This window comes from Girardinichthys multiradiatus, chromosome 5 (assembly GCF_021462225.1).
Source record: "Girardinichthys multiradiatus isolate DD_20200921_A chromosome 5, DD_fGirMul_XY1, whole genome shotgun sequence".
Taxonomy (NCBI): domain Eukaryota; kingdom Metazoa; phylum Chordata; class Actinopteri; order Cyprinodontiformes; family Goodeidae; genus Girardinichthys; species Girardinichthys multiradiatus.
This window is the reverse complement of record NC_061798.1, coordinates 30,124,979-30,267,534: the sequence shown is the minus strand read 5'-3', so window position 1 is coordinate 30,267,534 and position 142,556 is coordinate 30,124,979. Positions and strand designations below refer to the sequence as shown.

Genomic DNA, 142,556 nt, shown 5'->3' with positions numbered 1-142,556 from the left:
GGCACCATTAACTCCTGATACTTTCAAAACCTGCTTTCATTTATTGTCTCTTACTTGCAGATTCCTGGACCTTTTATGTGTTCAGCACAACTTTATAAACATATTAATAAATATATTTGACTTGATTTCCAAGTTGCAGCCCACCACCATCCACCCACCTAGTTTGCATCCAATGATCACCCTTCCCAGTAATATGAACTCCTTGGTTCCTTTCACCCATTGGCAGATCCTCCTAAATTTCACATTTTAAATGCTGCTTTTATTTATTGGTTCATGTCTGTTGTTTTTTGCAGTTTCCCGTTTTTCCTTCATGTCTCGCTTATTTTTTCTTTTACAGTTTTTTTTGACTTTGCAGACTATTGAAGTTTTATTTTTCATGGAATGGCGGTCACCTCCTTGAATCTGGGTTGTCCAACTGCTTTAAATACGACAGAGGGCTCACTGTGTGTCAGCCAAAAATACATTGGCTGTCTTTCATACAGCTGTGTCCTTAAAGTTGACTTCTATCTACATTCTGTAAAATAAAGAACTAAATTACTTTTTGATTCCCTTATATTGGGTTTTCTGTATCTCTGTGTAAGACAGAATCAGGGATCTCGGTGCTTTCTTGGACACCTTAAAAGTAAATCATAGCAACTCAATTACTTTTTTTTAATTAAAAGGTTATATGTTGTAATTTACAGTGTCAATGAGAAACATGAACTCTAGCTGGGCTGTTGAAGCAACGAACCTGAATACCGTACTTTAAAATAAATCTGCTTTTAGTTTAACTGGAAGAAGAAAATCAGCATGTTGGTATTTAGCAAAATAAGAAAGGGCTTTTAAAATGTTTTCTACAAAGTCAGTTTGTTGTAAACTGTAAACAAGTTTTACTGTGCCCACTATTCCCTCAAGGTACTTACAATACATTATATATGTATAAAAATATATATAGATATACCTGTCCAGGGTGGACCCCGCCTCTTGCCCATAGACCGCTGGAGGTAGGCACCAGCTTCCCCACAACCCACTATGGAAGAAGTGGTAGAAAATGACTGACTGATGATAGATAGATAGATAGATAGATAGATAGATAGATAGATAGATAGATAGATAGATAGATAGATAGATAGATAGATAGATAGATAGATAGATAGATAGATAGATAGATAGATAGATAGATAGATAGATAGATAGATAGATAGATAGATAGATAGATAGATAGATAGATAGATAGATAGATAGATAGATAGATAGATAGATAGATAGATTTTTTCATGTTTTTCCTGGATCTATACAATCTATAAAAACACCCTACACATATTATTGCATGTTTAAATATCATTTCTTAAGTATCAGGAAATATCGGCATAAGGCTGATTTCCTTCAAGGATATAATAACAGTGGCTGTTATCAGTGAAACCAACAGTGTGTGTGGCTGGCTGCAGTTTTCATTTTTCATCTGTCTGCCTGCTGCATTCATAGTGTTTAATTTGCTCTAATCCGTCTGTCTCCCTGTGTTTGTGTCGCCCTGCAGTAAACAGATAAATCATACTCTGTTTTTGTTGGTTTTTTTCCTGCTTCAGAGATTGTGTGACGTTCTACTAGGAAATGTTTGTTACTCATTTCTCTAAGTTGGCTTTTCTTCAGAGGCGAATCTGAATGTGACAATATGAGCATAATATCCCTAATTATCATCAGGTTTTTATGAAAAAGATGTACGTGATTGGAAAAACTAACTAACCACCATTGCTCTTAGTATCTGATCGGACGTGCTTGTACAAAAACCTGTGAAACTGGGTCTTATTGATGAAGCTGGTTTGCTTCTGATCTCGCAGCAGAGATAGACACAAAGCAAACATGATGTGTAGTTTCTGGAGAAATGCTGCTGCTGTCATAATTCAGCTGTGTCCAAAATTCTGCATAGTTATCTGAAACACCCATGCAGCACTACAGCAAATCTAATACAGATTTGTATTGGACTAGACAGTTTTCATTTCACCAGTAGTAATTCTTCACATTTACACCAATATTTTTTATTTGTTTATTTTTATTTTGTGGCACTAAATGGCCTTTAATTTGTAAGTTGACCAATGGGGTGGAGAGAGAGAGGGGAAGACATAGATCAATACCAATAGTTTTATTTTAACAAACATTTTCTGAAAGCCTTTTCGGGCATCACATTATATTTAGTTGTTGGCTGACTGAAGATGCAATTGCATCTCCATGAATTAGAATATCATCAAAATGTGTAGAACACAACCTGACCTGAGTAAGGAATCTATATGATGTTTCAGTTGGATTTTTTAGCTGAATTATTCATTGTGAACCACTTGTATGGTATTGTATGATGTTGCACAATAAAAAAATAACTTTGTATTCTGTTTTTGCCTCTTTAGTACGTGTTCCAGATGCCGGAGTTTACATGTTGGGCATGGCAGTCTTTCCTTCCCACCATCCATTGCATCATTTGTCAGCCTCTCTGCTCACTGATCCACAACCTCCCCGCAGTGCCATAGAGGTAAAGAAGAATTTCTATTTGTTCATTTAGTCAATGTTGTTTTCAAACTTTCTTCCTTTAAACAATTTTTCAATTTGTTTCCACTATCAGATGCTGTTGTTTCCTGCAATGAGCTTTGTCCAGGCAGGCCGTCTGTCCTCTTTGGAGATTGTCACCCAGGAACTAAGTTCACAAATCCACATCAGATTCCAGACCTACAGACCCAAATGCCCCGGCCAGCACCTGCTGCTTCCCAGTGAGTCATCCACAGAAACACACTGAAATACACTGGACATGTAAAAGACTAGACTAATTCCTGCAGAGTTTACCAGCGGGGCTTAAAAATCAAACATGCACACACATACAGACCACCTGAGCCCACACCTCCTATTACACACATATTCTCTTATACTGACTACGCCTGTCTAAAGAGGTTAAGGTAAATGAACAGGAAGGAAGCGTGTGAATGCATACAAAGCATAGCCAAACTGGAGAGGAAGGTAGGAGACCAAATAAACAAGGCCCTCTCCATTATAAGCTCTTCAGTCATCAACAATCCCTACATTTAGAACAATATAAATGCAACAGTCCACAAAAACATGGAAGCGTAGATGCGCCTTAGTTACGGAGTTAGTTAGCTTGGTTATCATTACTTACAGATGTCCGTGTGATTTTTCTTGAGAATGTATACCATTACCTCTACTCTGTCTTTTTCAAAAGTTTGCAAACATTTCCAAATTGAAAACTTAAAATAATAAAGCAAAGCTGTGAAATGTTCAGCCTTCCTGAAAAATCAGTTGAAAACCGGCCAAAGTTGCAAAAGTATGAGAGGGTGAAAGAGTGAAATGATCTGGAACCACCAAAGTCTAGCTCTCTAATTCTTAAGCCTTATCGAAGTGCTGAAATGTTTCTTAAAGCTTTTGTTCTTCTTTTGACTTCCTTGTTAAACCTCTCAGTTACTAATAATAGCTAAGTTTGAATCATCTTCCCACAGTAACTACTTCCACAGGGAAGATTGTTGTCGTGACCTGTAAGACATGTTCATTGATTTTTGAGTTACCGTGCGCTCAAATAGAAAATCGGGCGATTAAAATGGAGACACGCTTATCGGAGATTTGAGACAGATTTCTGATTTCTGGTTTTTATAAAGCTTTGACCATCTAAGTCTGATTTTAACTTACAAAATGATTCCAACTCAACATTTTAAACAGTTTTTAGCCGTTCCCAACTCAGCATAGTTAGCATTACTAACAGCAGTCTCTGTGTATATTCCCTAGAGTGTGAACATAATACGCGTTCTGTTTTAGGTTGTGGAGGTCCAGCTTGCGCTTCAGTTGCTGTTTGTGCACCCGGCCACACGTTGACCAAATATCCGCCGTCATGCCCCGCGGCAGAGCAGTGGTGTCCTTTCCAGGGACGTTGTCTGGCCCTTTCCAATCCATGCCACCCATCTTCCTGTACTAACTGCACCCGAGGTCACCACCTGCCACCTGGGACATCGAGGCCCCAGTACACCTTAAAGAATGAAATTGTCTTCACTCTCCAAGCAGGACCAGCACATGTACTGGTGAGAAGACTTGCTATTCAAAAGCTTAGTTTGAATTCTATTTTAGGTTCTCTGCAGCTTTAAAGTCTCGATTCTGTTGCAGATTCAAGACCAACTGGAGGACATTCTGGTCTCACCTGGTGATGTAATCGCTCTACAGCACAATGGTGGCCCATCATCTCTTCTCCGGTGTCAGTCCTCTCCACAGTCACCGTGGCAACAGCCTGTCTTAGCTCTGAATTTATCGGAGTGGTTCTGGATGAACAACACCAGACAGTCCGCAGATTTCCCAGATCTGAACGTGGAGAATTTTGTGAAGAATGGGGAGGGAGGCTGGTTGGAGGAAGAAATTTGCTTTATCAGAGTCCTGTATGTGGGACAAAACAAGACCCAGCTGCAGGGATCCCAGCTGTCTGCTGGTCTACCCCTGCCTGGACTCTACAGCCTGCTGGTAAGTCATGAGTTCTCATATGATTACCCAGCATGCATCTGACAGGTAGTGCTAAAAGAGGCCACTTAGGAATGCTTGACCTGAAGCGTAGAGCTGTTCATGGATGAATTTGTACTTTTATTGCTGAATAACTTATTGGGTTTTTGTTAAACCATGATAAATGAGCCAAACTTTAACTGCAGGTTTCCACCACTGAGCCATCATACCCGTCTTCAGCATCGTGTCCTCTCCGAGTTGTACCTCCCCTCGGTTTGACGATCCTCCACCCTCCACCGAATAACGGCACCCTCTACATGCAGCCCAACAACACCCGGCTTGTTCTCCGCGTGCAGTCTCACTATGAGACGAGGGTATCTCGGCGAGGCAGCGATCATAGTGTGACCTTCCAGTTAGAATGCCCCGCTGAGTTTTTGTCCAGTCCAACTGTCTGTGAGCCTGGGTGGACCTCAGGGTCGGCAATCGAAGTCTCAGAGCCTGTCTTGTATGCGGTACTAGATCTAAGTCTAAGAGATGAGGAACATAAAGGTCCAGTGCAGGTGGAGCTGGAGGCCCATAATAATGTGACAGAAGCCAGCCTAACCGTGGTTGTCCACCTGGAAGAACCACTCCAAGGCCTGGTGGTGCAGCCAGACCCAGAACACAGGGTCCTGATGGAGTCAGTTGTGGTAGGTTTGTACTTCTTGTCAAACTGTTGTGCTGGTTGACAATATATGATTTAGTCAACATTAGAGTGCCCTCTGTCATTTCAGAGCTACACTGCATTGGTGCTTAAAGGTTCTAATCCAACATTCAAATGGACTGTGGATGATAAGCCCTACTTCACCTACTTCAACAGTGTTCTCAACGTGATCTACCAGAATGCTGCCATCTACAAGCTCACAGTGAGTTTTAGTCACATGTTCAAACTCAGCTTCTGTTACAATGTTGATGCAGAAACTGTCTTTTCCCACCTATGCCTGTGGCCAAGGTTTGACTTTTTTAATCACCTTGTTGGTCTTGAAATACTATTTTCAAACTATTTTCAAAAGTAGAAAAGGCAAAATTAGTGTCTTTGTGGCAGGCTGTTGGTAGCCTGTTGGTTTGTTCCCTAAGAGTGCCTAAAGATCCAATTTTAAGTTATTGTCTGTGTGCACACAGCACTGGTTCATCCTTTGAGTTTAGAAGCTTTTTATGCCTGAATTTTGAAAGTTTAGTAGATTCTAAAACCTAAATAAATGTAGTAAAAATAGTCTGCAGTGTTCCTTCCCAGTGTTGTAACATTGAATTTAATTTTAGTATTTTCCAAGTCTGGGTAAGTATGGAAAGGATCGTCATCGTCAAAGGATCGACAATAATGGATCAGTAATGTTGGCACACTGTCAGAATAGTTTAAGCCAAAAACCATTGATATAGAGTCAAAAAATAGCTTTAGTTTAATCCCTGAAACACTTTTTATTATATCTCATGCTTGAAAATAATATTTACTTTTTTTTATCAAAACCTTTTAATATTAAAGTTTGATGTGACCCCGGACTACTGACTCCTATGAACTGTCCTGAATCTCTTCCAGGTGACAGCCACGAACCACGTCAGCACACTGACGAGGCATTTCAACATAACCGTGGACCGACTGCAGGCAATGACTAACCTTACAGTGAAGGGAGTCCCGGACGTGGTCCCGCAGGGGTCCAATCAGACTCTCACCACCTCTGTGCTTGTGGACATGTCTGTGCCAGCCACCTTCCGGTATGATCCATTGGGGGAGGCCCATATGGTCAATGAATTATTAATATACAGCCTTACAGATATACTCTGTGATCTTTTACTGTTTGAATAAAGTAAATAAGTTGTCCAACTCCCCACAACCTTGAGCTCAACGCTCTAAAGACAGTGGAGATGGTTGTGGACTTCAGGCAGAACCCAGCCCCACCTGCCCCCATCACCCTCTGTGACTCCACAATTGACACTGTGGAATCTTTCCGCTTCCTGGGAACCATCATCTCCCAGGATCTCAAGTGGGAGCCAAACATCAGCTCCCTCATCAAGAAAGCCCGGCAGAGGATGTTCTTCCTGCGGCAGCTGAAGAAATTCAACCTGCCAAAGACTATGATGGTGCACTTCTACACAGCCATCATTGAGTCTATCCTCACCTCCTCCATCACCATCTGGTACGCCGCAGCTACAGCCAAGGATAAGGGCAGGCTGCAGCGTGTCATTCGGTCTGCTGAGAAGGTGATTGGCTGCAGTCTACTGTCGCTCCAGGAACTGTACACCTCCAGGACCCTGAAGCGGGCAGGAAGATTCTGGCTGATCCCTCCCACCCCGGTCACAGACTCTTTGAGACTCTCCCCTCTGGCAGGAAGCTGCGGTCCATCCAGACCAAAACCTCACGCCACAAGATCCGTTTTTTCCCATCTGCCACCAGCCTTGTTAACAAAGCCCAGAAACCACCCTGAAACTCTCCCTTTCCCCCACACCCCCCCTTTTTTGCTGACAGGACACCTGTAACCTGCAACTCTATGCGTTACATTAACGTTCAGCTTGGACTCCTGCTTTACTTGCACTGCCATACTTGCACAATGATCACCTGCACTGTTGTATTGCTCTTGCATCTTATACTTCTCTATACTTACTCTCACTCACTTAAAACTGTGCACATATATTTATATTATATTGTAGATATGTTTATACTGTTTAATTTGTATTGTATTGCACCGACTACGCCAAAACAAATTCCTTGTATGTCCAAAAACGTACTTGGCAATAAAGCTTTTCTGATTCTGATTCTGAATCTGTCTCTTTTTCCTTTCATTTCTCAGCTTTAAGCATCCTGTGTGCCATACTACTAGCACCACAGCAGTCGAAACAGAGCCTTAAATTTATAACCATGTGGTCATGAAGGATTGCTGACGAGAATTTTCCCCTCTGTTTCCCAACTGTTTCCCCAGTACTTTTCTTATTTTACCCATTTTTTTACTCCTTTTTTACCCTAACCTCCTGTCTTTGGAGTACTTTTTCTTTTCCCCTATCTTCTTCGTCTAAGGAGCCTTAACGTTTATTCTTTCCATTTGTTCTTTTCCAAACCCTTCACTGAACTCTTTGTCAGAAAAGATTCACATTTTCCAGTCCATTGTAAATATAAGTGTACCCAAACTGCCATCAAATGGAGTGAAAAAGGAGATCCTGTTTTGAGGTCCTTTCATCATGTCTTGTCCTCTGCAGATGGTCTTTTGGTGACGGCGGATATGAGGAATTTGAGTCAAAGCCTCCGTATTCTCCTTCTCTCCTCTGTCCGGTCTCCCCTGGTCAAATTCTCCTGAGCAAAAACATCACCTATATCTACTCTCAGCCAGGTATGGCCTCCTTCTTGAACCTGTCAGATAATCAAGATAAATGACTCAAGCTGAAGTCTAGCACAGCGTTTAAAGCAAACCCCGAGACTTTTCTATTGAATCAATCAGATTTACTTTAGATGTTGTTTGAGCAACATGCTGGTCACCAACCTGATCCAAAACTGGTGAGAGATATTCCTCAACCAGCATTTGTCACTAGTAAACTACTGTGGTTATGTTGGGAACAGCATGTTTTACAAACTTCGCAGTTTGTGCAGCTGGATTTTTATGGCCAGTGTCTTATCTGTTAATAAAAATAAACCAGTGGATATTATTCTTAAAGCATTCATCTCATTCTCTTTTGTTGACCTCTATGTCGGCAGGTATTTACACAGCGCTGGTGTCTGTATCCAATCGCTACGAGAACGTCAGCCAGAGCATCAACATGAGCGTCTACAGCATCCTGACCCGTGTTGACATACAAACAGAGCCACAGTTCCTGCTTGCGGGCAAATCGGCCGACTTTGAGGCCCATCCTCTTCCCTCACCTTATGGCATACACTACAACTGGAACTTTGGGGATGGCTCCGCCCTCAAACAAGGTCGTCGTGTGGCGCACACCTTCTCACAGAGCGGTGTCTTCAACGTCTGTGTATCAGTAAACAATACCATCAGCTTCACATCGGCCTGCACAGAGATATTTGTGTACGAGGAGATCGAGGACCTAACAGCTCAAAGCTCCTCTCCTACAGAGCTCCAAAGCCCCACCACAGTGTGGGCGCACCTCGGTTCTGGTAACAACATCACATGGATGTTCTCAATGGGGGACGGCAACAGCTACACTGCATCTGAACCTCGCATGTCGCACCACTACATCAAAGAGGGCAACTACACAGTAAATGTGACCGCCATGAATGCAGTGAGCTCCGGCTGGACGCTGCTGACGGTTCACGTGTTCGTCTTCCAAGTCATAAGAATGGAGCCTTCGGTATGTGTCCAGGAGCGGACCAAAGTCAACTTTCAGGCCTGGGTGTCTGGTAATGCAACGATTCACCTATATCAGTGGAGTTTTGGGGATGGAAGCCCCAATGAGACACATCAGGGCAACCCCACCATCTCACACACCTACCAGTCGAGTGGAAACTACAACCTCTCTTTGCTCCTTTCCAGCGGAGTCAACAAGGCCACCAAGGCCAATTTTATCAACCGGGTGTGTGTACAGCCAGCTTTGACTAACATCAGCTTCGTTCCTGAAAAATCACACTATGCAGTTGGGGAGGAAGTACATTTCAAAGTGACTGCTGAGCCAGCGTTCAACTACAGCTATCGGTGGGACTTTGGTAGAGAGGAAGGTCCATTTCTTATCCATGGCTCTGGAAATGTTTTAACAAAGTATAAAAAGCCAGGTCATTATTTGGTAACTGTTCATATTTTCAACAACATCTCTGCCAATAATGCTAATGCTGTTATTGACGTCCTGGTGCCCATTGGACCAATCTTGATTCGTCACAATGGGACAAAGCACAATAACCTGTCACGAGGATTTCCGTACACTTTCACAACTTCTTCCCTGGCCTCTGATGTCACTTACAGCTGGAGTTTTGGAGATGGAAATGTGCTTACAGGCCAGAGTATCCTCTATACATACAATGTGTCTGGGAACTACAATATTACATTGAAAGCTGCCAATAGTGTTAGTCAGAATGAGACTGTTTTACTGGTTACTGTGCTCGCACCGATCCTGAGACTGAAAGTCAACGCCAGCTTAGTAAATGTCCCTCTGAATTCCTCGGTCCACTTTGAGGCCTACAAGGAGGAGGGAGATGGCGTACACTACTCTTGGATTCTGTGTGACCGCTGCACCTCAATCCCAGGGACACACAACATGTTCTACACCTTTCGCTCCATTGGCACCTTCAACATCATTGTGATCGCAGAGAACGATGTCGGAACAGCGCATGCAAGCATCTCTTTGTTTGTGCAACGGGAGCTGGAGGGTCTGCGGATTTTGGCCGAAGACATCAAAGGAGGTGGAAGCACGGCGCTGGAAAGCTGTTGCTATGCAACAAACAGTGTTCTCCACCTTCAAGCGGGATTGAAGGAGGGCACCAACATGACATTTAGTTGGAACGTTGTCAGAGAGCTGGATCCTGACAGCTCATTCAATGTAAGTGGGAAAATGGTGGAGCTAATCTTCTCAAAGCCAGGACCCTGTGACATCTCTCTACGAGCAGAAAACCTCCTGGGTCAGCTTCTGGTCAACAAAACCATATATTTTGTTGAACCACCTGCAGGTGTTTCCCTAATGATCAGCAACAACCCAGTTGCCACTGGAGTTTCAACAAACCTGACTGTAGAGATTGTGAAAGGCTCAGATCTGAAGTATCGGTGGTCTATAGATGGAAGGAATCTACAGTGCACCGAACCCTGGTTGACCTACACCTTTAATAGTCCAGGCATAAAACAAGTTTCTGTGGAGGCCTTTAATGAAGTTAGCTCAGAGATCACATCAAAGGTCATCCACGTCCAAGATAAAATCTCTGGGTTAAGTTTCTCTGGACACAATGACCAGGATCAGAGTTTCGTGGAAACCGGAGTTGGCATCTCTTTGGAAGGGCAGGTGAAGACGGGAACTGATGTGAGGTGGATGTGGCTGGTGGACGGAAGAACTAGATCAGGTCGGCAAACCTTCCTGAATTTTACTGAGCCAAAAACGGCCATCGTTACTCTGAACGCCACCAATGACGTTAGCAGTGAAGCGTTTTCCAGAGAGTTTATTGCTCAGGATGGAATTAAGGTGGAATTGAAGGCAAGTAAGAGCTTGGCAGCAGTTAACGAAAAGGTGGAGTTCACCCCTCTTCTGATGGAGGGTACGGACGTCACCCTGATCCTCATCTTCAGCAACGATGCCAAAATCTACCCTCAGCCGAACAAAACCTATACTCACGCCTTCAGCAGGGTGGACACCTACATGGTGAATCTGATTGCTTACAACGAGGTAATATTATCACAGATTTATTTATTAAGACATATCTTATGTTTATGCCATAGATAGCAAAGTTTGCATTCAATCACACATTTTTGCATTGAATTCTCTGCTTTAAAGATTTACCCATAATGCTTTGTGTCTTAAAGATGTATTTTCCTACTTTTTTTCCCTCTGCATTTATGTTATTTGTATAAGATTAGCCATCTGTGCCGGAAATGTACCTTTACACATTTAAACGTACACAAAAATAAGCATACAGCCACCCTTTTCTGCCAAAAGTACCAAATGTATTGCATAATTCCCAGATATAACAGTTTGACCAGTGCTAAGTAATCTTTACATTATGATTGTCCCAGAATAGATTTGTTTATCCTTATACAGATCCAAGTTGTTTCAGACTAAGTGTATAGGCAGTCGGATACTACATTTAATTTAAAGAAATCCCTCCTATGTAAATCCCTGTAGTAAAATAAAACATAAAATTTCATTAACTGTATTTTCAAAAGTTCATTTGCTCGATAATAGGTTGGGTTCTTTACTTTCCACACCTTGCTGGTTCGTTTTGTTTGTTACTAAAAGGTTTTCTGAACAATCAAATTGGTCCTTTCTTTAAGTATCAGAAAACATAGCATGCTGCCTTAAACCAGCTTATTGGCAGTATTCAGCAACAGGTGGGGGAGAGGCAGCGCTGCAGTACTCTTAGCTCCATGCAGTTTGTGAAAAATCAGGTCATTCCTGCACTTTTTAGGTTTCTTTTTTCATTTTGTGCATCTTTATACCTATAACTGGTCCACATCTAGTCTAGTCTAGTCTACAAAGTATTTGGATTGTGCTCCGCCAATAAAGGTCTGGACACTCCAGACGATTTTCTTCCCAAGAGCAAATTATATTTTGTCCCCACCAGTTTCCGCAGGTCAGCCTCAATGTGCTGCTCAAATGCAGAGATAACAGGGTATAACCCAATCATGTTTCCTCTTTGTCTTGAACGGACTTGTTGATAATTTTGCTCGTACCATATTTTGGTGCTTTTCTAGTTAATCGTTTTTAAAAAAAAGTAAAAAAAAAAAAAAAAAAACATTGGTAGAAAATGTTTTTCAGCTTTTCAAACTTAGAGTTTTGCTGTCACTGTAATACATTTGAATGACTAGCTCCTCAGCTGCTCAGAGCAAGTCACATGACACAGTCAGACAGGAGCCTGCACCAGCCAATAGTCTCTCTTCCATTGTGAACATCATTTGAGTTAAATAATTGGGATAAGAAATGTGAACTGGAGATGTTCCCATGCTATGTTTAATGTCATCTGCAAATAATCAGCCAAAGTCGTTCACCTCACAGCCGGTATTAAACTCCTTGTAAAATTTGTATGTGGAAAGTTGATCTTTATAGAGCCATGAAAAACAAGAATAAGAGGTCTGTTTCAACTAAACTGGATCTGCAAGTAATAAATCATAGGGTCTTATGTTGTGTGTGACCCTGTGTGTCGTTGACGGTACACAGTGGTTGTTTGCTTTTTGTTCTTCTCCTAATTTCCACTCACAACACAGTGTCAATGGTTGATGGCAAACACCTGCTTCCCATCTGATCAGCAGCTGCAAGCCTGTTATTTGGATACGTTATTGATTCATTTTGTCCTGGATTACTTTGATGGGTAAAAATCTGGATAATTTAATCCCAAAGTACAGCGCAGGGAAAAGAGCATTTGCCCCATTACAGACTTCTTCTATTTTTCTTTTATCTCACGCATAAATTCAGTTTGGTTCAAAAATACTTTATTATTTCCAAAGGGAGATTTCACCACATTTCCATGTTTTCTCTATTTGTGGATCATGGATCACTGTGAGTCTCAAAGTCTCAGAAATGGCTTTGTAACCCATTCCAGACTGATAGATTCCAATTTGTTTCTTATCTGTTGCTGTTTCTTTAGATCAGGTCATAATGGTGTTGCTTTTTGTGATCTTTTCCCCTACTTCATGTTGTCAGACAGGTTCTATTTAAATGGTTTTCTGATTGTACAGGTGTCGCAGTATCTTTTACAGCACTGCCTGTACCAAAAGTTCAATGTCAGGCATCATGCTTTTGACTATTTATTAATCTTTATATTTAGTTTTAGAGGTACATTTTGGTTCAGTTGATGTGTGCAGCTGCAAATTAATATGCCTTTGTAAAAAAAAAACTTTGTAAAAAAAAATACAAGCACCAGAACTCTGAACATGAGTTGGACACATACATAATAAATAATAATAAAGCTAATAATTATAATAAAGAAAATAATAAAGCTTGTGTTGATATTGGGAGCATTTTATTAAACTGGGATCAGAGGAACAGGTTGTGATTTGGATTCAGGCTACAGGCTGCTGAACATGGCTTTTTAAATACAAGTTTGTGTTTCTGATTACAGATCTGCACTCAGATCTCATCTTTGGTCAAGCTGCAGTTCATCTTATCAATATCATGACTGTAACAGCCCCACTTAAACACACTAACACCTGAATTTCCCACTGAGTTTGGAGGAATGTAAGCAGATTATACTGGCATGTTAACTACAGGGTTACAGTCTGGAAAAGTTTAAAAAAGTATGGGACTTGATATTAGTCTACTTCCAAGTTTGGATTAGTATGGATAGAGCATCAGTGTGGAAAAATATCTTATCCTTCCTTACCTTTCTTGTTTGCTTTCTTTATTTTCTTCCATCTTTCCTTCCTTACTGCCTGCTCATTGTACTTCAGGACTTCAGCCTCTGTGTAGGAACCATGTAACAGATGGTTCAAAATGTTGTGCAAAGGTGCTCTTGTTTATGGCTGTAGGTCTAATGAAAAATAAATCAAAGTGCATTTTTTTCTATTTCTTTATGACAAACTAGATCAAATATATTAGACACAACCTCCAGATTGATGTGATGGAGCCGGTGAGTGGGCTTTTCATCCAGGGAATCAGCCCAGCCATCCCTGTGGGAGTGAAGAGGTTGTATGTGGCCGACATCGTGATGGGCAAACCTGTTAGTTTCCTGTGGACATTTGACTTGAACCACCTCAAAACCACATACGTACATTGCAAAGAGGTTAGATTGCTCACACATTAACTGTTCTCAGATTTTAACATCAGGGTCAGAACAGGACAAACAGCTTTCGACTTCTCTCAATGACCTCAGGTGCACTACACTCCAGAAGAACCAGGCCGCTTGATCATCTATCTGAGCGCTTTCAACAACATGCATAGTCAGAACATCACCGAGCGCATACTAGTGCAGAACCTGATGAAGTCTGCTGACCTCTATGCAGTGCCGCAGGATACTTTTATCAACAAGACAGTCACTTTGATGGCCTCTATCACTCCCAAATCCAGCCCCGTGGACTGCTTGTGGGACTTTGGGGACGGCTCTGTGACAGTCCACAGCAACACCACCACTGTGCACAAGTACAGTCATCCAGGACGCTACCTGGTTCAGGTAAGTGCATCTATATGTTTCCAGCATTTATCTGTCTATTGACCACTGAAATACAGTGGCACAAAAAGGCTTAAGCTGTCCCACATTTGTTACCTTACAGCCACAAACCTTATTGTATTTGTGTTGATTTTATTCACTGGAAAGTAGAACCTAATAGTGAAGTGGAAGGAAAATGAGTCACTTGCACATTTGGATGGAAATTGTTTTGCAAATTAGCTCAAGCTCAGATTGGATGGAGAACCTCTGGGAACATCACTTTTCAAATCTGGCCATGGATTCTTAATTGTATTGGACTTGTATCTGGACTTTGACTGGGCCATTCTAACATCACTACTCAGGCTGTATATTAAAGGTTGTTGTCCTGTTTAAAGGTGAACCTTTGCCCAAGTCTCCAGTCTTTTGCAGCAGCCAACAGGTTTTCTTCAAGGGTTACCCCATATTTAGCTCCATCCATCTTCCCATCATCTTTGACCATCCTTCAAGTGTCATTCATGATAGTTTATGTGTCACAATGTTTTGCATGTAAGCCAAAAATGTCACAATCTGTTGGACTTGGAGTTTTGTGCTCTAAGTCCAATAGATTGATCTGAGATCCAACAGAACCACAAAGTTTATACTGAGGTCAAGCTACACACAGTGAACTCTATTTCCTAAGTATTTGTCTTTGAAAGCATTTGGTCGCACTGGATGTTATTTAGGAGTATCAGAGTAAAGGGGGTAAAAACATATGTATGCCAACCTTTTCAGAATTACATACCATTTTACTTCTACTTTGAAATTATGTTCGTCTTTGAATTGGTCTCTCACACAAAGTCTTAACAAAATACATTGAAGTTTGTTGTGACTTGACAAAATGTTAAAAACGTCCAGGGGTGTGAATATTTGAATAATACTAATTTCACAGAAGCTAAATGTAAAAACTTTACATCCTCATGCTTTTTTCAACACTTGCTTTTCTCTTCCCTGCCAGGTAAACTGTAGTAACCTGGTGAGCTGGGTCTTGGCCCAGGTGAAGGTAAACATCAGAGTTTTAGAGTGCGAGGAGCCTGAAGTGCAAATCTCTCAGTCCCGCCTGGTTATCTGGCGTTCCCAGCCTATTTCAGTGGAAGCTAGTGTGGACTTAAAGGGCTGCCTGCGCTACGGAGCTCAGTACCTCTGGCAGGTGTTCTCAGAGTCCTCCTGTGAAAATGAAATAATGAAAGAGAGCCCTTTACCCCCTGGACTGGAGTCTCAGTTTCCTCCCAGCAAAGAGGTCCGCCTGCCTGTGGAGGTGGATTTGCGGCGGCTACACCTGCTGCTGCCAAAGATGGCTTTGGCAGCAGGGAACTACTGCTTAGTGTTTTTTCTGTCATATGAAGGCGTGCCGCTAAGGAAAGCTGCCTGTCTGCAACTCACTATCATGGCTGCTAAGTGAGTACAAAAACACGCTTTGGTTTTTATAAAGAAAGAAATCTGCAGAAAAGAGAGCTTGGATTTGGGGCTCATGATATTCCTATTAGAATGCTTGATTAGAGGAAAGTTTTATTTATTATTTTAAAGGAGACCAAGTAAAAACAATGAGAGTAAATCCAGCCCAGTGGCATAAGCAAACTACATCCATGCCAGAAATGTATTTATCTATTCAAATGAACTATTTTTGTTTAGTCTGAAAGAAAAAGTTGAAAACTTCCTGAGCAGATATCTTGATGTGGTGCTGAAATAAACATTTTCTGTTGCCTGTTTACTCCATGGATGGTTTCACGTATCACTCCTGCAGCAACACATTACCAAGTTTTTCAAAAATCTTTTCACTATTTTTCACCATTCACCAATTTTTCATATCAGGCTGAAGCCCATTATCGAAGGAGGAACCCACCGGGTGTGGTCCAGAACGCAGGACCTGCAGCTCAGTGCAGAGCAATCCTATGACCCCAACATGGACCCAGACAGCCAGTCTCTACTACATTACGTCTGGGAGTGTGAAAGTACCTCTAAGGTATTTCTACTGACACGTCCGGTCTGTCTTGTTGGTGGGTTGTTTATAAACAAACAGAACTAGAACTACAAGCAGTTACGGTTACAAAATCACCTGTGCAATTTCCTTTCTAAGAGCTTCCTTTTTGACGTCCATCCCTTCTGTTGCACGTTGTTCACCAGCGCCCCACTCACCGGGCAAACGATTTCTGGAAGTCTGGGTTTAAGCTAGCTATGGCCATTTGTATCGTACAGTAATCTTTGTGGTTATTTTTCTTTAGTTAGTCCTTGCTCGGAGGTTTTACAAAGCTTTCTACAAGAAGTTTCACACAACTTAAAAAAATCCATTAACTAGACTTTAGATCGTTGAACTTGTAGCGACCACTAGTGGTCAACTTGCACAAACACTTGTAAATGCTTATTTTTTTTACCTTCTAAATGAATGTGAAGAAGAAAGGACTCTCCACTGATGAGAGTCCACCTAAGAATTGGTTGCACCTGTGATGGCAGCACTTGCCAACAATTTAAATAAATTACAAAAAATACAGGAATCAAATTTTCATTAAATTTTGGAAAATATTCTTACTTTTTATCTTGTCTTTGTGTGGTACGAGCTTGATTTATTTTAATTTTCATGCTTCTAGATGAAAGATATTTTGAACAAAAAACTGTTCATCCCTAGCATCTAAAAGCAACGTCTAATGTAGCGCCATACGCAAACAGAAGCACAGATCTGAATGCTACATATGCAGTTGTATTACAATAGTGCAAAAAGATTTGAAATACAAGCATTAGTCTGTGAAAAAGCAGATTTCCGAACGTCAAGGTAGACCAATAGTTAGATTTAAACAGAAGATTTTTTTATTGGGTTTTTAGCAGAGCTCAGATTTTGTTTTAAAAGTCTTCCATTTTTATTCTTTTCAGCTTTATCTTTGTGTAAGATTATTCAATTTGTAGCCCGTTCAGCCATAAACGCTGGGGTCAGATATCGTAAGGTTTTGCATTTTTGTGATTTTGGCAAAAGAAGAAGATTGAGGTGGAAATGGGCATGGCCTAGTTTATCTGGTGAAGAATCGTGCAAGTGTGTGTAGGTTATTAAGTGTTGTGTGATTTAGAAGTTTGGTATAAGACCATATGTGTTGATTTTAGTGATAAAGTTGAGTAATGATTTTTTTTGTTTCCAGTTTTAGGCTGCAGAATGAGTTTAGTTAGAGAAGAAACTAAGCTATTTAAGTAGGGTTACTGGTAAACCCAGAATTATACATATTCCTGTAAGATTTAGATCTCAGATATATTTTTATTAAACCAAAAACATTTTTCTGATAGGAAATGAGACAAGCATCTATCAAAAGAAATAAAATTATGTAAAAAGGCACAAAGATTTTAGAAAAAAATAAATCCTTAGTTTTTATTTATCAACCTTTAAAGCCAAAGACGTTTTATATCTTTCTTAATAATGGAAAATTTGTTATACAAAACTACGTTCTCAAAATTGCTGACCAGCTTTTTGCATGTTCCCTCTGGTATCTTTAAAGATTTATCTTTGGTGATGAGCTTCAAGTCGTTGAGGTTAGAAGGTCTCCTCCCCATCACCCAAATCTTTAGCGCCCTCCAAAAATTCCCTATCAGATACAAGTCCGCACTCTGGCTGGGTCGTCCCAAAAGTTAATATTATTTCCAGTCAGACGAAACAAATTTGTAAAACTATAAGATTAATTTTGGGCTCAACTGTAGATGCAGGCTTGGAACCCTAAAAAGACCTTGTTAGCTCCTTAGAGAGTATATTCCTCAGGGTAGAGAGCTGCAGGGTGCACATTAAATTTACTCTGGCCTCTTTTTGTCTTTTCTGTTTCCAAAACTTTGGCTGAAGCTGTAGAAACAACAGATTTAAACTGTCAAACACTCTCCAATCTTATTTTACGTTCACTTCTAAGAGTGGGGAATAACAAAGCAGTGCTTTTAATGGACAATAAAGGACGCTTCGGATAAACTGCTGCCTGCTGAGAACCATTGAAAATTCAGACAGTCTGTCTCTTAAATGACCATTGTTGAAGGGTTTGTGTTGATTTTGTTTTTCATGCTTACTGCTGCCTTGGTAGAGGGAGCTGGGACACATTAAGCTTGAGCAGCACAATGCAAGAAGGGTGTGTCCAGCAGAATTGAGATATATGTCCATCTGTATGAGCTACATACAAGAAATAAAATTCCTGAGGGTCGTGTAGATAGCGTGTTTTTTTCAAAGTCAGCGTGAAGATTAACAGGCCAGGTGTAAAATTTAGTATCAATGGAAATGCTTAAGGAAAGAAAGATTATAGAGGTTTGAATTTGTGTGTGTTGCACACTGGATCATGCATTTAAGGGTTAAAGAGATAAACTCAGCATTCCACAGCCTGCACTTTTGCTCCCCACCCCTGACAATTACACAGTCCACATCAACAGGATCGCACACTATCGCATACAGGCACAATCACACTGCAGACACGACTGCTGATAGAGAGAAGAAAGAGTTTGATGTCAGTCAGAGAGTTACAGTATATCAAATGGAACCAATATTTCCCTTTCTGTATGTTGCCTGTTCTATCACTGTGTTGTCTGGCCCTGTGTGCTCATTGGACAGTGCTGACTTGTTCCAATCAGTTCCCTTGTTTGCATTGAAACAGACCTAATGAATCCAACTTCCACTCCCAGGGTCCAGAGCACTGTGCCAGCCTGAACTTTGGCCTTGGCTTGAGCGATCCCGTGTTGGGAATCTCCTGCTCTGAGTTGGAGGCAGGTGTTGAGTACACTTTCAAACTAACTATCAGCAAAGATGGCATGGCACCAGAGTCCACCACTCAAACTGTGAGTATACACAGACATGTTAGATCTGCATTTATGCAGTGGTGAATGATTAATTTTAACCTTTTTCCTGCCTGTTTTTATTTGTGCAGTAATAGTAAAATTAGAAAATATGCGTCTTGATCAATGAGATGTTCTGATTGTGATCATTTGGGATTTGCAACAGGTTCTTGTGCAGAGTGGCCACATTCCCATGGTGTATCTGGAGTGTGTGTCCTGTAAGGCCCAGTCCATTTATGAGGTCAGCCAGAACTCGTACGTCTTCCTTAGAGGAACCTGCACCAACTGCCAGGGCTTTCACCGAGGGGTAAACACACACATACACATTTAAAACGAAGGCACAAGCACATTGTGTTTCAGTATGTGGCTTTCCGTGTTCTGGCAGAGTGACGTAAGCTTTTCTCCTCTTGTTTCTTACTTCTTCTCTTGGGAATGTTTTGCAGTTGTGTGTGGGTGTGAGGTAAATGAGGTCATCATAATCCTGAGTAAAGCCAGAGAGGATATCTTATGTCCCAACCAACATAAGGAACCCATTTCAAATGCTGGTTGAGTTGCTAGAGTTCAGACACAGACAGTCCAGACCAGCTGGCTGCTGTCAGCTGCACAAAATTATGGGTCAATTATTAAACTCAACTTAGGTTTCTATTCTCTACACAACTGCAGTTGCTGTTCTTGGCATGAGTCTGAATCAGCTTGGATGTAAAATTGATCTGTTTTCTCACACGTTCTGTGTCTCTCAGGGTTCCTATTCAGTCTGGAAAAGTATAGCATAATTAAAGTATTTTCCACCTCTGGATTATAATGGAAGCATAAAATATAAGATAAAATATATTTGCATTCACTTTAGTCCCTATTGCATACTGTAAATAATGCATCCATCCATACATACATCTATAAAGGAGTAGGAACCTTGATGTAATGATGTTTCCAAACAAGAGTTTGCTCAGCCATCTCTTGCAAGCACAGCTTTTTATTAATCGGCTCATCTTCCACTCACATAGCTTTTTTCTCACCCATTTGAGCCATTCACGTAACTAACTGCTTGCATTTGTCACTGTTGGGTCCAAACATTTGGTTTATATCAAGCAGTTCACAACAATCTGATCATCAAGAAAAAGTTTAAAAGATAAATTTGTCCTTCCTACCATATATTTGGCATTATATTTTTAAGGAGCTGGCAAACATTTTTTTGTGCCATTAATGTTTCTCTCCCTCTGTGGCATTCAGCGTTGGAGCGCCATGACGCTGCACAATGAGACTCTGGTCCTGGACTCCTCCTCCACTACCACAGGGAGCGATGGCTTGAACCTGGTGTTGCGACAGGGTGTCCTGAGGGACAAAGACTCTTATATCTTCACGCTGCATGTGACTGACAGCAGTTTGGATGGTGAGGGAGCTGCCTCCATTATACTGCACCATAACATGCCCCCAGAAGGTGGGGAGTGTCACCTGACAGGAGCAGGGGAGGCGGGAATACTGTACGGTGAGGGGGACGGAGAAGGCTGGAGGATTCAGACGTTGCTGGACCGAGTCCACTTCAATTGCTCAGGTGGGATTAAAAGGAGGGCTTTATTTGACACCTAAATTGTTTAAAAACCCAATAAATCTGTTCTTCTTCTCTTTGTGTGCAGGTTACACTGATCTGGGGGTCTCAGAAACCCCCTTGCTGTACAGCCTGCTGGTGACGCGCTGCAGAGAAGACTCCTGTGAGGATTTCTGCATTTACAAAGGCAGCAATCCGGAGCACTCTGCCTTCCTACCACCGGGCTTCCGCTCAGCCCAACACCGTGTATCCGTATCAATCACAGTGGAGGACCACCAGGGAGCTGCCAACCTCGCACTTAATAAGTAACTGCTTGTTACTTTATATTCTTATTGGGTTAATTTATGAAAAGACACAAAATAATTACAAGTGGTCTCTTAAATCTGCACTTTTTTGGACTTCTAACTACTTTCTTTTGTCAATTTCTTACTGTAGAGTATAAAAATCTCTTGCGCTGTTTGCCCTGAAATTGACAGATTACCCTGATCAAGTTAAACCAACTTTAAGCAATGTTCTGTTGAGAAATATTATGTAACCACATATGTAACCACATTTTATTATAGCAGACTATGAGTAAAGAGTATAGAAAATATCTTCATTGATTCTCAAAATAGAGAACAAAACATCTGTGACAGATGAATCCTTTAGCCAATGGGCTAAAATACGACAGAATGAAATGGCGAGGGGCGAATGACAAGCCCCCAACCTAAACTCATCAGCATCGGTTTGTTTTGTGTTTGCATCCAGGACCATCCAGGTTGTGTTGCCAGATCTACCCCCTGAGTACAGTAGTCTTCCTCACTGGCTGTCTGAGATCACTGACACCAAACTGAAGAAGCTGTTAGAACAGGGCGACTCTCAAAGGGTCCGAGAGTTATCGCTGGCTCTCATTACAGTGCTAAATGAGGTAAGGAGCGTCTATTCACCCGGAACTCATTGATAATGTCCAGCTATATATATATATATATATATATATATATATATATATAGGATATATATATATATATATATATATATATATATATATATATATATATATACATATATATATATATATATATATACATATATATATATATAGAGAGAGAGAGAGAGAGATTAATATATATATATATATATTTCTGTGCTTCTTGTTCATTAGTATGAACAAACCAGGGTGTCTTCACGGGTGTCCCGACATGAGCGTGACTACAGAGTTAGAGTCCGCAGCAACATCACCAGAGCGCTGACTGCTCTAGACCTGAATACCGTCAGCGACATCCAGCAGACGTCTGCCGCCTTGGCACAGTGCACGGTGGGCCACATGAAAGTAAAGGGTTGTGGGAAGTTTGAGAAGAGCACAAATGAATCAGGAAAATAGATTGATGGTTTCCGTGTGCTTTGTTTTTTTAGGCTGTGAGTCGGGGGTTTATCTGTGAGGAGTGTCAGAACAGCACTCTAAACAAGCTGGAGTCCATGCTTGAGATCCTGCAGACGGACACCAAGCAGGGCACGGTCCCCCCAACTGAGATAGCTGATAACATCCTTCACATCATGGGTAAGTGCGTGTTTGCTCTTTGTATGTGCAGGACAGAAGCAGTTTGCTGTTTTTGAGAGTTTTCATTTTACAGGAATCATTTCATAAACAATTTTTGACCAGTTTTTTATAAGTAATTGTATTTATTCATAGGTCTCACAGCTGTTGATTACAACAATCGCTACAACAGTACTAACGTAAAATGAAATAGAGGGAAAATTTAACTTGGTTTCCAGTTTTTAAAAATCTAAAAAGTGTCCTGTGCATTTGTATTCAACCCACTTTACTCTGATACCTCAAAATAAAATCTTATTCAAGGGATTGTCACAAGAGATGCAGGAATCACATGGTAGAAGTTGCCCTGATCAGATGGGATCAGTTCATCTTTTTGGGATGCAGAACATTAAGAAAATGCAAAACTAACACTGCAGATCAGCCTGAACACACCATCTCCATGATAACACATGGTTGTGGCACCATTATTCTTTGGGGAGTGTTTTCTTCAGTTTGCACAACGAAGATGGTTGATGGATGAACTAAATACAAGACAATCCTTTCAAAAAAACTTGTTAGAAGCTGCAAAAGACTTGTGACTCGGATGGAGGCTCACCTTCCAGCAGGACAACAACCGTAAACATACAGTCAGAGTTACAATGCCATGGTTTAATTTAAAGGTCTCCAACTTAAGTTCTCGAGAGCTATTGGATACATTTAAATGTTGCAGGACAGTGGCTCTAAAGAACTGAAGTTGGAGACCTCTGATTAAAACTATAGCATAGTTATCTGTTATATTGGCCTAGTCAAAGCCCAGACCTAAATCCACCTGAGAATTTGAGGCAAGACTTGAGAGTTGATGTTCACAGATGCTCTCCATTCAGTCTAATGGAAGCTGACTGAACTTGAGCTATTTCGCTGAGAACAATAAGCAACGGTTTTTATCTGTACATTTGTAAAGCTGGTAGAGACACACCCCAAAAGACTTGTGGTTATATAAAGTACTAACACAGCAACGTTGATGTTGATTTGTTTATTAATTCAGTGGATGTCTAACCTGCATCAAAGACCTATCAATGATTAAGTTTCTCCTAAAAAAGTTCCTTTTGTTAACAAACCTTTGTTAGCAACAAGGTTTATTGTTGAATACATTTCTTTCAGTGTTTATGGAGCAGAAATCTCTCTACTTCCAGACTCTGTGCCCTGTTCTCTGGTATGGAAATCTGCTTTAACTATCTCATTTCTTCTCTCGTCAGGTGATCTGATCCATCAGGTCAGCCAGTCAGCCTCCCAATTTAACTTCCAGACTGCCCGTGTGGATGCTCCTTCTCCCTCCTCCACCTCCTCCTCTTCCTCTTCATCTGTTGATTATGGAAACCACCTGATAGACGCCCCACCCTCCTCACTGGAACCTTACCCTCTGCACGTGGCAGCAAAGGCCTACAGCCTTTCCTCTGTCCTCATGCTAATCCTGATGCACGCCCGGGTGCTCAACGAGGAACCTCTCATCCTCAGAGGGGCTGAGATAGCCGCCACAGGAAAACTGGCCGACCCCCAGAGTCTCCTCTGCTACCATGGCAACAGCAGCCCAGGTTTGCTTGTGTGTTTAGTGTGTGAGGAACTGATGGAAGTCAAGGCACCTTGCAAGTATTTAGACCCCAAGAATTGTTTAACATTTCATTACATTACAAGCACAAAATAAAATGTATTTTTGTGGAGTTTGAGGTCGATTCAGTTTATTTAAATAGGACGAATTTCAAATGTCATCTCAACACACAGATATAAATTATAGATAGGATTGGAGCATTGGTGCAAAAACACATATCTGATTTATAAATAGAAGAATAAAGGTAATCCAACCATATAGACAGATTCTTTTTCAAATACATAAAATCCAATTCGATGCTTGTAATAAAACAATGCAAAGACTGTTTATAATGCCAATAGGAAAAAGGTTTTCTATCTAAAGAAGCCCTACTAATCGCATTGAGTTAATTCTTCAATAGTCCCTCATGCTTGGCAAGCATTGGCAATAGAGGAAGAGAAAACTCTCTTTTTTTAAGAGGAAATCTTTGTCTCAGAGAAACCCCTAAAAGGTCAAGCATGGCTTTAGTGGAGAGATAATATTAACACACCATAAAGTTAATGGCAGCAGTATGTCCTCCTGCAGCCTAACACTTTAGACCTACACAATATAGGATATATTTGTGAGTGGAAGAAATAGATGCATATTACCAGCTTTAATCTGAAAAGTGTGGTGTAGCTGCAACTATGTGTCAGTTTTCCTTTTATTTCACAATCAAGCACTGCTTTGTGTTGATCTCCCACATAACATGCTGATAAAATACCCCAAGGTTTGCAGTTGTACAGTGACAAAAAGTAAAATATTTCAAGCGGTATCAAAGCTTTTGTAAGGCGGTGGTTTTTATCTAGTTGTGATCTACAGGAGTTTTGCTTTATAGGCCAAGCTGAGAGGGCAGATCTTTATCCTCTCCTCCTCTTTCAGAATGCCAACGGTTCTCCATCCCTCGAGCTTTCAACCAAAGTCTTGGCAGAGCTGCTGTAGGAAACAGCATCTTGCAGCTACTTTTTCAGGTAATATCATCAAAGGATGAAATCTGCTGAGACATGCTCAAGATGAACCGTGTCTGTAGAAATATCAACCTTCCTCCGTTTGATCCAGGTGGAGTCCAATCCCTTCCCCTTCAATTACATCTCCAATTACGCCGTCTCCTCCGAGGTGGCGTCCATGGAGTTTCGCACCGAAAACGGCACACATATCCCGATCTCTGGGCTCGACGACAGCATGGCCATCACTGTTGCTATTAACAATAGCAGGAGCAGCGGGGAAGCAGGCGCTGGGGGTCCTGGCACTGCTGGGGTCCCCTCAGCCAGAGCGGTAAACATCAGCCGCTGTGACTCTGTGGTGGTCAGGATCAACGCAGGAAACAGCAACAGACAGGCGGGCCTGTTTGTGCAGCTCAACTTCACCTCTGTAGAAGGTGAGCAACTACCTACAACACAGACACATTGTTATCCAGAGCAGCATAAGGAAGCTAAAACCCACTTTAATTCAGCTTTTTATTAAAATTAAGGAGGACGTATGGACTGAAATATAAAAGCAGAAATAATGTCTTTTTTTAGTTTTTGATTGTTTTTTCTGTCATTATGTTTCCATTCTACAGTTTTGCTCTGGATCAACAAATAACAATTATATGTTGCTCTTTATTAACTTGCCAGGCATTATTGGTGTTGTATTGCAGTAATTCTGACCAGCCCTGCCACGATTTGTGCTTCTATTTTAATTTCATAGTAAATACACATTCAGACTTATTCAGAAGCAGAGTTGGGTTGACCCTTTTATTAAACTTGGCCAAATTAAGCAAGTTCAGCTTCCTGCTGTTGTTAAGAGTAAAATAAAACAAATTTCTAGGCCAAGAAAATAGAAAGAATCAAACACGGGACACAGTTTTAATAGAGCCTTCCTTTATTATAAATAAATCTTACTCTTTTTGTCTGTTAAACTAAAATATTGTGTATTTAGTTTATTGCCAAGCAAGCAAAAATAACACATTTTACTACGTTATTTCTTGTATTTTTAACTTTAAAAAATTGTTGCGCAGTTTTTGGCACACATGGCAAAATGTTTGGAGACTACGAATCTCCCTCAGCTCTTTTGTGAATATTAAAAACAATCTGGGCCTGGATTTTTCCAAAGTTACTTTTATTAATACTGTCCAAGTGGCTGCATTTATTTTGATTTTCTTTATTTTCAAGTTAATATTTTGATTGCATTTTTGCATTTTCTTTTTTTTTTTTTTTTTTTTTTTTTCCTTCTCAGATGCAAACAAAAGCACTGAAGGCAAAAAAGGGGAGGAGGAGCCGTTCCTGACCGCCTACCTCCATTCCCATGAGCAACCCAGCGAGTTCAACTGCACGGAAAGGAAGCGGATTACTCTCAGCATGACCAGAGGGCCGGACCACAAGAAATACACCTTCTTCCTGTCACCAGAGTGAGTCTCTGAACCACCAGGGGGATTTATTACTTAAGAGGTTGTTTGCTCTCGCCTGAATTAGGTGCTGTTTGTTAACTTTGTGCTTTTCATAGCCAAGAGAAACTTTGGTGTGGTTTCTTATTATTGAAGCTAAAATGTTCTCTGATCCTAAACGCAACAACTGAAAGCATCAGCAAATAAATCGTTGCTATTGAGCATGGTACTTAAGGCTGGTCTTTATTGCAGATCGTTGTGAAATTGTAATTTGGGATGCAAGATAAGTAAAACCTTTAAATTTCGATGCCACTGCTGAAAATTGAGATGACATATGAATTTTTGAGTTTACCCACATTTCTTAAAAACGTTTTTGTTTCTTCATTATTAAAGAAATGCCCCTGCCACTCTGTAAGATTCAGCATCTGAAAAGGTGTTCATGCGGTGTTGGCATTGAGGAGCGATTGCAAATATTGCACAAAAGCAGTCCCTTAGGATTGCATTGTTCACACTGTCATTGCAGCAATGATTGTGCTGCTCTACTGATATTGCATACAGTGATACTGTGATAATGATACCTTTGCAGCTCTAGTGGAGTCTCAGCTCAAGACCCCATCTCAAGTGCATCTGAATGGTCAGATGCACTTCAGACTACAGACTACTGTGCAGTAACAAGTGTTGTTACCATAATAAAGTTTGTAGAAAGCATACACAGAATTTGGCAGCCTGCAACAAACAAGTGTAAAGCTGGAGATATTGATCGTATTTTAAATCTGGATGTTGTTTCTTGACCTTTTTTCATGTTTGGCATGTTTGTATTGTTTTTGCCAGGTCCTATGACACCACTCAGAATTACTTCATCAATGTAAGCACACCGTGCAGCCCTGATTCTCAGCCTGCTACCGTTCGCCTGGAGGTCAGGGTATTTGCCGCTCTCTGTCAATACTTCAGTGAAGCCGAGAAGCAGTGGAGGACAGACGGCATGGTCCCCCTGGCAGAGACCAACTTCAGCAGAGCTGTCTGTCGCACCAGACACCTCACATCCTTTGCCGTAGGCCTGTTTGTACCGACCAACGCCGTTAGCTTTAAAATGCCAGTCAGTACCACTAAAACACGTGCTTTTTAGAAATCTGTTTTAGAGACACAACCCAAACTATTCCCTCCCTGTCGGTTTAGGATCGTTCAGGTGCACCAAGCCTGATTGTGCTGCTGGTGTGTTTACTGGGCTTGCTGAGCTACGTTGTGGCAGCAGCCATCTTGCACAAGTTGGACCAGCTAGATCTACGCCGAGCAGGTGTGGTTCCTCTCTGTGGCCAAAACGGGAGCTTCAAATACGAGATCCAAGTCAAAACTGGCTGGAGCCGAGGGGCAGGTGAGGCAGAAAATCCAAAAAATCCCTACTAAAACAGTTGCTTGAATCAATATTCATAAAACAAAATGTATCTATAGATATGTACATTTGTGCAGGTTTGTCCAGATTGTACAAAATAAAACATTTTAAGACATTTTAAAAAGGAGAATTGGGAACACAAGTTTGAATTTATTTTGGATTTTCTCCAAACAGGGTTGCATATAGGTGCAAATGTAGATATACACCCTGACTTATAAATGTTTAAAAGTACCTTAACAAGTTGTAGAAAAGCCACAAAACTTGAGCCCATCAACAAGGTACTGAAATACTCTGAATATTACTAAATACTCTTTTTATCAGAAATGAGAGAGCTCCTCTGAATAGGTAGTTTCCTGGCAAGGACCTGGCTTTCACGCAACGTCTATAGTTGATTTTCAATAGGACTGAGATTTAGGCCATCCCAGAACCTTAATATTAGTCTGTTTTATCCATTGAAGACCCACTTTTGTGTTTGGAAACACAGTCCAAAAGGATTTTCCTTCTTTATTGTTCCATCCGTATTGTGCAGTTAATCTGTGTCACTGACATCGAAACAGACCTCAGAATAATGCTACCACCACCATGCTTGACAGTTGGTACAGTGTTCCTAGGTCTGAAAGCCTCACCTTGATTTCTCGAGCCATAAATTTCGTTATTGTGTTCTAAAATGTAAGAGTTCAGTGTTCCGACATGCTCTCAAACACACGTCAGAACTGGTTTTGGAGAATAAAACATGCTAACGTTAAGCCTCTGCAATGGCCCCTACCTCCACAAATTCCTGGATGGTAAATTTAAATCTATCTAATACATTTAAATGAACTGTATCATTTCTGATAAGAGTTGTCAAATCACCAGTCAGAATTATGTTTAAAGTGTGTTAATGGCAACAGAAAGAGTGTGGTTTCCCTGCAACATTTGTACAACAATTGGTGGGGAATAATTGTTTATAGTTGAGCGTCTGTGTGGATAAGAGAAAAATCCACAATAAATAAAAACCTGCGCACACAAATCTAATTTTTAAAGATAAACCTGACCAGCACAGCATATGATTCTAAAATTGAGAAACTATTTTAGTAAGACCTTCAGTATTTGAGCTATCGATCCCTCGCTGTCCGTACAGGTACGACGGCTCATGTAGGAATCAGCCTGTATGGACGCGAGAGCCGCAGCGGACACCGTCATCTTGACAGCAAAGGAGCTTTCGCCCGCAATGCTCTCGACATCTTTCACATCGCCACGGACGCCAGCCTGGGCAGTGTGTGGAAGATCCGGATTTGGCACGACAACAAAGGTGAAGAAGATTTCTGTTTAGGCAGCAATAGACACTCCTTCATTACGACCTGTTTTATGAATGTTCTGTAACCATTATTTGCTGGTGCCTCCGCAGGCCTGTCTCCAGCATGGATGCCGCAGTACGTGTTGGTCAAAGACCTGCAGACGGAAAGCAGCTACTACTTCTTGATTGACGAGTGGCTGTCAGTTGACAATGAAAGAACCGGTGGACGGGTGGAGATTGAAGTGGAGGCCACAGGTGAATATCAAACATCTTAACTCCTGCTCGGTGCTATTGGTCTGCTCACATCAACGTAGATGTTTCTGTTCTCTCAGAGGAGGCTGTGCTTCATCAGCTGCCCCGTCTTTTGAGGTCTGAGCTGCAAAGGGCGCTGTGTGAGAGTCACCTTTGGCTGTCTCTGTGGGAGAGGCCCCCCCGCAGCCCCTTTACCCGCCTGCAGAGAGCCACATGCAGTGCTGTGCTGCTGCAGCTTATCCTGCTGGCAAACACCCTGTGGTACAGTACGGTAGTGGACAAAAGATACAGGTGTGTGGGATTTTCATCCTTCTTTCTTTATACGCCACCTTCACATTTTGCTTTGTTACAACCACAAACTTCAGTGGATTTTACTAGGATTTTGTGTAATAGATCAACAACTAATATAATTGTTAACTGGAGAAAAATGGCTTTATATTATTTTTTTTTACAACAACTAAAAATCTGAAAATACCCCTAAATCAAATCCAGTGCAAGCAGTTGCATTCAGAAGCCACCTTTGTAGTGAACAGAGTCCAACTGTGTGTAATTTCATCTCAGTCTAAATGCAGCTGTTTTGTGAAGGCCTCAGATGTTTGTTAAAGGCATTAGTGAACAAACAGCATCATGAAGACCAAGGAACACACAAAAAGGTTTGTGGTTGTTAACATGAAAAGTCCAAGGGGTCGGCATATTTAGATGTTTGGAGGTGTTTGTAAATTTCCAACTCGTGGAAATACGTTTACACCCTTCAATGTCATCTCGCCCTGCAGCCAGAGGGCAGCGTCCCAGCATTCCTCACTGAACGGAGAGACGCTAGCAGCCGGTGTGGTGGCCTGTCTGGTCGTCTACCCTCTCTACCTGCTGGTCTTCACAGTATTCAGAATGAGCCGCAGCAAGGTGCAGTAACACTAGAATAGACCGCATTCTGTTCCCTGCTTCAAAATGCAAAGCTCAGAGATTATATGTCTGCGTGTGTCTCCAGTCTGTGACCGTGGAGCAGGTGTCATCACACATGGATCAGGAGTCGGTGGAAATTGATGACTTCCTGGACAACTCTATTGGAGGAAGTTCTTTCTTGTTTTTTAACGGAGAGGTGAAGTTTAATCCAAGACTTAAGAATTTATTGAATAATGAGCTGTTAATCTGTGCATTAATCCTTTTACACGTCTCTGTTTTTCAGTCCAACTCAGAGGAAACAAACATGGATCTGCCATCTCCATCTATCAAAAGGTGAACTAGTCTTTGCTGGCTATTTTCAGACTGTGTATGGGTGAAGAAGACACCAAAGAAAGCAGATTTAAAGGAAAACGAGAAGAAAGAAACATGAAAGCTTTCAGGGAAAACAAAAACTGCACTGATGAAAATATTTTCATATTGGCTTCTATTGAGTATGAGATAAGCAAAACCTTTTCTTAAAGCCACAACACAACTCTCTAAATTAATCAAGGTGGTTTGATCATCACAACTGACTGAAGAGATCTTCTGAAGACTTTCAGATAAACTTAGCTAGTTGCTCATTAAAGCAGCAAACATCTGTCACTGTTCTTTTCAGCGAGGACACTTGGGACATGCCAGAGGAGGATACAGACGACGAGGACTGGCCGGAGCTGATGAGTAACGAATTGGTGGTGGGAGGGACCAGACACGGGGCAGGGATGCCCAGGCTCAAGAGGGTGAAGGGAAGCAGGTACCTGGGAGATGATATGACCCTGAACCCTGAGGAGGATGATGGATCTGATCCGGCCAACAAACATTTCACCTCGTCAGGTAACCACGGGTCGATGGGAGTCCATGTTGAATCAGACACTTTTGAGGTAAAAAAAATACTGACCTCGGGCTGCTTTCTGTTTGCAGACGAGGATCTGATCAAACACATCTTGGAAGATGGGCAGAACTTCTTTCCTCAGGCAGATGAGAGTGAGATGGCCGACCTGTAAGTTGTTTTTCTCCTGTTTATTAAATGTTTCAGCAAAAAGATTCATTTCCTGGTGTTTGATGTATTTCTATAACTTCTACTTCAGTTCAAGTATTTTTGGGGACAAGACAGAAGTGATTCTCCTTCAGAAACTGAGTGAACCTCTTACACTAGAATCCATCAGGAGGGATCCACCAAAAACAGCTTTCACATCAAATACAGGTGTGTGTTTACAGGGACATTTTAGGAATGAGCGTACACCACCCTGAATTCTCAATAATTTGCCACACAAAAACCACAAAGTTCAATGTGTTTTGATAAGATTTCATCTAACAGACCAACTCAAAGTGGTGCATAATTACAAAATAGAAAATAATTATACAGTGGCTTCAAAATATTTTCAAATAGAAATCCAGTTAGCATTTGTATTTGCCCCTTTACTCTGACAAACCTGACTAAAATCCAGTTCAGCACACTATGCCTTGGACACACCATCCAATGGTGGCAGGATCATTCTGTAGTGACATTTCTCTGAAAGCTAAAACACAAAAAATATTTGATTTTTATTTGTGAAAATTGTAAAAACCATGTTTTAGATGCGTCACATTGTTTCATTTTCCCTCCTCTTTACAGTTATGTAACATCATGACATAAAATCCCTACAACATCAAAGTTTGTATTTGTAACATGACAAAATGTGTAAAGTTCAGGTTGTAGAAACATGTTCTGAAGACACTGTACTGTTTTTGGTTTTAACCAATAATCCCCTGTCTCTCTGACCTCAGTTGTAACCGATGTGTGTCGTCCCCGACGGTACCCTCCCTGGTGTGGACAGGCAGCGCTGTGGGGCAGCTGGGCGGGAATCGCTCTGGCCAGCTGTGTTTCTATTTGGGCGGGCTATGGGTTCAGTGAGAAGGTGGCCATGATGTGGTTAATCTCCTGCTTCACCAGTTTCTTGTGCTCCTGTCTGCTGTTGGAGCCAATTAAGGTAAAAACACCCAAATCTTTATTCTTAGTGATGCTAGTACAGGATTTACAGTCATAATTATTTCTAAATTCAACACAGTTTACATGTTCGTCAGTTTAAATTACTTCTCTGTACATTTTTTGCCCTGCTGGCTGTGTTGTTTTGGAAATGTTTAAATCTCCAGTAGGGTTTTTCATTTTTTCCTGCTGCTTATGAGCCTGAATCCAGCTTCTGTTTGGTGCAAATCCGACATTAACCTGAGGTGTCCAAGTGTTTACAAGCCTAACAGCTGCTGTCTTCTCTCAGGTGCTATGTGAGGCTGTTTACTTCGCTGTGTGTGTGCGCCGCCTGCGTCCAGAGGACAGCGACGTGCTGGTGGATTACCCTCGAGAGGAACGAGTGGTCCAGAGGGTCACCAGGGTGAGACCGCCACAGGGCTTCGCTCTGTCTCAGGCCCGACACCAGGCCCGCAAGGTCCACATGCTGCACACAATGCTAAAGGTTTGTGGGAAACAGACGCTGTGCTGGAGGCATTACAATCTTTGCTTTGTTGACCAGCAGCAAAAATTAGTTTCTGTTTTTGCAGAACTTCCTGGTTTACATGTTTTTCCTGCTGGTTGTCCTGCTTCTCAACTACTCTGACTCGGCGAAAGAGACGCACAGTTTCAGACTGAGGATTCAGCTGCAACAAGCCCTACACACACCTGAACACCACACTGTCAGCAGGTACTAATTTACAAGTACTGTCATGGGGTCATGGCTTTAAGAATGATTTTAAATGTAACCTGCTGTGATTTTTCAGTGCCATTTGGCTGGTCTGCTTTACCACAAAAAGTGTGGGATGTCATCTCTTTTTTGAGACCTGATTATAAACTAATGACCTTGATATGAACACAAAAAAAGCAATATTTATTTAAGAAAAGTTCTTGAGCTAATATTCTTGAGGTCAAAATTAATTAAACATGTTATCTACTCACTTCTCCTTTGTATGTTCATGCATTGTGTTTGATGAATACGTTACTTTGTCTTTAAGACGAGATGACGTTTTGGCCTGGCTTAATGGATCTTTGCTGCCTCGGCTCCTGGATGAAGCTTCACTCCTGAGAGACACAGGAAGCGTGCTGCTCGGCTCTCTGAGGCTCCGACAAACCCGTGACACACAGGGTGAGTTGACCTCATCATGAACCTTTAACTCAGACCTTACTAATGAGACAGAGCTCCTCACTGACAGTAGTTTGTTTGTAGAGATGCCTTTCTTTTGTTTTACTGACTTTGCTGTCAGTGAAGTTATATTTGTTTTTGTTATTTTTTTACTCCTTTTACCTGAGTCTACAGTAAGTTTGGCAAAAAGCATTTAATATTACTGCTGACATAGTTATGATCAGCTCGTTGTCTTAGTAAATTAATTCAGCTTTTAAACAACATAAATATGAATATTTGTGGCTGTAAACACCCTGACTGATCACCGCTACAACATGCTCCACACTTGATTGAAATTCCTGTTAAAAATGTGTAAAAAGCCTAAAAAAATGTATTCATTTGTAATGCACCAGCAGCATCTCACAGAAAAGAAATTGGGACAAATTGAACCTTTAATGTAAGTACATTCAATGTTGAGACATAATTGCTAGACATGGATATTTGCACCACTAACAGTTAACATACAATAAATATGACTGCACCATTTAGTCATTTATACTTTGTTAGGTTGATCAGTTTGTTGGACATTTTAATTATTAATCCATAGCATCCAGTTTTCTTGGGGTAAAAATAGAGGCATGTTTCTCTCACCTGCTTTTCAAAATAAAACAGGAGAACATAGCATTCGGGTAAAGCCAATGTTTGTTGATCATACATCCGGACATGGCTAAAAGGAAAAAGTTTAACCAATTGATTGTTTCATGGGTAGAATTAGTAAAAAGGCATTTTCTGTCCAACGATTGCAAACCTAAATGTGTGGAGTTTGTTGAACTCTACTGGGATGTTAAGTAGATCTGCTTTGGTCAGATGAAATTGAGATTAAGCTTTTTTTGCAACATGCACTCCAAGTGAGTCTGACGTAAGGCAAAGAATGAATTTGTGGAAAAGCACCTTATACCCACTGTTACGTACAGCGGGGGTTCTGTGTTGCTGTGGGCCCGTTTCTTCTCCAAAAGCCCTGAGAACCTTGTGAGAAAGCACAGCATATTAATATCTTAAAACATCAGAATATAAAATGTGGTGGACTCTGGCAGGAGCACGATAATGATAGAAAGTATATGACCAAATCAACACAGAAATCCAACCTTCTTCCATGGCAACTCAGTTTCACAGACCTAAATCTATTAGAAAACCTTTTATTAGATTATGCCATCTGTCCATCTGTTTGTTTTGGTGAAGATGCAACCCAAAATGGGACATTTTCAATTGCAAGTTTTTTTTCTGATTCATTAAATATCAAGGCAAAAGAAAATTAAGTAGCATTCAGTAAAACTGGTGGAAATAAAAGATGATAACCAGATTGTTATCTTGCTGAAGTTTCACATTTTCTTCCAGCTGCTGGTGGTTTCAGACCCAGAGAACGATCACCTCCCTTGGTTACATCCCCGACTCGGGCCACAGAGAATGCCTCGGTCATTGGTGCGATCCATACAGATTGGTAGGAAAAACATTGATGACATGACTGAATCATGTCAGCTGTTTTTAATGCAGTTTGGATGGCAATAATTTATCTCGAACATATGAGGGGAAAAATTAGGTATCATATTCTTTTTTTTAATGCTCGATGTGTCCTTCCACTTACTTTCCAAGGGCTCAGATGGAGGAGTCTGGCAGCGGAAATGTGGTTCACCACTTCAACAGAAGCCTGAAGGAGGCCTCTTCCTCTCTACAGGAGCTGCAGCAGCTGCACTGGATCAATCACAGGTAATGACCAGGAAGCAACATGACTGTAGGAAAACCTGGAGAGTTGGTTTCAAATAAAGAAATATGTCCTCTGCTGCATAAATATCCAAAATGTCTGGCAAAAATATACCATTTCATATCATGTCATGTTAAAACCACAAAATTTGAGATGTTCTATTGGGATTATATAAGGCGGTCCAATGCAAAGTAACACGTAATTGTGAAGTGTAAGAAAAGTGATTTGTGATTTTCAAACTTTAAACTTACAAATGAAAATCAGATAATGTGGTGTGCATTTATGTTTAGCTCCAAATGAGTCAACACCTTCACTGCAAATACACCTACGGTTCTCTTTTGGTTCTCTACCAGCTTTACACATATAGACAACAATATTTTCTTATTTTTCTCTTTGCAAAATAGTTTAATCTCAGTCATATTGGATGACTCTAACTCATGAGTTGATGTAACCAATTTAATCATAGCTCTTAGTATTTTTAGAGTTATTGTCCTGCAGGAAGTGAACCTCAAACCCAGTCTCAAGGTCTTCTGCAGCCTCTAGTAGGTTTCTCCCAGGATTCCCTTGTAAAGCAATCCATAGCATGATGGTGCATACACCATGTTTTACCATGCGGATGGTATGTTGCAGATGATGGACTGAACAGTGCTCCAACAGATGTTCAAAGTTTGGGATTTTGGTCTGAGCTAACCCTGCCTGAAAGTTCTCCTCATTGTTCTCCCTGACCTGTCTGCTGTGTTTCTTGGTCTTCACGATGCTGCTGTTTCACTAATGTTCTAACAAAAACCCAGAGGTCTTCACAGAACAGCTGGTTTCTTTAAAATACACACATGTGGACTTTCTTTTCTAGCCACCTGTCTTCTAATGGCCATTGACTGCCCTGAAGTTTATTAAGGGGTATCAAACGTACAGGATACTTTTCAGATTCCTATTTGTAAAAGATTATGAAAACCATGTATTATTCTCCTTTCACTTCTCATTATGTAACACTTTGTGTGTATTTATCAGATAAACTCCAGATAAAATACAGAGAATTTAGTTTTTTGTAAAGTTTCAAAGAGAAAAGGGACAGTTTTATTTTTCCCTCTTGTTGATTTCACTAACCACCCAGGTTGGAGTCATTATGATTAAAGAAAATTACATCAAAATAAATCATAGAAACAAGGTGGTAAAGACCGTGGGCTTTCTTTCAGCAATGGTTTCTGCAAATTATAACTGATGGTAGTCTTTAATCCTGTCAGGACAACTTTTGAGGTTACAGATAGTTACTGTGGAGAAAGCAACAACTAAACCTTGAACCGCCACCTTAATGGGATGGAGGGGTTTGAGTGCTCGAATGATCCTAGAGGCTATGTTGTCTGGGGCTTAAATGCCTCTGGTAGGGTCTCCCCTGCCAAACAGGCTGTGGGTGACGGGTCAGACAAAGAGCGGCTCAATACGCCTTCATGAGGACCATATAAATCGAGGCACGTGATTTCGTCTGGTACGGTGCAGCCGGGGTCCAACCCTGGAGCCAGGCCTGGGGTCGTCAGGACTCGTCGGAGTGCGCCTGGTGGCTTGGTTGCTCCTCACGGAACCCAGCCGGGCCAAGCCCGAACGAGAGACGCAAGGCCATCCCCTAGTGGGCCCACCACCTGCAAGGGGAACCCTGAGGGACAGGTGCAAAGCGGATCGGGCAGCGGACGAAGGTGGAAACCGAGGCGACCTGATCTCCAGATGCTTTGGCAATTAGAGATGATGAATGTTACTTAAACAAAACTGAGATTTTTTATTTCATCTGTAATAAAACATCTGACACAAACGCATAATTTAAAGGAGATAAATGAAACATGATAAAGATCTCAGTCTAATGAGTTTGTGTGTTTGCAGGACTCGGGCCATGAGTGTGGAGTTCTCCCTCTACAACATCAACACAAACCTGCTGGCTGTTTTCAGGTTTCTGTTTGAGTTCCCAGTTTCTGAGCGTGCTCAGTCAAGCCTGGAGCTCCTGGTCCTCACTTTGTGGCCAATCACAGGCCTGGACCTTCAGCTACTTCTCACGGTAAATGCATCTCACTCAGCAATGAAACCTAAGATGTGACTGAAACATTTTCCCCATTCCTCTAACGTCTATGGTTATCTGTTATTCAGATGGTCCTCCTCTCCCTGATCTTGTATTTCCTGGTGCGAGGGATCCTGGGGTTTCTTAGAGAGGGCTACAGGTACCTCTTGTCATCATGGAGACTGCTGGGTATATGTAAGCTATGTCTGGGAGCATCTGTGTGTGGGCTACACCTGAGCCGCTCCGTCATGGCCAGGCAGCAGTGGATGTTGTTTCTGAAGCAACCCCGGGACGCCTTTACGGACTTCTACCCGCTGGCCAGGCAGAGTCAGCTGTACACCGTCATGTCTGCCATGCTGCTGTTCATTCTGGTGCTAAAGGTAAAGTAGAAGAAAATAAAATCTTGTTCATTCAACTCTTGATTTTAAAATTACCAGTAATCTGACTACAATGTTCAGCTGCAAAATGTTGGGTAAAATCGAATCTAAACAGAAAAATCATTTAGAGTGACCTCAGTACTTATTGGCTTCCTCTGTACAGATGTATAAAAATACAGAAAATAAATAGAAGCATAATCTGACACTGAAAAACAGCTGTAGTTCTAAGTAAGTTTTGGGGACTTTTTTACTAGAGATGCAAAGCAAAATCAGACTGGAAGTTAAGCCTATGAACAACTAATCACAAACTAAAAAACTTAATTAAATCAATTTATTGTCACTGAAAGCACCAAACCCAGGTCCTATCAGGTTGCATTTACAGGAACACTCTTTGGTGAGGGAGTTGTTACTGTGGGAAGAAGACCCAAATTTAGTACTTTTTTTAAGTCAGGAGAAGCAGAGATGCAAGAAGGTATTTAAAAGGAAAATGTATCTTGTATGACATGTCCAGACATGTTTGAAGCTCCCTCAGCCTGTCACTTTGAACAGTATTGACATTTTTAGCAGATAGCAGGAAAGTACTCATTTTCTGTTACTTTTGGAAAGTTAGGATCTATATTTTCTGTTGAATACAGGCAGATACTGCTGTTTGCCGTTAGCAATGCTGGTTGTGCTATGCTCGCTTTTTTTATTCTTTACTATCTTCCTCACTGTGTGTGGTGATAAATTATACTTAGATCTTGGACCCGCCTTATTTTCTGAATTATTGCTCTGACTGTGATATGGGTACATTTAGGCAGGGAAATGTTTCTTGTAGCCATTTCCTGACCAAAACCCATCAGCCTCACTTGAATGACATGTTCTTTCATCTTCTTCATTTTAATGGATGGACAATAGACATAGGCCTCTGTGTCACATATTTTTAATGCCCCAGGGAAACAGGAAGTCATGAATTATTAATTAAGAGTTCCTAAAAGTTCTGACTCTAACTTTTATGGTGCATTTATTGTTTCTCTGCTGTTAGTGGTGCCAATAACCTTGGCACTATTATTTTGGTTAAGTTTTTAACAGTGGATTTTTGCCCGCACTGATTAAATATTTTCAAATTAAAGGTTGGGTTTTTCTAAATTGTTCATTGTGAGATTCAGTACTGCATTAAAATATTAACCTAATTCAGCCTTCCTGCTCATCTTTACCAGGGTGCCAATAAATGTGGATGGCGCTGTATTTCAATGCAGTTTAACTACTATTTGTGTGTATCTAATGATTTTTCTGTGCTGTAAAGCCCTGTAGTTGCTCTGGCTAATGTCTTGGCAATGTTAACCAGAATGAAACAAAGTTTGTCCTTAACAGATGCAATGTTTAATTCTACTTGAGAGACATTGAATAAGAAATTTGGGAATATATTTTACCCCGAAAACATTGAGATGCAAACATGTGACTTTGTTTTATCTATTTCAGATTAAGAGAAAAACATTGATTAATGCTGCATCATTTCATTGTTGAACTGAAAAATACTTTGTTGCATTAAGATGTCACTACAGTCAAAGTACATAAAGCATTTTCTCCTTGTTTACATTTTTCCTCCCCTCTCGGTCACCCAGGCGTCGCACCAGTTGCGTTTTCTTCGTGAGTGGGCCGTGTTCGGCAGAGCCCTGCGGCGCTCGGCCTGGGAGCTCCTGGGAGTCGCCTCGGCTCTGCTGCTGTTGCTCCTGGCTTACTCCCACACAGGACACCTGGTCAGAGTTTCCCCATGTTTGTTTTCCCTTGCTGCATCAGCATTGTGATCCTCAGATTTATCTAATGTTTATTCCAGAGGTTTTTACATTCTGTGTATTTACAGTACAGACCACAAGTTTGGACACACCTTCTCATTCAAAGAGTTTTCTTTATTTTCATGACTATGAATATTGTAGCTTCACACTGAAGGCATCAAAACTATAAATTAACACATGTGGAATTATATACTGAACAAAAAATCCCAGAGATGCTTAGCACTTGTTGGCCCTTTTGCCTTCACTCTGTGGTCCAGATCACCCCAAACCATCTTGATTGGGTTCAGGTCCGGTGACTGTGGAGGCCAGGTCATCTGGCGCAGCACCCCATCACTCTCCTTCTTGGTCAAATAGCCCTTACACAGCCTGGAGGTGTGTTTGGGGTCATTCTCCTGTTGAAAAATAAATGATGGTCCAACTAATCGCAAACCGGATGGAATAGCATGCCGCTGCAAGATGCTGTGGTAGCCATGCTGGTTCAGTATGCCTTCAATTTTAAATAAATCCCCAACAGTGTCACCAGCAAAGCACCCCCACACCTCCTCCTCCATGCTTCACGGTGGGAACCAGGCATGTAGAGTCCATCCGTTCACCTCTTCTGCGCCGCACAAAGACACGGTGGTTGGAACCAAAGATCTCAAACTTGGACTCATCAGACCAAAGCACAGATTTCCACTGGTCTAATGTCCATTCCTTGTGTTCTTTAGCCCAAACAAGTCTCTTCTGCTTGTTGCCTGTCCTCAGCAGTGGTTTCCTAGCAGCTATTTTACCATGAAGGCCTGATTCACACAGTCTCCTCTTAACAGTTGTTCTATAGATGTGTCTGCTGCTAGAACTCTATGTGGCATTGATCTGTTCTCTAATCTGAGCTGCTGTTAACCTGTGATTTCTGAGGCTGGTGACTCGGATGAACTTATCGTCCGCAGCAGAGGTGACTCTTGGTCTTCCTTTCCTGGGGCGGTCCTCATGTGAGCCAGTTTCTTTGTAGCGCTTGATTGTTTTTGCGACTGCACTTGGGGACACTTTCAAAGTTTTCCCAATTGTTCGGACTGACTGACCTTAATTTCTTAAAGTAATGATGGCCACTTGTTTTTCTTTACTTAGCTGCTTTTTTTCTTGCCATAATACAAATTCTAACAGTATATTCAGTAGGACTATCAGCTGTGTACTGTATCCACCTCCTGCACAACACAACTGATGGTCCCAACTCCATTTATAAGGCTCTAAATCCCACTTATTAAACCTGACAGGACACACCTGTGAAGTGAAAACCATTTCAGGTGACTATTTCTTGAAGCTCATCAACAGAATGCCAAGAGTGTGTGGAGCAGTAATCAAAACAAAAGGTGGCTACTTTGAAGAACCTAGAATATGAAACATATTTTCAGTTGTTTCACACTTTTTTGTTCAGTATATAATTCCACATGTGTTAATTAATAGTTTTGATGCCTTCAGTGTGAAGCTACAATATTCATAGTCATGAAAATAAAAAACTCTTTGAATGAGAAGGTGTGTCCAAACCTTTGGTCTGTAATGTAGATTAACATAAAACTCTTCATCAAGTAAGCAAAATCAGCATCGTCGTTAAATATCAGCTGGTTTCTTGGTTTTGAGTTGATTTTATTAAGCTCCTCTCCTCTCTTGACTTTCCCCTGCAGCTCTTCCACTCTATGCTGGATGGTTACGGCAGTGTGAGCTCCGCCTGTCTGTCTTTGTTGGGTGCTAGTGCGAGAGGCCTTTTATCGGGGCTCCCTAACCCAACAATGACCGGTCCCTCCTACACAGTCTCCTCCCTGATGTTCCACATGACGTTCTCCGTTCTCCAGCTGGTTTTCCTGTGGTTGATTATCTCTGTGCTGCTGAGGAACTACCGGCGCGCCCGAGCAGAGCTGTACCGCCCCGCTGTGGATCTTCAAGACTACGAGATGGTGGAGCTGTTCGTCAGACGACTCAAAATGTGGATGGGACTCAGCAGGACCAAAGAGGTAATGCTCTTGTTTTACATCTGCAGCTGATGGGATTTTGGCCAATTTATGAGCAGGACAAACCTCCTTATTGTCCCAGTCCTGCACACACTAACAGGAAATATTTGAAAGATTGCTTAGCACATCACTCAGATTAGCATTTTCAGGAAAATGTGTGTACTAACACCACAGGATTTTCTTTTATCATGCATCTTGCATATAAAATAAACAACAAAACAATTAGTTGAAATAATCCTTTTCCAGATCATAAAAATGTTAGGCAAGGTTTTAATTTATATGTTTTAACAATTTTGAAATCTATTTGTTTTGTAAGGAAAAAAGGCATGGACCAGAATCTTTTATGCTTAGGCAAATCCACAAATAGTCTGATGATTATTTCTTTCCCTCGCAGTTTCGTCACAAAGTGCGTTTCGAAGGCATGGAACTCCCTCCATCCCGTTCATCCTCCACCAGCGACTGTAAGTCCCTGTGTCTGCCTCCGCTGGACAGTCCAGACTCCCCGCCCACCCCGGACAGCGTCGATGCCGGCTCCGAGGCCTCATGGCGTCCAGCCTCTTCGAGCCCCTGCAGCCTGACGGAGGCTCCCGGGATCAGCCTCGGGCTGGGCCTGGGTCTGGGTCTGGGTCTGGGGCTCGGCCCAGGAGTGGTGGTTGGTGGAACGAGCTGGAGGGAGAGGGCAGAGACAGAGGCGTCTCTGAGGAGGCTGCTCCCCACCTTGGATGCTCTCCTGCAACAGCTCGACCGAGTCAACATAGCGACAGAGGACGTTTACCACATTGAATGCAGGCTGGAGCGAGCTCAGAGGAAAAGGAGGCGCAATAGGAGAGAGAGAGGAGACGGTCAAGACGAGAGAAGTGATGGGAAACAGAGAGGGAAGAGGGAGGGCAAGGATGTGAAAGAACGAAAGACTGGAAAAGAAAAGCACACCAGGGGGAGAAAGGAGAAAAAGGGGGATAAAAGCAAACTTCCAAAAGACACTTCTACCAAGAAGACTCCTGTTCCCACACCTGTTCCCTTTTCAAAACCAAGACCTACATCAGCCTCTACACAGCCCCCCACCTCACAATCATCAATCAAATCTTCAGTCAGTGCACCTTCTCCCACATCAGTCACAGATAAACCCACCACTGACCTCTCCCGAAAGAGCTCTTCCTCTCTCCACAACCCACCCTCCAAAACCTCCTCCACTCCCTCATACCCCCGAGCACCCACGCCTTCCCTGCCGACTACCCATGGCTCCACACCCATTAATAACCGAGACCGGGATACCCAGACAGAAAGAGAGACCCTCCCCTGCACAAGTCTGTTCAACCACCCAGCTCACACTACAACCATCCCCACAAGGAAGAGGAAACGGAAACCCCCACCCCTGAAAAACAAGGTGCACCCCACTTAGCAGAATGTTCCCAAACCTTCAGGATCGAAGGGCAACTAGAAGAGGAATGTAGAGCTGGAGAACGTAGGGGGGAAACGTTGGGTTAAGGACAAGAGGAAAAGGAGGACAGCTGGTCTTGTCCCCAGATGAACCTCTTTAAACCCTGGGAGAGAAGAGAAACCATTGGATTGGCAAGAGATGAGAAAATAGTGTAAAGACAGAATAATTGAGAAGATTGTTTGGGAAAATTCAGGATAATCAGGAGCATAAGAATTAGACCTTGGCTCACGCTAAACCATGGTGCGGGTCACCGGATGCTAACTAATCTGACTGATTAAACTTCTGTGTGTAGTTGTCCATAAACCCTGCCACTTCCCCGTTGTCATGTCAGCCCGAAGGTCCCATGGCGCTGTGACAGGAGCACAGAAACGTGCTCACCAGATGACTCAATGAGCTGACAGCAGACTATTCAGCCACACTTTTCTGTATATTTGATTCATCACTCAGTGTTGTCTATCTTTATTTTCTTAAATGTAAAATTTTGGACACCGAGGGTGCGTTCAAACCATCCTGGAACCAAAGTTTCCTGCAGGCACGCACATTGTAAACACCTGTATATAACACTGTAGTTACATATCAGCAGATGGAAATGTGTCGTATGCTCCGGCCCACTGAGGGACAAGGAAAACCATGCAGCAAGTGATGCTGTTGAGATTTCAGCAGCCCCGTCTTGAAGATGCTGATACAGTGCCAGCACATTTACTAACAAAGATGTGCAGAAGTCTTAAAGTAATTTAATGTTTTACTACAACAGCATAATCTCACTCTAAAGAATTTAGAAAAAAACAAGATTTAATTTGACTACATTTATTCAGTGGGAAAAATATTCCTATGTACAGAAATAATTGTTTTTAAAAACAATTATTATTGGTACTAAACCAAACTAACTAACTGAAAGTCTAATATCAAGTAACTATTATTATTTAAATGATTCACCTCTAATAGTTGTCTTGATTTCATCAGATTCCTGTGAAATCTTGTGTGAAACCATCTGCACTTAATGTGATTACTATCTGCTCTAAAGGGACATGCTTCCACATCCATTCTTATCCCGTTCCACATTAGCAGGGTCGCACAGAATCCTGCTGACCTTATGTTCTGGTTGGAAATGTCAGGCCAGTTTCTTATCCCTGTGTCGAAGAAACTTCCGCCAGTAGGCTGGGTTTCTCCGAGGAAGGAGAGGGAAGTAACAGAGTTCTGTCAACTGATGTGTATGTTTAGAGGGATGACTCTTTGGGTCCTAGACGAATCCAGATATCAATATAACAGCAGAATAATGAAAGGGGTTACTTGCAAGGAGTAGTCACTGGAGGCTTCAAGTGGATAAAAAGAAAGCACAGTCTCTTAGGAGTTAGCACAAAAAACACCTCTACTTAAAGCATTGAAGACACATAAAACAGCCTAACTGGGCCCAGATGATGATGTTGGAACTTGTAGATGGCACATCTGGCATAGTTGAAGATATAGCGTTGAGATGGCCAGCTCCATAACAGATAATTATCTTCTGGAAGTTCTGGTCATAAATTGACACAAATGCGTGGGCACCACCGTCATCTTAACCCCTAAAATGAGCATTAAGAAGTAGGAGACATTGTTTTTCACACAATATCTCAGAAAATCCTGTTAAGTGGTTGAACAACAAAAATAACATGCATTTAAACATGAAAACTATGACTCATCATAGTCAGGAATTTGAAATTATTCAAGGAGCACTTCCACATAATAAAATAAAATACCACATTTATTTAACAATTATAATGAATAAGAGATTACATTTTGAAATGGTTCAAAGATTTGTGAGAAAAATCAAAATGCAGTCTGTGTATTCATTTGGAAAAGTTAAGCATAGATTAAACCATGTTTGATATTTATTTTTAAGGGATTGTATTTGTGCCACTTTGTAAAAACCATTTTTTCTTACCTTTTTTGGTCTTTTTTTCCCACCGAATCAATGTTCTAAAAAAAAGCTGAATTATCAAGATTTTTTTGAGATGTACTATAGTAATAATAGATGAATGATTTATTTGAAGGCTTTTTACACGTTTTTCCCAGGGATGCCAATAAGTACGACCTGCGCTGTTCATGTGAAGGAAGGGAGATGAGAAGCAGCAGAAGGCTGAGGCAGAGCTGCAGTAAGTGCTAACAGAACAAGAAACAAAGGGATGGAAATCAAGGTTATATGGATGGTTTCACCTAAACATGACTATTTACACAGGTTCACCAATTATAAAGCTATGCTGACTTCATTCTGATTATCTTTCCTAAATGTTTGTTGTTTTTGTGTGTAATATGGATCGGATTTAAAGCACTTTTTTTTTTACTGATGTGGGTTTTTTTCACTGCGATGTGACATAAAGTGATAAGCTTGGTCTCCATACCAAAAACAGAAAGCTTCACTCATACTGTACCTAATTACTTAACCGTAAGTGCTGCCAAAGCTTTTAAATCATTTATGCATTTTGATATTATCTAGTCATACATTCATTCATTTTGTACTTGCACTTTATTCTGTAAAGGAGATGATGTTAAACACCATATTTAATTAATCGTGTGTCAGGTTATGAGTACATTTATGTTAAGAGGACATTTCTGTAAGCATTTCCACAGTGTTGTTCAAGAAGTAGCTTGCATTTGTTTATATGTTTGACAGCTGTTTGATTTGTTATAATTTTGTATCAGCATCAACTTCCTGTGGCCAGTGGGCAAATCTCAGGGAACCCATCCTTTCTCTCTCTGTTACAGCTGGAGCCAAATCCAAACAAATGTGTCCAGTTAAAGAAAATCCCATTACTGGTATTTGTTATATAAAATATTGAAGGAGCTGCACTGCCTCAATGTAAATGAGGGTGAATGTTCAGTTTTTAAACACCTCTGAATTGGTGTCCTTTTCACCTTTCAACTATCCAGCTTTACAGAAACATCCCTTTTCACTGTGTGTACAATTTTTGTATATATTTGGGCCTTAGGATGTATATATTTTAGTTTTTTGTGATCTGTATTATTTGTGCTCAGTGACACACACTTAGGTCAAGCACTGGTGTTGCAATCTCTAAAGTTTAAGATTTTCTCTTGTCTAACTGATCCACAACAGCCAAAACCTATCCTCTCTTTGTGTACAGAGTGGAAGAGCATGGTGCCAAAGCTAAACTGTTTATGTTCTTATGTGCAGTCTGTTGTTTGAAAGCATTTGCCTGTGCTTTTTCCCTTGTATTCATGCAGTTGTAGCACTTCTCATGCTTTTGCACTTGACAAAGTCGAATAAAGTGTTTGACAGCTCTGCAAGGTGTAAATTATTCAGCTTTATGGGGCAAAATAGAGGTCTATACTGACTGGAAACGGTTCCCTTATTAGACCCCTGGGAGTTAGAGAGGTTTGATCCATTGTTAGTTTGTGGTAAATACAAGACCAAAATCAGAATCAGCTTTATTGCCAAGTTTGTACATACAAACAAGGAATTTGACTCTGGTACACTTTGCTCTTTGGTTTTGTTTTTGTATTACAGAATATACATATTTACAATGTACAATATACACATATATAGTAAAATGGTGCATTTGCAACATCTGTATGCTGTTGTTCTGTACTCTATTGAATGTTCATCAGAGAAACAGCCTGGGGGAAGAAACTGTCTCTGTGGCGGCTGGTTTTAGTAAACAGTTCTCTGTAGCGGCGGCCTGAAGGTAAAACTCTAAAGTTTATGAGCAGGGTGTGTGGGGTCTGCAGAGATTTTAGCAGCTCTTTTCTTGACCCTAGACCTGTATAAGTCCTGGATGGAGGGAAGGTCAGCTCTGATTATTCTCTCTGCAGTCCTGATTATTTGTTGCAGTCTGGACCTGTCCTGTTTTGTGGATGAGCCAAACCACACTGAGATGGATGAAGACAGAACAGATTGAATGATGGCAGTGTAGAAGATGACCAGCAGCTCCTGTGGAAGGTTGAACTTCTTGAGTTGCCTCAGGAAGTACAGTCTCTGCTGGGCCTTCTTTCGAACAGTGTCTATGTGTGAAGACCATCTCAGGTCCTCAGAGATGGTGGTTCCTAAGAACCTGAAGTGGTCCACGGCCGACATGGTGTTGTTGAGGATGGTGAGGGGGGTGTATGGGGGTGGTGTTCTCAGAAAGTCCACCACCATTTCCACAGACTTGAGTGGATTCAAGACTGAAAAATGATCCGATATCGGGATCAGACCCCAGACAGACGTTGTTTTCAGATTGGATCAGTGAGAAGTTGCCAATCCAGACACCAAGGTCCTGTCATATCTTGGCAGATTTTACTTTAAAGATGTAGGTGCAAAATACACATAGGAATCTCAGAACTATACATAAGCTATAGCCTGTATAAACATTTTATTTAAGTCTTGATATGAATCATTTCTATAATCATTTTATTGTAACCATTACAGCCAGATTTGTTTGAAAAAGTAAAAAATGAAAACATAAATTTAGGTAGAAAACCAAAAAACAGACTGAAAAAAAAAATCTAAGGGATTTTATATGTGCTAATGATGCTGATCGCCCACAAAAAGTTGTTAAAATGGTAATTAATGCACGTTCACTGCAACATGGCTCCTTATGCTATCACCAAGTATACATGTTGTGAGATAAATTGCTTTTAGGGGAACTTCGACAAAGTTTCACCACTTTAAAAAGCCACAGAGTTTACAGCAAGTTTCTTTAAATGACCGTTTTGCTTATTCTGACACATTAAAGTAAACTGCAGCAGTGAAACCATTAGTACCTTTGTGGTTAATCTGTTGCACCAAAAGACTCCTATTTATCCATTTTGTAATGGATTTTGGAATTTGGGAATCAAGAAAATCACTTTAAGTTGCCCGTTGATACATCAGGTACCCACGATGTCTGTGTTAAACATCCTGCAGCAGACGGCTCTAAATGACCAAAAGTACAAAAGGTACAAAAAGAGGAAGAGAAACACTAAACGTTTAAAAAGCATTCCAGCTCAGAAAACATCAGAAGATACTGAAATAGAAATGTCAGGGTCGAACCAGAACCCCCAATAAACTAGATCTGAGCATCTCTAGTATTTGGTCATCAGTTTATTAAAGCGCTGTCTTTAGACTCTTGGTGAAGAACTTACCCACTGAAAACTCGGCCTTATGAGGGCATTGAGACAAAACCGCTTTAAAAGGCAAACAATGAGCCAAAATCATGTAAATACAAAAGCACACCGTTATTTACAGAACAAATGGGGTTTTAATGGTTTTCTTAAGCCACAAAAATAAAGAACACCACATTTCAGATCTTTTTAAATGATTACTTTTAATTCATACATTAGTTGACACACAAGCACAACCAATCTGTGGTTTTGTGTGTGCGTGTATATGTGTGTGTGTCTGTCTGCCAAAGAAACCAATGCAATCAAACAAAATCAGTGAAATCATCCACTGTTGACACAAGTCTTTTCCTCTGTCCAGAGGCCTCGGGGTTTGTTGCTGACGTGCTTTGCTGAAATGACTTGTTCTGCTGAGTGTGTCCCTGGGTCAGCGAGATTCCAGGAGTTGAGCGGGACTGGATGTCTTCTTGAGCCTGAGACACAGTGGGGAGATGGGTTAAATTTAAACTGGTTAAATATAAGTGAAACATGTTGGTGAGGGAGAACCATTCTTCAGTTCTGGAATTTTTAAACTTACTCTGGTTCTGATCCTCTTTATGTGCCGTAATCTAGCAAGCCACTTGGAAGCATAAGCATCTGAGGGATTAGCTCTGTACTGATGCACCAAGGAAGCCATCTAGACAAAGGAAATAAATATTCATCATCGTAGTGTTTAGGAAGAAATTGAATGTACAAGACGTTACAAAAGAATTTTTACCCCTGAAAGTATTCCCTATTTTCTCACGTTAACACCACAAACTCCCATTTATTGTACTGAAATTGTATGTGAAAAACAGAAAGTAGCACACAATTGAGAAGACCAAAACAACACATGGCTTCTAACTTTGAATGGATAGATTCCTGGGAATGCATATATATTTAGTCCCCTGATCTAATCAAATACCTTTAATTATTACATGATTAGTAAACAGAGTCCCCTGTGAATGATTTGATCTCAGTATAAATCCAGCTGTTCTGTGAAGGCCTCAGAGAATGTTAGTGAACAAACAGCATCAAGGAACCCAGGCAGACAGGTCAGGGAGAAACATGTGGAGAAGTCTAGAGTTAGGTTTTAAAAACTATCACAGCCGTTGACCTGAAGCACTGCTAAACCCATGACCGCAAACTTATCAAGACAATTCTGTCCACCTAAACTGTCCGTCCAGGCAAGGAGATCATTGATCAGAGAAGCAGCCAGAACTCAGGGGGCATAATCTGTCGACAGGACAACTAATAGTTGTGCACTCTTCAAATCTGACCTTTATTAGCAAATTTACAACCAGCTGTTTTGGGTTTTATGTTAGGCAGTGATTTTAAATTGAACAATGAAATTAGACTGGTTGTAAAGTCCTGCTTTTATCATTTACGGCAGCTGGCAGAAGTGAAATCTTTCCTGTCCAAACAGCCCTTTGAAACAGTGATCCATGCTTTTATTTTGTCCTGCTTAGATTACTGTAAAGACTTCATGTTGGAGTGAGTCAGTCCTTGCTCTCTCATCTGCTGCTGGTTCGTAACTCTGCTGTACGTCTTTTAACTGGTACTGATAAAACTGAAGCCATGAGCCATGTTCTGGCCTCACCTTACTGGTTGGTCTGTGCATTTTAGAGTTCATTTCAAAATTCTTCTTTTATGTTTTAATGATCTTGCCCCACCGTACCTCTCTAAGCTTCTTTGTCCCTCCTTACCTTCTCGGTCCCTCAGATCAGCCAGAGAGCAGCTCCTGCAGTTACCAAGACCTGGAACAAAGCTCAGATGGGGCAGGGCCTTCTCTATTGCTGCTCCTCAACTGGGAAATAACCTACTCCTGCACTTTAGTGAGGCTTCTTCACTGCCTGCTTTTAAAACTCCCCTTAAAACCCATTTTTGTTCTTTGGCTCTCAGCATCAGCGAGACTTAGTTTGACCTTGTTTGTTTTAATTGGTTTCATTGCGTTTAATCTTTAATCGTTCTTATGTCATATTTATATTTTTCTTCTTTCAAAGTATGTTTATAGTTTGCAGTTATGAGCAGCACTTTGTCTCAGGTGTGGTTGTTTTAAAGCGCTTTATAAATAAAGTGTGGTATGGTAAGGAGGGGACAGCAAACATGTGGAAGAAGATGTTTTGGTCAGATGAGACCACAATGATACAATGATGACAAATTAATGCTGCACCCTTAACAACAAAGAAAATGTCAGAGTTTATGTAAAGATGTATGGAGCTAAACACAGCGACCCTGGAAGAAACGCTGTTAGAGACTTCAATAGATTTGAGACTGTGGCAGAGGTTCACCTTCCAGCAGACAAACGATCTGAGACATACAGACAGAGCTACAAAGGAACGGTTTAGATTAAAGTCTTTTTATGGGTTAGGATGGTCCAGTCAAAGTCCAAAACACGGTTAAGAATCTGGGGTACGCTGACTAAGCAAGAGCTTGAAAGAAGAATGATTATAAATGTCAGTGGCTATAATAACAATCCTCAATAGACTTGCAGCCTCTATTGCAGCAAAACGTGGTTCTAACAGGTGTTGACTCAGGTGGGCTGAATACAAACGCATGCCGCACTTTCCAGATTTATTTGGAAGTATGTGCTGTTCTATCACAGAAGACATGCAACTGAAAAACATTGAAGTCTGTGGTTAAAACTTGACCAGACCTAAAAACGTTACACAGGTGTGAATATTTTCACAAGTCTGTAGAAATACGGTAAAGACTCACGTTTGCATGTAGAGCCATCTGTCGAACTAAGAGTGGAAGGTTGCGGTCAGAAACAACCTTCGCCACCGTTTTGTCCACCAGGCCCTCGAGGTCTGAAAAACAGAGTGAAGACAGAATAAAATGAAGCACAAGAAAACCGATCAGGAGCAGAAATTAACTCACCTTTTCGGCACTGGAGAGAAACAAGGTTGCACTCGTAATCAAGCGGCTTGATAATGACCTCAACGAAATTAAACTGACCCTAAAAAGGAGAGAAACATTCTTTTAAATTTAAACTAAAATGTATTCAAATGATTTCTCTGGACAAGTTAGGACATTTACCTTTATGGTTCCCAGTTTATATTCCTCTCCTGAGTCGTTATAAACGACCATCACGAAATCATTTCCTATATGCCTCTTTTTATTGCAGCAGCCCTTGTCACTCTCTCTGTTTGGCATTAACGTGGCAATGTGAAATATAGCTGCAGACACACATTTCAACCACAGTTGAAACACCAGACTCTAGCCACCAATAATGTAACTGGAGTTGTAACGTGCGGGCACACACCCTGCATTATATCATCGTGCCAGCAGTAGGTGAACTCTCCGTCATCCCCGTACTGATCGAGCCCTCCCAGGAAGATCTGGTCGGGGTCGCAGTCCTTCAGGTGGATTAATTTACCGAGACCGGTGAGGAAGGCGGCGTAGCGCTTTGAACCGTATTCATTGGAAAGGATGGCAACTTCATTGTTGACCTGAAGGGAGAAAAAAGGAGGAGGATAAAGGTGTGAAGAGCTTTTGGTCACTCTTAAATATTTCAGATCATTAAGCAAATGCTAGCATATCAGACATAGTGACCAGAATAAATGCAAAATACAAAATTGTTCCTTTAAGAACAGAACCTGTCTGACAACATGAGATCAACCAGTCGGATTACACTGAGCGTGTTCTCACCTGACCAGCTCCTACAAACACCACTCCGATCTTGTGGGTATCATACGGAGGCATCTGGTCCAGAACCTTCACAGCCCGATCGATCACCTGCAGCACCGCACATAATGAAGGCACAGCGGACAAAGAAGGGTGAACGCATAATTATTGTTTAAATGAAAATGAAACCAAAACAGAAAAATTGTGTGTGTAAAACTAAGTACACCCTTACTCCTTCTATAGGATTAGGAGGGAAAGTAGCAGACACTAGCAGACATTTACAGCTCAATAAAGCAGGGCTTTTGTCAGTTTGATGGTGTGGACCATAGGAGGGTGCTGACACAGTACAAAATCAGGAAAGACATCAGCGATGACCCTAAAGAAATAATTATTGCTACACATCAATTATGATAGGGTTATAAGACGGTTTCTAAACTATTTGACTGTTTACAAGTGGAAAACATTTACAGCATTTGCTAATCGTACGTGGAGTTGACATCAAACGAAACCCACCCCAAGGTCAGAGGGTGTTTATATTCTGAGCTCTATCTCAGACTCTGTAGGCATCAGGTAACATGTTTAATGTTAAAGTTCAGTATGGGTCGTTTGGAAGGGTTTTGCCAGGAGAAGGCCTCTTCTCTCTAAAACGAATGTGGCAGCACAACGTTGAAAAACAAAACCCAATGGCAAAAAAAACCTCCTACCAACTGTCAGGTACGGTGGTGGAGGCATTTTTACTTGGGCTTGTTTTGCAGTCACAGGACCCGGCACCTTGCAATCACTGAGTCGGCCATCGACTCCTCTGTGCACCCAAGTTCTCTGGAGAAAAACGTGAGGTCATCTGTCTGAAAGCTAAAACCTAACCCAGGCTGTCAGGTAACAGGACAACAATCCCAAACACAGCAGAATGGCTGATTAAGAACAAAAATCAAGTCCTCGCAATGGTCCAGTCAAAGTTCAGGCCTTAATCGGATTGAAAAGCAGAGGCGAAACCTGTAGAGACTTCTTCAAACATCATTGGAAAGAAATAATGTTGTTAAGACAACATGGTGAAAGACTACTGGCTGAATTAAAGCTGGTTCTACCAGCAGCTGAACGAAAGGGTTCACTTACTTTTTGGCTACATCATTTTTTTTGTGTGGGTGTGTGTGGCTCACCTGAGTTTTAGGCAGCAGCAGAGGCTTATTGGCTTCATTCCCAAAGAACGGAGAGTGATACAGCTGGAGGAAGACAAAACTAAAAACGACAAAACAAATGCTTAAATTATACAAGACATCAATATATTCATAGGAAAAATTCAAACCAACGAGGCTTTCATGGACTGTAAAGGCAAAAAAATCCACATCACCGCTATGATTTAAAATTATTCCACAAATTAACTTTTTATCTTAAATCGGGGTTTCTGGTTTATTTCGACTGTGGTGAACAACAGTAAACGGTTTAGATGTTTCAGCAGTTTAGTGTTTGCTCCAGCTGCCAAACATTTTGGTTTGTTAGATGAATGGCTCTGCTCAGCAGTCAGCTCCGCCTGCAAGCGACGCCTCCTTCCAGCTCCTTAAGAATTAGCAGCTAGCTGCAGGTAAGATACTGACTCCTCAAGAAGGCTTCAGAAAGACCCACAAAAATGGAAATCTCTATCTAACCTTTGCTTGAAATAATCTAAAACATGAGGGAAGTTTTAACACAGCTTCTGGAAGAAAGTCCCTCTAAACCACAGAAGAAATCTTTCATGAAGTTCAGATGTTTGGATCATTCCAACAGCGGACATCTGTTCAGTGGTACTGTCTGTCAATAACAATGGATTAAAGTCACAGTCCTGCCGTTTATAAACTGTTGACTACCTGGGACTCAGTCCAGAGATCTTCTCTGCGTTGCTGGGCCCGGGTCGGCTGTGATAGGAGTCTCTCTCTGTCTTCCTCTCTCTCCTGGAGGACGGGGCTGAGACAGAGATGGTGTGGCCGCGGGGTCGGTGGCCTCCACTGGGAGAGATGGGTCCAGGCAGTGCTGGCGCAGCTGGAAAAGCTAACTTCATAGCACCTCCTCCACTCTGAGATGACGAGCCTGAGGCTTCTACACCTTGGACCGGACCTCCTGGTCCATTAAGGTCCACCCCTGCACTCCCCTCTGCTTTGTCTTTGTCTGAATAAGGCTGCTGTGCCTGAGGCTTCCCATCTGATGGCGCTCTGGGCCGAGACGTGCTCCCCTGAACTTTGTCAGATTCCATAGCTGCTTTGGTGAAGGCCTCAGGCAGGGTCTGGAGCTCCGGAGACGAGCTAGACTTGTTCAGTCCGTGACCCTGAGACGGAGAGTGGCTCTGAAAAGGAAGTTCAGGCCCCTGGCTGCCTGGGGTGGAAGGGCCAACACTAGGCTGATCGATGGGAATCGCTCCTTCGCTCACCTCTTCCAGAGTAGATTTTTCATCATCCTGACTGGAGGTGGAAGAGGACTGAAAGTCAGAGGGACAGCAATAAATATATTATTCTTTTATCAATATTTCAACAGATTAACTCATAAAATCACATAAAAAAACAGCTTTTTGTACTGGCAGAAAGGAGAGTAGGTAAGATCATATCCAGCTTAGTTCCAGGAAGAATCAGGTTGATTTATAATTAAACCAGCTGATCCCAGCATACATCAGGACACTACACAAATAAACAACAAAACACTCCCCCCCCCCCTACAAAAGTTGGAAAAATATTTACAACCAAATCACCAAAACTGTTTCTATTGTAGAGCATCTAGAAACCTTTCATTCATAATAACACATGAACTCCTGTGTTCCTATGGTATAAATAAAAAGGGCCAATTTTTCTTAGCAACCATTAAAAACGGGAAAGACAAGAGTACATGCCATTGCAGGAAGGCAGTTTTGGGTTAATCTTTATAAATCAGGGATCTGTTACAGGATAACAGCTCCTCGGCCAGACTTGCTTATATCTATGGATCAATATTTAAGAATTTCAAAACAACTTGACAAACAAGATGGAATGAATGGATCCTCCACAGTGAGGAGGATGCAGGTAAAAAACAATCTCCAAAACTCACATCACAGAGGGACAATCTTGGGGTTACCAGGTCTCCATTACAAAGTCTAAATTTTACATGTTTTAAACCTGTGGTTCACGTTCAACAATTAAAAGGTTGTTATATGTAGATTTCTTTTTTTGCTTTATCTCCCTTTTAAAGATGAGCAATAGATGTTTGAGAACAAACTGATTTGCTTTTTGTAAATTGCTTGGGGGAGGGGACAAAAGCTGTGTTTATCTCAAACTAACCCTTTACTTTTTATACCTCTTTAACCGTGTTTATTGAGACTTAGTTTATTCTCAACACAATCCCTTTTTCTTTGCTAATTTAGAAAAGTACTAATAAAGTAAGCAAAATCTGAATAAACCTAATAAAAAGGCATATTCTCATATTGCTTTCCTTATTTTTTTCCTTTTAAAATGGCCCCAATACTCCATCATCTATGAACATGTGAGTGGGTGAAATGGGTTGTTGTTGTTGTTCTTCGCTGTAGTCATCAGTACGGGTTTACAAACGCAGTCCATTTATCACATCGGACTCTGTGGATCAGTCTGCCGAAGGAAAACGAATTCTGCAGGAACCATTAGTTTGTGTCAGAATCAGCTCCATTCTGTTCAATCAGCTACTTACCCTGCTGAGCATTCCAGGAAGGGGAGCTTTGTCAGCAGACATGAATATGGGCTCGATGGGCACTGGCTCAAACCCTTCACCCTCCACCCACTCAGGTGGGATGTGCTCTGCTGTGACCCCTGAGCCCTCCTCCAGTACCACCACCGAGTCTGCAGCAGGACAGATTAGTTGTTATGTGCGTTGTAGATGGAGACACGTATAAATAACTCTCTTATTAGGTGTGTGAACTATCTCTAGTGTTAGAAACACAAACACATACAGCTATAAGATTGTCAGTACTTATTATTGCCGCATTCTCTCTACAGTCTAATTAGTTTAGGAGGTGAATATTCATTCTGACATGAAACAGAATTAAATACATTTCTACATCAATCAACAAACTTACAGCCATGAACAAGATCACAACCTACCCTGAATCACAGAAAAGCTGATCTCAGATCAGCTGTTTTTAATTCATCGCGCGTTCTTGTCCAGATTCATGCAACTTCAGGTTCACTTCTCTGCTTTACTGGTCTCCCAGTAAAGCAGAGAAGCGCCTGATGAGGTCTGGGCTTTCCTGTTGACAACAGAAGTTAAGGGGCACTCTGGGTGTATATTTCATAAATTCAAGAGTTAGCGAAGATATTAGGGAAAAAAAAAAATAATCACAGGAGTGAAAAACGTGTATTTCATTTTTTTGCTCTGCTACTGATTGATCCAAGAGCAGGCGCGATTTTATCATCGGTCACCGATGACCCTCCCCCCACTGTTAGGGAAAGACGCCCGAAGAAAGAAGGAATGATGAGGTTCTCAACTTGTACAAAGTATGAGCATAAAATCGCCAGTCTTTCACACCAAATTATTTACTATATTTGCAGGATAGAAAACTATCAAGATGTTCCTTGAACTTATCTCCCAGTTAGAGTCAAAACTCTAAGTTATACTTCAAGGATTTTATTTACGAACTGAATGTGAGGAGATCACAGGTTTAGAAAATTGAAGTCCCTTTGTTTCGTTTCTCCTCTTCAGAGCGACAGAACTTTACATGCAGCACAAACATTTACGAAAGAAAGTTTGTGTTAATTCTTGGATAACACAAACTTGGCAGGAGGAGGCAACAATGCTTCTTGGCAATAAATCTTATACCCTTGAAAGGCCTGTTTATTTTAAATTTCTTTTTGGGCTAAGCAACAGAGTTGTGGGTTTCTACTATGAAAAACCTGCCAATGCAGAGAGAGATTCAGAGGAGACTTTGGGGATTAAACTCAACACGCCATGTTGGGAGGAAGAGAAAGGCTGACCCGAAGAACACAATCAGAACTTCTCTAGCAAGCAAATGGAAACATTATGCTTTACAGCTGTTTGTTTACCTACGGGCATAGGGCAACTTTAGCGCAATGAGACAGTAAACTTTGTCATTTCCTGTGAAATCTAGGATGAGACTTCCAGCATGACAACAACTCAGAAAAAACACCAATAGAAGGGCCAAAAAGTGGATCAAGGGAACATCAGGGGACAAAACACACCACAGCCAACCACAAACCAGCATTTCCACCCGGATGAAGATACATGAAAAGAATTCAGTCAAAAAAATAAATAAAGAAAGAAAGAGGGAAAATGTTGGGGGGAACCAAAGAGTGCAGAAAAGAGATGAGATATAAACACAGTTTAAACATAAGTGTCCTAAATTTAAAAAAAAGGCCAGTCAAACCGCTGCAAAAATATGATTTAAAAACAAGAGCTTTTAAATAATTTGTCATTTTTCTTACAAGCTGGTCAACTGAAAACCGTCCACTGAGAACAGGTTCCAATAGGGAATTTAGCATTAAGCTCGGTGCATTAAAGGGAAGGCAGACAGAAGAGACGTATTTATGCTTAACATCTATAGTGGCGTATTTGTAGCTGTTAAACTTTTCCACATTTTGTCCACAAAGCTGGCATTTATTGAAGAGTTGCAAGAGGAAGAAAGCCATAGTTAAGAAAAGCCATGGAAAGTCCTGTTTGCTGTTCGCCACGAGTCATGTATGGAAGACGGCGAACACGGAAGAAGGTTCTTTGGTCAAATGAGTCTAAACAATTTACTTGTTGTTCTACATGTGAATCGCTTTGTGAGGAAGAAAACTAAAACTTCATAGCACCCTGAAAACACCACCCCCACTGTGAAACACAATGGTGGCAGCATCATGCTGAGGGGATGTTTTTCTTCAGCTGGACAAGGAAGCTGGTGCCCAATGAGTTGATGTTCAGTTTTGTTATTTTTTGCGGTACTAAAGGCCTTTATTTTTCATTTCTCTACAGTAGGCAGACAGGAAAAGGGGGCAGAGAGAGGGGGAGACATTCGGCAAAGGTCGCCAGGTCCAGGACTCGAACGCGGGACGGCCGCATTAAGGACTATAGCCTCTATATATGGTCGCGCGCTTAACCACACCCTACACAGCCAACGCAGCGCCCTGATGTTTTTGTGTTGTGAGACTACTTTCATTTAGACGATTTTAGCCTGCTTGCCAAAAATGTATGTAAACCACTGTTTTAGATTAAAGAATATGTCTCTATGGCCCAATCAAAGCCCAGAGCAAAATTCTATGGAAAATCACTGGCAAGACATGAAAATTGATGTTCCCAGGCACTCTCCATCAAATCTCACTGAGCTTGAGTGATTTTGCAAAAACAAGGGGACCAACATTATAGTCTATACATGGGACAAATTATTTTGAGCCCAATCTGTACCACTGCACCCTTCTGGTTTAGGATCGGCAGTTGCAGGAGGCATCAGTTTCAGAGAACACACAAAGGTTAAGAAGTCAGTAATTCAATAAATGTAGGTTTAAACTCTCCTATTTGTTTAGTAACAGTTTGTGAAGGAAGTCACCTGAAGCAGACAGTGTGTGTGTGAGATGCTTATTTTCATCCGAGATGTAATGTAACGTTCATAAGCACCTTTTATGAAACAACATCCCCCACACTTTCGAAAACCTTTCTACACCGCTGAGTCTGTAGATGCACTATTTTGGTTGGTCTAAAACATAAATCTTAATAAAATAAATTGGAGTTATTGGCTGTAATGAGCAACTCACGACCGCCAACATGTCTGCTAAGACTCCTCATACTGCTACTCACCAGTGTTGGAGCGCTGAAACAGGTTGGACTTTCCTCCAACACTGCTGTGTGTTTGAGTTAGAGGTTCAGACAGAGATGTTGGTGCTGGGGCTGCTGTGCTGGCTGGAGCACTAGCTGTCTGAGTAGGAGGCTCCTTTACTCCCTCCATTGCCATCAGGACAGTGGAGAGCTCCTGCAGCGGCATGTTACCCAGCTCAGAGGAGAAGGGACTGGGCGGGTTCTGCAGACACATCAGCCAGCTGGTGTTACCTGGGTGTCAAGAAAACCCAAAGAATTATATCAGTGGACAGAATCCTAATGAAACTCAAAAACAGCCATCAGAATGATGTAGCCCAGTCAGGATATACCTGAAGGTCTCCGGATGAAGATCTCTGCCCAACCTTGAGTGAGCATTGGAACAAACTCAGCAAGGCTGGGGTTGTCTTTGAGAGGAGGGGGGACAGAAAGAGGGGCAGAGGTGGAGGAAGGAGGACCAACACTATCTAAGGTGGGGCCAGAGGAAGGAGAAAGAGGAGAGGCCAACTCTCCCTCAGAGGGGGAGACCAGAGGACTGAGACTCTGAATAGGACCAGCACGCAGAGCATGACCTCCTGGAAAACAGGGATAGTTTCGTTTTAATCACAAAGACAGATATTCTTCACACTAATTCAGTGACAAAAAGATGCTCCAAAGAGATATTTACAACTAAAAGTGGAAGCAAAAGAAAAACAAAAACACACAGACCAGTAATTTAAAGAATAGCAATAAAATAAAAAACATCCAGAAGACACAAACACAGTCGAAAGAGAATAACCACATTAAAAACACATTTCCATGAAGTAAGCAATAAGTCATACATCATCATAGATATGATTCTTTACATGGAAAGTATCGGGTGTCAATAAGATCAATTATCTCAATAGAGATATCGGGCTTCAAATAAATGACATGTCGAGGAGAAAATGAAAGCTACCTGATTTCAGGAGCTCTACGACTGTTGATCGTCTGGAAAACTGTGTATATTTTTACCTGACCTGGAGCGAACCCGTGTCCGCGTTGTTCTGTTCTGTTGCTGACTGGACTGCGACTCCAGTTTGGCCGGAGCCTCTTTGGTCATTCGGGTGTGAAGTGATGGATCTGACCTGCAAACCCAGCAGATTTTAAAAATCCTCATACACCTAACCAAGTGACAAACTCCAATCAACCAACAGTCTGCCTAAAACTCTATTTTATTTAGGCAAAGAAGTAATAAAAGAGCTGAATTTGTCTTGTTAGTTAACTTGGTCATGTTGCAACAGCGTAACTAATTCTGTGTGTTCATCTGCTCTGGTAAGGGATCACTAGAAACGACCCAGTCTGATTGTAGAACAACATCTGCCACATCATCGATCACACAAAGAATTCAGTTTACTAACCAGCTATTAAAAAAAGCATTTGCCTTTAGGAGATTTAGACTATTTTTTTAAATTCCTGTAAACAGAACAATAATTTTGTGTTTTTCTATAAGGACAAACAGACGAGAGGACATTTAGCATCTTGATGTAGCTAAGAAGCAGATGTGAGTGCGTTAAATAGGCAAAAACCAAAACCAACATCAAATGTCTTGTTGCTGTGTCTGCACGTTTGGATCACCTTGTCATTTCCCCTCCTCCTCCCAGACGCTCGGACATATCCAGGCCCAGCAACGCTTGCGTTCTGACTCCCCCACTGGTTGTGATGGTGACAAGCTTGTTGCCCACCAACCAGGTCATGCTACGACCGCCAGCTAACAGAAACTCTGCGATGGGAGACCTACGAAGAAAGCGTGGAATCATCAACATTCTTCTCATCAATTACCACTATAGAACATCAGGCTACAATTAATACTCCAGCTGCAAGAGAAATCGGCAGGAGACCAAAATCTGAGGTTTGAACACACCATACCCTAGTAGGTTACAGAACTAAATAAAGCTTTCTTCAGAGTGAAAGTTCCTACTGAGGGAAGAAGAAGACTCAAAACCAACCATGTAAGTCTAAATGAGGTATTTAAAACTTAAGTCAGAGGAAGCATAAAAGCTTAAACAAGATTTTTAAAAGGGAACTGTATTTACTACAGAGAAATGTTGACTCTTCATTAAAGGGGACATATGCAAAATCCACTTTTTTTTGCCTTTAAATACATTTTGTTGTGTACTTCACAACTGTAGGAATGCAGAAAGGTTTAATTCAGTCTCTCCAGGTGTTGTGGAGATAACTTTATATCCAGTTTGGGTCATATTTTTCAGTCTGTTCAGTTTTCCCTCTCATCTGTTATGTTTTTCCAACTGTTACGTCACAGCATTTGGTGTGGATCAGCTAAACAAGGTCATGGACTTCCAGCTGATCAATTCACGTGTCCGCATTTTTTATTACTCGCTTATTTCTCCCTCTTCATAGTGCCTGGTTAAATTTCATTTTTCATGGAAATGTTCCTACATCAGAGGGCAAATTTCTATTCGTCTGCACAAATCACTTCAAAGACAATCACTTGAGCAACCTCTGATAGTATCAAGATGGATTTGCTGAAAGACTTCATCTGATTAAGGAGTCAGTTCCTTCTGTCAAATAACGCTCAAATGACAACAAACTTTATTTTAGACATAAATTTATTTTGTGCTGTTATGACATCCGCATCGTGCCTTCTGCTTATGTTAGTGCTGTGTGCTGCTTTTAGCTCCTTGAGGACAGATCCGTACAGCGCGTTTTTAATAGTATTACTACATTAACAGGTTTTCATTGTTTTGCCTCGTTTCTGTGCCGCTAGATAATTGTATCTCTTATCAAACTACAAAAATGGCCGATCGGGTTATAGTGGAACACTCTTTCACCTTGAAGGCGGTGGGGTGTGAAGTGCCTAAATAGAATTTTAAAGAGACTGCAGCAAACGAGTTGCTCTCAGATGCACCTCAGAACAGGGGTGAAAGGGCAGCCTGTGGAGCTACAATAACAAGGAGTTCAGACCAAAGCATTGCAGTTAGTTTATGTAGACCACAACTGAATGATTGAAGTGTGAAAAGAAAGGATTTAAAAGCATGAGACGTCCCATTTGAGACTGCTACTTTTAACAGAGAATTGGACTTTGGTAGGTAACAGGAAGGCTGAACATATTACAAAAAGTCTCGTGTTTAATCCTTGTGAGCTTTCAGCCTCAGCCCTCTATGGTAAATGCTGGGTTTGGAAATATTGCATCCTTTTGGATATTTCAGCTTTAAGGTAAGGGTCTACATTATACAGCTATGTACACAGAAAACAATGTCTAAACTTACCAATGCTAACAGCGCTAATGGTTTTAACTGCTAGTATGAAATTCTAAACTTCTAAAAATAGCCTTATTTTTCAAGACTGAACTTCCAGAGTTCTAAGTCCTTCAAATCTATTTTAAAATATAATATACTAAAGATATCTTTGGCTTAATGGCTAATATTTCTACAGTGGCAGGCTTTAAGCAGCAGGAATCCAGAAATAAGAAGGAAGAGGCGCCAATGATAACATAAGAAAAAAATCCAGTTTGAATGTTGTTTTTCCATCTTCCAACAATTTAGCTCAAGAAAGAGAAATTAGATTGGGACAAACGGTCTTATATCTGTATTAGCACATTAAATCTTTACAAAAACCCAGAGATCATCATCTCTATAATAAAAAAAAACACACAGACCCTCACGAACCTCTTCGGCAAAGCAGAGAAGTTGGAAAACACATATCGTGCCATCATGTCTAGACAAGTCTCTGTGAGCTCCAGGTGGACAGTCTTGAGCCCCTCATCGGCCTGAGTCACTGCATTTTCATCAGCAGAGCCCAGGCTGCAGGTAGTGGTTGAGGTGTGCATCCTAAAAGGGAGGAGAAATACGAGAGATTGTTAAACAGCAAGAGAGCAAGAGAAAGGCATGCAGTGTCGGTGTCCATGAGCATGCATGCTGGGAGACAACAGGAATTAAATGGTAAAAAATATGCAGAGGCAACACACGAGTCATCAAGTTTCTTTCTACTTCACGTGCAAACCAAGCATTTATATGCATGCATGAAAGTAAAATGATAATGATGAGACTTTTTCAAGCACACAAAATACAGACAAAGACTGGGGCATGGTCTGAGTGAGCCCAGAGGCTGCCTTATTTTTTGTTTCTTTTTTGCCAAATGGAATTAAGTTTCCGTAGGAAGTCTTTCTGGCGAAGGGAAAATTTTAATGATATATTTTTGACTCAAAACAGCCAAAAAGCAAAGCGTGAGCCAGATCTCCATCAGTGTCCAGTATGGAGTAAAAACCTTTGACACATTTTCTGCAAAGAAAACAGCATGAATGTGTCTACAAAGAAGCTAACGCCCATCTCAGTCTGCTTCAGACAAAAGCAGGACGGGACCTGAACGCTTAATTCGACATTCATGAGCGCTTCACCGCCACACTTAAGGCCCACTGAGAGGTCTCTCTTCTTTACAGGAGGGATTATCCAAGGCCGTAGGCCGTTTCAAATCAAGATCATTAAGACAGAAAAACCTAAAAAAATAATAATTTAACAAATCTACAAATAATAGCTGGTCAAAAAGAAATGAAGGTAGGAACAAAACAAAAAAAATAACTGAATGCATCATTTAAATTGTGATATTTTAGCTTTATTTCCTTAATGTTGATGTAATATTTAGTTTGTTTCATATCCCTTTCTCAGTAGAGACAAGTTGTACGGAAAAAATGAAATAAACGAAAAAAAATAAAATGTCTTCATATTAAAAATGTTTAGAGTCCTCTGTGAACATGTTATTCTTTTAGATAAAGAGATATAATCTCGCTCAATCAGACCAAGTCCTAGAATGTGAATCAAAATCAAATCCACTGATTTTTTCCCCACACTTACCTTTCTTTTTCCTTACTTGACTAATATCTTATTTAAATGCGTCGTGGGCACAAACTCCTTGAAAACAGGACCATGAACCACTCGGTCAACTTATAGCCGTTCAGGTTAAATGTCTCTATGCACTTAAAGTAAATTATCAACGGCAACAAATAAAACTAATAGGTTTTAACCATGATCATGTTGGAGTTGGTGTCCACCTCAAATCTAATAGGAAACATTTCAGAAAGAAAAGGAACATATTTGCAGCCATTTCCCAGATGATGCAGTTAAGAAGATCTACACTGCAGTCTTCTATTAACAAATCCATGTCAATGTATCAAACATTGAGACATTAATGTTTAGCTGCCATCTGTTGGGGAACTAAAGCATCAAATGCTTTGCTCATGCTTTCATTTGTCACATTTTGCCACAACCACAAACCTCAACATGATTTATTGGGATTTTATGTGATGGACCAGCATAAAACCTGCATAACTGTGAAATGAAAAATAAAACCGAACTTTTTAGCAAATAATTTATTATATATATTTTTTTTTTTAAGTGTGGCAGGAAATGGTATTCAGCCCCACTTTACTATGATACCCCTAAATAAAGTCCGGTTCTACCAACTTAGTAAACTGAGCCCACCACTGAAGGCATCACTGCAGACCTACCAAGACATGGTTGCCCGCCTAAACTTACAGGCCAGGCAGGTGAGCAATACTCTGGAGGAGCTTCATATACCCACAGCTCAGGTAAGAGTATCTGCTGACAGGACAGCTATCAGTCATCTACTCCAAATATCTGGTCATTAGAGTGGCAAGAAGGCCATGAGATTGGGCATTGGGAGACCCAGCAAGGATGTGGCAGAAGGTGCTCTGGTTGAACTAACAATGGTCATCACCGTGAAAGCATATTCTCCATGGTGAAACAGCTCCCTCATGCTGTGGGAATGCTTTCCTAGAGCAGGAACGCGGGTCAGAAATGGGAAATCAGGTGGAGCTAAATACAGGACAAACCTGAATGAAAACCTGAAACTAGGGCAGAGGTTCACCTTCCAGCAGTATAATGACTCTAAATGTACAGCCAGAGCTATGATAGAATAGTTAAATTACAGCCTAGTCATGTGTTAGAATGGCCCAAAGTCCAGACATATGTCTGATTGAGAATCTGTGACAAGACTTGAAATTGATAGTCATAGATGTTTTACATCCAATTAGACTAAACTATTTTGCAAAGAATAGCAAAACGTTTGATATTCCAGAAGTGCAAACTGAGAACGTCCCCATTTACCCTACAGCTGAAATTGAAGCAAAATGTGTTTCTCTGAAGAACTCGAGGGATTTTCAGCATTTGAGGGCTTTTAGATTTAGTAAAAAAAATAATAAATCATATCAATGTTTATGGTTGTAAAGTGAAACCTTTAAAAAAGTATGAATAATTTTGCAAGGCGCTGTAGCGGCACAATGAACTGCAGTGTTCGATCTCCTTTTATTCGGTCACGTGAGCACAAATGAGGCAAACAAGCGAGGCAGACAGAACCTCCCAGAGTGTGGGAGGTGATATAGATCTTTTTAGTTGATAGAACTGGTCACAATTTCACCTCAGCCCAAGCTACTCCTATCATACCAGACTAATAGATTGCCATGGTCATAGCAGCGTAGTGGATGTCTCAGTGAAGCCAAATAAAACCAAAAGATGTCAAGCAGGCAAATAAAGCTGTTGTGTTGCGGTTGTGCCCATCATTGGCAGAGGAAGCAGAAGTGCCCGCCCCCCACTGACATGAAGGGGCCAAAGCTGTGGGTCATAGATGGCACCATTCTGAACACACGTGCCTGGGACCGGTCCCTCTTGGCATTCATTTGCTGTTAAAGCCAATCGAAACCAGTCAGCAAGTCACCCAGCAAAAATCAAAGCTGAATCAAAAAAGTGCAAACAAGTTACAAAACAATTAAAATAAAGTGAAACTTGTGTTAGAGCAAAAAAAATAGAGCGGATCAAAATGTTTTTCAATGGCTTCAACACACACTGCATGCAAAAGCAAATTATACCAAAATCTAAAAGAGCACATGTACAAAAACAGCCAAAAATAAAAGAAAAAGGCCATCACACACCTTCCTCCAGCATGCACCACCCATTCAAGGAGTTCCTTTTACAACAACCCTCCCCTACGATTGCTCGAAGGACCCATCTGACAAGTCACCCCATCAAACATCCCAAGGAGGAAGCAACAAGTGTTCAGGCTGTTACCGATGGTTTTTGTGTTTTGCTTCGTTACCAAGGAGTTTCTTTTCTAACCTGCGAACCGCGTGTTCGGAGACGCTGATGCTGCGGGAGCGGAAAGCCTCCATGGCCGAAAGGTCCCTCAGCTCTTTAACTGGAGAGCTGCTGCTATTGGCTACAGATGTCGCTGGCTTTGCCACTTTCCCAGCCCGCAGACTGGGTGGTGTGGAGTATTCGTGGCAAAGAGTGATGGCAACAGGGGCCGAGGTTGCCATAAGGTTGGAAAGTAAAGGGGTGGGTAGTCATGAGGGTGGAAGTGGTTTGGAAGGAATAGTAGAAGAGTGGTTTTCAAAGTACACCAGGAGACAGCAGGAATCATCACCCGAGCGCCACAGCAAAATGAGCAGGTGACGAGGGGCAAACACCACGCAGGGGGAGGGGGGAGGGCAGGGCACAGAGCACAGACATCAACGGGCAGGAGTCACAGCAGGGAGAGGCCAGGAGCAATGTGGAGAGGATCCAGGATGACACAACCACCCCCAAAACCACAACCACAATGCAGCACCCAATCGCAGGAGGCAGCGGAGTCGGGGGTCAAATAAAGAAAAAAACAAACATAACAAGGTGAAATTAACAGCAGTGAACAACATGAATCAGATAACAGGAGAACATAGAAAGAAAAGAGGATTTAAGAAAGGGTAAAACCAAAATAAAACACACCAGCTACAAGCAGAGGGTCAAACAGCCTCTGCTAAAAAATTAAAATACACAGGAAGTATTCAGGAGAGCAACGAAATACACATTTCAGCAGGTTTAAAGTGAAGGAGCTGATTAATATGACAGAATTATATAAGTGGGGACGGACTATATGGAGGACCACAAGTGCCACAATCCATGAATAAATAAGGTGGTAAAGAAATGTTAATATATGTGATAATCTGATTAAATATATGCACTTGAGATATCTATCTATCTATCTATCTATATATATATATATATATATATATACATACACACACACACATGAAATAAATAAATAAATCTACAATTATTTAACTGTTTTAATTTCTTACTAAAAATCTAAATAATCCTAAATAATTAAAATTAATTGAAATGTTTTAAAAAATTTATCTGTTAAAGACATATGCAATTATTTATAATTATTCAAGTGTTTACTTTGTGGTCATTTTTTTCTTGTCATCTTAATCCGTCAAAGTCAGGGGGTTGGAGCAAAGCAGACAAGGTGATTAGTCTGTAGTTAGTCTCCTGTGCAGGTTAACCAATCAGATGTCAGGGGGTATTTGTCTGACAGTCACAGTTGAAATTATTTCATAATGAACTGAAGCACAAACATATTTTTAGAAATTACATAAACAATTAAATAATGTACATGATTTTAACTATTAATTCTTATTCTTTATTTAATAAATTGATAGTAACATAATGGTTAACATTTTTATTTGTTTTAAATAATTATCATCATTTCTTTAAATTATCATTTATATAAAAAGGTTAAAGTAAACACAGATTTCCTGGATTGTGGCACTTTAGTTCCATAACAGGACAAAAGCACAGTCTTTGCAAAATAGAAAGTAAAACATGAGAAACTGAACAAAAACTATTGGACTAAAGTTGTGGATTGGAGAACAGCTGGTAGAATATCAAAGCTTTGGCTTTTAATAAAGTAATCTGGAAAGTGAACCAGAACTGGATGAATGAATGTAATGATCTGTGTGAAATCTGACGTGCTGAGCGCCAATCCTTCAGCAGACATGAACAGCACAAGGATGATGAAACCACATGTGAGCTACTTGAGGTGGGTTAAAATAGACTACTGGTATAATATTAGCAGAGCCACCACATTGCGAGAATGTTGCAGAGGTATTGATTCAGTTGCATATTTAGTCATGTTGCAACCACAAACTGCAAAGCATCTTATTGAGATTTCATGTAATAGACCAGGGGGTGTCCAAACTGCGGCAGAGGGGCCATTTGCGTCCGTCGGAGTGATTTTGTGCGGCCCTCGACCACAAGACAAAAATGGCAAGAAAGTTGATTAGTAGCTCAGCACGTTTTTGCTGATGCATATTTTCAAAAAAGATTTTCACTGATGCGATGCCTTTTAAAAAAAAGATACGGACAGATCAAAAGTATTTTAAAAATGGAGGGTACAACACATGAGTACTCATTTTTGTCTACCATGTTTTTTGCTTTTGTTTTAAGTTGATAGTAAATAAGACCACAAACATCCATAGACTTCACACCCACTTTGTAAAGTAGGCTAAATAAAGCAAGTGTTTTTTTTTTTTTTTTAAGAAAGAGTGATCCACATCACTTCATGTTGCTAAGAACAACAAAAAAATCTAGCCAAAAGATAAGAGAAAACGATCTTACTGTTTGCAAGTTTTGGTTTTGAGGGGTTTTTTTGTTTTATTTTTCCACACAAGTCAAACCTGTGAGATGTTTTGTTTCGGAACTGGATTTTCGGTAGATTTCCAAATGAGATTTCTTTATTTTATAAAATGTTTGTGTGTTTTGGCGACCTGTCCAGGGTGTACCCCGCCTCTCGCCCATAGACTGCTGGAGATAGGCACCAGCTCCCCTGCGACCCGCTATGGAATAAGCGGTAGAAAATGACTGACTGACTGACTGTTTTGTTTATTGTTGAGCAGGTATATATGCAAAATATTACAAAAAAAAACAAAAAAAGAAAAGAAAAATCAAATTGGTGGTCAGCAATTACTTTCAACTTGACAGTTTTGGCTGCCGTCGCAAAACGTTTAGACACCCCTGTTTTAGACAAAGGTTGGCATAATTGTGAAATGGACAGATATATATCTGAAAAGTGTGCCATACATTTTTATTTAGGCCCCCTACTAGCTTTCGCTACAGGTACATCTGCAGGTGTTTTGAGGTACGTCTGTTCTGGCTGACTGCCTCTGTGAAAAACTGTTTTCAAGCACTGGCACAACTTCACAATTAGGGTGGACTTTGACTGGGCTGTTCTAACATCCAGATCTGTTTTCAACTAAACCATTCAAAGGTAGGAATATGAATTTTATTTAGCGGTATTTGAGTAAAGAGGACTGACCAGAAATGAGCATCGCACTTTTCTGGTTTTTAATTTGTGATGAAATGTTGAAAACAGTGCATCAGTTTGCTTCCACTTCACAGATATGCACCACTTTGTGTTGGTCTATCACATAGAATCCCAATAATAAGAAACACTGTAGTATATGGTTGTAACATGACAAACTGTAAAAAGGTTCAAAGGTTATGAAGACACCTTAAGAGGCAAATAATACTGAAATCTTGAAGGAGGGTTGATGTTTAAAATCGGCAAATTTTTAGCGAAAGCACCACATTCTTTAAGAGTTTAGGAGGTGGGAAGATAAATGTTTGTTCCTTTTTAATGAGGTTATTTAGAGGGAGTGATTTCATGTCCAGAACCAGGCTAATCTCTAGAAAGATGCTATTTCTTTCCAATACAAGAATATTTGCTAATTAGCTCCAGTTCTTCTCAGACAAGAAGGCAGTCATGTGTTGCAGAGCACATTACAATTATCTGTTTTCTAAATGCTATTTAGAACGAAGTCGAATTAATAGCCAACCTGGTGATTTATTCTAATGATCTCTGAGAAAACATGAAGATCCAGTTCATCTATTATCTCATTTAACATAGATTTAATGCTTTTATCTAACGATGGCCCTTAAATTACAACTCTCCATTCAGGAGATGTTCTGAGTTGTCAAATTTCCGCTGGATGGCGTTCAGACTGACAAAACCTTAGCATCCTTAGGTGTGTTTGTACCTTTTAAGGCCAACTGAAAAATGGAAAAGCAACAAACAACGAGTTGCTCGCAACTCTCCGTCAAAGAGCTGTCCTCATGAACATGGGACATGTTAGTCCCCATAAACACCGGTGAAACATTAGCTTTGACAGACAGAAGGAAAAGCTCCAGTTCTTTTCTAAACCCACCCTGGTTGTTTGCATAGCTCTAAAGAAGCAAGTGAGGGACAAAATACAAAAACAGCAGATATATATGATGCAAGCAGCTAATAAAAAACATGAAATGCTATGCTATGACGTCATACAGATGAGAAAGTTAAACTGGCACCCACTGAGAGTCACTGAACCAATTTAAAAATGTGAACAGAAAATGTAGAAGAAATAATGATCACCATGGCAACCTGAGAGGAGTCACAGCAATTAAACACATCAACGTAGTTACCCCCATCCCTGTTACAAGACATCGGGCACATGGGTTGTGTGCGGCGCTGCCAGTTGGTACTTCGGCTAAACGTGGAAACGTGCTTTACCTTTTGGGCCTCTCGTTGAGGCTGGTGCTCCGGGCGCGGAAGGGGCTTTGCTCGTGTCCGTCGTCGAATGGCAGCAGGGCGTTGGAGCGCAAACCCTGCAGAGAGACAGAGAAATGTTCGCAGATGTCACTATGGAGTGTGTCTATTAAGTCTGCTCAGGAGTCCAGGTGCAAATACTGAGAAGAAAGAAAGGCAGCGGGATATAAAACGTGACCACGCTCTTGTTCAAATGCCAGGATTCTGACTTAAAATATGAGACAATGCATCAGTTTAAACTTTTTGCACCTTCAATGTGGCACATATCCTACACAATTCAACTGAAAAATAAACTAATCTGGTAGGAGAAAAATATAACAAAGGTGCAACAACCTGCTAAGTGTGCACACCCTTAAATTAACTATTAATAGAAGCACATTTTCATCCAGTTAGTCTTCAAAGTAACACACCTGCCATCACATCAGCTACAGCAAATATGATGAAGTTTAGCTGCTCTAGAGGGATTTCTCAGAAAGTTGCTCATTTGCATCCTTTAGGTAAAGAGTCACAAGGGTCTCATTGTTTCAAGCATCCCCAGCAATATATCCAAAAACTGACAAAAATGTCAACAATAATTGCAGCACAATTGCAGGACAACAGCATTATTACAAACACTGGAGATGAAAGTAATGAGACTGAAACTAGTCAGAAAGGCTGATAAGAGGAAGCTGATTGTGTTCAATAAGTGAAACAATCTCAATATGTCTGGAATAAACAGGAGGCTTTAATTGCCAAGGTCTTCTCCCAACAAAAACATCCAGGCCTGGCTAAACTCTGCCAAAACATTTTTTTGTCTGATAGAACCAAATTCGATCTTCAGTAACTCCAAAAGGTAAGTTTGGCGCAAAATCAACGCACCTCACCGAGAGAATACCATAACAACGAAACATGGTGCGGGTTTCAGATAGAACTGGAGTTTCAAGGCAAAGGAAATTAGAAGCTGTTCCAAATACCAGTCAATTCTTACCTAAAATGTTCAAGTGTGAGCCAGAAGATGAAGATGACGAGGAGGGTTATTTTTCAGTATAATAACTTCATCGAAGGAACATTAAAGTTTTAGACGGCCCTAGCCAGAGTCCAGAACTAAATCTGACAGAAAACCTGATGTACTCACAATCTGATAGACTGGGAAAACCGTCCCATGGTAGAGTGAGCAAATATTACCAGTCAGGATCTTTTCAACTAAATTTTGTTGAATTGTACAGAATACCCATCATACCAAAATAATTTTCGTGGTCTCATTTTACTGTATCACATAAACCTCGCCTTATACCAGGGGTGTATGCATTTCTGAAATCCACTATATTTGAAGGGGGGCGTTTCATTTGTCGTCGCAGTTGCAGATTCAAACAATCAAATCCTCATCTTGTGCAACCAGGACTCCATTTCACCTCCAGCACTGAGAACTCACACAAAAACAGCTGCTCATAGCTGAATAAGTGTCTGTCTTGATTTGTATGTTTGTACCACATGTTGTTCTTGTAATATTTCTCTACTTTTCACTAAATGTTTGGGCGAAAAAAGTAAAATAAAAAAAAAATAAAAACATTTGAAGGGTGGAGTGATCGCCCTGTAGATGATAGTGTTGTTTCACCTTGGTTATGTACTGAACAAAGTCCTTGCGGAAGGGGAGTCTGCAGCGTATGAACCACATGGCGATCACATGGTGGGCCAGGGAAACGATATACTGGTTAAATCTGATGGGAGTGAACAGAAATGACAAATCAGAAAGAGCCTGTGCAGCTGACAAAATGCATATTAATGTGTGACGGCACAAACTTGGAGGGGTTGGTGTAGGGCAGCGAGATGGCAAACACGCTCACATACTGCTCGGCTACAAAGTTGCCGTACAGATGGGGTAACCGGACCAGAGCTGCAAAACACAGAGGATATTAAACATTTATATGAACACTTAATCTGTGTTGCAGCTGAAACTATAGCTGAGCTCCAGCAATCGACATGAAAATCTGATAAAAAAATTTGCTGTGGGAACTCACTGGAGAGAAACTCAAGCATGGGAGAAGCCATAGCTACAGTAGCAGAGATGTGGGTGAGCTTGACGATAAGAGCCGGGAGAAGCTTGATCATGATGTCAGGCATCTCCACCGTGCACATAGTGAGGGCCACCACACACTGTTTGGCACAGCGATAAATGAGGCCAGTTTCGAGACACTGAACTAACTCTCTCTGCAGGAGGAAAAGGAAATGAAAGTCAGCAGGATCCACCATGAGAATGTAATAAAAACAAACCCAACCACCTGATGCAGGCCAGTATTCTAACATCTGACTAATTAGTGATTCAATCTGCCAGAACAGCACACAGATCTATAGCTAATTTTAATCTAATAGCATCTACCTGTCTGGATTGGTCCATGTAGCTGTGGTAAGAGGTTATTGTCGTAAGAACGGGAACCACAGCCAGCTGAACATCTGTGCGGGAAGAACCCTCTGGCATCTTTTTCAAACGATCTGAGATCTGACGATCTGTCACCTTTGTAGACAGAAAACAAATCAGATCGACGGGGACTACTGGTTAAACTTCTGTACGTGGACTGGTTAACGTGTGCATGAATGTGTGCTACCATGGCGCAGAGCGTGGAACAGAGCTGGTCCAAGCTGCACGATGAAGTGAGCAGCAGCACTTTGTACTGCAGCATCCAAGGCAGTTTGTCAAGAACAAGTTTTAGCACTTTCCAGTCAGTGTCCTGCAAAACAAACAAACAAACAAACCTACATAAAAGTCTCACGGGCCCAGACATGTTTGGCACACCCATTAGCTCAATATCCACAAAGGTTTGGCTTATAACCCCACCAAGAAGACACTTATTCGTCTGCAATGAACTAAACAAAGCGGGTTTGTTAAATCCTCGTGGCTGACTTAACCACCACCGGTGGCTTCTGTAGCACGTTTTACTCCCCACTCACGAACACATAACTCCTGATTCTGTCTCAAACTCCTCCAGTCCTCAGGATCCAGTGTCCTGGAACTTTTAGATGCACCTCTGGTCCAACCAATCCAAAGGTTGAATTACAGAGTTGGTTTTTCAACAGGTGTCCTGAATACGAGACATCTAAAAGTTGCAGGACGCCGATGGCCAGGAGCTAAAGTATGAGACACACGCTCTAAGAGAAGACTCAAAAAGGTTGAATAAAGGGAGACACTGATTCATCAAGTGTGTGTCTACGGTGGAAGCGTGACAATATAAGGAAGGCTTTCCGAAGCCTGACGCTGAACCAGAAATAACCCTCAGGAAAAACTGAAGATGGGGATACAATTTCTTGCCCAACTGTACCCCTGATTCCCACTCTGGGAAAGTCTACATCAGGACTGCTGGAATTGTGGTCAGTTGGCCCAAAACACTGTTAGCAAAAGAGGGAGTGAAGAATGGAGTCTGCAAGTGTGTGAGGGGAACCAAACTGACCTATTTCTGATTTTTGAATGTGTGTGCATTCAGTCACCAAGTCAAAAACCCAGAATATTGGTGGGTAACATGTCTAATCAACGTGTCATGTGGCTAATAAGCAATAAAGCAAAACAATATAATATATTTCAGCATTAAAACCAATGCATTTATGAAGCCTTTTCGATTTTTGTCCATTAGAAAATGAAAGATGGGTAAAAGTCTAAGAAATCAAATACTTTTTTTACATACTGTATTTTCTTTTGTCAAACTTATCCACATCTGGAACACAATAAAAGCAAACTTTTCAAGTCCGCATAGGAACCCTGAAAGAATCTAGTTTATGCCTACAAATATTCCATGTTTTTCAGACTGTAAATCAATCCAGCTCTTACAATTTACAGAAAAACAAAGAAAGCTTGACTGTGTTGTGATTGGAAATGTTTTTGTGTACCATCTTGAGGCACTGCAGTAGGACGCTGAAGGCAGGTGCGTATGGAAGGTAGGCTGTACGAATGGAGGCAGCCGAAGCAGGAAGAGCAGCAACTGGAGCAGGACTGCCAGCAGGGGGGGATATAGAACCTGCCGGCTTTTTATCACAAACGCGTTTCTCTGGCTCCCTGAAACAAAACGGTTTTGTCATCGTCAGGCTGGTTCAAGCAGGATGAGCCTCTTCTGCGCACGTGTTTGTTTTTACCCGGTGTCACAGTAGCAGTAAGGGCTGAACCTCATCACTCCATCCTTGTTGGGAACCCCGATGCGATGCAGGGAGTCGGCGTGCATCTTCAGGAAGAAGTCAAACACCTGAACAGACAAGTTCATAAGAAAAACAGCAAGAGCAGAGGAGTTAAGCAGGATGAAGCTGAGCAAAGATAAAGTGTTTACAGAAAATGGGTCCGTTTTTACCTGTAGTCTAATAGTTGAAGCGGTAGCTGAGCAGTATTTGTTCTTGTAGTGAAGCTGCAGGTGGCTGACAAGCAGCTCATAAACACGACTTGCATGGCTGGCAGGCAGGCTGTAAAGTTTGCTCTATGGCAGGACAAAAATTTCCAATTTCATACGCATAACAAATTTCTGAAGAAACAGACAAATTACTGCCAAATAAATACCTGCAGGATTTCCAGCAGGCCCAGTACAGCAGTCTTGACATCCTCCATAGGGGAGTCAGCTGTGGGGTCTCTCTCAGAAACCTCCAGGGACCCAGAGCAAGAGAGAGAGCGACTGGCCACCTGTACAGAAAACCAAACTTAAACCTGACTGAGCCAGAAGTAATTAGATAACCGCGAGATGTTTTATCTGCCTGCATTTACCCGCTCGATGATGTCCAGGAGGCTGGTGAAGTGATGCGTGTTACAGCCCTCAGCAAGATCCACCAGCAGCTGGGTGGCCTGTTTTCTGACCGCCAGGTCCCGGTCTTCAGCTATCCCACTGAGCTGAGGGATCACAACCTTTTCAATCAGCTCATCCTGGAAAAACAAAACAGATTAATAAAGAACTACAATATGTGGTCAAAGATTAAATTTTACCACTTCTAAAAAAAAAAAAAAAGAAACAAGAGATATATAAAAACATGTTCTGCTTGTTCAGCAAATGTAAAAACAGCCCAAACAAGAAAGTCTCTCATCTCTGATCAGCGCACTGGATTTACAAAAAATGCAAACATGTGTGTGTGTGTGTGTGTGTGTGTGTTCAAACCTCATAGAGCTGGCGGTTGGTACTGAGAACAAATGAGAGGATATGAAGCACTTTAATCCTGATCACACTGCGAGTCTCGTTCCTTTCAGAGTAACACAGAGAGGAAACAACAGGAGTGTGATCCCAGTAATCAAGGAGAAGAAGAAAATGCTGATCCGATTCCTGAGTGCATCCTACCTAAAGAACTTCTCCATGAGGCAGTAGAGGCTCTGAATCCAGCCATCCTTTGCAGGCTGAATGGACTGTGCTCTGTACGAGATAAGGGTCAGCACTGATGCATCCTGTCGCATAGGAGATTAAAATGACAAGGGAAGCTATGCTGCAGGAGATGATTAAATACAAAACACAAGACAACACAGAGGTACGAACAGGTCTCTTGTCGGCACATTTCTCCACCAGACTGAAGAACTTCTCCGTGGAGCCGTGGTAACCGTTCTGCTCATACAGCTCCTCTACTGTGGTCAGCAGCTCATAGACGATGGCCTTCAGCTCTGCACTGCCTATCGTCTAAAACCATACAAAAAGGAAAACGACTTAGCCTCTCTAAACCTGTTCGATTTCCATCTACTTTCCACATGCAGTATGTTTGTGTGAACCTGGATCTGCTGCAGCAGTCGCTCTATGATGCCCAGCAGGATGTCCCATGTGACCACCTGCAGCTCTTTGCCGTATTTCTTAATCAGTCTGGTGATGGAGAGGACGATTTCATACGACACCACCTCATTGGCACATGACATAGCCTAAAAGCAGAAGTCAGGCAGCCACAGTTATTAATCAGGTCCAGCTGGCCTTTCTGTATCCTTTCTCATGTGATTTATCTGAACCCCAAATTATAGGAGCAACAAGTGATCTAGGCTTAAGAGTGAAGCAGCGCTCCCCCTCCACCTGCTGCTGCACACTGCAGGTCGGCTGGCCGAAAGGCGGCAATAAATGTTTTTTTTCCCTCTAAATATTTCTGAGTAACCACCTACAGTAAGACTCCAGAGAAGACATCATAAGGTGCTCTCCATCAGAAAACATTTAGCAGTGGGTCAATAAGCCAACACAACGGCCACAAATTCTGGCAACACTGGCAGCCCGTATAACACTGTTTTTAAGTGCAAGCATCACACCCCTCACAGTCTCCGGGCTTATAAATAAAAATAAATCGGTACATTAACACTTCCTTCATCTGTCTGCCATAACACTGGTTTAACAAAGATTTACTCAGGAAGACAGCAGGTCATTTCCTCCCATTGCAGACATCTCTTTAAAGGCTCTAGAAGAAAGCGCTTCTTCAACACCATCAACAGAGGCATGCATGCGGGCAGGCACAGCCATCCTGCACATTCATGTGTGGAGGAAAATTCATGTTTGGGACATTAATGTGCAGTTTGCATTAGAAAAATACATATTCAGATGTACTTATATTAAGAAATTTTAACATGTTAGACAAATACACTGAAAAATGCACTTTTAATCTAGTGGTGTATACTGAATAGACCAAAGCTGTAAATGTAAATGCCCCTGTGTAAGAATAGATTAACGTCAATGTATTAGTTACCTTGTAGAAAGATGGCAGAACGAGTGTTGGTGTGTTTTTCAGAGCATGGAGTCTGTGAGCGCCCCACAGAGCCATTCCCACAAAGAATACCGCTCCTCTCAGCAGCGGCGCGTCTTCCATGTACACCCTGGTGGAGGTTTCACTTTAAAAACACTTGTGAACTTGAATAACTTTCACTTTAAAACACCAGAATAAATATTTTAGCATTAGTGAAAAAAAAGAATGCTGTAAATTTGACAAGTAACGATACCTCTCTTCCATGATCCGGCACATGGTGTAAATAGCACTGTGACCCAGATGAGTCCCCAGAACTTTCCTCATCAGCTGGTGACCCATAGGAGCAAAGAAATGCATGAGAATCCCTTCATAAAACCCAAACAAGTGTGTATTTATCCTCGGCGGTTAATTTCCCACCTTCCAGCATGATTCACAGAACTCCTTCACGTTAACCGTACGGCAGAGCGTTATAATAAAGACAGTGAGGGACTCTGAGGGCAGGCAGTTGTAGCAAACAACAGCATCCAAGACTTGAAGCGCCACCTGGACACAAAACCCAACCAAGCATACGATCAGCACCCCTAGCATGCAATCTAACTGCACAGAACAATGCTTAATTCAAACCAATAACTTTGTACATACGTTGCATTTTAGCCACAAATAGGTTTTATATATTCAAGGCCTGCGCAATTCATTGAATGAATCTTTCAATTTTGAGCGATCACAACGTAATGGTCAAACAACAGTAAACTGGTTGATCTAAACTGCCTTTAGGTAAGAGAATGTGTGTGCATGGTTGTCTGTCCTGTGTTGCCCAGTGATGGGCTGGCGACCTGTCCAGGGTGGATGGAGGTTGATACTCAGAGGAGCTGGGATCACTCAGCAGCCCAGTATTTATACTCAGCGTTATCTATTACCAGCCAACACAAAGGGTGACGAATTTATTGAATTTATCTTGCCAAAATGTAAATAAATGTATGTAAACTTGTGTTAATGTGTCAATATCAGTTGTGACTGTTATGAGTTTTGCTTTCTTATTTAAACGTTGTTTTTTTAATATGGCAACCTCTTCTTTTCAGGTTAAGCTTTTTTTTTTTTTTTTTTTCAACCAAGTTGCTGAAGGCCAATGACATAACTTTTTTGTGTCTTTTTTTTAATAAAATCCCACATTAGAATAAATACTGACAGCTATTTAAAATGAAGATTTAACAAAAAGGTCCCAGTGATTGAGGCTTTTCAGACCCTGGAGAAGTTGCCAGTCCTATTTAAATTCTATTTTAAAGATAGATTTCGCTAAGCTTATTCTGTTAAATATTAACCTTTTATTAGTCATTCATTTCTGACCTTCCGTTTTCAAGGTAAGGTCAGAAATTAAACTGGCGGTTTGACTCCTTTGTAAAACCATTGCTTTAATAAAACATCTAAAACCTTCATCCAATATGGATGATACGGCCTTTTTATGTTTAAAATCCTGCAGAGTCGAGAGGCTTTTGTAAGCCAGACAGTAGAGAAGGCGTATGGACACAAATCAATGCTTCAGAGACGAAAACGCTTCCGTTTTCAGAAGTTTGACAGGACGACAACCAACCAACCTCTATATCAGTGGATGATGTTGTTCTGTTGCACAGGACACAGATTTTCCTGCAGAGAGCAGAAAAGGTTAATCGGGTTTTCTGAATGCAAAATAACCAGCTGGGCTGCAACAAAAACTGAAAAACATTTCTAGAGAAATACGTCTTTCTCTGCCAAAAAAAAACTAACGAAACTCAGTATACTGTGTTTCTAGAAAGACCTTGAAGCATATCCAACACTGAGTGTGTTTCCATGTGTTCATAAGACTTACTGGACCATGCTGGAGACGTTCTGATCCAGGTAGCAGCTGTTGTACTTAACCAGATTCACGAGAACGTGGAGGAAGTCTGAGGTGAGACCTATGTCCATCCACAGGAGGACAAACCGCGCTGAGAGAGAGAAGATCAAGACTTTCTAAGTGATTGTGTAAAAGAGAAGTAAAGCAGTTTATTATAAGGACTGAAGTGCTGAAAATCGGTTAACAATAAATTTTGATTTGAAGCCTTGCTCAATGTTAAAAATAACTCATCTGTAATTCAGACAGATTTCACTTTGCTAAAATGCGCACAGGATTAGTGCTCCACATACCATGATGTAGAGGAATGGTACAATGTTAACACAGAACATTTGCTGAGGACATATGGTGAAGCAGGTTAGTTGTGAGGAGGATGAGGTATAAGTTTACCAGTGCCTAGCTTCTTCTGATTAAGTCTTATTAAGAGTTTATTTTGAGTTAATTAGGAAACCAAAATACAGCACTGAAGCTCAATAATAGAAGATTTATTTATGCATGTTTTTACCTATGTCCTCCTCCAGGTATGTGATGTCCTTCCCGTTTTCCGTTAAAGCCTTGAACACTTCCAGTCTTTCTGAGAGGTCCTCGTGGCAAGGTTGGTAGTCTCTGATCACCTTGAAAAAGTACGCCCTCAGAGGACCGAGCCACTCACCCTTAAAAACAAATAAATAAATAAAATAAACCTTCATCATAACAGCTTAAATTTGAGCTGGGACTTTGTGATGCCATTATTCTTTGCCAGCATGCTCATGAGTAATCATTTTAACTTGGACATGGAAACAATGATCCTGAAAATCTTTTAAATGATCAAACTATTTGAAAAAAAATAACAGTCATGTTTTGTTTTTTTGCACATGCTGCCCAAGATGAATCGTGTGGAGGTCTACCTGTCCTTGTATGATGGCCCTGAGAAGCTGCAGGACAGCATGTCTGGCCTCTGGCGGCTGCTCCGGGGACAGCATGTCCTCCACGGCTTTCCACACAGCCTCCACTGCATTCTGAACGACACAGACTCACAGGTTAAATGAACATGGCAGATTCCACCCGCTGCTGTCACATAACAGCATTCAGTAGAAAAACCCAACCCAAGTCAATCACCTCTTCAAATTTTTTGATTTTTGCCAGGTCACAGATTTGGTTCATCACCCGGATGCGGTTGCTCAGGCCACAATCAGGGTGGAGCTCCTGCAAAACACGCAGAAAACAAAGGTGACATGCTAAATATTATGGGGAAAATAATATTACAAAGAATAATAAACATTAGGTCCAGTTCTATTTCAGCCTCAAATGCCTTGATTGTGTGATGATACCTCCTAATCATCAACGATAAACAGTGGCTTATTCATTTTTACTGCTATCAGTAATTAGTCAAAAACCTAAATTCAGTTCAGCAGTCAATAAAAACATACGAAGTTCAGTTTAAAAACATTCTTTGATTTGAACTGCTATATTGTTATTTTTGCCATTTAACATCAGCAAAAATAAGATCAGAACACTTAAGACATCATTTTAAATGTCACAAGGAGAATAATTTATTTGTTTTTAATTAAAACTTCTGCTTGTGTTTCCTATGGTTTCTAAACGACTTTAACCTTAATTTACTTTAAACCCATGAGAACCGTCACAAAACTTCTGTCTTGAAATTTGCATCACAACCAAGTTTTACTAAATCCATGGAGTAATCTGCCTGAAAGGACCAAATAGAGAATAGGTCTTACTTTAGAATATTAGCTTGGTTGGTGAGCTTGCATCGGTGCAGGCTTCCTATTGCACCAGAGTCAACATAACTGAAGCTGCATTTAATGTAGAAACTCAACAGCAAAGGCACAAATGGAGGAGGAGAGCCTGGGGAACAGGACCTGAACAGAAGCATTGTTTTACTTACCTTTATAATGTCGGCTGTGATTATAAACTCTGGCAGCTTCGAGTCACACTGCTTGGCTTGCTGGCGTGGCGTCCCCAGACCAAAGATCCCCCTCATTTTTTCTTTCAGCGTTTCTTTGCTTTGTTGCTTATTCATGGTGAAAGACTTTCAGAGCTGCTGCTGATGGCTACCTGCAACAGTAACACATATACTGTTTCACAAATAGTCGTGCTTTTTCTATTCTGATTTACTTTTTAAAACAGATTTAGCTGTAATAGGTTGTAAATCTGCATTTGTTTTAAAGATAAGTGCATTTTTTGTCTGACTACTTGCACTGCATAAACTATTAATTGTTGAGACAAATAAAAACTAAATTTAAAGCAGCAAGAAAATGTGAAAAAATAATTAGCTTTTCTGAAATGGCTGATGTGCACAGGGTCTTAGAAAAGTATTCAAACTACTTGAATTTACCACATTTTGTTACATTGTAGCCACAAACTTCAATATATTTTTGTGGGACTTTATGTTACATACCAACACAAAGTAATGCACAACTGTGAGATCAGGCAGTGATCGTACTTCTTGGAGAAATGTCCCATTTCTAAGGAGAATACTTTAACCACCTCCTGAATGAAGTGCCTGTGGATAGGGGGAGTGCTACTTGTACAGATAACCCATGGAAATGGGATTCAGCCCGAGATTTCCCGGACACAGTGTGTTTCGCCTGAAGGCCAAAAAGTGTCATTTTTGTCTCATCTGACCAGAGTATCTTCCTCCACATGTTTGCGGTGTCCATTACATGGAATTGTGCAACCACAACTGTATCCCTGACCGGTTTGCTGGGTTCCTTGGTCTTCATGCAGCTGTGTTTACCTCAACGTAATCTAAAAAAAACCCTCTGAGGCTTTCACAGAACAGCTGGATTCACACTGAGATTAGATTATACACTGACGGCCTCAAGTTAATTATTAGGTAACTTCTATGTAGTTGCACTGGATTTTATTTAGGGGTATCAGTGTGACGGGAGCTGAATACGTATGTACTTTACACTTTTCAGATATTTGTCAGTAATTATAACGCCTCCTTTCACTTTACAAATTTGCATGTATTGCTTTTAGTCTATCTTGTAAAATCATACTAAAATACACTGACGTTTGTGGCTTTAAAGGTGACAGAATTTGAAAGCGGTGTGAAAACTTTAAAAAGCTAATATCTCCTCTGGCTCAGGGCCAGAACGGGTAAAGAGTTGGTGACAGCAGCAACAACCAGCAACACATAATGAAACCAATCTGTTTTATCCTGTGTAGCCACCTAAATTCATCTGCAGATGGGAACATTCTTAAGTGCACCTTCTGTAAACAGATCATTTATTGTGATCCGGGAGTGCAGTTTAGCAGCCTGTAAATGTGTAAACCGGGGGTGGGGGGGGGATAGGAGTTTGCTGTCATGTGGGACTTGACAGAGGAGAGGGGAGGGGAGGAGCAGCCAGACAAGGGCTGTTCTGTTTCAGTCCAACAACAACATCTGTGCCAAGTGTCCTCCTGCCACAGGAAATCATGACTGACACCATAAACAATGCATCATCAGAAGAAACGCACAATGGCGCAACTGAAGCCTCAGCTACGTTTACGTTGCCACACACAGGCTAACATTGCTTTGGTATTGAAGATTTATGGACCTGAACCAGGTAACCTCCTCACTTGGGCCATTTTTTATCTCACCTTACGGAAACGAAGTCGCTTTCTTCTTCATTTATCCTTGGCTTCGCCCTTTTAAAGCTAACCAGGCCGTCTGCTGCTACTATGCATTCAAATAACTCACTGTTTGTTGCCGAAAGCTTGTTCTCAGTCTTCTACTCACCAACCGGATGACACATAAATGCTCTGACAGCGACACTTCCTGTCAAAACACGTTTGCCGCTCTCCTTTATGGGAAATGGAGTTGTTGCGAGACTCCAGCGTCACAAAACATAAGCTAAAGCCCCTTTTCATTAGTCATCTAGTTATCATTGAAAGTAATCATGTATTCGGGAAAAAAGCAAACCATTTACTGTAGAAAGGTCTTCCACAAGTTATTTAACTTGAAGCCATTACAGCTATTAGCCTAACGGCTAGCTAAACGTCCAGACGCTACTGAAGTTGGCTTCCTATTGAATCACAGGGCACTGCTTTTTATGGCAAGCCGTTTGTGTATTCACTCAATTACAGCCTCAACATTTTCGCTCATATATAAATTGCTGGTCATAAAGAAAGGCTATAGTGCAAGACACAACAAAAAAGTCAAAATGTAACAACATTTAGAAAATTCAATAACAAAAGACGATAAAAAATGTGAAAATTAATGTGACTATTTGTTAGGTCTTCCTTAGTAGCTTATGAAATGTTTGTTTCTCTTTTCACATGTTTTAATTAAGTTTCTTTTTAATCATGTTGTATTTTGAGAAATGTCCTTCTTCAAATCTGTGGATCAACGCTGTAATTATGTATAATACTCTAAAATATATCAATATCAAATAAACAAATTTAGTTTAGTTTTGAGCACAGATACTACAAACCTGAGACCAACTTCATGTCCTGCTCTATGCAATGCTTCGTAATGTCCGCTTTGGGACAAAGCTGTGTTATGTAGTTCAGAGTTTAAAAATGAGTTCTCCGTATTTCATGCAAAGCAGATCTGTTCTCACCCGGAAAAGCAGTCAGGGTGCGGGCAGGGTACCTGCAGCTTCTCTGAGCTCCAAACTCACCAGCAGACAGAAGGATGTAGACACCGTTCCTGCAGTGAAGCTGAAGGTGGAGGCAGAGGAGGCGACAGTGTCCGAACTGGAGCCCTCTGTAACCTCTTCATCCACCGGTATGTTCACGTTAGGCTCACCAAATACACTGGTATCACAAATCTAAAGAAACATGCCCTATTTCAACTACTTTACATAACGTTATTTGCGCATGCGTAAGGAACTGTTTTAGTTGTGTACAAATGTACAGAGGACTGTCCTGGACATGTAAGCATCGTGTTTGCTTATAAAAAACATTTAAAGAGATTCACCTTGGTTGTAAGAAAACATGACATGTCACGTATCTTGAGTAGAAACCAGGATTTTGTCAAACTCATAGAGTGCCTTGCAAACGTAGCCATGCCCCTTGAACCTGAACAAACTAGATCATAACTGCGAAGTGGAAGGGACAGGATAATGGGTTTCAAAATGTTCATTCAGCCCTCCTGGATCAATACCTTGTAGAGCCACTTTTCCCTGAAGTTGCAATCTGAGTATATGTCTGTACCAGTTTTTCCAAATCTGGTGACTGTAATTGTTGCCTATACCTCTTTGCAAAATAGCTCAAGCTCTGTCAAATTGGACAGTGAGCATCTGTAAACATTAATTTTCAAATCTTGTAACAAATTCTCAATTAGACAGATGGGTTGGAGTGGGAACCTCATCTCAACTCTCCAATATTTTGCAGCCTTTAACCTGTTTTCTTCCAGAGTTGACCTGTATTTAACCCCATCCATCTTCCTATCAACTCCAACCAGCTTCTCTGTTGCTGCTGAACAAAAGCAGACCCACACCATTATACCGCCACTGCCATGTTTCACAATGGGGCTGGTGTGTTTAGGGTGATGTGCAGTGTTAGTTTCCCACCTGAGCTGTGGATCTGTGTAGCTCCTCCAGAGTTACCATGGATCTATTGGCTGCTTCTTTGATTAATGCTCCCATTGCCCCACATAGCAGTTTACACGGACCCTTTGTAGGCGTGCAGTTGTGTCATTCTCTTCATTTTCAGATGATGGATTGAACAGATCTCTGTGAGATGTTCAAAGCTTGGGATGTTGTCTTATAACCTAACTCTTCCTTAAACGTCTCCACCATCGTATCCCTGACCTGTCTGCTGTGTTCCTTGGCTTTCATGATGCTGTTTGTTCTCTAATGTGCTCTAACAAACACCCGAGGGCTTCACTGAACAGCTGGATTTATAGATTATGTATTAAATTACACAGATTGACTCTATTTGTCATTTAGATTACTTCTAAAAGCAGCTGTTGAAATGTTTTTTATTGAGGGGTATCAGAGTAAAGAAGGGATAATACAGATCCACACCACCAAGTATGAATACTTGTCAGGACAACCTTGTCTGCTAAACATGTATCGCAGCATTTCACTTACCGTACATTATTGTAACCTGGATAATTAATATGACAATGTTTTCATTACCTTGTTGCAGGTAGTAATTGCTTCTACCCTGTGCACTACTCATTTATGGCCTAACAGGTCACAAGACAAGTCTGCGAGTCATGAGATGAGATGAGCAGATCGCCTGCTTTTCAAGGTTCCCTATTTTTGTGGGCATCCTTTCTTACAAACAACTGACATAATATAACTAGTGTGTGGATAAATCAGAATTTGTTCTCTTACTTAAAAGTTTTGCTAATTTGTTTTTGTTTGAGGTCTATTCTCAGAACAAGATATAAAAAGGAAAAAACAAATCTGACCGTTCAACAGAAAGTCAAAATTATGTTTCTGCACATTGGAACCCTGCTTGGGTTTGGGTTTCTATTTGCTTTAAGCACCTGACATCCCGCTCAACGTTGTTTGGTACCAGTGGAGAAAAATGTGTAAACTTTCACAAATGTAAATATGAAATTGCTTCAGTAGATCATTTTCTGTATGTTTACAACTCCTCCTTTTTAATTTTCCTTTTTATTTATTTATTTATTTATTCATTTACTTATTTCTTTATTCCGCTGTCTGTTCTAGAGTGGGTATCATGGGGTTTTGGGAGTGGCATTTATATTGCAAATTTAAAAACAAAAAAATGCATTCTGCATTTAAACAGAACAGCCTAGACAGTTTGGAGATTCAACCAAGGACCTTACTATGTAACATTTAGTCACACATACATTTTGATGTCTTTCTTTTTTCTCTGTTTTATTTAGATGGCTGCCATGAACGGCTCCTGCAGACCACTGTCCAGCCACAGACAGAAGCTTCATCACAGCATCCTCACGGTCGCAGGAGAAGGCAGGTCAAGGTGGAATATGACAGAGATGATGCCGTTTCCCAGATAAAGATGGAGCACTGGGAGCCTCCGTGCTGGATGAAACAATTGGGTTTTATCCGTGAGATGAGGAGCGGTCGTGACGCACCAGTGGATAACTTGGGAGCGGAGAAATGCTACGACACACAAGCCCCTGCACATGTAGGTGTGGGCTGTGATGTTTGTGTTTTAAAGTGTATAAAGTACTGTGTCTACGCAGTTAAACACTCTGTCCTTTTCAAAGGTGAGACGTTTCCAGGTGTTGGTGTCACTCATGCTGTCCAGCCAGACAAAGGACCAGGTAACAGGAGCAGCTATGCAGAGGCTTCGAGTACATGGCTGCACTGCAGAGAACATAGTCGCCACTGATGATAAAAAGCTGGGAGAACTCATCTATCCTGTCGGCTTCTGGAGGGTAATGCTCCTCATTCTGCTTGTTTCACCTCTCCTTATTTACTGTAAAATTAATATATTAAACTGACCCTCTTCTCTAGAATAAGGTGAAATTTCTCAAGCAGACGTCCGCCATGCTGATAACGGAGTTTGGAGGAGATATCCCAAACAGCGTGGAGGGGCTGGTTCGTCTGCCGGGAGTCGGACCTAAGATGGCTCACCTGGCTATGGACATTGCCTGGGACCAAGTGTCTGGCATAGGTGGGTTCTTATATCTGAAGCATACACAGATGTGCACAGATGTCCAGCTGAATAAAACTGACTTGATGCCATCATAAGAACAATGTGGCTTTGTTATGTGTGACATAGTTGGACACTTGTCTGTAGGTTTGTTTACATCATTGTTTGCTGCTGTGTCTTTGGAAGGAGATCCTGCTGAAAACAAAATTTGTCTTTAGAGAAGCTGCATGTCTCCACAACTAATTCTGAGAAAATACAGTCATTGTAAAAAGAAAGTACAACCTCTGTCAGTTCTACAGTTTTACCCTGCAACTGTTCTGGTCCTTACCAACCTCTAAAATTATTTAAATCTTACCTCAAGTTTACAAAACCATGGAACAGGTTTCAGATTGTCATTGTTTATTTGAAAAAGATAATGCCAAAGTGGAAAAGGGGGACCCATATTCCATTCTTGCTACTGAAAACGGACTAAGAAATTTTTCTACATCAGAAACCAATAGAACCACAAAGCTGGGGTACCCAGAGAGAACCCATGCATGCACAGGGAGAACATCCAAACTCCATGCAGAAAGACCCAAGGCCAAGATTTGAATCCACCACTTTCCTGCTGCAAGTCAACAGTGCTTGCTTTTTAATTTTTAGAAAAAAAAACATTTTTGTGCAGACTGTTAGTTTCACCTTGGTGTTTTTGACCCCCATTGCAAAACATTTGGACAGCATTACCTTAGAGTTTTCTTCTAAATTGCTTCCTAGTGGCATTAGTTGTTTGTCTGTAAAGCATCAGGACAGACAGCCGCAGGACCTTGCATTAAGGTTGGATGTGGGTTTTTCCAGACTGGAAATGATCAGATCACATGTGTTCTACCACATTTACTTAAGGCCCCGTGGTGGCCTCTTAGAGTAGCTTGTTTTGTTTAATTATAGTTTAAACATATAAATATGTGCAGCTGTCAGTCACAAAAAAATAAGTAAAAGTTGGCAAAATCAACTGCAGAGGTGGTGATGAACAACAGAATGAACCACATTCTCTAACGTACCTCACCTCTAAGGTGATCCTCAGCTGCAGGAGTGTTGCATGAGACCGCATGCAGAGCAGATTTGGTTCAGGTCTTCATTGGTGTTGATGGTTTGTGTTTAGGAGTTGACACACACGTGCATCGCATCTCCAACAGACTGGGCTGGCTCAAGAAACCAACCAAGAACCCAGAAGACACACGCAAAGCCCTGGAGGAGTGGTTACCAAGGTAACCAAATCATGCCCAATACATCTTTAAAAAATAGACTCACACAGTTTAGACACCCTGATCCATTTCTTACAATATACTTTTTTAATTTAAAGATGCACTTTTAGTTCGAGTGATATACTGTTACTTAAACAAACAAAAAATGGAAGAAACTTTCCTGACCGCGTCAAAATTAATAATTCCCTTTACATATTTCAATTGTTGTCATGGTTTTGAATGGATGTTAAAATGAACGGAATAGATTAAAAAGGCTAATATCACACTATGGTGTGATGTCAGTAAGGGAGGTCTGAGTCGGCATGTAGTGGTCTGAACTTACAGGGTTCCTGCACAGTCTGGGAAAGTATAATACATTGTGGAATATCATTTATGTCCAACTCTGAATCAGTATGCATGTTGTTCTTTCTGTCTGTCTTCCTTCCTTGTTTTCTTTCCTTCCTTTCTCCTTGCCTCATGCCCATCCTTCCTTTGTTGCCTTTCTTCTTTGTACCCTTACTTACAGGGGTTGGACAATGAAACTGAAACACCTGGCATTTTAGTGTGGGAGGTTTCATGGCTAAATTGGACCAGCCTGGTAGCCAGTCTTCATTGATTGCACATTGCATCAGTAAGAGCAGAGTGTAAAGGTTCAACTAGCAGGGTAAGAGCACAGTTTTGCTCAAAATATTGAAATGCACACAACATTATGGGTGACATACCAGAGTTCAAAAGAGGACAAATTGTTGGTGCACGTCTTGCTGGCGCATCTGTGACTAAGACAGCAAGTCTTTGTGATGTATCAAGAGCCACGGTATCCAGGGTAATGTCAGCATACCACCAAGAAGGACAAACCACATCCAACAGGATTAACTGTGGACGCAAGAGGAAGCTGTCTGAAAGGGATGTTCGGGTGCTAAGCCGGATTGTATCCAAAAAACATAAAACCACAGCTGCCCAAATCACGGCAGAATTAAATGTGCACCTCAACTCTCCTGTTTCCACCAGAACTGTCCGTCGGGAGCTCCACAGGGTCAATATACACAGGCCGCGCTGCTATAGCCAAACCTTTGGTCACTCATGCCAATGCCAAACGTCGGTTTCAATGGTGCAAGGAGCGCAAATCTTGGGCTGTGGACAATGTGAAACATGTATTGTTCTCTGATGAGTCCACCTTTACTGTTTTCCCCACATCCGGGAGAGTTACGGTGTGGAGAAGCCCCAAAGAAGCGTACCACCCAGACTGTTGCATGCCCAGAGTGAAGCATGGGGGTGGATCAGTGATGGTTTGGGCTGCCATATCATGGCATTCCCTTGGCCCAATACTTGTGCTAGATGGGCGCGTCACTGCCAAGGACTACCGAACCATTCTTGAGGACCATGTGCATCCAATGGTTCAAACATTGTATCCTGAAGGCGGTGCCCCAATACACACAGCAAGACTGGTGAAAGATTGGTTTGATGAACATGAAAGTGAAGTTGAACATCTCCCATGGCCTGCACAGTCACCAGATCTAAATATTATTGAGCCACTTTGGGGTGTTTTGGAGGAGCGAGTCAGGAAACGTTTTCCTCCACCAGTATCACGTAGTGACCTGGCTACTATCCTGCAAGAAGAATGGCTTAAAATCCCTCTGACCACTGTGCAGGACTTGTATATGTCATTCCCAAGACGTATTGACGCTGTATTGGCCGCAAAAGGAGGCCCTACACCATACTAATAAATTATTGTGGTCTAAAACCAGGTGTTTCAGTTTCATTGTCCAACCCCTGTATTTCCATCCTCATCTCTTTCTTTCTGTGATTGCATCGTGTCCTACCTCCTCCTTGATTTCTGCTTTGTGTCCTGCCTTCCTTTCTCTTTTACCTGATGTCTTATCTTCTTTATGTCCTCCTCTCATTTATTCCCTTTTTCTATTCCTGTCTTTCTTGTGACTTCTTGTGATGGATCCATCTATCCATCCATCCATCCATCCAGATTTTTGCAGGTTCCATATTTAAGGCTTTTAAGGCCATTAACTGATGGTAAATTTTAGTTTATCATGAAGATGAAGAATTTGTACTAATTTAGACTTAAAACTCAAACTACACATTCAATGTTTTGTTTATTTTGGACTGTATATTTATCAAGGTCGCTAAAACCAAACATTTTTCCATGAACAATAATCATTGTTAGATTTTTAACAGGTAGAAAGTTTCTTTTTCAGATGGTTATGCTGCCCCTAGGTGGCCAAAAATTGCAACCAACTCACCTAAATGTTTTCCTGTTGCAGGGAGCTATGGAGTGAGATCAACTGGCTACTCGTTGGTTTCGGACAGCAGGTTTGTCTTCCGGTCAACCCACTCTGCTCTGTATGTCTGAACCAGTACAGCTGTCCATCTGCACACAAATGTTCTCCTGCAAAGAGACCCAAACCCAGATCACCAAAACACAAAGTTAAAATTGAAACTGAACAGGAACTTCATGTCAGAGCAGCAAACCAGGAGCCAAGTGTGTCCCTCACCAGACAAAGAAGGCAGGTAAAAAAACATTAACTGCTGATATTGTTTTAGCATCTTATTGTGTGAGCTGAGTGCAGACATTGGACATAAAAACATATTTAATATGTTTGCAAGCAGTCAACGTGTGCATTCACTGTCCATACTGTTTTACTGTTTTTATCTGTTGGGTTTTGAACACTATGAGACTGTTTATGTTTAAAGTAATACATATTTTTTGTACTATTCCTTTATTTTTTCAAATCAAATTTAAAAAATGATGTACTGAAAGTTTTGTAGAGTTGTGCTCCAATCGTTTCTGTTACTTAAAGTTCTAAAACCTAAGTTGTTATGGAAAAATTAAAGACAAATAAAAATCAAATTTAATAGAACTGGAAACTTCAACTTAAGCTTTTTTTCACCGTCAGTGTTTTCTCAACACCGTTTTTGACCCAATATGCTCAGATGTGACATCAAGCATCACATTCTTTGCACATATGTATTTTTTTTACAGGTTTATGTGATGTTTCAGATATTTGGTCCATGTCTTTGGCTCTACATTTGCAGTTTTCTGCACCAAAATACCAAATGTTCCCTGTCAGTGCCACAATTGACTTGCTAATATATATGATTTTGATTGAGTTAGTCCTGAATGAATTAGTGTAACTCAAACAAACTGTAACCTCAGATAAATACTGAACTGATGTAGAAGGCTCTGGACATTGTGGGAATGTCATGGTTGGGACGCCTCTTCAGTGTCGCTTGGAGGACTGGGACAACATCGCTGGAGTGGCAGACTGGGGTGGTGGTCCCAGTTTTAAAGTAAGGGGAGCTGTTAGAGTGTTTAATTATTCTCAGCCCCCCTGGGAAAGCTTACTCTGGGGTGTTGGAGAGGAGGCTTGATAGCTTCTTTGCAGCTTTATTATAACTAGAGGAACTTCTACTTATTTCTCAGCAACATAAGAAGCATTACTCACTAAACAGAATATTTATGTTTAAATTTGCTTCAAAAACCACACACATGGACCCCATTTTTACTGAGTTCTGCTTGCTGCAGTTGCTCTGTTATATCAGTACATTTGTCCCAGGATAAATGACTATGGATGTGTCACTGTATTTCTGTGCTTTTAAAGTCCAGCATTTTCTAACAATACACTTTTGATACAGGCCTACATTTTATTTTATTTTTACCAGAAAGAGAGAGAAATGTGTTTTAGCACATTTTCTACCAAGAACATTGTCTCATTTCCATAATACCTACTGATGCTTAATTTTGATGAATTCTCTTTACATGTAAGTTTATTATACTTGTTTGTGAGATAATGCCTTAAATATCAAAACAAGGTGGGGAACCTTGTTACCTGCACATTTCACGATTTAGTTCTATGAATTATGTAGAGTCCATTGTAGTTTTTATACTAATAAAATATTAAATGTATTGCCTAGTAAAGAAATAATGTTCATTTATAGAATTTGCATGCATGATGTAGAAGGAAAACTCAGTAAAAGTTTATTTATATAGCACCTGTACACAGGCAAATGTCACAAAGTGCTTGACAAAAAGGGTAATCCAGCAAAAATACACAGCAGTGTACAATAAAGAAACCAGACGCAATACAGTGTTATGACCCGGCTCAAAGGCCACTACAAAAAGGATAACACCCCATGTAGAAAAGTTCTCCAATATAAATTTATTCAGCAAAACTAAGGTTTAAAATCTAAACTTCATAATATATAATGTGTGAAAGTCAGTTTAATCAGTGATGTATGGAGTGCATGAGTGGAGGATATATGTCAAAATGTTGTAATGTGCAATTCAAAATAATCTAGAAAGCAAAATGTGGCAGCATACCTGTCTCACCATGTCCTCAGGTCTCCCACATCAGCAATCAATGTTGCACATGAAAGGCAAATGCCTAACCCAACCACAAGAGGCCGTAACAACAGTCATAAGTGCCAAGGTCTAGCTAAAAATTTATTGGAATAGAAATGTCTTCAGCTGCTTTTTAAAAGTAACCACAGAGTTCAAACTTTCTAGAAATAGGGGAAGTGCCAAAGCTTAGAAAGGTTAGTCTCCCTAAATATTTGGCCAGGTGCAGGGACCACTGAAAGGTTCTGATTAGATGACCTCAGACTACAGCAGGTACAGTATATGATGAAATCAAATCAACAATATAGAAAGGATTCTGTTAATGTAAAGCTCTAAAGGTTCAGACTAACATTTTACACTAAAATCAAAATCTGACTGGCAGCCAGTGTAACGACTTTAAACTTTGGTTATATCACTTCCTCTGGTTGAGGTCTTGCAGCAGAGGTTTCTAGAAAAACCTTGAGATCCAGCATTTTTTGAGCAGCTATAAGGAAGAAACATGTCTGTCATGTTTGTGTGTGAGAATATGACCCAATAGGCAAAACAAACCTAAAGTAGGTCTGGAGTATTTTAACTCATTTGCAAAGATGCAAACATCTCATTTTTCCTGCATCCGAGTCAAATCAAGGAAGATGAGACCTCCAGAAGCAAATGACCTCCGTGCACACACACAACAATCCCACGGGAACGCTTTTCCTTCACGCCTTTCACGCAATCTCTTTTAGTAATCTGCAGCAGAGATATGGATCAGAGGGCTGATAAGGAGGATTTGATTTCCCAGGTCACAGCCTGTCGGGTTTCAGCTGCGCCGCTAAGGGCAACTTTTAGTGACTGAATACGCCCCAGCCCACATATTAACAGCAGCTATACCAGCCTGCAGCGCGGCTGTGTTGCGTCTCCAGGTGTGCGCTGCGGGGGATAGTGGCGTTTATTGTTGGCGCCTCCCTATGGCAGGACACACGCCCAGCTGACGAGGAGAATTAAGTGTTGCGTGCGTGGACCAGCTTTCTAATCTCTGATCTCTTGGATTATACTAATGGAGGGGATTTAACCTGTCTATTTTTATTTTCAGCGCGATTTTACGCACCATTTTGCGCGCTCGTATTTGCGCCGTAAGGGTGGATTAATCCCCAGATAGTTTTTGCCATATTTTATTTGCACTCTTCGGGTTTCCATGGATTATTACGGGATTCGTATGATGCTGAATAACGACGATGAGCTTTTTGTCTCTGGAGCGAGTGGAGGCGCGTTGGATTAGGAACCAGCAACTTCCCAAAGCTCTTGGAGCAAATCTACCTGTTAAATCTTAGGAGGCACTTTGAGCCGTTTCTCCCCCCTTCACAGGGTGGGATGGAGAACGAGCTGAGACCCAGGCTCTGCTTTCTGGTCAAAGGACAGTGTGGATATGGCTTCCACCTGAAAGGAGAGAAGAAGAAACGCGGACAGTTCATCCGCACAGTGGAGCCTGGCTCCCCGGCTGACCTGGCCGGGCTCCGACCTGGGGACCGACTGGTGGAGGTGAACGGGGAGAATGTGGAGAAAGAAACTCATCATCAGGTGAGTGAATAATTTTACAGTGCATGATGTAAAGATGGGCCAGGAGAGGACAGGCGCTATGTACCTGTTAGACAACTTTTTTTCTGGGTCAGTGTGAGACCAATGGGAAACAAAGCTTGTCTTTGTCATAACACAAAAGTATTGTGTGCCAGGAGGAGCCGAGTGAGCCAAATACCATATTAGTCATTTTAAACCAGCTCCAGGCACGAAATATAAGCGGACTTTGCGACTGCTTGGAATTTCAGTTGACGCAGAAGAGGCTGACGGATGCTAAAACTGTGCACAAGCATCTTATTCATCAATAATATTATTGTATGCCCGCAGTTCAATTCAAAAAGTGAAATTCGTGCAGTGTGGTGAAAAAATATTTCCTCCTTACAAATTTCTTCAGTTTATGCTTTTTTGTCACGCTTAAATGTTTCAGATCTTATTATCAGACAAAAATAACCGAACTAAATACATGAAGCAGTTTTAAAAACTTAATTTCATTTATGAAGAGAAAAAAGTTGTTTCGACCAACCTTGGTCCTATATGTTGAAAAGTACTTGTCTCCATTATTAAATCATAATTTAATTGTGATTAACCAACTTTTCTGGTGCAATGTCACTTGTCGCACAGGCCTGGCTACTGCGTGACATGTAGAATCAAGTAATGACTCAAACAGAGTCAGTCTGACAATGTGACGTAAAATAAATATAACAAAAAGCAACACACCATGCACTGATATAAACCAAGTCAAAAACAGATGAGAAACCTGAAATCTATTAGTCTGGACAGGGTTACAAAGCCATTTCTAAAGCTTTAGAGACTCCATCAAACCACAGTAAAAGCCTCTATCATCATATGTGGAAAACATAGGACAAAGATTAACCTTCCCAGGAGGGGTCCACCAACCACAATTTCTCTGTTACAGAACAACCCAGAACAGCATATAGCACTCCAGGCCTCAATTGTACCAGTTAAGGTCCATGTTGATGTTTCAATAAAAAGACAGAGAAAATATGGCATCCATTAGAAAACCCCCCGCTCACCAAAAAGGACACAAAGGCTTGTCTCACATTTTCAAAAAGCACCTTATTGATCCTCAAGACTTTCAGGAAAATGTTCTGTAGATTGATAAGATAGGAGTGGACCTTTTGGAAGGTATGCTTTTGTTACATTTGGCATATAACAGGGAGGTGGTATTATGATGATCTGAGGCTGCTTTGCTGCATCAGGACCTGGGCAACTGGCTTTAAAGATGGAGCTGTGAATTATACTCTCTACCACAAAATGCTGAAGAAGAATGTGGACTCATTGCAAGTTATCCCAAACCACTGTACTTTAATGAAATACTTCATCAATATGACATGGTGTGGAGGTGATTAGCTTAAGGCACTGCTGAGGTTTGAAGGCATCCCAGTTTGCTTTAATATTGGCCTTCGGCTCATCTGCGTTTCTGTATCTGGTAACTAGTCTTCCTCTTTTTGGCACTGTGGGCTGGTGCCTCTGCTGCTCCAATCTATGGGACCTCAATTTCCAAATGAAATGCACACTTTAAAATAGTATAAGATAACATAGACTTTATTGATCTCACAATAGAGAATTTAACTTGTTACAGCAGTAGTAACACACAAGTAGGGTGCAGATAGTTATGAAATAATGTGCAAAGAAGAACAAGGTAGATGTCCAAAATCAAGTAGTAATAATAGAATAAAATACAATAAAATAACTTATGTACAATAAGTAGTGGAGGTGATTGTGCTAAAGTGACAATGCTTGCAGCTATTGACAAATACAGAGGTTACTATACAGAAGAATTGAACAGTTGGACAGCAGTGGGGATGAAGGACCTGCGGTAACGCTCCTTCCTGCACTGAGGGTGTCTCAGTTAGCCACTGCAGGAGCTGCTCAGCTTCTCTACAGTCCGCTGCAGTGGGTGAAAGGTTATGTCCATGATGGATGTGGCTAACATCCTCCTCTCACCCACCACCTCCACAGAGTCAAGTGGGTAGCCCAGGAAAAAGCTGGTCCTCCTAACCCTAACCAGCTTGTTCAATGTGTTCCTGTCACGCTCTGTGCTGCCTGGCTCCCAGCAGACGACAGCATAGAGGATGGCAGAGGCTTCCACAGAGTCATAAAAAGTCCTGAGCAAAGGCCTGGACACTCCGAAGGACCTCAGTCTCCTCAGAAAGTGGAGGCGACTCTGGCCCTTACTGTACAGGGTGTTGGTGTTATGGGACCAGTCCAGTTTATTGTCACCTGTTTCATTGTCCTCCCCCTGGATGTTCACTGGTGAGTGAGGTGGTGTCCTTCTTCTGAAGTCTATCACCATCTCCTTCGTCTTACTGGTGTTCAAGCACAGGTGGTTGCGCTCACACCAGTCCACAAAGTCCATGATGACCGACCGGTACTCTAGCTTGTTCTCCTCAGACACACTGCCCACAATGGGTAAGTTGTCAAAGAACCTCTGGAGATGACAGCTGTCCTTGTTGTAGGTGAAGTGTACCTCTCCCTAACAAAGAATGGACTTCACTATCCTCTAAACCTTTAGGGTTTTCCTGCTGCTTGACCACCTTTTTTCTATCACATTTTTTCCTTACACTCAACTTTCCAATTATTATGCTTGTATACAGCACTACGTGTACAGTCAGCTTCTTTATTAATGGCCTTTCTTTGTTTAACCTCCCTGTGGAATGCATCAGTGACTGTCTGCAGGACAACTATCTAGTCAACAGTCTTCTCCATGATCATGAAGGTCACAACATTTCTGTCAATAATGTCAATGTTTTTTTGTTTTTTTTGTCTTATATAATATTAAAATTTATTCAAAGTGTTTTTTATTCACTAAATAAAGGGACTGCTGTCAAACAAAACACAATTTGTCATATAGTCAATTTATTTGTTATTTAATGGAAATTATTTTGTATTAAGTGAAAAATTACAAAAATAATTAGGAATGGACAGAAAAAAGAGGAAGTCAGTGATGTTGTTTCTGTTGTTGGGCTTGAGTAGAGATGAGCCCTCCTAGATATTCTGCTTAGGGCCTTCTGCACAGCCTTGGGCTGGCTCTACCTCACTGTCTCTTTGTTTCTCTTCTCTGCAGGTGGTGAAACGCATCTGCGAGGTGCCCCACCGCACCAGGCTGCTAGTGGTGGACAGAGAAACGGATGACTACCTGCACAGCCAGGGCTTGGCCTGCACAGAGGACCAGGCCATAGAAATGGGAACCCTCTCCCCACGTCCCTCTCCAAGGCCCACACCCTCAGCCTCACCTATACCAAGAGGAAACTCCCCCCTGTCTCCCAAATCCAATCTCAGACACTTCTTTCGCAATTCTCCTGTACACCCACCCACTTATATAACCACCCAAGACAAAGACAAGAGAGCCTCAATGACATCTAGTTCAGCGATAGACACAGAGGTAAGAACTGATATTAATAAATGGGATCCATAAACGATGGAGAGGAAATTAAATTGATGTAGAAAGCATTGTTACGAACTACAGAGCCTTGCAAACAGATCATACACATGAAATGTCACTTTTCTCCAGTTACAACCACAAAATTTTATGTATTTTATTTTATGTGATAGACCGACACAAAGTAGTGCATAATTGTGAAGAGAGAGAAAACCATTTTTGCATTTAAAAACCAGAAACTCTCGTGCATTGTAATCAGTCTCCGTTGTTTGGTAAAATAGCTCAAACTCTCTCAGAATGGATGGAGGGTGTCTGTGAACAGCAGTTTTCCAGTCTTTCCACAGATAGTCAAAGTCTGAACTTTAACTAGACCATTCTAAAACATGAATATGCTTAGATCTAAACCATTCCACTATAACTCTAGCTGTATGTTTAGGTTTGTTGTTCTGCTGGAAGGCAAACTTCATGCTAGTCTCCAGTCTTTTTGCACCTTTTATCCCAGGATTGCTCTATGTCCCTCAGCAGAGGCTGCCCCCACCACAGTTCTACCTAGTAATATTGTTTTCTGAGTGACATGCTGTATTACTTTTCCACCACAGATGGTGTTTCGCATTTAAGCCCAACTTGTGAAAAAGGTGTGGTTTATGGAGTAGGATTCAAGTGTAGAAAGGAATGTGGGATGAGCCGAATGATGGTTTGTTTTAAAATAATAAGCAACCTTACAGTACGGCACGAGGGGAATAGGACAAGCAGCAGGAACGGAGTAACATGCAGCACAATGGGGAAGAAACAGGCATGGTAACTGTAGAATCCAGCAGTAAACAAAGAGAAATCAGCTCAAATACGGAGGCAGGGTTGGAAGATGACAAGGTAACCAGGTGAGCTAATCAAAGGAAATGTGCAGCCGCTTTGGCAGAATGAAAGCAGGGAAGCTGAAGGAGGGAGACTAAATGACGAAGATAGAAAAAAAACTAGAAGCCAAGGGGGGAAGATAAATAGAGATCCAAGAAAAATAAATCCAACAGCACAAAAGGACAGAACACAAGAATAAACTAAGAAACTAAACACAAAAGCATGAACTGATACGACAAGACCTTAAATGGCAACACCTTACTAGCAAAAATGAACTCAGAGAAATGCACTGAAAACGGCAAGGCCTAAAGGACATAACAACAAGGAAATGATAAACACAAAAGAATTCAAAAGATTCTTTCACAGGAGCAGTGGATCTCGGCAGCTCCTCCAGAGCTCAGATGATGGATTGGGCAGTGCTCTGTGATATTTTCAAAGACTGGGATATTGTTTTATTATCTAACCAGGATTTACATTTCTCCACAGCTGATCCACAAGGAGGATTTAATTGGAGGGAAAAAAGGGTTGCAGTTTGTTGGGTGGATTTTTTTCCTGCTCCATTATAGACTCTCACCTCATTTCAACTTTTTTCTAAGCAACAAAAAATACCTTCTTCTATTTTTTTCTCCAAGTGACTATACTGAATATATTAAACACAACTACACAACATCTGATTATCTGGATGCAGAACTCAGCAGATCCACCAGAGAAAAAAACTGCGAAGGTCTGAAGAGGTCATAAAACACCAAAATTGCTGCTGTTTGCATTTAAAAAAAATTGCAAACTAACTCATTCAGATTCCTAAAATTCAGGCTGTGGTATGCATTTTCACAAGGGTCCTGCAGACATCAGCGTGACGTCTGAAACCCAGACAGGCTGCAGGGGTAAATGGGAACTGACTCTCACGGCCTGGGCTCGTTGTTTTGACTCCAAACGAACTGGGTCCAGATAAGCAAGACTAGCTGCTCATGTCAAACTGGCCATGTGTTTAGCTGAAAGCAGAGTAAATAAAGGCTGCTCCCTGGCTCTGCATCACGGCAGTCTTTCTTCGTTTGGTTAAACAATTACTTGGAAAATGAGTTAAGACATTGAGAACCAGTTACAAACTGTCAACACTTGCTCTAAGTTTATGTTATTTAACCAATAATCTACCGAGAGGGGCAATATGTTGTGCAGTTGGAGTCTGCTGGAGTCCCATTAATTTGGTTCAACAGCTCTGCAGCTCTTCTTTGTGACCCATCATGGCAAATGAATCCCAGACGAACGCTACTAGTTGACAAAGGACATGCTTTCACACAGCCTCCCTGTCTTGAGAATGACATTCACCTCTTTGAATACAGATGCAACATCGTTGTTGCATGATGTTATGAATGCAGACACAGTAGATGGCCACAATTGGCTCTGGAGGGAGTGCCTATCACCAGCAGTCTAGGGATGAGAGGCGGGGTACACCCTGGACAGGTCACCAGTTCATCACAGGGCAACATAGAGACGTACAGGATGAGCAACCATGCACAAATGCGTCCAATCCTAAGGGATATTTAGAGAGACCATTTAACCTAACAGTCATGTTTTTGGGAGGAAGCTGGAGTACCGGGAGAGGATCCTCACATGCACAGGGAGAACATGCAAACTCCATACAGAAAGACCCCAGGCTGGGATTTGAACTCATGTTGCAAGGCAACATTGCTGCCAACTGCGCCACCATGCAGCCTAATTACAAGAAATAGAATTCGTTTCAATATTTTTTTTCATTAGGCTGCAAACTACCTGCTATTCTCCATCTTCCATAAACATGGAATTTTCCAATCAATAAATACATGTTTTAATCAAATCAATTGATTGCAATTGCAAAGTTAAACAAAAAAACAACATAGTTTCACTTGGATTTTGGATTTGAGTAAACATAAACACACAATAGATGAATAAAATTAGTTTTATATAATAAGAACAAAGTCTGAGGCAGGAATGTTTATAGAGGTCTGGGTGATCTCCTTGTTGTAGAAGTTACATTTTCACTCTTTTAAAAGTCCAAAATAAAAATACAATTCTGGTTCTTCACTTTAACCATAAAACACATGCATGTTCTATAGTAATTATACATTAAGCTAGATAATTTCACATGGTTTGCTATTTATTTTGTCTCACCACAGACTTTAACTAGGCTTTTGCAACACCTGAACATGCTTTGATCTTAACCATTAAATTGTAGCTCTGGTTGTATGTTTAGTGTAAGTATTTTGTACCCCCTGACATGTTGTCTTGTAGGATTTTCCTGTGTTTAGCTCCATCCATCTTACCATTGAACTGACCAGCTTCCCTATGCCGGCTGAAGAAAATCATGATCAAACAGCATGATGCTGCCACCACCATGTTTCACCATGGGTTGGTGTTTTCATGATGATATGCAGTGATGGTTCCTAAACTTTAACAGCCACATAAATAATTTTACTAAATCAGTCTACAACCATCTTCAAACTAACTCCAGAATAAAAGGTTTCCCATCTAAACAGAATACAGAAAAACCTATGCATGCTGTTTGTCGGTAAGTCCGATTATTATAATGGTGTCTTAACAGGTCTCTGTACAAAATCAATCAGACAGCTTCAGGTCAGAGCCCTGAACAACACCAGGAAAACTTTATTTTACTGCACTGGCTCCTTGTTTGTAAAAGAATAGAATGTAAAGTTGCATTGATGGTGTATAAAGCCCCGAATGGTCTTGAGTCTACATACATTTCAGAGTTATTTGTCTGGAACAAACTCCCTGAAGACATGGCTCCTTTAAATCCCGACTAAAAACCTTACTGTTAACTGCAGCTTACCTATGGAGGTCAAAGATTTCTTTATCAGTTTAATTATTTCATATCTTAGCCTTTTAGGAGTCCTTGTGTTTTAATATTTCTGTTAGTTTATAATTTTTGCATTTGTTTGTTCCTTTTAAATATATTTTTTGGTTTTTAACATGATTCTCTTATCTCACTTTCTTTTATTAATTGACTTTAATTTCCCTTGAGTATGAATGGGTCATTACACATAGCATTTTAAATGTTGGCCAAAAAGTTTCATTTTGGTGCCTTCTTCCACATGTTTCCTGTGCTCCCTACGCACAATAATTTCTTCTTACCACATTTCCAAACAGGCCAGATATGTGGAAGGCACAAATCTGTGAGGTGTGGATCTGTGCAGGTCCTCCAGAGTTACCAATGGCCTCTTGGTTGCTTCTCAGATGAATGCTCTCCCTGCCCATCCGGTTCATTTAGGTGGAAGGTCAAATGTTAGTAGGGCTGCAGTTGTGCCACACTCTTCCCATTTTCAGATGATGGATTTAGGAGTGCTCTGTGAGATGATATTGTTTATTTTTGTGTTTCAGAGTAAGGGGAGCTGTATCCTTTTCCTTCTACTTATCTGTTCTATTCTATTATATATTGTAGTTTGTGGATGTAATGTTGCAAAATGTAAAAAGGTTGAACAGGTGTGAATACTTTAAGAGGGCTCTGCTAATACTGTCTTAAATGACTTGATGTCATGTTTTAGTGATAACTGAAGGGATTAATATGACAACATGCAACATGAAAATGTTTTTTTCTGCTGTAAAGAAAAGTCTAGGCTTGTTATAGTTGAGCAATGCATACGGCCTGAGTGGGTTACTAATATGGAGCGACTACACAGGTCAGTGTCATGAACAGGTTACTGAAAACATGTCAGGGTTTGGCCATCCAGATGCTTTGCTTTGTGACTGCAGCTCACAATTCAAGTGTCAAACAGGTCGATGAGCTTCACTGGTGTTATGCACAGATGCAATCACAACAAAGTGGACTCTTCCTTCATTCCTTCAGCTGTTGATTGGACCCATTACCCCTCAGGTCAGCTCACCGTGAAGGTAGACTCAGGTGTATGACCAGACAGTGCTGTTAACCCGCTGTTACCCACGGGACAGTGACTTGTGTAAACCCCATAGCATGACACACACACACACACACAGCATGTGGCTTGTTGTGGAAGTCAGTGTCCAGGCTGGTGTCACACACAGTGTCAGCTCTTGTTGCAGGACACAAGGCTCGGGATCAGATATAATATTAGTCCACTTCGGTCAGCTGGTGGTCACAAAGTGTTAGCAGAATACCCATACTAATGCACACAGTGTCCTGCAAATGTGTAATAAAAAAATAAAGTGTACCCCTAACCCAAATCTTTTTGGGAGGGTTTCATGTGATTCTTTTTCTGCAAATAAAAATCTGAAAAGTTTAACAGGAATTTATAATCAGCCCTCCTGAAACAATACTTTGTGGAACCATCTTTTGCTCTTGTCTCTGAAATGTTTTGTACATTTGTATTCAGCCTCCTTTACCCTGATACCTCTACAGAAAATATGTGGCCTACATGTAAAACGTCATGTGTGACAGAATAACTAATACTGCATATAAACCTGTTGAAATCATACCGACAGTGAAACACGGTGGTGGCAGCATCATGTTTGTCTTCAGCAGGGACAGTGAAACTGGTTAACATTGATGGCAAGGTGGCTGGAGCTACATACATTGCATTTCAGGAAGAAAACCTGTTAGAGGCTGCAAGACCTTCCAGTAAGACACCAACCCTGAACATACAGCCAGAGCTACAGTGGAAGACTTTAGATGATGCTGATGCATATTAATGTGTGCCTCCTGTGTGTGCCTAGTCAAAGTCCAGACATAAATCTAATTGAAAATCCAGAGCAGGACTTGAAAAATGCTATTATATACAGATGCTCTCCATCCAACCTGACTGAGTTTGAGCTATTTTGTAAAATTCCTACTTTCCATGCATACAAAGCTGGTAGAGACAGACTCCAAAAACATGCAGCTGTATTTACAGTAATTTATTTATTCACTGATTTTTATCTGACAGTCACGTATCATTTCATCCCCACTAAACAATTATGCACCACTTTGTGCTGGACTATCACATAAAGGCCGAATAAAATACACTGATATTTGTGGTTGTTGTGTCAAAATGTGGAAAAGGTTCAGGGGAGGGAATACTCTTGCAAGGAACTCTATAGCTTAACACAAACAGCAATCTTTAATCAAAAATACATTAATGTAAATTATTCAATATCAATAATAAAAACATTCCTCTTGACTCAGTTACTTTGATATGGTAATTAGAGAAGGAGCATTTTGTCCTTAGATGATAGGTTACAACACGATTGTCATGCAAAAACTGTCCTGAAAACTGCCCGATTGAGTTGTTGCCCAGCCTGCATAATCTTTTTCAGTCCAGCACAATAGCCCCGTAAGGAAGCCTCTGGGTGGGAAAGACATCCTGTCATTTGTTCTAAAATTGTAACTTTTGAGGCCAGAAATAGGTTGTTTTTAACAAGATGAGACGGGTTTATACTGTACCCTCCTGCGACCTCTTCCTAAATAAGTGGAATCGTAAGATTTAAAAGCCATGCTAATGTGTTTGTAGATTTTAATCATCTACATTGCTGAAACTCAGTGATGGAAATTTAAACACAGATGTGAAGAAAAGTCATACAGATTTGCTGCTTGTATTAATAAATTGTAACCATCCTTAACAACACCGTGTCAGCTGTGGACTACTTAAGGTTCCTAGGAACCACCATCTCTGAGGACCTGAGATGGTTTTCACACATAGACACTGTTCGGAAGAAGGCCCAGCAGAGACTGTACTTTCTCAGGCAACTCAAGAAGTACAACCTTCCACAAGAGCTGCTGGTCATCTTCTACACTGCCATCATTCAGTCTGTCCTGTCTTCATCCATCTCAGTGTGGTTTGGTTCATCCACAAAACAGGACAGGTCCAGACTGCAACAAATAATCAGGTCTGCAGAGAGAATAATCAGGGCTGACCTTCCCTCCATCCAGGACGTATACAGGTCTAGGGTCAAGAAAAGAGCTTCTAAAATCTCTGCAGATCCCACACACCCTGCTCATAAACTTTAGAGTTTTACCTTCAGGCCGCCGTTACAGAATACTGTTCACTAAAACCAGCCGCCACAGAGACAGTTTCTTCCCCCAGGCTGTTTCTCTGATGAACATTTAATGGAGTACCAAACAACCTCATACTGAAGTTGCAAATGCACCTTTGTATATATGTATATTTAAGGACATAAAGACACATCCATAAATATATCTTATAACACATTAAAAAAAAACTAATGAAAAAAAAACCCAGAGAGCAAAGTGTACCGGAGTCAAATTCCTTGTTTGTATGCACGAACTTGGCAATCAAGCGGATTCTGATGTTTCACTTAGGATGAAAACAGATATCTAAAGCTTAAAATCAAACTTATTTACTCCAGTGCTGCTGACATTAAATTCCCGCTCTCCTCAAAGAGCTTATCTGTGCTCTGCTGCTTTCTCGGCTGCAGGTTGGGCATTCACCTGAGCCGACGGTGGAGCTCCTTCCTCGTCTGTGTCGCCTGGTGAAGGGGGAGAACGGCTACTGCTTCAACCTGCAAAACGATAAGAAGAAGGGCGGCCAGTTTGTCCGTTCTGTGGACCACGACTCACCTGCAGAGAGAGCAGGTCTCCGAACTGGAGACAGATTAGTGGAGGTACACCTGAAAGACGAGCTTACCTAACAAATGGAGGGTTATTTATTGAAGAAAATACATTTTTAGCTTCATAAATAACTCAGTGTTGTGTATTGTTTGGTAATGGATAGACATCCACAGTGCTCTCCAACCTGAGATGTGTAGAAATGCTTCACTAAATTCATCTTTAATTTCAGTATATTAAGCTCACGTAGAAAATGTTATACAATTCTAACCTTTAATTTTAGTAGATTTAATCAGTAGAAAAAAGTGTAAAAAAAACCTAGTCATTTACAAAGTCTGCAAAACCTTAAGAAATGGGAAAAGGCATGTTATTCAGGTAAGGCCTGTGTGTGCTCAGTGGTGATTCTTGCCCTTAACCAATCAACATGCAGGATAAAATGTAGAGAAATCCTGAAAAGCAGGTAAAATAGCAAAAGAGAAAAGTGTTTAATTTGTGACCCATAGAGATTGTGCAAAGAGGAATGGTCAAAGATCCCTCTCTTTATACTCCAACCTTGTGAAATTTGATGAGAAGATGAAGTACTGTCCTACTGGCAAAAGGACGAAGTATTCACAGCAATAACATATTAATAAATTATTTCATTTTAATATATCCTTAACAGGGATGCAAATAAGTGTGAAGGATGCTGTGTTGCAGCTTTGCCGATTCATGATATTGTACAACTGAGACTTTGTTTCAATTTCGATCTCCATAAAGTTCACACTTAATTAAGGGGAAATGGAGAGCGCTGACGCAGGAATGGATTTTATGTAAAGCAGCTTCCTCTCTTATCACAATGCTTATCTTCAAAGCACCCTGCCTCTCACATCGTCCCACAAGTGATTTCTCCTCTTTCTGACCATTTTATCTCCTCCGATATTCCTTTTTCTCTGTCTCAGGTAAATGGAGTGAACACAAAGGGCCTAAGGCACTCAGAGGTGGTGGCGCTCATCAGATCCAAAGAAGATGAAGTCTTTCTTCTGGTGGTTGACCAGGAGACAGATGAGCTCTTCCACAGGCTGGGAATTACGCCAACCACTGCCCACATTAAAGGTCAAACAGCCCTTGAACTCCAACACTCAACGGTCCAGACTACTGAGACAATGCTAAACTTTGTTTTCATTTTTACAGAGGTCTATGTGGATGGAGGACGTGCAGAAAGCACCCCTCCAACCCCCTCTCCAACCACCGAGCTCCCTGCAACAGATGCACCAGTCATTAGCATCACACTGACAGACCCTGAGATCATGAACACTTCTCCAAAATCCCGAGCCAATGGGAGCTCTGCGTCCCATTCCTCCAGGAGTTCCACGACCCAGTCAGAGATCAGCAGCTCCGACATGAGTTACCAGGTGAGAGAAGAATTACGTAATATGAAGAGCAATGAGAAATAATTTGGAGAGTCAGAAATAATTATACCTGTCTGCACGGACGCTAGGTTCCTGACGATGACGACCGGCGTATTTCAGACCCCTTCATGGAAAGCGGCCTGCATCTTAGTCCCACAGCTGCTGAAGCTAGACAGAAGGTCCTTGCCACCCACAACAAGAAGAGAGCTCCCCCTATGGACTGGAGCAGGAAGCAGGAGCTCTTCAGCAACTTTTGAACCAAGAAGATGCAAGAATAAGACACAAAATGGCACAAAAATCTTAATGGCTCTTCACTATTTATAAGCAAAAATAAAGTCTTCCATCTTGTAGATGTATGGGCAGAAAATGAGCAAAATGTAATGAAAGGTAGTTACTGTTTAGTATAAAAGTAGCGTGTAATATCACATATCCTCTAGGTGTAATCTGTACAGTTATCTCTAAGGGTAAAGACATTTCTATGCAAACAAGTCAACGGTAATGCAATAACTGTTTGACTGTCGCTGAGACTGTCAACTAAAAATGAGAGCCTGGTGATCGACGTATAGTGAAAGCTAGCATGAAGATAATACACTGAAAAAGAACAGAAAGCATATTTCTTGTCCAGCAAATACACATGTTCTTTCAGATTGTGCAAAAACTATTTGGGTGCATGAAAATCTTTCAGGAAAAGGAGCAAATTTGCAGTATCAACATCTGTGCTGCATGGAAACCAAACAGAAGAAGATTATGTGAAGGAGGATCCAAACAAGCAACATCTGTACCACAGAAAGGAGTAGTGACCATTTTTCTGGCTGGGCATTTTTCTCTTTAAAATTGTCAGCAGCTGGTTTTATTTTTCTGTTATTGTGTAAAAATCTGTAGTAAAGGTATGTGTAAGTATATTGATATGAAGGCAAAAAGAAAGCAAAAAGTTGATCACTAAGCTGTGGCTAATTTACCACCATGTTTATGAAGCAGCAGATTGTCTGATGGAAGTCTCCTGTGGACAAAGATGCCAGGACCGTTTCAAAGTCTTTTTGTTTTTTCCTTGTCTCAATTTCTGCCAAACCAGCTTTAAAACTTTATATCACTCCTGTTTGCTCTGATATTAGTTTCTGTACACATCTATGGCCATACACTTTCAATGTTTGTTGTATAATGGTTGTATTTTTGGTAGAAAATGTCCAACATCACCACCTCGGATGTCTCTTTAGAACAAGTAGCAGTTTTAGGTGATTTGACATAATCATAGGTTCTTGTCAATGTATTTCTCTCTTTTTCAAAATAGATGCTTAAACCTTTAATGTACATACAGAGCAAATGATTGATTGATCACTTCACCGCTCCTCTTATATATTAATGAATACTGTCTGGGCAGAAATACTGTTAAATTAGATGTATTTATTACTCATTTAGCTTTTTCCAAAACGTTTCTCCCTTTTTGGTTTAAACATCTAACAGTGTGAAGTAAACCTTTTTAAAATATGTGTATTGCAACAGTAATATTAGGCCATAGTTCTCAGATATGGAGCAACAAGTGTTACATTTTCATGCAAAAGATTTAGCTGACACATTTATAAATCAGCTCACTTTTCTCACATGTACCACACGTCCGGCACATTGGAGATGGCAACACAATTAATACAATTTTATATAATTTTCGCAAATCTAAATGTTAAATTTGACTTTAAATGTCTAAATGTTGTTTTACAAAAATGTTAAATTGGTGAATACATTTTGAGTTTAAATGCTAAAGCCATATCTATTTTATACATTTATACATTAATGGGAAACCTGAATGTAAAATCTTTGAAGCAAGTGTTGTTGGGGTTTTTTTTTTTTCGCATAGCACCATTTATTCTCAGGGTAATTCAAAATGCTTTACAGTGTAAAACAAAGGAACAGAGATTTCAAAAAAAACTCCTGATGTATCAAAAAGATGAATGAAGCATAAAACTTGAGACATAATCACATGAAAGAATCAAATTGTTGGGATTATGATTGTTGATTAATATTTATCAAGAATTATAATTAAAAATCATAGACTGAGAAAATTTATTTCTTAACCAAAAATCCTCATTTATGAATCGAAATCAGAGATGTGCTCTGGTGTTGTAATGGTGGCTCAAAGCCGTTGGTAATTACAATAATTAAATTCTCAGTAATAGTTGATAACTATTACTAGATGTCACTGTTTAATCAACCGTTTCTGCCGAAACGTGGGGAACTTTAACCTTATTTTGACTGACAAATCACTCTTGCACAAATAAACACAAACGCTTTCTCTTCATCTACGTGAATATTTATTAAATCAACAGCCCTGATACAACTCGCTCTTCGATTCAATAATCTTCACCTATCAAACATGCAAAGTTCTACACGAAAGGGTAAAATATCTAACTAACCAAAACAAAACAGCATTTCAGTATGTATAAGATCAAACCAGCAGTTATGGCAGTCATGGAAAAATACAAAAGGACTATGGTTGAATGAAGCTCGGAGAGGCCACTCCCCAAAGTATAGCTCAGTGGGACACAGGCAGTCACAAAACGTCCCCCAAGCCAAGTTGTAAACTCAGAGGACATAATAAAACTTTTGGTGGCAAGCTAGTAAAGTATAAAGTTGAAGACAAAGAAAATGGTTGATTTTCACCATAAGGTTATTAAAGCAGTCCAGTTTCACAGCACACCTGCGTTCAGGTGTCCAGAAAGTAAAATACAACTTGCGAGACTCGGCGGCCTCCCAAATTCAACAGCAATCAAGTTTAAAAAAAACAATGGCATGCACATACAATTCAGAACACATTAAACTATAAGTGGCGATTCTAAAACGCACTAAAATCCTACTCTATCCTGCCTAAGCTCTTCCTAATAAAGACATAAAAGGAACGAACGGACTTTACTTGTTGAAGTCTTCCTTGGGGCAGAGAGGGAGAGAAAGGAGGGGGGAAGAGTTTCCACGCGTCTGTGGGTAACTCGGGTGGGGATCGGTCTGTCTTCGTCCTCTCGGCCTCCTTGGCAGAAAGGTGAAAAATATGACGGACCGTCACTAGTCGACTGGAACAAAAATAAAAAATAAACGAGGAAAATTGCGTCTCCCTGAAAACGCTGTGGTTTTTTTGGTTACGTGTTAAATCTACGCCTTCGATCGGTGAAGTTGAAAACTCCTTCCTAGTCCCGGAGCCTCTTTTATGAGTTTGTTCTCGTTGGCCAACGGGGAGAATGAATGAAAGTCCATGTTTTCAATACGTTTTCTTCATCGGCACATTCAATTTTATAGAATGATACTATCAGTATCATTCTTTGTGGAAATGTTATGCATATGTTGCATGATCATCTGGAAAAATCAGCTAAAACGAGAAATTTTTAAATGACCTTTACTTTTTAAAACATTGCTCTGTTCTTTAGTATTTTTGGTCAAAGATATTAAGAGCCACATGCGGCTCAAGAGCTGCAGGTTGCAGACCCCTGTTCTAATGAATAAAGGTCACTTGCGCCACAAAATCTTTAAAAAAAATAATTAACCCTCTCCTATATGCAAACTGTGATACAGGTACCACCTGTGGTACCACTCCTAGGGTAGGGGTAGGCTAGGGTTGTTTACTACTCTATGGATGGCTCTTAAATTCTGCTGGTATCAAACATTTGCCCTGACATTCTGTCTATTTCGCTGTGATACATACAGGGGTTGGACAATGAAACTGAAACACCTGTCATTTTAGTGTGGGAGGTTTCATGGCTAAATTGGACCAGCCTGGTAGCCAGTCTTCATTGATTGCACATTGCACCAGTAAGAGCAGAGTGTGAAGGTTCAATTAGCAGGGTAAGAGCACAGTTTTGCTCAAAATATTGAAATGCACACAACATTATGGGTGACATACCAGAGTTCAAAAGAGGACAAATTGTTGGTGCACATCTTGCTGGTGCATCTGTGACCAAGACAGAAAGTCTTTGTGATGTATCAAGAGCCACGGTATCCAGGGTAATGTCAGCATACCACCAAGAAGGACGAACCACATCCAACTGGATTAACTGTGGACGCAAGAGGAAGCTGTCTGAAAGGGATGTTCGGGTGCTAACCCGGATTGTATCCAAAAAACATAAAACCACGGCTGCCCAAATCATGGCAGAATTAAATATGCACCTCAACTCTCCTGTTTCCACCAGAACTGTCCGTCAGGAGCTCCACAGGGTCAATATACACGGCCGGGCTGCTATAGCCAAACCTTTGGTCACTCATGCCAATGCTAAACGTTGGTTTCAATGGTGCAAGGAGCGCAAATCTTGGGCTGTGGACAATGTGAAACATGTATTGTTCTCTGATGAGTCCACCTTTACTGTTTTCCCCACATCCGGGAGAGTTACGGTGCGGAGAAGCCCCAAAGAAGCGTACCACCCAGACTGTTGCATGCCCAGAGTGAAGCATGGGGGTGGATCAGTGATGGTTTGGGCTGCCATATCGTGGCATTCCCTTGGCCCAATACTTGTGCTAGATGGGCGCGTCACTGCCAAGGACTACCGAACCATTCTTGAGGACCATGTGCATCCAATGGTTCAAACATTGTATCCTGAAGGCGGTGCCATGTATCAGGATGACAATGCACCAATACACACAGCAAGACTGGTGAAAGATTGGTTTGATGAACATGAAAGTGAAGTTGAACATCTCCCATGGCCTGCACAGTCACTAGATCTAACTATTATTGAGCCACTTTGGGGTGTTTTGGAGGAGCGAGTCAGGAAACGTTTTCCTCCACCAGTATCACGTAGTGACCTGGCCACTATCCTGCAAGAAGAATGGCTTAAAATCCCTCTGACCACTGTGCAGGACTTGTATATGTCATTCTCAAGATGAATTGATGCTGTATTGGCCGCAAAAGGAGGCCCTACACCATACTAATAAATTATTGTGGTCTAAAACCAGGTGTTTCAGTTTCATTGTCCAACCCCTGTATTTGGCCCCTTACAACAATTCTCTGTTTTTACTTTTTCATCTCACTTAAATGTTTCAGATTATCAAAGTAATTATCAAACAAAGATAACCTGAGTACATACAACACACTGTTTCCAAACTGAATTTGTATATTAATAAAACAAACTATCTAAACCAACCTGACCCTAACTAAAAATGTAACTGTCAACATAAAGTAATTGAAAGCCATGGTTAAGATCATGTCACAGCATCTTCATCAGATTTAGGTTTGAACTTTGACTAGGCCACTTCAAACCTTTTTTCAGTCATTCAAAGATGGATATACTGGTGTTTTCTGGATCATAAGATCATTGATGAATCATGAACACCAACCTTAACTGCCTTAAATGTTTTAGCTTCTTTTGTGACCATCTGTGTGAGTCCACAATGCATTCTTAGAGTACCTTTGTTAGGGTGACCACTCCTGGGAAGGTTCATCCTTGTTTAATGTTGTCCTCATTTGTAAGATGATAGCTCTCACTGTGACTCCCTGGAGTCCCAAAGCTGTAGAAATAGCTTTGTAAAGCTATCCAGACTGATGACGCAAGGACTTTGTTTCTCATCTGTTCTTTAATGCCTTTAAATTGTTGCTTTTTAGTTGTTTTGACATAATGTTGTCAGACTTTTTTTATTTGTGTAATGCAGCCTGATTTATCTTTCAAAACATGTAGCTTTCTCACAATCTTTGCACTGTGAGCAGATTTTTAGCACGCTACCAGGTTTACAGTTGTGTTTCAACATGGTGATAGCACAGAAATGTAAGAACGATAGATGACTGGAGCACTGTGCAGGGACTTTCCTGGCTCTGCCCAAACTCCACCCTAAGCTTCTAGGTAAAAAATGACACCACGCTGCAGACAGCAAGATGATCTTCTTTGTCAAACAAGCCTATATTTGACATCTGTGGTTTGTGCGTGTTTACTCACAGGCTGGACGGTTTTCACTTCAGTAGCTGTGTAATTGTTTTTAAACTTTACCATGACAGAGTTGTTAGTATCACCTTAAAATGAGGTAGTTTATGTATTTTTCTTCTTACGGTTGATTTAAACAGAATTAACTTTCTTGTTTTACATCTGCTAGAATTACATAAATTATGTATATTTGCTAAATGCCACAATAAAAGGGCTTTGTGATGGCCTCTCTAGAACACTTACTTTGTCAATGATCAGGATCATTGTCCAATTGGAGGACTAGTTTGTGCCCAAGCTTTAACTTCCGGTCTGACGTGTTGAAATGTTTCCTTAAGATGTCTGGGCTTAACATGTTGATCTCTGGGACACAAAACTGTCTTCTTCTTGGATGGCTGGACATTCCCATGATGTTTTTGCATAAAAGTGAAAGAACAGATGACTGTAGCACTTTCCGGTCCACAGTTCTTTGCTGACATTTTGGCTGATTTCTATAGATTTTTCCATGATGTCACAGAATGAATCTGTGTGTTTGAGGTGTTGCCTAAAGTACATCCATAGCTGTTTCTCCAATAAAGGTTGTAAATGTTATGCATTAATGATGCCGTGGCTTTAAAAGTCATCATCTGGGCTTGCACAGGCATATTCATCTTAGTGTATGTAAACATCTGACTTTAAGGTAAGAAATTAGAAACATTAGCAAATAGAAATAGTTTTGGTAATTCTAACTCTCTATGCTAATAATATAATAGACCATTTATGTGTTTTTTTTCATTGTCTTTGGCTCAAGAAGAATGACGGGGAGATTAAAAGCTACTGCAGGATGAAGAAGTCATCATGATGGTGGAAAAGAAAGAGAACAGTGAGAAAAATGTTGGTTAATGGCAATTGATTTCATCCAAATATTTAACAAGAATATCACAGTTTTTCAAATATCATGCAGCCCTAACCCATTTTCACTGCGCAATAAAATGCTTTATTTATTAAAAAAACGAAACCCTTTTATTAAGAGGAATTATGTAAGAAAAACATATTTCAAGGGAGATATTGCAATTTCTCAAATTTCTTCTATGAACTACGAACTGGTAGCAGACAGCATGGATAATCAATGTAAATGAATTCTAATTGATTAACTTTATTAAATCAAGACTGGATCCAGCATCAAAGTAGGCAGGCCACATTGATATAATAGTAACCCACACAAATATAATCTCACCACCATGAATGATTCGCTCATACATGAATCACCAAAACCTCTGAGAACTATGGCTAAGGTACAGGTTCTGACTGAACACAAAGCACCTTAATAAGGGATTACAGACGATCCGGAGGGCAAATAAAACAAAACTCCACTAAAGAACTCTTTTAATATCGCTTTTTATTAGCACGGACTCCATTTATAAACTCAAAACTAAAAAAGGAATTTGATAAAAATAACTCAGCAAGTTTGGACCAAATAAGAAAAATGCTTAAAGGACCGTTATATACTGCAAGAGCCATGGTAATGGTGGCCAATATAGGATTTCCTCTCTCTGTGTGAGACAACAGGTTCAGAAGATGGTCGAACAAAGGCTTCAACAAAATGAAACTTTAATTTAACGGAGCGGACCTGAAATCATTCTTTCAACTCTGGGTGTAATGTATGCTTCGAGCATAGGATTAAATGACTGTCTCCAAATAAGACACCACCTGTCAAGAAAGAATTGATTAGAAAAGATAAATAATACTGATCAATATTGATCAAAAAGTAAAAAAAACATTTTAAACAATGTCCCACAAAATTCATACTAAGTATAAATAGGAGCTGAGATGAAAACCAAGATTACATAACTCCTGTGGGAGGAGCCATAAGGGAATAGTTAATCAATTATGGAAACACCTTTTATCATTTCCTCATATGCAATGAACCTGGTATTGAGAAAATGTGGAAAAAATATAGCTTAAGTCAGAAGTTTACATACAGCCCACATCAGCAGCAGTTCCCTCTTTTAGAGATGCGTTTGAGCCATTCTGATTTTTCAGCTTTGTAATGATTATTCAACAGGCAACTGGTTTGAATTTATTCTGACATTTCCTCTAATTTACACAGGGTCACAATTATACATAATTGGCACCCCCATTGATATTCGAAGAAGTGTCCCTAAGCAAGTTACAGAGAAACCACAAACTTTTTTATACCGATCAACAAGTTCCTTTCCTAATGCTTGTTAAACATTTGACTACTGGTTTGATCAGAAATAGCAGAGTTTAAACTGGCACCAAACATTTAGGCACAATTCAGGCACCACCATAAACTGAAAGACGATGGAACACCAATGTTAATGTCCACAGAAGCAAATTAAACATCAATATACAGACTGAGAAGGTACCAACCAAAAAAGGAGCCTGTGCTTCCAAATGGATAGTCTGAACCTCGACTGAGATTTGCTGATGCATATATGGATAAGCTGAATGTTTCATGGTCAAGTACGGGGCCATTGGGCTACAAAGACAAGCGACGTGTTCGTTTAAGATAAAACTTTCAACTAAAACCACTGTACCAACTGTCAAGCATGGTGGTGGAAGCATCGTGCTTTGGGGCTGCATGCTTTGCTTGCAGTGGTACTGGCACAAAGTGAATAGAATAATGAGCCACAGCAAAATACCTCCAAATTCTGATTCTGAAATTCTACACATAAAAAGTTGGATGGTTTAGACAGGGTGTCCAAATACTACAATAATCCAGAGGATATGTCATGGGTTGTGTAGCGGATAATCAGACTAACATTAGATTTTTTGTAATTACCCGAACTTTACCCAATTGAAAGTTTATAAACTATGCTTTAAATGTGGGTCCACTAACCAGCTCTTCCAATTCTGATAGAGGGGTGGTCAAATATTCAGCCAGAATTACAAAAGAACCTTGTTGATGGAAAACTAAGTGGTCGCTCTGAAACTTGGCAAGAGACATTTATCCAAATTTTACTGGGGTTGTATGTTTATATTAAAGCCTGTTTGAAATAATTTGATCAGATAATCTGAACATTTGGGTGCAAATGTAATCTTTTGGACCCAAATGTTTTTCATAGCTTTGTGTCTGAACAATGAGAGTGATGCTTATGTCAGAAAAAAGTGACAGAATTGCACTTATCTGTGCAACTTCACACTGATTTTAATTTGAGAGATCATATATCAGGAAATGTTCTATTTATTTGAAACAGAATAAAAAGCACTTAATTTAAAAAAAAGCAGCACCAAAAACTATAACAGCCATTTCTCAGCATGCATGACAAGATTTATTCCGGGTAATCCACAATCCAGCCGGATTTTCAGTCAGCTTTACACACACAAACTATAAAGCATTAAAATCACCCAAAGGGATTTTAATTCTACTCTCAAATCTAAAAAACGAGGGAAAAACAGATTTAAAGCAGGTACCAAAGTGTTTTTACTTTTATATTTTAAATTAGATTTTTTATATTCAAATTAAAATCTTACCCAGTATCATGCTTCTGAATACATGAACACAACTCAAAAAATAAAAATAAAAAACCCTTAACCAGACTCCTACAGTATTAATAAAAAGTGCACAATACAAAAACTCTTCATGAAACTAGAAAACATCACTGAAGCAAACCCCTAAAACTAATGAGCCACCGAGACATTTGCTAAAAAAAACAAACTAAATTTCTCATAACTGGGAGAAAACAGACTGGGACTCAGATTGTCTCCCATTTGAAGTGACAGATGATTGGTTCGATAATCTCAATAGTCACAGTCTGGGTCAAATTATGTGCCAGCATTTTTCCAAATATCTACAAGCTGGAAAAAAAACAAAAAACTAGAAGAAATAAATTAATACATTTCCCTGTGCGGAATTTTGCTGGAATATTAGTGATCAGAATTCAACCTTACAACCCGGCTGTACCTGTACTTCTGGATCATGAAGAAAGAACTCATTGAAGCAGCAGCAGTTTGCCTCTGCTTTTCATCTTTAAAATTTAGTGGCTATTGCTCTTTGGCAGTGTCCTAGCTTTTTATCTAAGTGTACCGTCCCTTCCTGTTGTGAATTGAGGTGGTGTGTTGGTGTGTAAAGGGCATTCATATTACTCCAAAATATACACCAAACATGCACTACTGCATACACACCCATAAAGTGCATTGCAAAAGCATTCATACCCCTTGAACATCGTCACATTTTCTCCTGTTACAACCCCACACTCTAAGGTAATCTTCAGCTTTAAGGTTATTAGATGGGTCGACACCCAGTAGCGTGCAACTGGAGTGGATGGGGAATGAGACATTGTTTTAAATTTTAAAAACACAAAATCTAAAAAGTGAGGTGTGTTGAGGTTTTCCGCCAACTTTACTCTGCTACACCAAAATAACACCCAGTGCAGCTAATTTACCTTCAAGGAGTCAACTAAATAGTTAAACGATTATCCCTTCATCTAACCTAATCTGAGTATAAGTCCAGATGTTCTGTGAAGGTCCCAGAGGTTTGTTCGAGAACAAACAGCATCATGAGGATCTCCGAAAGTTCTGTTCAACCCATCCTCCAAAAATGGTCATCCATTTAAGCTGGCAGGCGGGGGAAGCATTTAAAAATCCTTTAGAGACTCTGGAGGAGCTGCAAAAATCACAGCTCAGATTGGAGCATCTCAACAGGACAACTATTAGTCATGCATTACACAATTTGGGCCTTTATGGAAGAGCTGCAGGGGGAAATAAACCATTGTTGAAAGGCAACCAAAAGATATCCCATTTAAAGTTTACCGCAGGTCATATGGGCAATTCAGAAAAAACAATATGTAGACAAAAGGTGCTGTTGTCAGATGAGACTAAATTAAAACTTTTTGGGTGGATGCGAAGCACGTGTGCCAGATGTCCAACATTGCATGTCACCTTAAATACAACATTCGCACTGTGAAACACAGACATGGCTGCATTATGCTGTGGGGGGGAATTTCATCAACAGGGACAGCCAACTTGTCAGGGTTGATTGGAAGATGGGTGGAGAATACAGGAAGAAAGGATGCAAAAGACTTTAGACTGGGGGTAGAGGTTTATCTTCCAGCTAGACAGCTAGGGATTTAATGGAATGTTTTACATCAAAGTATATTCATGTGTTAGAATGGCCTAGTCAATATCCAGACAAAAATGAAATGAAGAATCTGTGGAAAAGACTTTAAATGTTGCTTTTCCATCCAATCTGACAGACTGAGCTACTTTGCGAAGCAGAATGGGAAAAAAATATGTAGTGTCATTATTATGGGTTACTTTGGGGAGGTCTATCAGAAAGTCCTCATAAAACTTGTGATATGTGGACAAAATTTAAAAAGGTTTAAGGGCTACAAATACTTTTGGAAGGCACTGTATATCCTCAGTGTGGAAAGACACAAAGCATGCATACAAATTAGGCTGAAGCAGGCTACATCCCTTCTTTTATTCTCACACTCTTCCATCAAACATGCTTATTGGCAAAAACTAAATGTCCTCATGCACTCTTACTCATGCAGGATCTCACACCATACACACACACGCACACACACACACACACTCATACACACACAGCTCAGTAATATGGCAAGGTTAGTCATTGTAAAAGTGCGGATTAGTCGCAGTTTCACAAAGTCGCTTTTATTTGCCATTTAGTATTGAGATAGTTTTGCCAGTCAAAGACACTTAATTTCACAGTGCAACACAGTATGACAAACACTGACATTAGGGTCAAGACATATCATATGGGTGAAATTTAAAAAAAACAAAACAATACAGATAAAAAAAAAAAAAAAACTGAATAAAATAAAAAGTGCAAAAAAACAACTTAACAGTCACTGAATATAGCATCAATTCAATTTTTGTGTTAAGTGTGTGAATTTCAGTTCACTACAGAAACAAAACTCAGTAGCAGCAAAAAAAAAAAAGACCAATTATAAAACATTATAAAGATCACAACCAATAACTTTTTACTAAAGATATCAATATGGCATCAAATGGGTATCAATACGAATGTAGACACACACGTATACACACACACGCAGTCACATGCGCACACACAAACAAACAAACACTTGGTCACAGTTAACAGGTGCCAAGGACATTGCGGTGGGGAGTCAAGTTTTAGCTCGGTACCATGTCCAAAAACAAATAGAAAAAAAAAAAAAAAAACACATTTCACACACCTTTAAATGCCAAAATCAGGATTTACAAACTTGCAACATGCACGCACGCGACGAGTTGGACCTTGGAGGCGAAACTAAGGATGCGATTATCTTTGTATGACTTCCTCCCACTCTTGGTAGAAAACAGATGTGTTAGCCCTAATCCCCCCTTTCCAGAGGAATGGTTTTACTGCGGAAAAAAGGCTTCCCGCTCTCTCTCTCTTTCTCTCATTCGATCGATCAGGTAGAAATAAAATGTAGACAGCAATATGTGATAGATGATAGCTCTGTAAAGCAGCACTCTGGTAAGAATGAAAGGTAGGAAACACACGAGGATAGTGAGACCATCTTACAGATAAGCAGAATCGGGTGAGCACAGATGGAGTATCTGATATTGAATCCTATTCCCCCAGAAAATGAAGTTATTAGAGAGTTTTTACCTGTCTGTCCCTAACTACGTGTAGTAGGTCTGTAAAAGTCGAAACCACAGTGCCACCCACAGTCTGTCCCATGTACTGCATGTACAACTTTATGTGTGAGTCTGGTTTGTCAGTTGAGCTACCAGCTACTCGTTTAAGTTGAAAAATCCCAACATAATCCTAAATGACCCAGTCGTTCCGGCCAAGAAACAACCTTTCTCTCGCTGGTTTTCCCTGCCTTGTTAGTGAATCCCCTCCCTGTCTTTCCCTGAACTTTTCTGTGCTGCTCTCTTTCCCAGCTGGCCGCCTGCTCTCCGTCCTCCTCCTCTATCTGTCCCTACCAGTTAGCTTTTTTTTTCTGTGTCGGGTCCCTGCCTAGTTAATCTAGAGGTGTCCCCCCTGTCCCTCCCTCCCACCCGCCTACCCTCCCTCTATGGACAAACACATAGGGCGTGGGGGCCGTCCATCAGGGGGAGCGGCCAAAAGCGTCCCTCTCCCTCCCCCCAGATCAGGGCCGTGCAATACACAGATGGATGAGTTTCCCATTCACCCTCCTCCTGCTGGCTCACCTGAAAAACAGGGCAGAGCACACACAAGAGTTTAACGGAGCAAGAACACAGTTTTTAATTAAATTAACACACTATGTGGAGGCTTACCTCTTGGGTGGGTGTGGAAAACCTAAACGCCGTAGCAGGCTGCCAGTCTCTCCTTCAGCAGTGGGGGGAACTGCTCTGAAAACTGCTGCCAGTTCTCCTCCCCAACCTGCTCTTTGAAGCCATGCAGGATCTGTGGAGTCAAACCAAAGCACATGGTCAGTATGTGCAAAATAACTGAAGTTTAATTTACCCTTCCTCCTCACTCTGACCCTGATCTGCAGGTGCAGCCTTTGCATGTGACCTAACATCACGAGACCCACTAAAGATTAGTTTCTATATTAATTGTGGGTGCCTCAGTGTTGGGCCTAATTCGGCTTATTTAAAGCTTGATCGGTCTGTTTTTTAAATCTGTTTGCATGATGGTGGTGGCAGCATCATGCGGTGGGAATATTTTTACTGAGCAGTACCAGGGAAACCGGGTTAGAATTGACAGAAAGACGGATCGAGGTAAATGCGGGGCAATCCTGGTAGGGGTTCACCACAGTCCAGCAGGACAACATCCATAAACCTGAAGCCAGAGCAACAGTGGAATAATTTAGATGCGTTAGAATGATCTAGTCAAAGTCCAGGACTAAATCCAATTGATCTGTGGCAAAGCTAAAAAACTGATGTGCATAGATGCTCTCCATCCAATCTGACAGAGCTGTCGTGCAAAGAATCATGGGTAAAATTTAAGTTTCCAGATGAGCAAAGCTGGTAGAGACGTACCACAAAAGATCTGCAGCTGTAACTGCAGTGAAGGGAGGTTCGGCAAATAACTGCCTCTGTCGTGGTGTTTGTTTTTATCATTTTCCATCACTTCATAATTAGGTACTAATTTATTACATGAAATCCAAACTGAAAACATTGGAATTTAAGGCACTGTGGTGACAAAAGAAAAATATCTGATGACCACCTGATAACCACATTTCTCTTAGATCCAACATACATGTGCAAAAAGTTGATCATGAAAGAGTCAATAAATGAACAGAAGTGAAAATTTTGGATAAGGACAGGGTCCAAAAAATCTGGACATATTTTAGAGATTTTAGGGCCTTTAATCGGGAATATTAAATGCAAACATTTTTAAGACCCAATCAAAATCTTAAAAACTAACTGATGTCAGTTGATTCATTATTATTACTCTGAAAAAAATGGTACAGCGGAGACATGTATTATGTAGAGCTTATGTTGATATTATCTGCAGAGGTTTGTGTTTCCAGGTTTATCCCAGAACTATCTAAAGTAGACCCTTACCTTGTAGAACATGTCTCTCAGATCATCCTTAGGGTTCACCCAGGAGGCCACAGCATCACAGAAGAAGATGAAATCCTGAACAAAGATCAGAAAAAAGGTGCAGAAAGGGTATTATCACAGGAAGTAGAGTCACAGCGGAACAACGTGCACAGCTGCAGTGCACGACGCCTCACCTGCACAACGCCTCCGGGGTTCACGCCGATCATTATGCAAATCCCACGGAAGGCGGAGTCTTTCTCCTCGTTGTCTCGGATGTTGCGCAGAGACGTACACCTGGAGTGTGTCGGCAAGAAGGTAATTAGCACCTGTGAGATGTATTAGAGCAAATCTATGATGTAAAAAACAAATAAATGTCCCACCAGGGTCGGATAAACTGCGGCAGCATGGGAGCGACCTCCTGAGGGCAAACGTAACCCAGTCTGCCGATGGTGATGGCTACAACATGAGCACACATAGTATTAAGCAACGCTGTAACAAGGGTGTAAACCGTCTACAGGATATGAGGAGTACAGAACACAGCTGTGCAAATGGAACAAATGTCTATGCACCTGTGTTTTCCAGCAGAGTTTTGGGTGTGTTGGGTCGGTTAATGATCTCAACTAGCTGGTTTAGAACCATAGCTATGTACGGCTGCATCTCCACTCCTGATGGAGGAAGAAAGAACAGGCTGAGACACACGACATCTTGATTTCAAATCGGAGCATTACTAGAATGTGGAGCTGGTGGCACTGACCCATCTGCATGCAGATCTCCCCTATGGCCCAGGTAGCGTTGTTGCACACAGAGATGAACTCTGGGTTCAGATTTGTTCCAAGGATCGGCATAAATTCAGCTAAAGCACAAAAACAAAAAAACACAACACAACCTAAAATAAGAACAATACATCTGCACAGCTTGCCCATCATGAGACCCCACACGCTGAAATGCATCTGAATCACAATCCAAGACTAATCTAATCCGCTGGATATTTGTCTGGACTGCCTCATTTTGTACCCTTAAAATATCCACTCAGATTTGTAAATATGTCTTCAAGTTTTCTACTCTTGTTACTTGATCCCTGGGTTCTTTCTGTTAACTTTATTGTTCTCAGTGCTCAGGTTCTTCGAAGATCCAAACAAGTCTCATCGCTGTGGTAGCTCCTTCTTACCTGTCTTTAATATGTTGAGTTTTATTGGCTGGGAGGAAGAGAAAAGAATAATTACCAATGCATGGTTTAACATGAGGGAAGCAAGCCTTGGTCAAGTCGCCCAGCAGAGCAAATGAACTCTGCCTCACCTCAGGCATCGTATCCTGAGACAAAAAGACACAAACAAACAGAGACGGATATAAATGAAATAAGTTGCCCACAAGAAACGGATAAAATGGCAAATCTACCTGAAACTGCTCTGAGCTGACACACGAGGAACAGGTTTCCTACACATTTTCACATCATCCAATCATCCGGATGGACAAACAGATGTGGATAAGATGAGTGGATGCACCGACGGATGAAATAAGATTCTGGGAACAATTTGTTTCCAAAACTCCTTTTATATACTTACCCAAACATGAAACAGTCTGGTGCATATGTTTCCAAATTGTTTAGGAACCCTGGAGTAAACAAGCTTCGGGGACCAAAGCACCCAGGAGAACCGTATATCACAAATGTATTCACACCTTTACTAGAAGTCATCCAACTAGAAAATATCAGGGCTGCACAATATTGGCAAAACACGTTACTGCGATGTTATCACAATAACCCATCGTTTCTGTATCTTATTTCTTTTTCTTCAACACAATGTCCCCACCACTCTTTAGCACCTTCACCACTAAAGACATACATCAAGCATGCTCATCAAGGACAGTGATAGTCTGTCCAACAGCCCACATGTATCATTTGCATGAGGAATTTGCATGCGTGGCACTTTAAATATATTTTCCTTCCAAATATTGCTTCCAAGCAATCCTTTGCGATTGCAGTTTTGCACGCATTGATATTGCAATCATGACAGCGATTCAATATATTACACAGCTCCAGTGATGGAGTCTACCTATAAACCTAGATGTTCTGTGAAGGCCTCATAGTTTGTTAGAGAACAGTGAAGAACAAACAGCTTCATAAAGACCAAGAGATCACAGCAGACAGGTCAGTTTAAAGTAGGGCTGGGTTATAACACAATATTCCAGGAATGGCTCAAAAAGCACAGTTTAATCCGTCTTCCAAAAACAGACTATGGCGCAACTGCTAACTAGGGATGGGCGATATGGACCTGATGGTATTTACTGTGATCACGGTTACAGTGATGATAAAAAAGTGTTTACAACTACTTTCAAGTCATTTTTAGGCAACTGTATGACTGACTGCATGTCACTGCATTCAAAGCCCCACAAACAAATACTGCTTTAAAGAAAAAACACATACTCATTTTTCTAATAGGCTTCCTTAAGTATTAAATGTAACAATCACATCGACACTGTCAGGATTTGGTTTTCAGAAATCATTATTTGGAATTTAGCGTTATATTTAATGTAAAACTCTTATCTTGATATGAAACGTTTCACGATAAACGATATGATGAATGTCCATCCCTACTGCTAACCTGCCAAGACATGGATGTCCACCTAAACTGCCAGGCTGTGCATGGAGAGCATTAATCATAGAAGCAGCCAAGAGGCTCATGGTAGCTCCACAGCTCAGCTGGGAGAATCTGTCTCACAACAAGTCTAAATCTGGCCTTTATATAAGAGCGGCAAGAAGAAAACCATTGCTGACATGCAATACAAGGCGCTATGTGTGTCAGGAAACCAACACTGCACATGACCCTGAACACATCCTCATGGTGAAACATGGTGGTAGCACCATTATGCTGTGGAGATGATTTTCCTAAGCAGGGAAAGAGAAGCTGGTCGGAGTTGATGGGAAGGTGAAAGAATCTGTGGCAAGTCCTAAATTATGTTGAATTTCTCTGTAAATTCTTTTTTACAGAGAATTTGACTTTTTTGTGGCACTAGTGGCCCCCATCTTTTCATCATTTTTGGAAAGTAAGCAGACAGAAGGCAGGATGGAGAGAGGAGGAAGACATGCAGCACAGGTCTCCAGGCTCGGGTCTCGAACCTGGGACCGCCGCATCGAGGACTGAACCACATGGGTCTCTCGCTCCACGGCTACGCCACACGCCTCTCTTCAATTTGAGCGAGCTTGAGCTAACGGGCTCAGATTTTGGACTCTAGATGTGTAAAACTGGTAGAGAGCCCAGAAAGATACCCCAAAAGATCTTCTACTTCAGAAGCAGCACTACTTTATTTTAGTCTTTTTTAATAATTCCTTCATATGCTTGTAGGTAATCTGGAGGCGGTGCATTTTAGAGACCTCCAGCTGTGCCCACAGACTTGACAACAGGATGTGAAGGTGGTGATGAAATACAGCAGACATAACTGAGCTCCACTCACCTGCATGCACTGGAAAAGCAGGGTCATGATGTTACTGCGGGCTACCAACGTGTCCACGTGGCCCCCAAGCCCCTCAGCCAGGCCGCTCAATAGGTCCAGGGCCACAATCATGAAGTCCTTGTCTGGTGCTTCATACTGGTCTGGCTGCTGACTGTACATCTGAGAAACACAGGCACAGTCATCGTCATTTCATACAACTGTAGAAAATGTGTGTGTGAAGGAAATATACTCTGATGTGGCTCACCATTGCCTGAGCCAGCGTCTTCTGGACGAGGGTTACGCAGCGCTGATACACAGGCTCGCAGTACGGTAGGAAGCCGCTCTGCAGAGCCGTGGCAACAGACGACAGACACTCGAGCAGAGGAAAGAGGTCTTTGTCTTCATCCTTCAACTCATTCCATTTCGCTATCAGAGGGGGCATCAGCTTTTGGATGTACTCCTAGAAACCCAGAACATTACGTTTAGTCCCAGGCTGTGTGAATGTGTGCAAGTGTGTATGGGACTGCTGGGCTCACAGGCTGGTTGAGGTGGTGTCCCACAGAATCAGCCAACGTTCCTATGGCGTCATAGAGAATCAACAAATTCTTGTGCTGATATTTCCCGAAAGCAAAAACCAGCGTGTCCAGGATGAAGCTCAGATAAGGCACCAGCTCTGTACATGCCTCCTCCTCAAGGGTGGCAAAAGCACTGTGGGCAACAGGACACAGGTGAGGATATCTTTGCAGCAAGTGAGAAGGAGCACAGAGAAAAGCTAAGAAATGCACCTGCATGCCGCCTCCTGCACCCTCTTGTTTCCATCCAGGATGCGTTTGAGAAGCTCGGTCATGAGGGGCTTGAGGTGAGCATCAGGGGGCTGGCTGACCACCCAGTGGGCGTAGCGACTGAGGGTCCAGCAGGCAATAGAGCGGACCAGAGCCTTCTTGTCACATAAGCACTGGATGAGATGAGGAATGAGCTCAGGCAGGTACGGCACCATTCCCTGCATGCAGCCTGAAAGGAGGAGAAAAATTTTCAACATCATTTTTCCAGTTTTAATCATAAAAATAATGTTTTAATTTAATTTTTGTGTTTTTGTCTAACCCTCAGCAATGGCCCCCAGCACCAAGATGCCGGACTCCTTGATGACCCAGTCGGGGTGGAACAGCAGTCCTTTAAGGAGAGGCAGGAGATGGGGAAGCAGCTCCTCACGGAAGACGTTGGCAAGAACGTCTAGAGCCGCGGCCGAGCACTTTCCTGGGAGAGGAAGAGGGAGGCTCAAAGTAAACATCTCATCGTAAGATCACTTGGATCAACTACTACAAACAAAGACACTCATCATATCTAAGAGAATACGACTGAAGTAAAACTATCTAATGTTAATATAGTGCTAGTTCTGAAATCAGACTCCTTTCTAAATGTGTCAGTTCACAATGAACTGCAGACTGCAGTGGTCTTTTCTAGTCTGCAGAGGAACCCCGCGTGGTTCCCACTACGACCAGATCTAACTGCATTTCAATAGCTTACGAAGATTCCAGTCGGACAACGTGTCGTCGTCGTCATCGTCGTCCTCATCTATGTCCTCCCCCTCCTCGCCCTCCCCTCCCTCGTGCTGCAGCGTGACGGTGCGGGACTTGTGAAAGCGAGGCTTGATGTCTTGCTCGCTGTCTGGGATGGTCTCGTCCTCTTCAACATCACCCTGGAGGACAACAGAGATGAAGTTTGAAGTAAAATAGACTCTTATAGGTGAAGGTAAAGCAAGAAAGAGAGAGAGGGTTTGTGTGAGGAGCGTTTGATTTAACGAGGAGCTGCTTACTTTTAGAAGAATGATGTCTATCTCAGAGTATTTCATCCCATTCACCAAGATAGGAATCAGTCTTAAAGGAAAAGATTAAGATAAGTCAGGTGAGATCATCTTTTCATCATCTCAGTCCATCTTGTCAGCATGTATTCACTTACTGAACCAAGTGGCCAGACAGGGCCTCTTTACAGATGGGCTGCTCAGCCAGAGTGAGCCAGAACTCACAGGCTTCCAGAGCCACGTTCTCATCCGGGTCCTGTGTCCGCTGCAGCATGTACTGCAGACAAAAATCATAACAGCGGATCGTGAGGAAGAGGAGGGGGAACAGTAGCTACGATAGTGGTGATGATGTAAGATCCAACGGTTGCCCCACCTGGATGATGCTGTGCATGTGTGGGATGAGGCGGTCGATGCGAACTTCCAGCAGCATGACCAGAGCCCTGCAAACGTTCTTCCTCACTTCACTGTCTTCGTCACCAGCCAGGGCAAACAGACTCTGCAAGAGGAGAGGAAAAGAACGTTAAAGAGAAGGAGCAGCAGAAAAACAAGCGAAGGAGGTAAAGGTTTCTCTAGGGATAATATGCAACTTAATTTGCTGCATTCTGCCACATCTGTCAAGGTTTTCCCAACTAAAATATTTACTCGCAGCACGTAACCGTTTTATGCAATATCCAGAGTTCCAGCCAATTTTCCATTTTTCCAGACAGAAAATGATGTTGTTTATGACGTTTTTAAATAACATTTTGGATATCGGAGTATAAAATATTTACCTAGTTGGGCTTAATTAAAAAAAGCCATAAAAACAGCACAATCCTGAAGTTGTCTTTTTATTCAGCAGGGTGACAAAAGGCTGTTTCACAGCTTGTTTTGCCTCTGGACCAACTTAGATTTGCTCCTTCTCAAAATCTAGAACACATTAGCCTTGAAAAACCTGGGGATGGATTATCCTACAATAAATACACATTGTTAAAATGCCAATGATTTGTTTGGCATCCAAACTGGACCCTGTTGAAGAACCAAAGGTCCAGTTTAAAACCAAGGAGTAGGATCTAGAGGCCAAGATAAGCTGTGGAAAAAGACCAAGTTCTGATTTACGAATGAGAATCACGTGAGTTTGGTCAGAAACTCCAAGCCAAGCAAGATGAGTTGGACAAAACGTCCCACGTTCTGATGTGCCAAATAAAAATAAAAACATTCAGTGCACATATATTAATAAACGAAAGTCCTCTAGTTTCCCTAAACGTTCCGCAGAAAGTATAAAATTGGTTTTATTTATAAAAGATTGAAACGCTTGCAGCACCAGTGTTATAACGTTGATTTATGATGAGTATTTCAGAGGCAAACAGCACTTCGAGTTTGTTTTGAACAATTTACCTTAAAGGATCATTTGAATAATTCTGTCTTGTGTTTTGCTTCTTCAAAGAGAATTACGGTCAAACGGCTGACGAGGCTTTCCCAACACTGAGGAGTTTCAAATCAAGTCGGAGGAATCAGAAAATGTGTAAGAAGCTTCAAGAAAGGAAGCCATCTTTAGCGGTTTAATCAGGCTGCTAGAACAGGGAATTGGACCACAGCAGATATTAGGAATCTGACATTCTCCCAGCATGGTTGTTCTGTTTATCCTTTTGAAGAGTCTGAGGCCCTGTTTACACGACAACGATCCATTAAAAACGGGATCCGCCCCATATCGGTTAACGCATCTACACGACGTTTTAATTACAATCTCAGTTCACACAGCAAAAGTAGAGAGGTGAAAATGGCATAATTCCCCCGCCATGTCACTGATAAGCAGTACGTTCTCTGAAACTCAACAACATGATGCGCAAACACTTCCTGCTTACAAAACCTGGCAGGAAATGAGCATTTGGTTGGAGAACCGCCATTAGACTCAAAAGACTCAGCAGCACAAGTAATGCTGCGTTCCATTAAGTACGACGGACTAAATGTTACGCTAATAACAAAGAACTGCTAAAAACAGTCAAAGTAAGAGAGTGTTGCTATTATTGATGCAAGTAGCAGCCATCTTGAATGCGGAAGTTGGGTATGGTTGTGTTGCCCCGACTTTTCCTGACTTCTAATTCCGACTTTCGGGGGCGTTGCAGTTGAAATTTCCTACGCGGAGGTCGGAAATTCTGACTTCCGAGTACAAATGGAACACAGCATAGGCACTCTGCAATCCACCATTGTTATTGTTGATATATTTATCTTGTGTGGGTTTTAAACCTGTCGGCAGCTGTTACACGTGCGCATTCATTTCTACTGATTTCAGTCATACTGTGCATAAGCCAAGGTTACAGGGAAAACAAACAAAGACTGATGTTTAACTAGTAGGGTTAACCATACTAAATGCTATTATAAGATGCTAAACAGTTTAAAGTGACAGCTCTCTAGTAACTTTGACTTTGTTTGAAAATAATAGTGAAATCCTAAATAACTTCAGAAGGTTTACCAGACATCTCTCTCTTGCACACATTGTGACGTCACCTCAAGGCTCCTTTATAATAACTGAGGAATGAATGATTCAATCTAACACATACCAGCATGAAATCAGAACTATTTCCTCTAAAACATGAAGTTGGACAAAGCTGGACTTTCCTTTGTATGGATCTTGCAGAAAAAAATGCCAATCTTCTGATATGGTGCACATTAAATTCTTAAGTGGAAGAAAAAAGTTAGTATGCTAATATTTGACTTTTAATGGAAGTTTTTGTTTTATGTAAAGGGATCTTAGTTCCACAACCTTGAAGTCTGTACTGTATTTGTACATTTTCAGTGATGCAACGAGAGACAGCAATTACATGCCGTTATCGTAGCCTTTTTACCACTTTTCCTTTTCTAAGATACTTTCTACAAAAAAGAAATTCATTACATTAGACCAGAGGTGGTCTCCACACAGGAAAAAAAATTAAACGTGGAGGACACTGGCACTCCAACATCAGAAATACCTGCTCCTGCATTAGAGAGAGAACAGAAATGCTCCCTACTTCAATGGCTGAAATGTGTGAGACCTTCGTGAAACCAGCAAGATGAAATGTTTTTATTCCTCACCTCAATAAAAGTATCGATGTTATCCATCAGAGCCTGAGCTCGTCCAATGATGAACTGGTTCACACAAGCAATGGCATGGGACCTGAGGAAAAACCACAGCAAGAGCTTATTTAAATTAGATGTTCATTTCTAAGACTGATTAAAAGAGAGGGGTTGTGACAGAAAAACAACGGACTTGCGAACCTGATCTTGGGGCTGCAGTGTTTAAAGAACTGGAGAAATTTAGGGATCATGATATTGAGAGGTCTGTTTAGAGCGTCACTGTCCAACAGCTCGGATGAATCCTCACAGATCTTCTGCAGGGCCCCGAAAGAGCCCTGACAAAATAGAGAGATAAAAATCAAATGAACAATTATAAATTACTCTTTAGCTGTAGGAAATTCATGGTGTGGAGGCTGTACCTCGCAGGTGTTGTAATCCTCTGAATTGAGCAGATTACAAAGCTGTGGTAAAAGCTCCGGCCACGTCTGCAGCTCTCCTTTAGAGGCTATGGTTGTGATCAAAATCCCTTCACAACAAAGACAAAACATTAATTATACATGCAGTTAAAGTATGGAATACCTATTTTAACAGAACATTACCTTCTACCGTTTCAAACACCTGCAAAACACTGTTTTAAGCACCCACACACCAACTTTTTGTGCAAACGGTCAGCCTCCTACGTGGCAGACTGACTCACAATCACTACAAGGTAAATCTTTTTGTTTTTCTTCTCCCCCTCCCACTATTCCCTCTTTCAGGCACACCCTCACCGATTGTAGCTCTGATAAGCGGCGAAGGGTCTCCAATGTTGTTGAGGCATTCTCGTTTGATGAAGTCAGCCACGGTAGGGGGGAAGTTCTGGTAGTGAGCTTTCACATTGTTCTTCAAGATCAGACCACTGAGAGAGCGAGTGGGTTCGTCTTCAGAGAGAGAGAGAGCATGAAACAGCAGTTTAACATGTGGAAAGCAGGATGGTAGATACACAATAAAATATTACCGTGGCAAAAAAAATCTGTTATATTCACAATCTAATGTGGGCATTTGTTTTTCAAACTCAATCATACCCTCAGACTTGAGGCTTGTGAGGACAAAGATGAGATAGTTGTTGAAGTCAGGAAACTGGTTAAGCTGCTCCAGTTTCTGGGGCATCTGTTAAGGAGTTCAACCATCCCTGCTTGGCACAAACATCAGCACACCTTCATCTAACTTAGACTTCTGTTTGGCATCTTCTATATCTGCTAACTCTTATTTAGTTGGGCAAAAGCTGGGGTCCATCACAGGTCTAATACAGAGAGAAAGGACAAATTCCCATGTACACACACCCACTCACACCTAAGGGTAGTTTACCTAATATGCCTGTTTTTACACTTTGCTGGATTGCAACACATTTTCATGTCCAAATTCTAGACTTTTCCAGACTCCAACTTGAGGAAGTCTCAGTTCTTTTGGCCATTTTTAAAATACAAATATAAAAACTTGCATTTTTAAAAATATACATATTTATACAGGGTTCAGGCTTTAACTATGAAACCTGCAAAAACCACAAACTGTAAGAATAAATGGCTGGACGGATCGAATGATGGATGAACAAACAAATGGATGGACTGATAAACATATTTTTCCATATTCCATTTTCTTTCCACATTAATCCAGACATGGCAAATAGACAAATGAAATTGCATGCTTTTCCAGACTGCATAGGAAACCTGGGCTTTTGGAAGAAGCTCAAGTACTCGCAGATAGGTGTATGAATGAGTGTGTGCTTGGTTGTTTATGTGTTGCCCTGTGATGGCCTGGCGACCTGTCCAGGGTGTAACCCTGCCTCCCGCCCATAGACTGCTGGAGATAGGCACCAGCTCCCCCGCGACCCACGATGGAATAAGCGGTAGAAAATGACTGACTGACTGACCTTGCTGTGAGGCACCATTCCACCATGCATCCCTAATTAGCATTTAAGCACCGTAAATTAATATACAATGGCCTCAGCACACATGAGAAAACGGGGAGTTCTTTAGTTACAAAGACTGAGATGTAAGGATACTTCTTGCACAGCTCTCTGAGTGGCTGTGTCTGGGGACTGGGAATCTTTGAGCAGCTGAAGCACTTGCTGCAGACCTTGTTCGTCTGGCTGCCACTCCATCCTGTAAAGACAACACATTCATGAGCCGTTTCAGAGGCATGCACCCAAGTGCTCTGAGTCACACCTGAACGTACAAAACAAACAAGCACAGAAACGACAGTGGAGTATCCGTTATATAATCTGACTCGATCAGAATTTGGCCTATGAAATCCTAACAAAATAAAGAATGCTGTAGAGACTATTCAGATTCGTGAATAAACCGGTTCGGTGACATGACTGATGAGAATCATTTCCTATTTTCTTAGTAACGGATCCCAAAATAACACAAGTAAGTGATAAGCTATGATGAATAAGCATCGGTACTTTCGAATAAGTTATAAACTACGAGCTGAGGGGTATTTTCTCCATGAGGCCCAGACGGCGCAAATGTCTGACAGCTAGCTAGCAAGCTAGCTTAGCGTCAACACTGGGTTAAATGCGTATTCACTGGCTATAAAGCGTGGATTACACAGACCAGGTCACGCTACTATAAAGCCGAACGTGTAATCAACGCCAGTGACAGAGAGTCTTTGATATGCATAAGAAAACAACCGGACATTAACCCGAAGCTAGAACAAGTAGCATTTTTAGCTAGCATCACTATGAAAGTAGCGCGAAAGATTGTACCTGCTTTCTCTGGTGTGCTGTATCTATATTAATACAGAAAAGCGTGAAGTCACGCTGTAAAAAATAACATTAAACAAAATGTCACAGCTGGCTGTATACAAAGGCTGTAGTCTCTGAAGGTATATGAATTTGCTACGCTAGCTTGTGTATGACAGAGATTGCATGCCTTGCGATCAAGCCGGGTGACCCTGTTTGGTTCTTGCTCGGCTTCCGTAGTGAACACAGAGCTGAGCCAGGTGATGACGCAGGAAGGTAAGTTTTAAAGCAACTACATGTTTGTTATTGTAAAGTTGGTGATCTGTTTTTTTTTATTTAAATGCATCTTTTCGATAGTAAAATATACAGCGCCTTTGATTTCGTGAACATTGTATTTGACCCGTTTTGAGTTCAATTTGTGACCACCAGATGGCGCCAGTTTCTTATTACTGTAGTCAGTTCTATCCTAATTGATTTGTATTTTAACAGGCACATGCAACAGGTGTGAAAAATCAGAAAATAGATACTTTAACAGTTAGAAAATATTTCCGTTAAAATGGTACTCTTATGAAGAGTAAATAATAATAATCACACAACTCCCTTCTGATCACCTCGTACTCGTCGTACTCGTCGTCTTCCGCTTATCCGGGACCGGGTCGCGGGGGCAGCAGACTCAGTAGAAACACCCAGACGTCCCTCTCTCCAGACACCTCCTCCAGCTCCTCCAGGGGGAGCCCAAGGCGTTCCCAGGCCAGCCGAGAGACATAGTCCCTCCAGCCCCTGGGCCGCCTCCCGGTGGGATGTGCCTGGAACACCTCCCGAGGAAGGCGTCCAGGAGGCATCCGGTATAGATGCCAGAGCCACCTCAACTGGCTCCTCTCGATGTGGAGGAGCAGCGGCTCTACTCCGAGCCCCTCCCGGATGGCCGAGCTCCTCACCCTATCTCTAAGGGAGTGCCCGGCCACCCTACGGAGGAAGCTCATTTCAGCCGCTTGTATCCGCGATCTCGTTCTTTCAATCATGACCCAAAGTTCATGGCCATAGGTGAGGGTAGGAACGTAGACCGACCGGTAAATTGAGAGCTTTGCTTTTCGGCTCAGCTCTCTCTTCACCACAACGGACCGGCACAGTGCCCCCATTACGGTGGCAGCCGCACCGATCCGTCTGTCGATCTCCCGCTCCATTCTTCCCTCACTCGTGAACAAGACCTCGAGATACTTAAACTCCTCCACTTGAGGCAGGAACTCCCCTCCAACCTGAAGAGGACAAGCCACCCTTTTCCGGTCGAGTACCATGGCCTCGGACTTGGAGGAGCTGATCCTCATCCCAGCCGCTTCACACTCGGCTGCGAACCGCCACAGCGCATGCTGTAGGTCTTGGCTAGAGGGGGCCAGCAGGACCACGTCATCCGCAAAAAGAAGAGACGAAATCCACTGGTCCCCAAACCAGACCCCCTCCGGCCCTTGGCTGTGTCTGGAAATCCTGTCCATAAAAGTTATGAACAGGACCGGTGACAAAGGGCAGCCCTGCCAGAGTCCAACATGCACCGGGAACAGGTCCGACTTAGTGCCGGCAATATGGACCAAACTCCTGCTCCGCTCTTACAGGGACCGGATGGCCCCTAATAAAGGGCCCCCGATTCCATACTCCTGGAGCACTCCCCACAGGGCATCACGAGGGACACAGTCGAATGCCTTCTCCAGGTCCACAAAACACATGTGAACCGGTTGGGCAAACTCCCATGAACCCTCGAGCACTCTGTAGAGGGTATAGAGCTGGTCCAGTGTTCCACGGACGAAAACCACACTGCTCCTCCTGAAGCCGAGGTTCGACTATCGGTCGGAGTCTCCTCTCCAATACCCTGGCGTAGGCCTTACCAGGGAGGCTGAGGAGTGTAATCCCCCTGTAGGGGGACCGCCACCCCAGTCTGCCAGTCCAGAGGCACCCTGACAGCCCTACAACATCCAGAGACTTGAGGTACTCAGGGCGGATCTCATCCAACCCCGAAGCCTTGCCACCGAGGAGCTTTTTAACCACCTCGGTGACTTCAGCCTGGGTAATGAAAGAGTCCAACCCCGAGTCCCCAGCCTCTGTTTCCACCACGGAATGCGTGATGGCAGGATTGAGGAGATCCTCAAAGTACTCCTTCCACCGCCTGATAATGTCCTCAGTCGAGGTCAGCAGCCTCCCACCCCCACTATAAACAGTGTTGGCAAAGCACTGCTTCCCCCTCCTGAGGTGCCGGACGGTTTGCCAGAATCGCTTTGAGGCCAACCGGTAGTCCTTCTCCATGGCCTCACCGAACTCCTCCCAGGCCAGAGTTTTTGCCTCTGCCACAGCCCGGGCTGCAGCACGCCTGGCCTCACGGTACCTGTCAGCCGCCTTAGGAGTCCCACAAGCCAACCACAGCCGATAGGACTCCTTCTTCAGCTTGACAGCATCCCTTACTGCCGGTGTCCACCACCGGGTTCTGGGATTGCCGCCGCGACAGGCACCACAGACCTTACGGCCGCAGCTACGGGCAGCAGCATCGACAATAGATGTGGAGAACATGGTCCACTCGGTCTCTATGTCTCCAACATCCCCCGGGATCTGGTCGAAGCTCTCCCGGAGGTGGGAGTTGAATACATCCCTGGCAGAGGGCTCCGCCAGGCGTTCCCAGCAGACCCTCACTATGCGCTCGGGCCTGCCAAGTCTGTCCGGCTTTCTCCTCCTCCAGCAGATCCAACTCACCACCAGGTGGTGATCAGTGGACAGCTCAGCTCCTCTCTTCACCCGAGTGTCCAAAACATGCGGCCGAAGGTCTGATGATACGACAACAAAGTCGATCATCGATCTCCTGCCTAGGGTGTCCTGGTGCCAAGTGCACTGATGGACACCCTTATGTTTGAACATGGTGTTCGTTATGGACAATCCGTGACTAGCACAGAAGTCCAATAACAAAACACCACTCGGATTCAGATCGGGGAGGCCATTCCTCCCGATCACGCCTCTCCAGGTGTCACTGTCGTTCCCCACGTGGGCGTTGAAGTCCCACAGCAGAATAATGGAGTCCCCAGGAGGGGCACTATCCAGCACCCCCAACAGGGACGCCAAGAAGGCCGGGTACTCTGCACTACCACTTGGCCCGTAGGCTGAAATGATAGTCAGAGACCTCTCCCCAACCCGAAGGCGCAGGGATACGACCCTCTCATCCACTGGTGTAAACCCCAACACGAGACGGCTGAGCTGAGGGGCAACAAGCAAACCCACACCAGCCCGCCGCCTCTCCCCGTGGGCCACTCCAGAGTAGAAGAGAGTCCAACCCCTCTCAAGGAGATGGGTTCCAGAGCCCACGCTGTGCGTGGAGGCGAGCCCGACTATTTCTAGTCGATATCTCTCGACCTCCCGCACAAGCTCAGGCTCCTTCCCCCCCAGCGAGGTGACATTCTACGTCCCTAGAGCCAGCCTAAGCATCCGGGGATCGGGCCGCTGAGGTCTCCACCTTTGTCCGCCACCCAATCCTCTTTGCACCGGTCCATCATGGATCCCCCTGCAGGTGGTGGGCCCACTGGGGGATGGCCTCGCGTCTCTCGTTCGGGCTTGGCCCGGCCGGGTCCCGGGAGGAGCAACCCGGCCACCAGGCGCTCTCCGACGAGTCCCGACCCCAGGCCTGGCTCCAGGGTGGGACCCCGGCTCCGCCGTACCGGGCGATGTCACGTGCCTCGATATTTTGGTCCTCATGAGGGATTCTTGAACCACTCTTTGTCTGACCCATCACCCTGTTTGCCATGGGAGACCCTACCAGGGGCATTTAGGCCCCAGACAACATAGCCTCTAGGATCATTTGAGCACTCAAACCCCTCCACCACGTTAATGTGGCGGTTCAAGGAGGGGCCTCTGATCACCTGTAGGTATTTATTTTTATCTTCTTTACTAAATGTTTGCCACATTTTAATGCATATTTGGTGTAACTTTTAATGATGCTGTTTAGGTTATTCCTTTTTTCTTATTCAATCTCTTTTTCCTTTGACACCCCCACCCCACTTTTATTGTGGGTTTTCGTGTATCTTTATATGGCCTCTTTTTCTTTGTTGAGGTCCTCCTGTTTAAATTAGTAGTGAAACCCCATAACCACATTAAACAGGCAACAGAACTCCAATATCATAAACCACTTGAGTTGTGAGTTACATGACAAGATGATATTTCATAATAATTGAGTCACAATTTAGTACTGTGTCTTTTCTATAGCTCATTTAGTGTATGTTTACTTCGTACAGTCATCAGTCTTCCTTTACTTTGAAATCATTGACAACACTGTTTGTGAAACAAGGTTTTGCATAAGTGGAAATGTCATTAAATGCATGAAATGTCACATCAGTTATTTTTAAAGGAACAGACTCAAAATCTATCTCAAAGCTTTATTAAGGACATTTGCAGTCTATTACAGTCACAATAACACATTTTGTGTTCAAAATATGTAACATTTTTAATTTTAACATAGAGTTTTAAATATTCTGTATATCAGTCAGTGAGGAGGTAAACAATTTTCAGCAAAAAGAGCTGATCTCACTCTTGCTGCAGCCCCACTTGCAGCAGGCGTTGGACAGTCCAACCACAACTTCCCGTTCTTCCCTGTCTGCACCACGTAGAGCCTCCAGCACCTCCTCTGAGAGTTGTGAGCGAGCTGAGCGCCTGAAACCACCAGCATTCATCCCTTGAGAATTAGCAGGATCCTGATCAGTAAGTTGAGGGATTGAATTTGTCCTCCAAGGATCAAGGATCTCTTCACCAATAAGAGCTGATTGAAAGGAGAACATTTATCAATATCCTGGTTTGACTTCAGAGAAAACATAAAATGTTGTTCTCTATAAGGGAGTGTTCCTTGTCTGCTTCTATACATGTTATATATTAATTACAGCTAAAGTTGCCACACTGGCAGATTTCTTGAAATTTGCTGATAGCACAGTTATAGCCAGCCAGCTACAGGATGGAGAAGTAAGACATCAGCCAGTTGTGACAGACTTTGTAGAATGATGTGGAATCCACTTCCTTAAGCCTAATTCAGCTCTATATAAATTTTACAAGCAGTTCATATCTTACCTGCAGTAACTCTTTTTGTGTCTTCATTTAGTCTAAATCCAGATTAGGGTGTTCTGTAGGCTGAAGGTAACGGCTACCCCAGGAGAATCCAAGACCACAGCTGACTTATGCCATCTTACAACTTAAAAACATCGTCGTTGATTATGCCATTATGCTATTATATGAACCTTTAAATTGTTGAGATGTTTGCACTGGATGGCTATTTAGAAAGAAGGTAGGAGCTGGTGCATCACCATGATCTTCTTATCTATCCTCCCAGGGAGGCTGGTGCCTATCTCCAGAGATCATTGGGCAAGGGGCAGGATAGACCCTGGACAGGTCGTCAGTCCATTAAAGGGCAACAGAGAGACACACAGAACAAACAACGCACACTCATACCTGTGGAGTACCCGGAGAAAACCTACACATACATGGACATAACATGCAAGCTCCATGTAGAAAGACCCCAGGCTGGAATTTGAACCCGGGACCTTCTTGTAGCAAAGCAACAGTGCTACCAACTGTGCCACCGGGCAACACGTAATCTTCTTATGGTATATATATTCTTAGAAACAGAAGCATTTCAGCAGTCAGAGAAACTAATATTACAGTAAAGCAGAGTAAAAAGCAAACATATTGTACTGGTTTAATTGAACTCTAGCTTTTTATGCCACTTTAATTTAGTTTCCGTTCACATTATGTGTTTCAGACCGAAAGATCATTGGTGGCGCACTTCCCCGTACCTCCATTACAAGTATAATAGTCATTGACTTCTATATAGATAACTGCCCTCTGCCAGCAAGACAATGATTTAAAGATTCATAAACTGGTGTTGACATAAACCACGCCATTTTTGAGATCGTAGTTGTTTGAAGATGGTACAAGTACAGGTTGTTCTAGGCTCCTCTCAGACTAGCTGTTACCTTCTGCCTCTGGGATGAATTAAGCTGGGTTTTATACTAAATGAAGACGCCAAGAGAGTTATCTATGGCAAGTCAGATGTAAACTGCTCTTACCAAACCTTCACTGTAATGTACTTTTAATGTCCAGAAAATCAAGAACATGGCCAACATTTTTTTCTCACAGCAATCTATTTAATAGCTGTAGAAATCGCTGATTGGTTTAGATACCTCAGTACAATGACTGACCCAGGATAACCACAACAACATTCCTGCAACCTGCAAAAAGTTTTTTTTTTCTGTGGAAACTGAATACTTTTAATGTTGAACAGTGGTTCAGTGGTTGTATTCTAAACAAATGTTATGTAGTCACTTATGATGTTTTGTATAATCTCCTTTTATTCCAACCTTTCTGAGCAAAACAAAAATATCTGTCCAATATTGTGACTGTTGCCAAGTAAAAAGCTGGTGTACAGCAGCATTTTCAGATGAATATCAATGACAGAAAAGGTTTACAGTAAGCTATGGCAAAGGTTTCCAGCCCAGAGCCTCCCCTTTCCTGGCCGGTACAGATTTCCAGGGTTATTTAAGGCCTGAGCTGCAAATTTGATAGAGGTAATAGTTTTTAATTCTACTGAAAATAAAGAAATACAACTTTACCACCAATTTATTGCATCAAGTCATATCTCCCTAACCATTTTTTTTTTACAAAACTGAAAAAGGTATCAAATTGCATGCTGTTGTTTGATGAGGGTTTAGAAAGAAAATAGTTCGTTTTGATACATTTAATGAATAGGACCCCCGGTCCCCAGATTTGTCATTATTTGACCATAGCCAATCAGAGACAATCAAAGAACAATTGGACCATTTCGATCTCTTGCCAGTTGATTGGTACCTTCTCAGGATTTATTCTTCTTCCTTCAGGAAAGAGATACCTCCTCTGGAGAAAGAGACCTATGGAAATACATGCTGCTTTATTCGACGTGCTATTACAGGTGATTCTTAATTTGTACTTTTCTTGTTGTTTTATTTTAGGTTTGGTTTTCTGTGTCTATTTTACCCCTATTAATGTACCTACATTTATCATCATTTTGTCATTCATTCATTCATTCATTCATTTATTCATTCACCTTCTATACCGCTTATTCCATAGAGGTTCACGGGGAAGCTGGTGCCTATCTCCAGCAGACAGGTGAGAGGCAGGGTACACCCTGGACAGGTTGCCAATCCATCGCAGGGCAACACAGAGACATACTGGACAAACAACCATGCACGCACCCATTCACACCTAAGGGCTATTTAGAGAGACCAATTTATCTAACAGTCATGTTTTTGGACTGTGGGAGAAAGCCGGAGTACCCAGTGAGAACCCACGCATGCACAAGGAGTACATGCAAACTCCCAGCAGAAAGAGCCCCGGCCAGGAGTCAAACCCAGGACCTTCTTGCTGCAAGGCAACAGTGCTATCAACTGCGGCACCATGCAGCCACATTGTGTTATTTTTATTGGTTATTGACAGCTATTTCTACAACAATTGTAAATAAATTTGAGGGACAGTAAATGACATCTGAATTAGAATGACCTTACCTGAGTCTTCTATGCTTCTTCTCCAGCGAGAACCACCGCATGTAAAGATGACAGCCCGTATGAACTCTCTTCCACACAGTTTTACCCCATAGAAGGAAGAATGACCATCAGTACACTGTGTAAGGTGTATAAATGCTATAAACAAGCCTAATGTCAACAGTGTTGCTTTCAACATGTTGACAGAACAAATGTCCCTGTGGGCTGTGACTTTTTCTGGATGGTCCAATCTCTTTATAAATGCTTCAGAACTTTATAGTTAGACCTCAGCTCACCTCTGCTTATCAGCATCCTCAGAGATACAAATAGTGACCTTTAGGAGCAACAATACTGGAAGAAAAAGGGTGATGCTAGAACTGAACAGAACTCTTGGTAATCTCATCACTTGTGACCTTTAGTTGGCCTTTCAGGCCGTCACATCATTCAGGTTGTGCTACTTGTCACCAGCATCGTCTCCATGTTGGTATCTGTTCTGCTGTGCATTGAATGGAGATCATTATCCATTCGCCCTAAAGATACCTAAGATGCCAGAGGCTGGTGACACATACACAGTATGTCACAAATAATACAGCAGCCATCAAAAATAAACAACTTCTGAATGATGCTTGATTCCTATTGTTGTTTTGTTCAGAAATATGGGAAAGGCTACACGATAGGGCCTCGTAAAAGTAGTCACACCCTTTGAGCTTTTACACATTTTTTTATGCTACAACCTTAAACCTTATACTATTTCAAAGGGATTTTATGTAATAGAAATAGGGCACAACTGAAAAAAATGAGTTTTTATTTTTTTTACATATAAAACTCTGAAAAATGGAGATTTGTACTCAACTCCCTTTAGTCAATACTTTGTAGAACCACCTTTTGTTGTGATTAAAGCTGCAAGTCTTTGTATGTCTCTTCCAGCCTTGCACATCTAGACACTAAAATGTGTAGCCATTGTTCTTTGCAGAATAGCTTAAATTCAGTCACATTGGGTACATAGCATCAATTTTCACACATTGTCACATGCATGCTCTCAATTGGATTGAGGTCTGGCCATCAACTCTGAGCAGCTTCGCTGTCCCTGCTGAATAAAACGATTCCAGGAGCATGATTGTGCCACCACCAAGTTTTACTGTGGGGATGCTTTGTAATGTGCAGTGTTTGCTTTCTACCATATATAGTGTTTTCTATGTAGGGCAAAAAGTTTATTTGACCTTCTTTTACATTTATTGTGTGTTTATTGTAAAACCATGTATAATTTTATCATGTGACAACTATGTGCCACCTGGTGTTAGTGTATCAACTTTTAAAATACATTAAAGTTTTTCTTTTAGACCTAACACCTGAAGGGATTTACATCAGAGACCAAAAGTATTTGTCACATATACTCTTGATGACTTCTCGGAAATTGATAACAATTAGGGCTGCACGATGGCGCAGTTGGTAGCACTGTTGCCTTGCAGCAAGAAGGTCCTGGGTTTGATTCCCAACTTCTTTCTGCATGGAGTTCGCATGTTCTCCCTGTGCATGTGTGGGTTCTCACCGGGTTCTCTGGCTTCCTCACAAAAACATGTTTGGTTAATTGGTCACTCTAAATTGCCCTTAAGTGTATGAATGAGTGTGTGCATGGTTGGTTGTGTGTTGCCCTGTGATGGACTGGCGACCTGTCCAGGGTGTACCATGCCTCTCGCCCATAGACTGCTGGATATAGGCACCAGCTTCCCTGTGACCCACTATGGAATAAGCAGTAGAAAATGACTGACTAAATGGAGGAGCAGAACATTGGCAGAATGGAAACAGAAGCTAATGGAGGCCCTAATGGCTCAACCACAACTAAGATCTGATCAGTTCAAGTGGAAATGGTTACCAATAACAAGATATCTCTAAATGGAGGATTTTACATGCCCTATAATATATACAGGGGTTGGACAATGAAACTGAAACACCTGTCATTTTAGTGTGGGAGGTTTCATGGCTAAATTGGACGAGCCTGGTAGTTGGTCTTCATTGATTGCACATTGCACCAGTAAGAGCAGAGTGTGAAGGTTCAATTAGCAGGGTAAGAGCACAGTTTTGCTCAAAATATTGAAATGCACACAACATTATGGGTGACATACCAGAGTTCAAAAGAGGACAAATTGTTGGTGCACATCTTGCTGGCGCATCTGTGACCAAGACAGCAAGTCTTTGTGATGTATCAAGAGCCACGGTATCCAGGGTAATGTAAGCATACCACCAAGAAGGACGAACCACATCCAACAGGAATAACTGTGGGTGCAAGAGGAAGCTGTCTGAAAGGGATGTTCGGGTGCTAACCCGGATTGTATCAAAAAAACATAAAACCACGGCTGCCCAAATCACGGCAGAATTACATGTGCACCTCAACTCTCCTGTTTCCACCAGAACTGTCCGTCGGGAGCTCCACAGGGTCAATATACACGGCCGGGCTGCTATAGCCAAACCTTTGGTCACTCATGCCAATGCCAAACGTCGGTTTCATTGGTGCAAGGACCGCAAATCTTGGGCTGTGGACAATGTGAAACATGTATTGTTCTCTGATGAGTCCACCTTTACTGTTTTCCCCACATCCGGGAGAGTTACGGTGTGGAGAAGCCCCAAAGAAGCGTACCACCCAGACTGTTGCATGCCCAGAGTGAAGAATGGGGGTGGATCAGTGATGGTTTGGGCTGTGATATCATGGCATTCCCTTGACCTAATACTTGTGCTAGATGGGCACATCACTGCCAAGGACTACCGAACCATTCTTGAGGACCATGTGCATCCAATGGTTCAAACATTGTATCCTGAAGGCGGTGCCGTGTATCAGGATGACAATGCACCAATACACACAGCAAGACTGGTGAAAGATTGGTTTGATGAACATGAAAGTGAAGTTGAACATCTCCCATGGCCTGAACAGTCACCAGATCTAAATATTATTGAGCCACTTTGGGGTGGTTTGGAGGAGCGAGTCAGGAAATGTTTTCCTCCACCAGGATCACATAGTGACCTGGCCACTATCCTGCAAGAAGAATGGCTTAAAATCCCTCTGACCACTGTGCAGGACTTGTATATGTCATTCCCAAGACGACTTGACGCTGTATTGGCCGCAAAAGGAGGCCCTACACCATACTAATAAATTATTGTGGTCTAAAACCAGGTGTTTCAGTTTCATTGTCCAACACCTGTATATATTTGTTATGATGCATTGCCATGGCAACGGGGTTGTTTCTTACAACAGGGAGCAGCTGATTAATATCTCAAAAACTCAAATAATACTTCAACTACAAACCCAAATCCCTGATGAGTTGAAAAGGAGACACCGTGGATGCAGAGCAGGAGCTAAGAGAAGAGAGAGAAGGAGGAAGTTCAAACCATCTCTTCCATCGATTATTATGGGCAATGTGAGATCGTTGGGAAACAAGTTGGGTGAACTCCAAGCCCTACAAAAGACCCAGCCAGAGTACCAGGCATGCAGTATTATGTGTTTTACCGAGACATAGCTGCAGGATCATATCCCCGACTACAGCGTCTCTCTGCCGGGCTTTTTAACCATACGAGCAGACAGAGATTTAAAGAGGAGCGGCAAATGTAAAGGAGGTGGACTGACAGTATTTGTGAACAACAGATGGTGTCATCCAGGACATGTAACTGTGAAGTGTCATCTCTGCAGTCCAGATATTGAACTGTTGGCAGTAAGTTTTCGTCCATATTATTTACCCAGAGAGTTCACCAGTGTTATTTTGGCAACAGTTTACGTTCCTCCTTCCGCAGTTGCCGACACTGCATGTGATTCCATCAGCTCAGTTGTTGCTAAGCTACAGACACAAAACCCCAATGCTTTTGTGGCAATTTCTGGTGATTTTAACCATGCTTCACTCTCTGCTACACTTCCAACGTTTCAACAGTTTGTCAGCTGCTCTACCAGATAAAACAAAACATTGGATTTGTTTTATGCAAATGTCAAGGATCTCTACAGCAAGACCTCCTCTAGGCAAATCAGATCACAATCTTGTTTTTCTCTGCTCGAAATATAAGCCATATAAGAAATATAAGTTCAGAGGCAACCTGTAATAAAGAGGACTGTGAGAAAATGGTCACAGGAAGCTGAAGAAGCTCTGCAAGGTTGCTTTGAGGCTACACACTGGGACGCACTGTGCCAGCCACATGGAGAGGACATCAATGCCATGACTGAGTGTGTAACCAACTATATAAACTTCTGTGTGGATAACATCATCCCCACCAGAACCGTGAGATGCTTCCCCAATAACAAACCTTGGATCACCAGTGACCTGAAGGACCTGCTTTACAAGAAAAAAAGAGCGGGAGACAGAGAATTATTGAGGAGTTTACAGAAGCAACTTAAAGTCAAGATAAGAGACAGCAAGGAGGTGTACAAGAAGGAGCTGGAGAGCAAGCTCCAGCAAAACAATATCAGAGATGTGTGGACAGGGATGAAGAAGATCACGGGCTTCAGGCAGAGGGATGATCAGATCGATGAAGGTCTGGACAGAGCCAATGACAAACCCACAGCCATCAGCATCTACAACGGCTCTTTGAAGAAACCTACATAATGAGCTACAACAACATTTAATTTCCATTTGGGATTAATAAAGTATTTTGGAATTTAATTGAATTGAATGAACTGAACACATTCTTCAATAGGTTCAGTTCAGAAACAAGCTCAGCATCCTCCTCTCCTGCTCACAGCCAAACAGACATCCGATCCTCCTTTGACCCACAGCACCCACAGCTGTCCAGTAACACCTCAAATTTTTTATCTTTCACCTCAGCCCTAGACCCTTCTGCTTCTACATGTTTACCTTCAACCATATCAGAAGATGCTGATGTTTCCTTTGCTTCCCCCTTCCACCTGTGTGTCTCAAGAAGTCAAGTGAAGATGCAACTGGAGAGACTGAATCGGAATAAGGCTGAGGGTCCAGATCATGTCAGCCCTAGAGTCCTGAAGGCCTGTGCAGAGCAGCTCTGTGGGATTCTGCAGCACCTCTTCAACCTTAGCCTGACCCAGAAGAAGGTTCTGGTGTTGTGGAAGACCTCCTGTCTTGTTCCGGTACCAAAGAAAACTCACCCATCAGTCCTCAATGACTATAGACCTGTTGCCCTGACATCCCACATCATGAAGGTCCTAGAGAGACTCCTGTTGGCCCACCTGAGTAAGCAAACAGTAAA

General features: G+C 41.5%; 6 protein-coding genes across 14 annotated transcripts in view; 3 read left to right on the top strand and 3 right to left on the bottom strand.

Moving 5' to 3' along the window:
- pkd1a (polycystic kidney disease 1a) overlaps positions 1-45,646 on the top strand; it is an 85,035-nt gene extending 39,389 nt beyond the window's left edge. The window contains exons 11-56 of the mRNA XM_047365021.1: positions 2,379-2,500; positions 2,591-2,735; positions 3,787-4,046; positions 4,129-4,476; positions 4,659-5,141; positions 5,226-5,357; positions 6,026-6,201; positions 7,678-7,808; positions 8,171-10,785; positions 13,637-13,834; positions 13,925-14,221; positions 15,192-15,631; positions 16,046-16,196; positions 18,863-19,015; positions 19,179-19,319; positions 20,240-20,561; positions 20,644-20,860; positions 21,303-21,462; positions 21,697-21,849; positions 21,948-22,092; positions 23,322-23,657; positions 24,572-24,660; positions 24,749-25,067; positions 25,907-26,078; positions 26,886-27,150; positions 27,231-27,426; positions 28,565-28,735; positions 28,832-28,975; positions 29,053-29,263; positions 29,746-29,872; positions 29,958-30,068; positions 30,156-30,205; positions 30,528-30,742; positions 30,830-30,908; positions 30,997-31,112; positions 31,676-31,878; positions 32,164-32,358; positions 32,444-32,583; positions 32,891-33,021; positions 34,393-34,495; positions 34,648-34,761; positions 36,626-36,797; positions 36,887-37,177; positions 38,779-38,913; positions 40,608-40,934; positions 41,326-45,646. Coding sequence (XP_047220977.1) covers positions 2,379-2,500; positions 2,591-2,735; positions 3,787-4,046; positions 4,129-4,476; positions 4,659-5,141; positions 5,226-5,357; positions 6,026-6,201; positions 7,678-7,808; positions 8,171-10,785; positions 13,637-13,834; positions 13,925-14,221; positions 15,192-15,631; positions 16,046-16,196; positions 18,863-19,015; positions 19,179-19,319; positions 20,240-20,561; positions 20,644-20,860; positions 21,303-21,462; positions 21,697-21,849; positions 21,948-22,092; positions 23,322-23,657; positions 24,572-24,660; positions 24,749-25,067; positions 25,907-26,078; positions 26,886-27,150; positions 27,231-27,426; positions 28,565-28,735; positions 28,832-28,975; positions 29,053-29,263; positions 29,746-29,872; positions 29,958-30,068; positions 30,156-30,205; positions 30,528-30,742; positions 30,830-30,908; positions 30,997-31,112; positions 31,676-31,878; positions 32,164-32,358; positions 32,444-32,583; positions 32,891-33,021; positions 34,393-34,495; positions 34,648-34,761; positions 36,626-36,797; positions 36,887-37,177; positions 38,779-38,913; positions 40,608-40,934; positions 41,326-42,330 — 12,206 coding nt within the window. The 3' untranslated portion in view covers positions 42,331-45,646. The remainder of the gene's footprint in view (positions 1-2,378; positions 2,501-2,590; positions 2,736-3,786; positions 4,047-4,128; positions 4,477-4,658; positions 5,142-5,225; positions 5,358-6,025; positions 6,202-7,677; positions 7,809-8,170; positions 10,786-13,636; positions 13,835-13,924; positions 14,222-15,191; positions 15,632-16,045; positions 16,197-18,862; positions 19,016-19,178; positions 19,320-20,239; positions 20,562-20,643; positions 20,861-21,302; positions 21,463-21,696; positions 21,850-21,947; positions 22,093-23,321; positions 23,658-24,571; positions 24,661-24,748; positions 25,068-25,906; positions 26,079-26,885; positions 27,151-27,230; positions 27,427-28,564; positions 28,736-28,831; positions 28,976-29,052; positions 29,264-29,745; positions 29,873-29,957; positions 30,069-30,155; positions 30,206-30,527; positions 30,743-30,829; positions 30,909-30,996; positions 31,113-31,675; positions 31,879-32,163; positions 32,359-32,443; positions 32,584-32,890; positions 33,022-34,392; positions 34,496-34,647; positions 34,762-36,625; positions 36,798-36,886; positions 37,178-38,778; positions 38,914-40,607; positions 40,935-41,325) is intronic.
- A 1,983-nt stretch (positions 45,647-47,629) lies between these two features.
- On the bottom strand, positions 47,630-82,490 carry tsc2 (TSC complex subunit 2). Of its 6 annotated transcripts, none has more exons than XM_047364233.1 (41): positions 82,354-82,490; positions 79,632-79,801; positions 78,845-78,931; positions 78,634-78,744; positions 78,252-78,399; positions 77,723-77,840; positions 77,472-77,520; positions 76,297-76,422; positions 76,133-76,206; positions 75,883-76,024; positions 74,936-75,079; positions 74,709-74,846; positions 74,517-74,620; positions 74,340-74,421; positions 73,955-74,110; positions 73,754-73,873; positions 73,551-73,673; positions 73,342-73,448; positions 73,099-73,264; positions 71,826-71,948; positions 71,600-71,734; positions 71,241-71,430; positions 71,023-71,116; positions 70,838-70,940; positions 69,208-69,302; positions 64,962-65,102; positions 61,503-61,664; positions 59,452-59,610; positions 58,849-58,961; positions 58,188-58,430; positions 57,841-58,089; positions 54,745-54,893; positions 52,929-53,533; positions 52,245-52,323; positions 51,112-51,198; positions 50,726-50,912; positions 50,500-50,639; positions 50,341-50,419; positions 50,179-50,270; positions 48,020-48,118; positions 47,630-47,915 (listed from the first exon to the last, which is right to left on the bottom strand). In XM_047364233.1, the coding sequence occupies exons 2-41, from the start codon at positions 79,764-79,766 to the stop codon at positions 47,748-47,750; spliced, it is 5,622 nt and encodes a 1,873-aa protein (XP_047220189.1). In that variant the 5' UTR covers positions 79,767-79,801; positions 82,354-82,490; the 3' UTR covers positions 47,630-47,747. The 6 variants fall into 6 exon arrangements, with proteins under 6 accessions (XP_047220189.1, XP_047220190.1, XP_047220188.1 ...); XM_047364234.1 differs by having other exon boundaries at positions 82,294-82,411; XM_047364232.1 differs by lacking the exon at positions 82,354-82,490 and adding an exon at positions 81,332-81,485.
- Positions 81,121-89,363, top strand: nthl1 (nth-like DNA glycosylase 1). 2 transcript variants are annotated; one of them, XM_047364240.1, is made up of 6 exons: positions 81,121-81,297; positions 84,540-84,802; positions 84,885-85,055; positions 85,135-85,294; positions 86,412-86,517; positions 88,767-89,363. In XM_047364240.1, exons 1-6 carry the CDS (start codon positions 81,186-81,188, stop codon positions 89,026-89,028), a joined length of 1,074 nt encoding a protein of 357 aa, XP_047220196.1. In that variant the 5' UTR covers positions 81,121-81,185; the 3' UTR covers positions 89,029-89,363. The 2 variants fall into 2 exon arrangements, with proteins under 2 accessions (XP_047220196.1, XP_047220195.1); XM_047364239.1 differs by lacking the exon at positions 81,121-81,297 and adding an exon at positions 82,175-82,460.
- A 2,475-nt stretch (positions 89,364-91,838) lies between these two features.
- On the top strand, positions 91,839-106,589 carry LOC124868686 (Na(+)/H(+) exchange regulatory cofactor NHE-RF2). Of its 3 annotated transcripts, XM_047366190.1 has the most exons (6): positions 91,839-92,398; positions 95,484-95,801; positions 103,029-103,214; positions 104,097-104,250; positions 104,329-104,549; positions 104,636-106,589. In XM_047366190.1, exons 1-6 carry the CDS (start codon positions 92,192-92,194, stop codon positions 104,801-104,803), a joined length of 1,254 nt encoding a protein of 417 aa, XP_047222146.1. In that variant the 5' UTR covers positions 91,839-92,191; the 3' UTR covers positions 104,804-106,589. The 3 variants fall into 3 exon arrangements, with proteins under 3 accessions (XP_047222146.1, XP_047222145.1, XP_047222148.1); XM_047366189.1 differs by having other exon boundaries at positions 104,097-104,549; XM_047366192.1 differs by lacking the exon at positions 91,839-92,398 and adding an exon at positions 95,069-95,135 and having other exon boundaries at positions 104,097-104,549.
- A 10,833-nt stretch (positions 106,590-117,422) lies between these two features.
- LOC124868537 (transportin-2) lies at positions 117,423-130,057 on the bottom strand. Its single transcript, XM_047365933.1, has 24 exons — positions 129,862-130,057; positions 129,157-129,256; positions 128,180-128,255; positions 127,886-128,035; positions 127,535-127,641; positions 127,317-127,450; positions 127,134-127,215; positions 124,459-124,581; positions 124,244-124,362; positions 124,101-124,161; positions 123,812-123,983; positions 123,389-123,541; positions 123,073-123,298; positions 122,824-122,995; positions 122,553-122,747; positions 122,309-122,467; positions 120,082-120,169; positions 119,613-119,711; positions 119,428-119,523; positions 119,239-119,314; positions 119,053-119,152; positions 118,880-118,954; positions 117,644-117,773; positions 117,423-117,556 (listed from the first exon to the last, which is right to left on the bottom strand). The coding sequence occupies exons 2-23, from the start codon at positions 129,253-129,255 to the stop codon at positions 117,666-117,668; spliced, it is 2,670 nt and encodes an 889-aa protein (XP_047221889.1). The 5' UTR covers position 129,256; positions 129,862-130,057; the 3' UTR covers positions 117,423-117,556; positions 117,644-117,665.
- A 4,277-nt stretch (positions 130,058-134,334) lies between these two features.
- On the bottom strand, positions 134,335-138,570 carry rln3b (relaxin 3b). The gene is made up of 2 exons (XM_047366590.1): positions 137,385-138,570; positions 134,335-134,617 (listed from the first exon to the last, which is right to left on the bottom strand). The coding sequence occupies exons 1-2, from the start codon at positions 137,557-137,559 to the stop codon at positions 134,367-134,369; spliced, it is 426 nt and encodes a 141-aa protein (XP_047222546.1). The 5' UTR covers positions 137,560-138,570; the 3' UTR covers positions 134,335-134,366.
- Positions 138,571-142,556: the final 3,986 nt, after the last annotated feature.

Bases quoted from the DNA above. Each gene is read 5' to 3' on its own strand.
- tsc2 (XM_047364233.1), bottom strand. From the start codon at position 79,766: ATGAATAAGCAACAAAGCAAAGAAACGCTGAAAGAAAAAATGAGGGGG. The intron at 74,422-74,516 runs GTAGGATGCACT...TTACTCTGAAAG, and splicing joins CTCATGGAGAAGTTCTTTAG to GAACGAGACTCGCAGTGTGA. The intron at 52,324-52,928 runs GTAGTCAACAGT...TGTCGTTTTTAG, and splicing joins ATCTCTGGACTGAGTCCCAG to TTTTGTCTTCCTCCAGCTGT.
- nthl1 (XM_047364239.1), top strand. From the start codon at position 82,196: ATGCTTCGTAATGTCCGCTTTGGGACAAAGCTGTGTTATGTAGTTCAG. The intron at 85,056-85,134 runs GTAATGCTCCTC...CCTCTTCTCTAG, and splicing joins ATCCTGTCGGCTTCTGGAGG to AATAAGGTGAAATTTCTCAA. The intron at 86,518-88,766 runs GTAACCAAATCA...TTCCTGTTGCAG, and splicing joins CTGGAGGAGTGGTTACCAAG to GGAGCTATGGAGTGAGATCA.
- LOC124868686 (XM_047366189.1), top strand. From the start codon at position 92,192: ATGGAGAACGAGCTGAGACCCAGGCTCTGCTTTCTGGTCAAAGGACAG. The intron at 95,802-103,028 runs GTAAGAACTGAT...TCTCGGCTGCAG, and splicing joins GTTCAGCGATAGACACAGAG to GTTGGGCATTCACCTGAGCC. The intron at 103,215-104,096 runs GTACACCTGAAA...TCTCTGTCTCAG, and splicing joins CTGGAGACAGATTAGTGGAG to GTAAATGGAGTGAACACAAA.
- LOC124868537 (XM_047365933.1), bottom strand. From the start codon at position 129,255: ATGGAGTGGCAGCCAGACGAACAAGGTCTGCAGCAAGTGCTTCAGCTG. The intron at 124,363-124,458 runs GTGGGGCAACCG...TTTTGTCTGCAG, and splicing joins ACATGCACAGCATCATCCAG to TACATGCTGCAGCGGACACA. The intron at 119,524-119,612 runs GTCAGTGCCACC...TTCCTCCATCAG, and splicing joins GGAGATCTGCATGCAGATGG to GAGTGGAGATGCAGCCGTAC.
- rln3b (XM_047366590.1), bottom strand. From the start codon at position 137,559: ATGTTGAAAGCAACACTGTTGACATTAGGCTTGTTTATAGCATTTATA. The intron at 134,618-137,384 runs GTAAGGTCATTC...CCTTTCAATCAG, and splicing joins AAGAAGCATAGAAGACTCAG to CTCTTATTGGTGAAGAGATC.